The following is a 144,179-nucleotide window of genomic DNA, read 5'->3' on the forward strand; positions in this document are numbered from 1 at the left end:
CTATCTCAGAAGGGGTCTTCCTAATTCTTTACAAAGTTAGATCATTTGATTTTACCTTATCTGATAAAATAAATTATTACCACCTAACTCAGTGTGTGCTGCAAAGCAGAGTAAGCTGACAAGATTCGTATAGTCAAGGCTATGGTCTTCCCAGTGATCACGTTCGACTGTGAGAGCTGGACGATGAAGAAGGCAGAACACTAATGAATTGATGCCTTCAAACCGTGGTGCTGGAGAAGACTCCTGAAAGTCCCTTGGACAGCAAGGAGATCAAACCAGTCAATCTTAAGGGAAATCAACTCTGAATACTCATTGGAAGGAGGACTGATGCTGAAGCTAGAGTATTTTGGTCACCTGATGCAAACAGCTGACCTACTGGAAAAGTCCCTGATGCCAGGAAAGACTGAGGGCAGGAGGAGAAGAGGGCGCCAGAGGATGAGATGGCCAGATGGCATCACTGATGCAATGAACATGAACTTGGGCAAACTTTAGGAGATGGTGAGGGACAAGGAGGCCTGGTGTGCTGCAGTCCATGAGGTCGCAAACAACTGGGCGACTGAACAACTCAATCTGTATTTAACTTTCCCTCCACTTCATCATCCTCTGCTGCCTCTATGATCCCTACCCACCCCTAAGAACAGCAAATACCCTTTTCTGACTTCATGTTATATTGCCTCGTGCATGCTAAATCGCTTCAGTCATGTCTGACTCTGTGCAACCCCATGGACTGTACCCACCAGGTTCCTCTGTCCATGGGCTTCTCCAGGCAAGAACACTGGAGTGGGTTGCCATTCCCTTCTCCAGGGGATCTTCCCTACCCAGGGATTGTCTCTCATTGTCTCCTGCACTCTTTACCACTAGCACCACCTGGGAAGTCCTAAATTGCCTCAGTTCTCACCAACTTATTTTTGTAATCTAATCACTTAAACTTAGTCTGGATTTCTCAAAAACATCAGTGAATATCCAAAATCACAATGATGGGTCACCAATACAAACAAACTAGAAGACTAGAATGTGTTTTTAAACTATTACGTGCTGGATTTACCACCATTTTCTCTAAAAGTGGTGCCAGTTATTAAGCCAAGATAAAACATGCTGCAGGTCTTCTGCAGTGTCCTAATAAGTATTTTCTCATGATGAATTCTTCTGAGATTACTATTAAAAGATATGTTAGCCTCACAACATACTTTTCTCACTTCTCATGATTTAGAAACTTACATGTTTTACAGGTCTAATGATTCAATAGCCTGTCTACTTAGTAAGCTAATACTTTCTAACAATAATAGAACTATTAAAAATTATAACAATGAGTAGAGATGTTTCTTAGTACTTTTTAGAATCTTTAAATTCATTTTTCCATTGAGTGCTTAATTTTTTTAATAGGTAAGAGATTTCAAAGAAAAAGCATATGGTCATAAATTTAAGTATTTTCACTCAAAGCCTCTAAATTATAGACTTTAATATTTATTAAATTAAATTTCATGGTTCTTTTTCATCATTTTTATTCACATGCCTCTTTGGAAGTGATTAAGCAACACAGAGGGCTTGTAATATATTTGTTATTGTCCAAAAAGGATCAGAAAAAGGATAAAGTACAGACAAATATTAAGGGTTCAGGACAGATTCTAGTTTTGTTGGAGGCAATAAATATTCTGAAATATCTGGAAGTTTTTGTAATTACATATAAGCTATAATTCTAACATGAAAATGAAAATAAATTTATCTATAAATATTCTGATCTCTGATTATAAAGGCAGTGACAAAAACACTCCATATATAAACACTTTAAAGCTATTTATTAAATATTTCTATTTGGTATCTTCATTATCACTGTTTGAGCTATCAGTGTCATCATAAATAGAAGTGTTTCTAATTGAAGATACCATCACATCTACAATGCCTTTTTGGGGGTTTTCTTCCAAATCAGTCTGTATTGCTCCAACTTCTGCTAGCTTCCATTCAAGTTCTGCAAAAAATAACCCATCAATAAATCAGATAAAAATCTTGGAACATCTATATGAAACAGAAGTTGACTCCAATAAAATTAATGTGGAAATGATGATATATTTAGAACTAAATTACAATGAAAGTACTATGTCAAAATACACATGGGATATAGCAGAGTTATACTTAAAGGGAGAAATTATGGCTAACATTTATTTTTAAATGACTGAAAATAGTTCTTTGAAAGTACAAATCAAGGAGATAGAAAAAAAATTAAAGTAAATCCAAGGAAAGCAGAAAGAGGGATATAATGAAGAAGAGACTTTAGCAAAGGTTGAAAAGCAAAATCAATGGAGGTGACTAACAAAATTACAAGTTGGTTCTTTGAAGAGACTAACAGACACACCTTAGGCAAAAAAGATCACAAGAAAAAGAAACAAACTAAACAATATAAAGCATTATATGGAGCAAAACCAAGATAAAGATTTTAAAGCCATGAGACTACTTTGAGAAAAAAGTATGCCAATACATTTGAAAATTTTAGTAGGAAAACTTTAACAAGAAAATGTGAATTATGTAAACATACTCAAGAGTGAAACTGAAAAAACTGAACTGATAACAAAAAACCCCCAATCCTGCAAACTGCTTATTTTGTTAAATTTATTCCTAAGCACTGTGTAAATGAACAGAACATTTGTGAGGAAAATTACAAAATAAACTTAAGAGGAAAATTACAAAATATAATACAACTGACCCTTGAACAGTTCAAACAGGTTTGAACTAGAGGTTCGCTTGTATGTGGATTTTTTCAATAAATGCATATTATAGTACTACACAATCCATAGTTGTTTGAATCCAGATATGCAGAACCGTAAGTACAGAGGGCCAACTTTAAAATTGTGTGTGGATTTTTCACTGCATGGGGGTTAATATTCATAACTCTTGTGTTGTTCAAGGGCCAACTGTATATACATTATATTTATGATGTATATAAAAAAGATCAAAATTAATGACAAGCTATATCTTATTCATGGATAGGAATAGTCACTATTATTAGGATATCAAGTCTTCAACAATTAATCTTTAAATGTGATTCTAATAAATAACCAGCAGGATTTTTCACAGACTAATTCCAACATTTATATTATATTTTGAAAAAGACTTGCCCTACTAGAGAAAGCTAGATTGTTAGGAAGATACAGTAATTAGCATAATACTGTACTGATTCAGGGATAGACAGAAGAGACCATTGGAACATAGTAGAAATTTCAGAAACAGATTGAAGCATCTTTTTTTAATTCTGAAAATGACATAGGAGATATCAAAAGTCAGTGGGGGGGAAAGACACCTCACATACATTAAGATGGTTACTATTTAAGAAAACAAAGGGAATGAACAGGTGTTGGTAAGGATGTAGAAAAATTAGAGCTTCTCTGCATTGTTGGGGGGAATGCTAGATGGTGCAGCCCCTGTGGAAACAGTATGTGGTTGCTCAAAAGTTAAAGTAGAACTGTGTATGATCCAGCAATTCTACTTCTGACTATATGCTCAAAAGAACTAAAAAGAAGGACTAGAATAGTTTATTTGCATAGCCATGTTCTTAGCAGCATGATTCACAATAGCCACAAGGTAGAAGAAACAAATCTGTCCATCAACAGATTAATGGGTCTGTCCTGTAGCTCAAAGGGTAAAGAATCTGCCTGCAGTGTAGGAGACCCAGGTTCGATCCCTGGGTTGGGAAGATCCTCTGGATCTTCCAGAGGCAACCCACTCCAGTATTCTTGCCTGGAGAATCCCATGGACAGAGGAGCCTAGCGGGTTACAGTCTGTGGGATTTCAAAGAGTCAGAACGACTGAGTGACTAACACTACACTAAAATGTACTATAAAAAATACAATGGAATATTATTCAGCCTTAAAGTTTTAAAAAGGAAGGAAATGCTGACACGTACTACAATACAGATTAATCTTGAAGACGTTATGCCAAGTAAAATAAGCCAGTCACAAAAAGACAAAACTACATAACTCATTTATATGATGTACTTTGAGAGTAGTCAAATTCAGAGTTAGAAAGTAAAATGGTGGTTGCCAGGGGCTGGAGGGACCAGAGAATAAAGAGTCACTGTTTAAGGATATAGAGTTGCAACTCTTTGCAAGATGCAAGGAGTTCTTTAGATGGATAATGGTGATGATGGCACAACAGTGAAAATATACTTAATATCACTTAACCATATACTTTGGGCTTCCCTGATAGCTCAGTTGATAAAGAATTCACCTGCAATGCAAGAGACCCCGGTTCAATTCCTGGGTCAGGAAGATCCACTGGAGAAGGGATAGGCTGCCCACCCCAATATTCTTGGGCTTCCCTGGCGGCTAAGTTGGTAAGGTATCTGACTGCAATGTGGGAGACCTGGGTTCAATCCCTGGGTTGGGAAGATCCCCTGAAGAAGGGAAAGGCTACCCATTCTAGTATTCTGGCCTGGAGAATTCCATGGACTATATATAGGGTCGCAAAGAGTCGGACACAACTGAGTGCCTTTCACCAACCATATACTTTAAAATGATTAAGTAATATAACTTATTTATTCATAAATTAAGTTCTGGATATATAATTTATTGCAGGGTAACAATAATTAATAATACTGTATTATAAATTTTTAATAATTCAAATCATGAATTTCATGTTATGTGTATTTTTAAATAATTAAAATTTTTTTTCAAGTATTACAATTTTAAAAAGTATAGTCCAGATAACACACTACTCATGATAGTGACTTTTTAGTGAGGCAGGGAGGGGAATAGAACTAGGAATTGAAATATAGGCAACTTCAACATCTGTACTGTTTATTTCAATAATAAACAAATAGCTGAAGGAAACATGAACAAATGTTCACATTTGTTATTTTGGGTAATGATTACATGAATATTTTCTATATAACTGTTTGTATACTTATGTATTTTTTCAATTAAGAGGATAAGGCACAACAGATGGCCAGCAAACATATGAAAAGATGCTCAACAATGCTCATTATTAGAAAAATGCAAATCAAAACCACAATGAGTTATCACCTCAAACTAGTCATAATGGCCATCATTAAAAAAATCTACAAACAATTTTTAAAAAATCTACAAACAATAAATGCTGAAGAGGATGTTGAGAAAAGGGAACCCTCTTGCACTGTTGGTGGAAATGAAATTGATTCAACCACTATGGAGAAGAGTATGGAGATACCTTAGAAGAGTAGGAACAGAAACAGAACTACCATATGACCCGGAAATCCTACTATACATCTTGTGAAAAGATATATGTATCTTGTGAAAAGCATAACTGAGACAGACACATGTACACCAGTGTTTGCTGCAGCACTGCTTACAACAGCTAGGACATGGACGCAGCCTAGATGTCCATTGACAGATGAATGGATACAGAAATTGTGGTACATATATACGATGGAATGTTACTCAGCTCTCAAAAAGAACGCATTTGAGTCAGTCCTAATGAGGTGGATGAACCTAGAGCCTATTATACAGAGTGGAGCAAGTCAGAAAGAGAGACGCAAATATTGTATACTCATGCCTGTGTATGGACTGTAGTCAGATGGTGCTGAAGCACCCATCTACAGGGCAGCAGTGGAGACACAGATGCAGAGCATAGACACGTGGACACAGCGTGGGAGGGTGAGGATGGGGTGAATGCAGACAGCAGCATGGGAACACACACATCACGATATGTAACACAGATAGCCACTGGGAGTTTGCTGCACCGCACAGCGAGCGCAGCCCAGTGCTCCGTGACAACTGAGAGGGGTGGGATGGGAAGGGAGAGGGGAGGGGGGAGACTGAAACAGATCACCAGTCCAGGTTGGATGCATGAGACAAGTGCTTGGGCCTGGTGCACTGGAAAGACCCAGAGGGATTGGGTAGAGAGGGAGGTGGGAGGGGGGATCGGGATGGGGAATACATGTAAATCCACGGCTGATTCATGTCAGTGTATGACAAAACCCACTACAATATTGTAAAGTAATTAGCCTCCAACTAATAAAAATAAATGAAAGAAAAAAAGAGGGAGGAGACATATGTGTACCTGTGACTGGTTCATGTCCATGTGTGGCAGAAACCAGTACAATATTATAAAGCAATTATCTTGCAATAAAAATTTAGAAAAATATACAATAAATTTCAGCCCTGGGGGAAAAAAAAAGAGGATAAGGCACAAGCTGAAAAAGTAAGATGGTAAAATAAAGAGGAAAGGGAAATTCTGGAACAATTAGAATTCTGGAAGTCTTACTAAGGCCAAAAACAGTTTTAGGGGAATGATACAGTGAAAGAAAGGCTGTTAAAAATAGCCGTTCACAGTGGCTTTAATATGATAGTAGGAGAAAAGATTTTAATAATACAGAATTAAATCAGCTCCAAGAAATGACTAACTGAAGAGTTAGGTCTTAGAACCAGGTTTGGAAGTAAACATTATTAGAGAATGTAACACTACAAAGCCCTTTGCTGTGTACTATGAAAAAGAAAATAGCAGAAGGCATAGTTCTTGCACCTGTTAGGGAGACAAAACTCAAAGGGAATGGGTTAACCAACAAAATCTGAGACTATGTAGATAAATGGAAAATAAGTTGTCTATAGAATATATGCTATAGAATCAGTAGAGAAAATGAAAACAGGTTATTAACTGGTCCAACATCACATAATGGATTAGATGGAAACCTAAGAAGGAATAGGGTTTGGAAGGAAGAATAGGGCAGGGTAGGGTATTTAGGCTACAGAGAAAGACTATGAAATAAAGTATTGGGTTGGCCAAAAATTTCGTCCAGATTTTTGTAATATTTTATGGAAAAACCTGAACAAATTTTTTTGGTCAACCCAATATAAAGGCACAAATGAGTTAAGTGTGTTTGAGATAGTGGTTGAAGACCAGCTTGGTTGGAGCAGAAACTGCAGAAAACACTGAGAAATACAACTGGATAGATGGGCTGAAATTTTTAAGCATATGATTCTGAATTTTTAATGTATTTGAAACAAAGAATCATTAAGGATTTAAGTAAGTGGGTGTTATGATAGTATTATTGTAGGAAAATTAATCTGAAGGCATTTAAGAAGAAACTAGAAACAAGGAAAAAGCCTAACATTTTATGAAAATAAATTTTCATGATATTTGTTAAGTTATGTAAGTTTTCTTAACAGGCAAATTTGGAAAGTAACATCATTACCTTCGAGCTTGAGATTTATACCTCCACATTCTATAATTCCAATGAATTTGCCTTCTATTTGACCATTTTTATAAACAAAAATGGTTGGTAAACAATTGTCATGGTAGTGATCAATACAGCTATTCACAATGGCTTTAACGAATTTAGTTTCAGGAAACTTTCTTGCTAGGAGACTAAGATGCTGGTTAACCAACAAACACATTGGGATGCTAAAAAGAGAAACAGTACAGACAACATCTTTAAAAAAACAGGCTACTTATCTCCATCTAATAAAATAAGACATTTCCATGACAAAAATATATCTTTAGATTTTCTTTCTTTTTTTTTCATTTATTTTTATTAGTTGGAGGCTAATTACTTTACATCATTGCAGTGGTTTTTGTCATACAGTGACATGAATTAGCCATGGATTTACATGTATTCCCCATCCCGATCCCCCCTCCCACCTCCCTCTCTACCCGATCCCTCTGGGTCTTCCCAGTGCACCAGGTCCAAGCACTTGTCTCATGCATCCAACCTGGGCTGGTGATCTGTTTCACCCTAGATAATATACATGTTTTGATGCTGTTCTCTTGAAACATCCCACCCTCGCCTTCTCCCACTAGATTTTCTTTTAATATAAGATTGCATCAACTGTAATCCTCTATTTTTACCTTTAGTAGTGATAAACTATAGAGTCTGATTTTCATTACAAAAACTGTTATAGGCTGGGAATGAAGCTTGCTACCATGGGAATTTGCAGCCTAACTAAGGCTAACCACATTTGACTTGGCAGCAGTGTAATCGAGTACAATGTAATTGAGGAACCAGTAAGTTCCTAGTTTATAGGACACTGAGGGGGAGGGGAGGAGAAAGAAAGAAAAAAAAAACAAAACAAAACAGGACATGTCTAGGGGATCCTTAGCAGTTCTGACTTGAAACCAGGGGACCCAACTCTTGGTCATAGGTTATTTCCACATCAGAAGTTTTTATCTCAAACTTCCTTGAATTCCTTTAATTCAAACTTCATCCACCCTTTTCTTTGACATGCCATAATCCTATTCCCCAACACCCAGAACTGTTCATCGGAAATTTAAAATTGATTGGAAATGTAACCAAAATTGGCAATTCTTCCAGCTCTATCCTTTAACTCTCATTACACTCATGTTTTAATTAGTCACTTTAAAAAAAATCACTTTTCTCTATCACTCACTCACAGCTTTATTAAATTCATTCAAAGCTAATCCTCAGCTTTATCCCACACTCCTTCCATTTCCTATGGGGCCATTCTTTATTTGTTATCCTATTTTCTTAAGCTATCCTTCTCTACTCTACATAAACATATTCAAAATACTAAAAAAATTTTAAAAAGTCCTTTTTCATTCTCTCTCCCTCTAATAACTACTCTTTCCTGGTCACAGCCCAGATGAAAAAAGATTAAAAAAATCTCTATGTCGTTCACTTCCCTTCTTAAAAGGCTCTCCTTTTTTGATTGCTGTGATAACTTTTTCTATGAATTTCCTTTTTACTCCTTTGACTTACTCCTTATGTCAATACCCTAAATACAGATATTCCTTATAACTATGTCCTAGACCCTCTTCTCATTCTAGACACATTCACTGGACATTCTTTTTTTTCCCCACTGGGCATTCTTTAAAAAACAAATCAAAACACTAAATTTGATACAAGTGTATCTCTCCTTCATCTTTATATGCATTTTCTCATCATTCATATGGAGCATATTTGAAACAATACAGTAGAGGAAAGAAAGACTACTGTGAACCATGTTAATCAGAGAAAAGGTCTTTGTCTAACAGACAAAATTAGTACATTCTTCTCTTGTACTACATCTTATATGTCCTTTCAATACATACATCTATAGATAGATAGATAGATAGACAGATAGATATACACATGAAATGTTTAATTCGTCTCTTGTACTATACCATAAAAGCATCTTATTCCCATTCGTATTCTCAACTCCTGCAAACCGTCACAGCTATAGTTGAAGTTGAAGCTCTCTTAAGGGAGTGGCTCATACCAGGACATACTGCATGCTGCAGGCAGGTGGTAACCCTCCTGGACTTTATCCACTTTCCCCCTCTATATTTGTTTATGCACACTGCATATTTTATTATAATTAACAAATAAATAAAAACATGACAACAAAAGTCATTGTAGTTCTGAAGAATATCAAATGCATGCTTTGGAGAAACATGATAAATGTGAATCACTTAGAAGAAAATTGTTGTGTAGCTCACTGTAAGCCAGACAAATATAAATCTCAGAGGAATAATAAAGATTTCTGCACTCAAATTGCTTCACGTGTACTTGTGAGTTCTTGCTCCATTTTAAACAAACTCTGAAAACTGAAATCAATGGTTATATACTAGGTCTTATCAATATTGGGGGAAGACTTTGTATATTTTTTAATTTGTCTTCTCTTTGCCAGTTTCTGGCTTTTTATCATCAATTTTTTTGCTAACCTTGTTTGACAAATTAGAAAAACTCAACAAAATGAGTATAAAGGGAACATATCTCAACATAACAAAGGCCTGATATGACAGGACCACAGCTAATTTCATATTCAACAGTGAAAAGCTGAAAGCCTTTCCTCAAGGTGAGGAACAAGGCAAGGATGCCCACTTTAATTCAACATAATATTGGAAGTCCTAGCCAGAGCAATTAAGCAAGAAAAATAAATAAATAAAAGGCATCTAAATAGGAAAGGAAGAAGTAAAGCATGGCACTATGACTTGGTATTATATGTAGAGAACCCTAAAGACTCCATCAAAAAATGGTTAGAACTGATAAAATAATTCATTAAAGCTGTAAGCTAAAAAATCAATACACAAAAGTCAGTTATGTTTCTATAACTAAGAATGAACTAAGTTATGCTTCTATACACTAAGAATCAGAAAAAGAAGCAAAGAAAACAATCCCATTTGCAATTGCATCTGAAAGAATAAAATACCCAGGGGTAAAAAACATTTGAAAACTACAAGACATTAATGAAAAAAAAGTGAAAAAGAAACAAACAAATGGAAAGATACTCTGTGCTCATGGATTGGAAATATTCATATTACCCCAATCAATCTACAGATTCAATACAGTCCTCATCAAAATTCCAATGGAATTATTCACAGAAATAGAACAAATAATCCTGAAATTTGTAAGGAATCACAAAAAAATCCAAGTAGTCAAAGCAATCTTGAGAAAGAACAGCAAAATTGGAGGCCTCATGTTTCCTGATATTAAACTGTATTATAAGGCTATAGTCATTATAGTCATAGTTACATTATGTAACTGGTAGGAACACAAACACAAAGAAAAAAACACGTGTGCAAAGACCAACAGAAAGCACAGACCAAAAATAAACCCATACTTATATGGTCACTTAATTTATGACAAAGGAGGAAAAGAACACACAATGGGAACAAACAGTGTTGGGAAAACTGGACAGCAACACACATAAAAATGAAATTTGGCCACTATCTTACATCATACACAAAAAATAACTCAAAAAGGATTAAAGATATAAATGTAAGACCCGAAAGCATAGAACTCCTAAAAGAGAACATAGGCAATGACATAGATCTTGGTGATAATTTTTTGATTTTGACCCAAAAGCAAAATCAATGAAAGCAAAAATAAATAAGTGAAACTACATTATACTAAAAATCTTCCGCACACCAAAAGAAACCATCAACAAAATGAAAGGCAACCTGCTGAATGGGAGAAAATATTTGTAAATCATATACCTGATAAGGAGTTAATACCTAAAACATATCAAAGAACTCATAAAACTCAATAGCAAAAACCCAAAGAATCTAATTTAAAAATGGGCATAAGATCTGAATAGACATTTTTCCAAAGAAGATATACAGATGGCCAACAGGTACATAAAAATATACTCAACATCATTAATCACCAGGGAAATGCAAATGAAAACCACAGTGAGATACTTCACACCTGTTAGAATGGCTATTATTAAAAAGACAGGAAATAATAATGTGGCAAGGATGTGGAGAAAAGAGAATTCTTGTGCACTATTTGCTGGGAATGTAAATTGGTTCAGCCACTATGGAAAACAGTATAGAAGTTCCTCAAAAAATTACAAATAGAACTACCATATGGTCTAGCAATTCCATCTCTGGCTATTTAAGCTGGTGAAACACTAACCTGAGAAGATATATGCACCCCCATATTCATTGCAGCATCATTTACAATAGTCAAAATATGTAAACAATCTGAGTGTCTATCAGTGGATGAATGGACAAAGAAATTGCAGTATATATAACTGAATATTATTCAGCCATTAAAAAGAATGAAAATTTCTCATTTGGGACAACATGGATATACCTATAGGGTATTATGATAAGTGAAACAACTTAGAGAAAGACAAATGCCATATGATCTCTCTTATATGTGGAATCCAGAAGGATGCCAGAGGGTGGGAGAAGTGGATAAAGGGAGACCAAAAGTAAAAAAGTCAAAGCAGAGAATTGCATAACAATATATTTTTTAAGTTAAATATTTTCTTTCCATCTGACATATATAAACATACATTAACTTAGCAATCTTTGATATTGGCTCAGGAGCTTCTCCTCTACAGCTTTTCTCATCTAAACTAGACAATAATGCATTGTCTTCCATATCTTCTTAGTGCATGCAGGTCATATAGGTATATGCATGGATAATTCACTTTGCCATGCAATAGAAGCTAATGCTACATTGTAAAGCAAGGATGTTGTGCAGTTTCTACACGGCACCCGACTCTGTAACCCAGTGAACAGCAGCACGAGGCTTCCCTGTCCATCACCATCTCCTGGAGTTTGCTCCGACTCATGTCCATTGAGTTGGTGATGCTATCCAACCATCTCATCCTCTGTCCTATCCTTCTCCTCCTGCCCTATAAATCTAATAAAAATTAATTTTAAAAAAGAAATCATCTTAACAGTAAGTGATGTTATATATCAATTTATGTAACAAAAAGCTAAGAAAAACAAAGTGCATACAGTTTAATTTATATTTCAGAATATATATACAGACAGATAAGTACAACTTGTTACAAATCTAGATACTGCTTTATTTTACTGGATGGCATACTTAAAGTAATATTAGAAATATTTACTATCTAACTCAAATCAGTTTTCTACATAAAACCATGACATTAATACTTTATAAGCTTTATTTTCCCTGAAATTGGTGAAGCCAATCCACAAATATCTAATTAGAAGAATTTTATGATTACTGCCAGAATAAGAGCTGAGTCAGTGGTATGACCCCACTGGCAGTGGTCTTAATGCAGGAGGCAGGTGGGAATTGGTGGCTGCAGTGAAAAGTATGGAATTAGGAGACCATGGCACTACAGATTGTGGTGCAGGGAGAAAATGGTTGATTGAAAGTTCAAACTTGGTGTTGGGGTTTGAGGGCCAGAATTTAACCCCAGAAGAACTGAAAAAATTAAGGGATATCAGAAAACAACTTATGGGCCTAGTTATGAAATTTGAGGTACAAAATAGGGCAATGGGGCATACAAACAAAGCTAGTGGAGGTGATGGAATTCCAGCTGAACTATTTCAAATACTAAAAGATGATGCTGTTAAGGTGCTGCACTCAATATGCCAGCAAATCTAGAAAACTCAGCAGTGGCTACAGGACTCGAAAAGGTCAGTTTTCATTCCAATCCCAAAGAAAGACAATGCCAAAGAATGTTCAAATTACTGTACAATTGCACTCATTTCACATGTTAGCAAAGTAACGCTCAAAATTCTCCAAGATAGGCTTCAGCAGTACATGAATTGAGAACTTCCAGATGTACAAGCTGGATTTAGAAAGGGCAAAGAAACCAAAGATCAAATTTCCAACATCTGCTGGATCATAGAAAGAGCAAGGAAATCCCCCCAAAAATCTTCTTCTGCTTTATTGACTACACTAAAGCCTTTAACTGTGTGGATCACAACAAACTGGAAAATTCTTAAAGAGATGGGAATACTACCAGACCACCTTACCCGTCTGCTGAGAAACCTGTATGCAGGTCAGGAAGCAACAGTTAGAAGCAGACATGGAACAACGGACTGGTTCCAAATCGGGAAAGGAGTACATCAAGGCTGTATATTTTCACCCTGTTTATTTAACTGATATGCAGAGTACATTATGCAAAATGTCAGGCTGGATGAAGCACAAGCTGGAATCAAGATTGCTGGAAGAAATACCAACAACCTCAGATATGCAGATGATACCACTTTAATGGCAGAAAGAGAAGAAGAACAAAAAAAAAGAACCTCTTGATGAAGGTGAAAGAGGAGAGTGAAAAAGCTGGCTTAAAACTCAACATTCAAAAACTAACATCATGGCATCTAGTCCCATCACTTTATGGTGACTAGATGGGGAAATAGTGGAAACAATGACATTTTATTTTCTTCGACTCCAAAATCACTACAGATTGTGGCTGCAGCCATGAAACTAAAAGACATTTGCTCCTTGGAAGAAAAGCTATGACAAACCTAGGCAGTGTATTAAAAAACAGAGACATCACTTTACTGACAAAGGTATGTGTAGTCAAAGCTATGGTTTTTCCAGTAGTCATATATGGATGTGAGAACTGGACCATAAAGAAGGCTTGAGCACCAAATAATTGATGCTTTTGAATTGATGCTTTCAGCATGTGGCAAGTCAAAAAAAATAAGCATGAGACTTGATACATCCAAATGCACTGCATGATCCCTGATTAGGGATCAAAAATATATGTATTATAGAAATATTATTATGATTATTTAAAAATACATGTATTTATGAAAGAGATTCTGAAGTTAGTTGGAGAAATTTGAGTAAGGACTGGCTGGGTATTAGATGGGGCTTCCCTGATAGCTCAGACGGTGAAGAATCTGCCTGCAATGCTGGAGACACAGGTTTGGTCCCTATTAGGAATTATGGTTAATTTTGTTTGGTGAGAAAATTATATTATGGTTATAAAGAAAAAAACCCTTAGGATTTTGAAGATGCATGCTGAGATACTTAAGAGTAAAGCACCATGTAATTCATTTTGAAATGGTTCTACAAATACACACATATAAATATACAAACAAAACGATACAAATATGGCAACATGTTCATTGCTGAAATCTACCTAGCTGGTATGTAGGGTGCTCATTTTATCATTCTTCCTACTTTTTTCTACGTTTGAAATTTTCTATAAGCTTTTCAAATTAACTGACAAAGTACTTATTTTTCTAATAAGTATGAGAAGTTCTTTAAGTTACACATGAAAATACAATAATTTAGTCCTTGAAGCCAATGACTCTATACATATATTTTTCTTTTTTAATTGAAGTTAGCTGATTTACTTTATTTTGTTTTCTGGATTAGTCTTTGTTATATGCTTTACCCAACATTAAAACAAAAAATATGTATCTTAAAACATTAGAGTATTAGATTTTTACAAAAAGCTACAGTAATTACCTTGATCTGTATAGATGAATTATAACCCACACATCTTTTTCTGCATTTGTGACTTCATTCACATACTGATTTCCAGAAATTTCTCTTAATTCCCCAAATTTTTGTTTTTTCTTGAGAACTTTCCATTCCTGTAACCGCTTTTCTCTAGTTAAAAAAAATTAAATTACATAAAAATATTGTTATATTATTAAGACTATTCCCATATACAGTAATAACCTATGGATGGAACAGAATGCTAGTACATACGAACCTCTTTAAAGAATAATAATTATTAATGGTTTTACAAATGGCAGTTCCTCTTTTTACATGGTTATTTGCTTTATCATGGGTATTATAAAATATAAGAAATTAGCTATTGATTTAAATTTATTTTTATTTAAGACTAAGTCAATTATAGTTATTAAGAGTTTATTTAGACATTGGACCAACAAATTCTCGTATACAGACTAAATAAAGGGAGAGTATGCAGAACAATAATAACTAATGTTTACTGAGAGTTTACTATGTTTCCAGGCACTGTTTTCAGCATGTTTATTAATTTAACCTTGCAAAAGCTTAATGAAGTTAATAGTATTATTATTTCCAATTATAAGATCTTAGCTTTCATGCTAAACTGACTTTCAAAGTCTTTAGTGAACATGTATAATTACTTGTTATAAACATATTGCAGGTAGACAGATGACAGAGAAGAGTGATTATGAGTAGGAACTGTAAGGTCAGACTAAACTGGGTTTAAGAGTCAGCCCCCACTTACTAGTAGCAAGGACTTGGGCAAATTATTTAATCTTTCCAAGTTTCAGTTTAACTCCAATGTGAATAAAACTAAAATCTGCTTGCCTGGGACTGTTAAGATTAAATGTATGCATATAAATTTCTTGGGGTGGTACCTAGCATCATCCCATGAGTGTTCAATAAATGTTGCCTAACTATTCATTTACTGCTGTTTAGTCTTTAAGTCATGTCTGACTCTTTGTGACCCCCATGGACTGTAGCCTGCTAGGCTCCTCTGTCCACAGGATATCCTAGGCAAGAGCAGTGGAGTGGGTTGCCATTTCCTTCTCCAGGGGATCTTCCTTACCCAGGAATCCAATCCACATCTCTTACATTGGCAGGCACATTCTTTACCACTAACCTACCAGGGAAGCCCTATTCATATGCTGCTGCTGCTAAGTCGCTTCAATCGTGTCCGACTCTGTGCAACCCCACAGACGGCAGCCCACCAGGCTCCCCCATCCCTGGGGTTCTCCAGGCAAGAACACTGGAGTGGGTTGCCATTTTCTTCTCCTTATAGAGACCCTTAAAATGTTGTTAAACAACTCTCTCCAAATGTGCACACTTTGATTTAGTTGTTAAATACTTGAATTCATGAAGCGATTCCAAATGGTTCTGACATACCTACAAGTATCTGAAAAGTTACTGACTCTATATACCTAAGGTACCTGAGAGTACTTACTGCCTTGCTTTTTCTCTCATTCACTGCTGGTGGGAATGCAAAATGGTACAGCCACTTTGGAAGACAGTTTGGCACTTTCTCTACAAAACTATACAAATTCTTACCATATGATCCAGTTATTAAGTGCCTTGGTATTCACTCAGAGGAGCTGAACACATGTGCACACAAAAACCTTCACAGAGATGTTTACCGCAGCTTTACTCATAATTGCCAAAAGTTGTAAGCAACCAAAATTTCTTTTAGGAGGTGAATGGATAAACAAACTCTGGTATATCCAGATAATAGAATATTATTCAGTGCTAAAAAGAAAGGAGTTAATAAGCCATGGAAAGACATGGAGAAACTTCAAATGCATATTATTAAGCGAAAGACGCCAATCTAAAAAGGCTATACACTGTAAAACGGTCTGAAGAAGGCAAAACTGTATAGACCATAAAAGATCAGGGGTTGCCCGCAGTTGGCAGGGGAGAGGGATGAACGGGTTGCCGACAGAGGATATTTAGGGCAGTGAAAATAATCTGAGTGGTACTATGCTGCTGCTGCTGCTGAGTCGCTTCAGTCGTGTCCGACTCTGTGCGACCCCATAGATGGCAGCCCACCAGGCTCCACTGTCCCTGAGATTCTCCAGGCAAGAACACTGGAGTGGGTTGCCATTTCCTTCTCCAATGCATGAAAGTGAAAAGCTAAAGTGAAGTTGCTCAGTCGTGTCCGACTGTTAGCGACCCCATGGATGGCAGCCTACCAGGTTCCTCCATCCATGGGATTCTCCGGGCAAGAGTACTGGAGTGGGCTGTCATTGCCTTCTCCGAAATGGTACCATAATTATGGATAAATGTCATGATGATGGTGGTGGTGCTTTAGTTGCTAAGTTTGTGTCCAACTCTTGTGACCACACAGGCCCTCCAGGCTCCTCTGTCCACGGGATTTCCCAGGCAAGTATACTGGAGTGGGTTGCCATTTCCTTCTCCAAAATGTCATCATACATTTGTTCAAATCCAAGAATGAACTGTAATGTGCTTTATGGACTTTGGGTGATTCTGATGTATCTAGGTAGGCTCATCAACTACAACAAATCACTCTGGTGTGCAATATTGACAATGGGGGAGGTTATGCATATGTGGTGGCAGGAGGTATATTAGAAATCTATAACTTCCACTCAATTGTGCTGTGAACTTAAAACTGCTTTTTAAAAAATATTTTAAAAGTTTTTGTCATTGCTGTTTTGTTTTGGCTTTAAATGAGGAATCTGCTTTAAATCAGCAGTATCAAGATGACTACAGAATTTTCTTAAGAACAAGTGAAATTTTAAAAGGGTACAGGTTCCTTTTTCCTTAGATCCAAAGTGACAGTGTGTATGCTAAGTTGCTTCAGTCATCTCCTACTCTTTGCAACCCTATGAACCATAGCCCGCCAGGCTCCTCTGTCCATGGGATTCTCCAGGCAAGAATATCAGAGTAAGTTGCCATTTCCTCCTCTGGGGATCTTTCCGACCCAGGGTCTCGTATGTCTTCCGCACTGGCAGGCAAGTTCTTTACCACTAGTACCACTTGGGAAGCCCCCAAAAGTGACAGCAGAGATACAGAAATAGTTCCAGAATTTGCTGACCAGAAACAGAGTTGTACTTTTGATATGGAATATGCAAGGGAAAGAACTTAACCTCTCTCTTTAATCTTTGTGGCAGAAACTGGATGGTCATCAGAATCGCTTCCTCTCCCAGGACTCACAGGAAGACTACATTTACCAACTTCCCTTGCAGTTAGATTAGGGCCATGAGACTGAAAAATGTTCAATGGTTCCATTAAGTAAAAATGATATGCACATTTCTATACCTTATCCCTGAATGTCCCATCCCCATCTTTCATACTGTCTTCCCAGTCCACAAGCCTGAAGGTTAAAGATTCTGAAATGAGGAAGCTCCTAATAAAAAAAGAGCCCAGAGCTCTCATCATCACCTGGAGGAGACCTGCTTAGAAAAATTATACAACATGCACCATTGGTGAGTAAGGAACTCTCCTATGTGAAACCACTGAGATTTTGCAGTTGTTTGTTATAGCAGCTAGCATTATCTTAATAAACTCTGATGACACAAGTGATTGCATCAGTAGACGTGTGGTTGTTGAACAATCCCTGCATACATTGAATGGTGGTGGTGCTGCTAAGTCACTTCAGTCGTGTCCAACTCTGTGCGACCCGAGATGACAGCCCACCAGGCTCCTCCGTCCCTGGGATTCTCCAGGCAAGAACACTGGAGTGGGCTGCCATTTCCTTCTCCACATACATTGAATAAACTCTAATAATTCACTATATATGATTATATTAATATAATGTTCTATTTGCTAATATTGCATGTAAGATTTTTGCATCTATGTTTCAAAAGTGAGATTGATCTAAAGTATTATTTATCAAGTTGAGGCATGTGGACATCCTACACAAGAATTCCTTGGGAACGGCAGGTTTCACAGATGGGCATATTCCTGAAATTCAACCCAAAGTTACTGCATATTACCTCTCGGTGCTGGTCTCAGGAATGGATATTTTTAACTTTATGTAATGGACAATTATTAACATTTAAAATAGTAAAGAGACCCAGATGTATACATCTTCAATCAAAAATTTCTATTGCCAATAGTCTTTCATCTCTATTCCACTAACTCCCCATTTCAAGGGCTGTTTTGAAGAAAATATAAGACATGTCATTTCATCTGTAAATAATTCATTATATATCTCTATATCTCTAAAAGATGAGAATACTTTGCAAATTTTAACTCACATGGTATAATCATATCTAAAAAATGGTACTTCCTTAATATATTCAGTTATTGTTCAAATAATCCTATTCTCTCCACTTAAAAATATACTTAATTGTGATAAAACATACATAAAATTTACCATGTTAACCATTTTTCAGTCTATAGTTCAGTGGCATTAAATTCTGGTTCCATTTTTTATGTTTATTTATTCAAATGGGGAGCCAAATTAGATATATAGAATGGTTATCATCTCTTTAAATTTCATTTAATACACAGATTTTCTATTTTTTCTCCTAGAAATTTCTTTGAAGTATACCTGAATACTCGTCCAAACTTTCAAACAGTTTGAATTTAGCTTATTATCATGAAATCAATTTATACAAGAAATATAAATTTTTAACAATAAATCTAGGTGACTATTTTGACTAACAAACTTAAGAACTGTTAGTCTATTATTTTCTGTCTGTATTAGCCTTGTCTGATTGTGATAGCAAGATCATATTATCAATAAATATAACAATGGTATATGAAGTAAATTAGTAAGCTTTCCACCCTTATAAAGACAGGGGGATTATTTGGGGATTATTTGTGCCTTCAAAAGTAGAGGAAAATCAGCTCTATAATAAAGGAAACAGGCTATCTTCTTAATTATGCTTTTCTCTCTCTTATTGTGTCAATTTTAGAAATTTTTTCATTAATAAATAATATTTTTAAATGATGTATATGATTATGATCAAATACTCACCTGTCTGGCTTTTTAAGTTCAGTATAATGTTTTTTTAATTTCACCAGTTACTGTGTGTATCAATAGCATGCTTATTTTCTTACAGAGAAGTATTCTCTTTCATGAATACACTATAATTTGTTTATTCATTCACCTTATATTAATTCATCATATTGATGAACTTCTGGGTTGTTTCCAGTTTCTGGCTATTATGCATATTCATGTACAAGTTAATTCTCTCAAGTAATTAAGCAGGAATGTATTTGATAGGTTATATGTTAAATACATATATAAATTTAGAAGAAATTGCCAACGTGATCACATGAAAATTGGAAGTTCTTTCACAATCTTTAGTTTTAAATTTTAATATAATTCATACACAATAAAATTCAACTATCTAAAGTTGAATATCTAAAGTTATATATCTAAAGTGTATAACTGAGTGATTTTTAAAACAGACACAAAGTTGTACATCCATCAGCATGATCTAATTCCAGAATGTTTCTATTGTACCAAAAGAAACCCCATATCCATTTGCAGTTGCTCCCTATCCCCCCATCCCAGGCCCTGGGAATTAACGATCTACTTTCTGTGTCTATAAATGTTTCTATTTTGAATATTTCAAATAAACATAGTCATATAAAACATAACCTTTGTCACTGGCTTCTTCCAGCATTACATTTACAGATTCAGCCTTGTTGTAGTATGTATCAGTTCATCATTTGTTTACGTGGCTGAGTAATATTCCACTGTATAACTATACCACATTTTGTTTATCCACTCACCAGTTGATGGACAGGAAGTTTCTTTGTACTTTTTGGCTACTGTGAATACCAATGTGCTAAACATTCATGTACAAGTTTTGTGCTTTCAATTCTCCTGGGTATATATACGTAGGAGTGGAATTGCTGGATCATCGTAATTCTGTTTAACATTTGAAGAAATTCCAGACTGTGTGCCATTTTACACTCCTACCAGCAATGTATGGTGGTTCTTTCTTCTTTATCATAAACCCCCATAGTGGAGTGAAATAGAACCTCATTGTGGTTTTGTGCCTTTCTCTAATGATATTAAGCATCTTAATGATGCTTAATGATACTAAGCATCTTTTCATGTGCTTACTTTCCATTTGTATACCTTTTTTGGAGATGTCTATTAGTCCTTTGCATGTTTTTTAATTGAATTGGGGTTTTTCTTGGTGAGTTTTAGGAGTTCTCTATACATTCTGGTTAGTGATCCCTCATCATAAATATATAATTTGCAAGTATTTTCTCCCATTCTGTGGGTTGTCTTCTTACTTTGTTGATAACTTCCTTTAATGAACAAATATTTTTAATTTTTGATGAAATCCAATTTATTTTTTCTTCTTGTTGCCTGTCTTTTCTGTGTCATATCCAAGAAGTAACTTCCAAATCCAACGTCATGGATAGACATTTTCTTCTGTGTTTTGTCTGACTGTTTGAAAAGTTTTTATACTTTCAGCTCTTAAATTTGGGTCTTTGATCCACTTTGAGGTAAACTTTGTATGTGACATGAGGAAGGAGACCAACTTCACTTTCTGTATGTGGATATCCAGTTTTCCTAGTACCACTGATTGTAAAGATTGTTCTTTCCCCATCGAATGTTCTTGACACCCTTGTTAAAAATCATTTGACTATATGTGAGGGTTTCTACATAGTCTCTCTATTCTTGTCTTCTGGTCCGTGATCTACCCTTATGTCACTACAATACTGTTTTGATTATTGCCACTTTATAGCAAGTTTTGAAATCAGTAAGTATGGGTCCTCCAGCTCTGTCCTTTCTTAAGACTGCTTAGTAGCCAGGATCTGCATGTGTTTGCTTTTATTCATTCTGTCAATTTCTGCTTTTAATTGGAGATTGATGAATTAATTTAAAATCCTTTTACAAAGTATAAAATGTAAGAGCCTGACATGAAGCTTTTGATTACCAAGGCATCCATTTTAAAAGACAGCCATCTTGAAAACCATCCTGGCAGATGTATGACACAGCTACTAGCAAAATAACTAGATAAGGAATTAGGCTGTCCCCGAACATGAAAGCCTTTCTTTCAGAGAGCCCTGGGTCACTGACCACTTGAATGACCTCTCCTCCTCTCCATTCCTGTGCCCTAATTCCAGCTCTTATGCTCTAGACTAGCCAATAGAGTGAACCCATGAAACCCAGATCCCCCATCAATGGACCCTAATACAGACACAGACCCAGGTCCTGCTACCACACCCCCACCAGCTCTGGCTGAGTGGCCCTCAGCCATACTATGTATTCTTCAGTATTTGTAAAGAATCTTGTTCCTCAAAGTTCTCTGAAGGTTTCTTGCTAGTGCATCCTACAATCTTATTACAAACCACAAGAACCAGTCTGGCCACAACTATAAGTAATTCTGGCCCAGGTGAGAGCCTCAGGCATTCCTAACCAATAGCATCATTATCAATAGGCTGGGACTGACACAAGAAAGCAATTACTGAATAGGAAGGACTTACTTCTGCCACTTGGCTATTTCCTGTATTTCTATTTCTCATAGCCTTTTTGTTCCCCAGTTCTTCTTTTTGTACATTTTATTGCTTCCTTTTGTATTTTTGTACTGTAGATGATTTTGTGGTATACCATTTTAATTTCCTGTTTTTGCATTTCTGTATTTTTTCTTAGTGATTATCTTAAGGATTAAGATTAATATCTTATAACTTGTGACTAATACCAACTTAGCTTCAACAGCATACATTCTGCTCCTATACAACTTCATCCCTGCTTCCTTATATTGCTATTGTTTCAGGCTACATTGTTATGTAGTCTAGAGATTTCTTCAAGAAAATTAGAGATACCAAAGGAATATTTCATGCAAAGATGACCACAATGAAGGACAGAAAAGGTATGGAACTAACAGAAGCAGAGATATTAAGAAGAAGTGGCAAGAATACACAGAAGAACTATACAAAAAAGATCTTCATGACCCACAGAACCACGATGGTGTGATCATTCACTTAGAGCCAGACATCCTGGAATGTGAAGTCAAGTGGGCCTCAGGAAGCATCACTACCAACAAAGCTAGTGAAGGTGATGGAATTCCATCAAATCCCCAAAGATGATGCTGTTAAAGTGCTGCACTCAATATGCCAGCAAATGTGGAAAACTCAGCAGTGGCCACAGGACTGGAAAAGGTCAGTTTTCATTCCAATCCCAAAGAAAGGCAATGCTGAAGAATGTTCAAACTACTGCACAGTTGCACTCATCTTACACGTTAGCAAAGTAATGTTCAAATTCTCCAAGCGAGACTTCAACGGTATGTGAACCAAGAACTTCCAGATGTTCAAGTTGGATATAGAAAAGGCAGAGGAATCAGAGATCAAATTGCCAACATCTGCTGGATCACAGAAAAAGCAAGAGTTTCAGAAAAACATCTACTTCAGCTTTACTGACTACACCAAAGCCTTTGACTGTGTGGATTACAACAAACTCTGGAAAATTCTTAAAGAAATAGGAATACCAGACCCCCTTACCTGCCTCCGGAGAAATCTGTATGCAGTCAAGAAGCAATAATTAAACTGGACATGGAACAACAGACTGGTTCCAAATTGGGAAAGGAGTATATAAAGGCTGTATATTGTCACCCTGCTTATTTAACTTATACGCAGAGTGCATCATGCAAAATGCCAGGCTAGATGAAGCACAAGCCAGAATCAAGATTGCCAGGAGAAATATCAGTAACCTCAGACATGCAGATGACAGACCCTTAAGGCAGAAAGAGAAGAGTCATTGAAGAGCCTCTTGATGAAGGTGAAAGAGAGTGGAAAAGTTGGTTTAAAACTCAACATTCGGAAAACTAAGATCATGGCATCTGGTCCCATCACTTCATGGCAAATAGATGGGGAAACAATGGAAACAGTGACAGACTTTATTTTCTTGGGCTCCAAAATCACTGCAGATGGTGATTGCAGCCATGAAATTAAAAGACACTTGCTCCTTGGAAGAAAAGCTATGACCAACCCAGAAAGCATATTAAAAAGCAGAGACATTACTCTGCCGACAAAGGTCTGTCTAGCAAAGGCTTTGGTTTTACCAGCCGTCATGTACAGATGTGAGAGCTGGACCATAAAGAAGGCTGAGCACTGAAGAATTGATGCTTTTGAACTGTGTGTTGGAGAAGATTGTTCAGAGTCCCTTGGACTGCAAGGAGATCAAACTATTCAATTCTAAAGGAAATCAGTCCTGAGCATTCATTGGAGGGACTAATGCTGAAGCTGAAACTCCAATACTTTGGCCACCTGATGCTAAGAACTGACTCATAAGAAAAGACCCTGATGCTGGGAAAGACTGAAGGCAGGAGGAGAAGGGAACGAGAGAGGATAAGTTGGTTGAATGGCATCACCAGCTTGATGTACATGACTTTGAATAAATCCCAGGAGTTGGTGATGGACAGTGAGGCCTGGTGTGCTGCAGTCTATGGGGTTGCAAAGAGTCGGACAAAACTGAGTGACTGAACTGAAATGTTATATATTGTATGTCTATTAACATTGATTTATAAGTATTGTTTTATAAACCATATAGAAAAAATGGAGTTAAAAGCCAAAAGTATAGTAATATTGGCTTTTATATTTACCTATATACTTAATCTATGTTTGTTTATTCTTCATATGATTTTAAGTTACTGTCTAGTGCCCTTTAAATTCGTCCCTAATTTTTAGGGCACTTCTACTAGTAACAAACTCACTTAGACTTCATCTAGAAATGTTCTTAATTTCTCCTTCATCCATGTAGCATAGTTTAGCCAAATACAGACTTCTTGGTTGATGAGGTTTTTTTCTTGCATCCTCTAAGATTTCTGATGAGAAACTGGCTGATTGATAGTCTTTCTAAGAGATGTGTCTTTGTGTGGGCCTTTGAGTTTATCCTAATTGGAGTCCTCTGAGCATCATAAATCTGTGGATTTATGCCTTCTGTCAAATTTGAGACGTTTCCAGCTAGTATTTCTACAGATATGCTTTCTGCTCCATGTATGATAAATGTACTGCTTGGATTCCCATACTATACATGCTAGTTTACCTAACAGTGTACCACAAACAAAGCCAATTAGGCTCATTTGCTTTTCTTTATTCTTTTTTCTTCCTGTTCCTCAAACTCAAACTTCCACTTGTCCCATCATCAAATTTTCTCTGTCTTATGCTTGTTCAAATATGCTTTTGAAGCACTTTAGTGTATATTTCAATATTGTACATTTTAGTTTCAAAATGTCTTTTTGGTTTCTTTTTATAATTTCTCTTTATTGCTATTCTCATTTTGTTCATATGATGTTTTCCTGTTTTCACCCATGTCTTTCTTTAGCTCTTTGAACATCTTTAACTAAGGTGTCTTAAAAATCTTTGTTTAAAAAAAAAAAAAAATCTTCGTCTAGTAAGTCTGACACTGGCATCTTCAGATATATTTTGCATTGATTTATTTTGTTCTTTTGAAAGGACCATACTTTCCTGTTTCTTTTTATGCCTTGTGATTTTTTTTTGAAAACTGAATGTTTCATTTAATTGATAACCCCAGAAATGAGATTCTTCCTCTAACTCATGTATTTTGTTTGTTTTTACATCGGGAGTGTCTGTGACAGGATTTAGCCTGAGGTGAAAGCATACATCTCAGGTCTTTCCTGAGACTTCCATTTTTCCAAGGCTATCTAAATCCCTCCATATATATGGTTGCTTTTGAGTGTTAAAAAAAAAAAAACCCTCAAAACCAAAAAAACAGATGTGGCTCCTTAAAACACCATGGAAGCCATCTAGGCCAGGAGGGTTGACACAGTGGCTGCTAATCTCTGTGTCTGTACCTCTGCTTTCAGAAGCAGCAATCTGCAGTCAGAACACAGAACCTTGATATTTGAGCACAAAGTCCTTAATGCCTATCTTGGCTCCAGCAAGCTGTGCCAGAAACACAGGCTGCTGCTGCAACAGCTGTCTCCCGTGGGGCTGTGGAAATGAGGGATGGATAGCTGTTACTACACTGAGGACTGAAATTGTAATTTACCAGCCAAGCTCTATGCTGGAAATTTCAAGTATTCAAAATAGACTCCAGAGTTCCAAAGTCTTCACTTCAGTTTCTGCCAGTATAATCGTTGCCTGGATAGAGAGAGGGATTTCTGGAGCTTTTTACTCTGCCATCTTTCCTGGCATCAAACTGACCAGTTGTTTTTGAAAAGTCTCTCAAATTTGGGTTTCTCTGATACATTCTTATGATTAGATTGATGCATTATTGAAAATACCACTGATTGTGTATCTGTGGTAGAGCTGATGTGTCCTCCTTAGCACATCATATTATTGTATATTATTGGTGATAATCCTGCTCACGTTGCTAAGATGGGGTCTGCCAATATTCTACACTGTAAACTTAACTATTTCCTCCATTGTAACTATTAAATATTTGGGGCAAAACTTTGAGATTATGCAAAAATCCTGTTTCTATTTAAACTTTCACCCACTCATTTTAGCAACTATCAGTAGATTACTGTGATGTTCTGATGGTGACTTTTCCATTTTCCTCATTTCATCTACACTTATTGACTGGAATTCTTCAATGGGGAAGAAGTGCTACTTTGTTGAATTTGTTCATATATTCACTTACTTATCTGTATTACTGTACACTCGAGGATAATTATTTTATTACTTATTTTATAATTCAATATTATAATAATTTAGTTTTTCAACTTGTTTCAACTCTGGCCATTATAAAATCTTTCAGTTTGTCTCTTGTGCCTTAAAATTTTCAGCACTTCCTTAACTTTCTGATAATGCCCCAGACTCATGCTGTTCTTTCTCAACTCACACTGTTGACTAAGGCAGTTCTCTAAGAAACACTGATTCCTTTTATTGAAGAATAGTATTATGAATCAAGAGCTGAATTCTAGGCGTGTTCATTGCTACCAGAGTATTGATGCTTCCAACCCAATGCTCTGATTTTTTGTGTGTATTAAAACAACCTTGGATTCCTGGGATCAATCCCATTTGATCAGAATGCATTACTCTTCTTTTAAATTATTGGACTTAATTTGCTAATATTTTGATAAAATTTTTCATACCTACATTCATAAGAGATGTTTTTCTGTAGCATTCTGTTTTTGCAATTTCTCTGTCTGGTTTTGGTATCAGGATAAGTTAGGAAATCTATGTACTTGTTCTAACTTCTGAAAGAATTTATGACTAGCAATTAATTACTCATTAAATGATAGAAACCCTTAACAGACATCATACTATAAGGAAAATCATGGTCCTCTTTTTAATAGCCTTCTAGTGACATTTTCCACTTTACTCATATGTAACTTGACGAAGTTCTGTTGAGTATTATTGAACAGTTTTTTACTTAAGCAAAGGTAAAAAGGATCAGGGGGAAAATCCATCTTATATAAAGTGAGTTATTTTTTAAATGTAATTTAAAAATTAGTTTTGTTCTTTTTAAAATATAGTCTCTACACAAAAATAGGAATTTTTCCTTAGTTTCATCAATACTTCATTCAAAAGCTCATAAATTATCCAAACAAATCACTGTACCTATACATTTCAATAGCTCTCATATCTTCATCATCAAATTCATCTTCCGCTTCCTTCAATTCTGCAAGAGTCATCTTTTCATATGGCTTAACTGAAACACAATAAGAAGTTGTAGATAAATGAGTTATTTAAAAGTCAATTTTACTTTATAGTTACATGTCTAGAAAAACAATAGATAAATGGATATCAAGTATATCTTTAATGTTGATATTCAAGTTTCTTCATTATATAAAGCTATATTGTGGTTGATTGTTTCATGTTTGAAATATTATTACTCCCTCAGAGTTCACAGAACTATCAAGTTACATTTAAAAATAGATGTGAAAATCAACTAGACTTCATAAATGTAGAGTTCCCCAAGTACCTGGAAATACTGGCGAGTAATACATGTATACAGAATGACAGAAATAGAAGGTAATCACAAGGCAAAGAGATGTAATAGAAAAAAAGCTCATTAGGTTAAATACTAGGGCATTTCAGCTCTAATATTAGGATGTAACTTTCAATACATGAATTAGGAATTTTAGGTGTCAGCATCCTAATTTCAAAAGTATGAGTGGGATTTCTATTAAATTATTTCTAACATCCTATCTCCCTCTAAATTCACAAAATACATGATCACTATCATAACTGTATTATTCCCTTTATCCAGACCACCAAATGCACAACTATACCCATTGCTTCTTTCTGTAAACGTAAAACCATTTCTTCAATTTCATCTTTTGGCTCTTCTTTTGGAGGAAGAATGCCAAAATCTCTTAAAATTTCATTCCATTCTGTATCTTCATTTGGATCCTATACAAAAAAATTTTTAAAACCTATTAGCACAGCTGTACATTTCAATATTTGTAAAACTGATATGCAGCATTTCCAATCATATAATTATTCATGAACTCTACAGACAAACTAGATAATTAGTTTTAAAGACTAGAACAAAATGGACTACTTTCCCCCCATTTCCCAGTACTAATGCAACTACATACATTGATAAAAAAGAATATATCCTGTACCCTCAATGTTATACTGAGATGTTTAATAAAAAATAAATCTAAAAAAAAAAATATATATATATATACACACACTATTAATGAAAAAACTTATAAGTCACAGAAAATAATTTGAAGACTATAGTAGGCAAAACCAACTCACATCATGGCTGCAGTCACCATCTGCAGTGATTTTGGAGTCCCCCAAAATAAAGTCTGCCACTGTTTCCATTTTTTTCCCCATCTATTTGCCATGAAGTGATGGGACTGGATGTCATGATCTTAATTTTCGAATGTTGAGTTTTAAGCAAACTTATTCACTCTCCTCTTTCACCTTCATCAAGAGGCTCTTTAGTTTCATTTTACTTTCTGCCATTAGAGTGAATCATCTGCATATCTGAGGCTGTTGATACCTCTCCCAGCAAACTTGATTCCAGCTTATGATTCATCCAGTCCAGCATTTCTCATAATGTACTTTGCATATAAGTTAAATAAGCAGGGTGACAATATACAGCCTTGACATACTCCTTTCCCATCTTGAAACCAGTCAGTTGTTCCATGTCTAGTTCTAACTGCTACTTCTTAACAAATATAGGTTTCTCAGGAGGTAGGTATGGTTTGCTACAATCCTTTATGAGATTTTCCACAGTTTGTTGTGATCCATATATACAAAGGCTTTAGCAAAGTCAATGAAGCAGAAGCAGATGTTTTTCTGAAATTCCTTTGCTTTCTTCAAGATCCAATTAATGCTGGCAATTTGATCACTGGTTCCTCTGTCTCTTCTAAATCCATTTTGTACATCTGGAAGCTCCTGGTTCATGTACTACTAAAACCTAGTTCAAAGGATTTTGAGCATAATCTCTACTAGTATGTAAACCAATGCAATTTTACAGTAGTTGGAACACTCTTTAGCACTGCCCTTCTTTGGGATTGGAATGAAAACTGATCTTTTCTAATCCTGTGGCCATTGCTGAATTTTCCAATTTGCTGACATATTGAGTCCAGCACTTTGACAGCATCATCTTTTAGGAGTTTAAATAGCTCAGCTGGAATTCTATCACCTCCACTAGCTTTGTTTGTAGTAATGCTTCCTAAGGCCCACTTGACTTCACGTTTCAGGATGTCCAGCTCTAGGTGAGTGATCATACCATCATGGTTATCTGTGTCGTTGAGACCTTTCTTGTATAGTTCTTCTGTATATTCCTGCCACCTCTTTTTAGTCTCTTCTGTTTCTGTTAGGTCCTTTATCATGCCCATCCTTGCAAGAAATATTACCTTGATATCTCCAATTTTCTTGAAGAGATCTCTAGCCTTTCCCTTTCTTCAACAGTATTTAAACCAAGAATTTCCAGATGTCCAGGCTGGATTTATAAAAGGCAGAGAAACCAAAGATTAAATTGCCAACATCTACTGGATCATAGAAAAAGCAAGAGAATTCAAGAAAAACATCTACTTCTGCTTTATTGATTAGGCTACAGCTTTTGACTGTGTGGATCACAATAAATGGAAAATTCTTCAAGAGATGGGAATACCAGACCACCTGACCTGCCTCCTGAGAAACCTGTATGCAGGTCAACAAGGAACACAATGGGACATGGAACAATGGAATGGTTCTGAAATGGGAAAGGAGTATGTCAAGGCAAGGCTGTATATTGTCACCCTGCTTATTTAACTTCCATGCAAAGTACATCATGCAAAATGTTGGGCTGGATAAAGCAAGGGCTGGAATCAAGATTGCCAGGAGAAATATCAATAACCTCAGATATACAGATGACACCACCCTTATGGCAGAAAGCAAAGAAGAACTAAAGAGCCTCTTGATGAAAGTGAAAGAGGAGAGTGAAAAAGTTGGCTTAAAGCTCAACATTCAGAAAACTAAGATCATGGCATCTGGTCCCATCACTTCATGGCAAATAGATGGGTAAACAGTGGCTGACTTTATTTTGGGGGGCTCCAAAATCACTGCAGATGGTGATTGCAGCCATGAAATTAAAAGACACTTACTCCTTGGAAGAAAAGTTATGACCAACCTAGATAGCATATTGAAAAGCAGAGACATTACTTTGCCGACAAAGATCTGTCTAGTCAAGGCTATGGTTTTTCCAGTAGTCGTGTATGGATGTGAGAGTTGGACTATAAAGAAAGCTGAGTGCTGAAGAAATGATGCTTTTGAACTGTGGTGTTGGAGAAGACTCTTGAGGGTCCCTTGGACTGCAAGGAGATCCAACCAGTCCATCCTAAAGGAAATCAGTCCTGAGTGTTCATTGGAAGGACCGATGTTGAAGCTGAAACTCCAGTACTTTGGCTACCTGATGCAAAGAGCTGTCTCTTTTGAAAAGACCCTGATGCTGGAAAAGATTGAAAGCGGGGGGAGAAGAGGATGACAGAGGATGAGATGGTTGGATGGCATCACCAACTCAATGGGCATGAGTTTGAGTAAACTCTGGGAGTTGGTGATGGACAGGAAGGAAGGCCTGGCATGCTGCACGCAGTTCATGGGGTCACAAAGAGTCGGACACAACTAAGCGACTGAATTGAACTGAATTGTATGGACATGAGAGCTGAACCATAAAGAACAGAGTGCCAAAAATTGATGCTTTCAAACTGTGGCGCTGGAGAAGACTCTTGAGAGTCTCTTGAACTGCAAGATCAAATCAGTCAATCCTAAAGGAAATCAACTCTGAATATTCATTGGAAGGGCTGATACTGAAGCTGAAGCTCCAATACTTTGGCCGCCTGATGCAAAGAGTTGACTCTGAAAAATACCCTAATGCTGGGAAAGATTGAGGGCAAGAGAAGAAGGGGAAAGCAGAGGATGAGATGCTTGGATGGCATCATCCACTCAATGGACATGAGTTCTGAGCAAGCTCTGGGAGATAGTGATGGCCAGGGAAATGTAACTTGCTGCAATCCATGGGGTCGCAAAGAGTCAGATAGGAGTGAGCAACTGAACAACAACAGCAATCATCATCTTGATGTCTACTTTGTTTGTTACTAACATAGTTTATATAGCTTAAGACTAAGTACCGTTTAAATAACATGTCTTTTTCAATTCTTTTATTTCAATCCGTCTGTTTCTTCGTATTTAAAGTGTCTCTCTCTTAGCAGTATGTCGTTATATATTGCTTTTTCAACTATTTTGATAATCTCTACTTTTTAATTGAAATGTTTACTTCATTTAATATAATAAATGTTAATGTTAGATGTAGGGCCACTGTTTTCCTGTTTTCAATTAGTATTGTTTGCTTTCTGTTCCTCTGTTCCTTTCCTGCCTTCTTTAGGTTAATTAAATATTTTTTAGAATTTAATTTTTTGCAACTGGATTTTTAGGTATATATCTTTTCATTAATGTTTTAATAATTGTTCTAGAAATTGTAATCCTAACTTTAACTTATTACAGTTAATATTGGACTATTTTATATAAAATATGGGAATCTTGCTTAGTATAGTTCCATTTTCCACTATCCTATCCTTTGCTTTATTGCTGTTATATATATTAACATCTATAACATATTTGAATCACTTTAATACAATGTTAAAATTTCTGCCTTAAACAATTAAAATTAAGAAAAAATATATTTAGTTTTTAATATTTATCTACATATTTACCATCTAGGGTACTTTTCATTCCCTTTTAGATACAGTTTTTTACCTGATGTAATTTCCTTTCAGTCCAAAGAAACTTCCTTTAGTATTTATTACAATGCAGGTCTGCTGGAAATGAATACTCTCAGTTTTCATATTTCTGAAAATGTTTATTTTTTCCCAGTGTTTTGATAGATAGTTTAGCTGGATGTAGAATTTAGCTTGAAAGCTTTCCCTCCAGCATTTAAAGCATTTGAAAGGCTTTCTGGCCTCTGATGTTTCTGATGAGAAGTCAGCTAATAATGATATTACTGTTCTCCTATACATCCATAATACCCACATCTTAATATTATGTCTTTTCTCTGGATGGTTTCAAGATTTTATCTTTCTATTTCAGAAGGGTGTCTATGTGCGCTTGGTGAAGTTTTATTTTTTATTTATCTTGTTTGGAGTTCCCTAAATTCTTAGAATTTTAATTTATACCTTCCCTCAAATTTTGGACAGTTTTATCCATCATTTCCTTAATTTTTTTCCTACCCCTCCACCCTATCTTCCCCTCCTTCTACAATTCCTTACAGTATGTTACATGTATATCCATGTTAACTATGTATTCTAGTTAAATGTATGTTAATCCATTTAACAATATCCCTTCAGTTCACTGAATCTCTATTCACTTTTAGTAGTTTTCTTTTTGTTCTTAAAACTGGACACTTTATATTGATAAATCCAAGTTCCCTGAGTCTTCTGCCACCTCCAATTTGCCATTAAGCCCATTCAGTTATTTTTTATTTTAAGTCATTGATCTTTTCAGTTCAAGAATTTCCATTTGATTGTTTTATTACTGTTTCTATTTCTCTGTTAAGATTCTCCATCTGTTAATTAAATTTCCTTTACATCCTTGAATATATTTATAATAGCTGCTTTAAATTCTTTGTTCGCTAATATTAACCTCTGGATACTCTAAGGATCTGCTTCCATTGGTTACTTTAATTTTGATTATGGCTTTTCATTTTCTTCTTTTTTTCTTGTCTAATTTTTATTGTATACTAGATATTGAGGATGATACATCATAGAAATTCACGATTTTTTATGTTCCTCCTAAGTATGTTGATTTTCATACTTGCAGGCAGTTAACTTGGCTGGACTGAAACATCAACCTCTTTCAACTGAAGTGGACAGCACCCAAAACCTCAGATCAGCTCAGTCCTTTCATCTTATAATGGCTGTTGCCTGCCAGGCAACTTGTGGTCTCTTACCTATATACGGAGTTTACCAGACAATTATGGATTTGTGTGAATCATACACATGGAATTTAAAGATTATCCCTTCTCTGCTACTTTTCTTTCTGAGACTTCCACATAATTCTCCCACCACTCTACCAACCCAGAACTTTGCTCTCCAAAACCCCTATTAAGATGGTTGTAAAAAAAAAAAAAATTAAAAAAAAAATATTAAAAAAAAAGATGGTTGTTTTCTGCCATCCATGCCATATGACTATAAAATGCCCTCATCTGTATCTAATCTTTTTAATCTATTGTGGTTTTAAAGTATGTTCACAAATTCTTTCATATGCCTTTTTTTGAGAAGTGGAACGCAATCCCACTTCCATTGAGTATAGGCTGAACCCATGGTCTTACTTCTAATAAACTGAAAATATGATGGAAGCAACACTATTTGAATTCTGAGACTAAGTCACAAAAGGCACTGCTGCTGCTGTTTCGTCTTTATCACTTACTCTGGGAGAAACCAGCTGCCATGTTTTTTCCACAAAAGCAGCCTGTGTCAGTCTGTGTGGGAAGCTGTGACATATCACAGGCCAGGTGACTTAAATAGAAATTTATTTTCTTACAGTTCTGGAGGCTGGAAGTCTAAAATCAAGGTGCCAGCAGGGTTGGTACTGGTGAGAACTCTCCTGGCTTGCAGGATGCTGCCTTCTTCTTATGTACTCACACAACCTTCCTGCTCTGTGTGTGGAGAGAGAGAGAACGTGCTCTAGTGTCTCTTCCCCATCTTATAAGGACACTGATCATATCAGCCATGTTTTGTAGTTTTCAGTTTATTCCTATTGTATTCTTTTTGATGTAATTATACATGGAATTATTTTCTTAATTTACTTTGATATTACACGGTTCACTGTCATGTATGAAAATGTCATCAGATTTGAATGTCACTTTTTATAGTTTCCTACTCTCTGAAGATAATTTCAATTTTGTCTTCTGTTTTTTAAACATAATGAGCACAGGTGTTTTATAACCTGTTTCTGATCACTCAGATAACTGAAGTCTTTGCAACTCTGCTTTTGTTGGTTTATGTTCATAGTACCCTGTCCCCCTGTGGGCATGGTTACTTTTGGCTGACTTCTGCTTGATGTCCTGAGAACTTACAGGCAGGAATTCTAAGATAAAGATGTCTTTATCCACAGGATTTGCTGTTTCTTCCAGGCATGTACAAGCAATACAATATACTACTAATTTATAATAAATTCACAGTTTGAAGTTTTTTGGATCACCCAGGCAATATGCTTTAGGCTGCAATCTATGTGAGAGCTGTCTTGAGCCACAACTTCTTGGGGATAGGTTTTATTGCTTTTCTTTTTATCCCCTGCTCCACCAAGCATCAAGACAATGTTCCTTGAATTCCCCTAGACATGAGTTTATCTCTGGTTCATATTCCTATTAGCTGCCCATGCTTTCACAGGCTAAACTCCTGGGTTTCTTCTCACCCTGTGATTATACCCAGAATCAAACTGCAGATTGTTAAGATGCCCTTAGGGGTAAACGCGGCTTTAAAGCTCTAGAAATCCATTCACCTGCTTTTCTACTTTCCCTTCGATTTTGGTCTCATCGTTTTCTATCATGTTACCTCTGATGCTTTTAAGGATCAGAGGTAGTTTTACTTATGTTCAGCAAAGGAGTTAGTCCAAATAACCAAGCTCATTATTATCAGAAAATCCAGCAGTCATCTTAAAAAAAAAAAAAAAAAAAAACCCTCCCTACACTTCACACACCCTACCACCCTATCTCTCTTTTTCCCTCCCTGCTCAAACTTCTTAAGATAGTTGTCTATATATTCTAGAATCACTTCCATCTCCCATTCACTCTGCATCCTAGTCCAAATTTGGCTTCCACCACCAATACTCCTTTCAAAACCATTCTAAGGTCACCTAGGAGCTCCATGCTTTCATTTTCAGTGGATATTCATTATATTTGATCTATTAGGCAGAATTTGGGAAAGGTTGTCACTCTTTTCTTGTTAAAACACTTTCTTGACATTCATGACATCACAATGTTGTTGTTTAGTTGCTAAGTCGTAGCCAACTCCTTTGCCACCCCATGGACTAGCCTGCCAGGCTCCTCTGTTTACAGGGTTTTCCACACAAAAATACTGGAACAGGTTTCCCTTTTCTTCTCCAGGTTATGTTCCCAACCCAAGGATCACACCTGCATTTCCTACGTTGGCAGGTGGTCTCTTTACTACTGAGCTACCTTGGGAAGCTACCTCCATACTTAAGGTTTCATTCATAGCTCTGACTGTTCTCAACTGACCTGGGAATGAGTTGTAAAGGGATTTAATAGTAAATGCTCTATATGCCGATCTTTGCTTGCCTTTAAGAAATCATCTATGAAATCATAATAAACAAAATAGAAATAGGCACCACAATCCACATTATTAAAGTATTATGGTATTTATCATGACATAGTTATATCTGACTCTTATTTCCCCACAATAACCTTTTTTAGAGTCACACAAGCACTGAATAACTGGCTGTTGCATAAATCAATGAATAAATAAACAGATTAATGTGCTGTTGTCTTTACTCAATTATATTTCAGCCTGTTTCTTGAAGAGTAGATGCAAATCAGGACAAATCTGCAATGCTTTTCCATAGTGAATAAAATGTACCTTCCAGGAATCTGTTATTAATCCAAAAAGAGCATCCATTAAATTGTTAATTTCTGTTCAAAATATCCTAATAAATTACACAGCATACATAATTACCAAAATTAAATATGTAAAACCAGAAAAATCCTAAAGGTTTTAATTGGGGGTAGCTGGTGCAAAGAAGCTATTTGCTAAGTTGGAAAATGGTAATTTTACTCTGATTTTTAAAAAGGAAATAAAAGCACAGGCTTCTTGTTAATAAGGTAGCTTTAGCTAGCGGAGCAGCCTTTTTATGAATTGTTGTTCAGTCGCTAAGTCGTTTGGGACTCTTTGCCAACCCCAAGGACTATAGCCCTCCAGACTCCTCTGTCCATGAGATTCCCCGGGCAAGAACACCGGAGTGGGTTGCCATTTCCTTCTCCAGTGCGTCTTCCGGGCCCAGGAATCCAACCGCGTCTCCTGCATTGCAGGCGGGTTCTTCACCGACGATTAACGGAAGTCTAACAGAGTTTTCGTGATCATGTAGGAGAAACTCCAGGGACACCTGGGCTTTCTCAAGACAGATGCGACTATTAGGGTCTCCTCTCTGACCTTTTTAAAATGTAGTGGGGCAGGATACTTAAATTGAATTACACTTGGGTTTAAAAATGATGGGCGTTTTCTCAAGTCATATATAGTGCGGCAGTAAGATTTCCAGAATTTAGGTGTGAAAGGTTTCCTTCAGCGACAAACCTTAAGTCTTTCTCAAATTTTGAAAAAACGGCGTTCTCCTAGAACTTATTTGCATTTCTCTTCAACCCTGACAGAGACGGACGCAAAATTTAGCTCTTACTGAGAACAAATGTTAGAACCTAACTCCTGCAGGAACACCGCTGGGGAAGCCTTTAGGGTGCCCCACGGTCACCGGAGTCCGCTATTCCCACCTGCATGGTGTTCGGCCTCGCCTCTCACGCTCTGGCGTCGTCCAAGTTCGGGCCGGGACTTCGGGCCGGGCCTGTCCCTTCAGAGCGGTAAGGGAGCCACCGCGGTCCCAGCAGTTCCCACCGCCCGCAGGAAGGGGGCGGGGAGAACGAGCGCCTAGGACGCGCTGTGCCGGGCGCAGCTCTGTTGCCGGGCAACGCGGAGGCGTGGCCTAGGCGGTGGCTTTGGGGCCTGACGCCTCTGTTCTTGGGCATTTGACCCGAGGTGCCTTTCTGTTCGCGGTACTGGTGCTAGCATGCCTCCCACCCTTCTCTCCGCCACCACCCGAGTCTCCGGCATCCTTCAATCCCCGAGTCCTGTCTTCACTGGGAAGTAACAAAATCTTGGGGAGAAAAACCTTTCAGAGTTCTTCACCCAGGACCACTAGCTTATATTTGGATGGATTTCAGCGCCTGAGGGCTTGAGCCCCAGCCCTCAATGCACATGTCATTTTGTTGTATGTGTGAATTTTGGGGGTGTATTTCAGGACGAGAGCTTTCATCAGATTCTCAAATGATTCTCCCCCATCTTAAAAACCCATTGCTTTTAGGTAGGAAGCTCAGTCCTTAGGTAGGAAACCTAGATAGTTTGATTCCTTGGTGTTTCAGTTAAGGAAAGGAACTGCGAGTTCCCAGGAACATGAGAAAAACGGCTGATATTGCCAAACACGGTTATACCCATAATTACAAAGATGTGAAAAGATTTGAAAAAGAAGAAAAAGTGGTTTTAGTGAGTTTTAAACTCGGGCTCTACATTGGACCACTCCATCTGTCAGTTCAGTTCAGTTCAGTCGCTCAGTCGTGTCCGACTCTTTGCGACCCCATGAATCGCAGCACGCCAGGCCTCCCTGTCCATCACAAACTCCCGGAGTTTATTCAAACTCATGCCCATTGAGTCGGTGATGCCATCCAGCCATCTCATCCTCTGTCGTCCCCTTCTCCTCCTGCCCCCAATCCCTCCCAGCATCAGGGTCTTTTCCAATGAGTCAACTCTTCGCATGAGGTGGCCAAAGGACTGGAGTTTCAGCTTCAGCATCAGTCCTTCCAATGAACACCCATCTGTAGTGCCCAGTTAATACAAATTCTGCACTCCTAATGGCCCGTGTTTTGTTATATTTTCTTCTTTTTCTTATATCCTGCCTCCTCCTCCCCTCTCCACCCTCTTCTTCCCATCTTCCTCCTCCTCGCTTTTTCTCCTCTTTCTTCTTCTTTTTACTATGAGAGCACCTCCAAACATTATGTGGCCTTCTGTTTCACTAGATTTCCAAGAGGCCCTGGGAGCTGCTTGAATTAGCCATCAACTCCTTTTCTTATTCTGATACTCCCAAATCCAGGCTAGTTGAATTACTGTGCATAACACTAGCTCAGGTTGCCCTGTACATCTGGGGCTTTAGAGCTCATTCCTGAGCAAGTTAAGTCCTATGGACACTGCTCAGGCCCTAGACAGGCACTGGTTCTCTGTCTGGGCAAGGGTGGTTTCTTCATCCCTTCAAGTTCCATCAGCCCAATAAAGAAGCCAAAGCTGAGATAGAAGAAACACAAGCTTTGTTCAATGGCCCAAGAATAGAGAAGAGGGAACTAAGATCACAGATTAACTTCTTGCCCAGATAAGGAGAGGGATTTGATTTTAAAAAGTAACGACAAAGTGAGGAGGAGTGAGGCTAATGATGGGAACTCATATGCATTAGTCTTCTGGGGTATGGAGTGCCACTCCTTTTTTATCCTTTTTGGTTCTTAATGTCAGGTCTTGGCCATCAGAAGTTGTGTCATTTACCCAGCAATCCCACTCCTGGGCATACACACCGAGGAAACCAGATCTGAAAGAGACACGTGCACCCCAATGTTCATCGCAGCACTGTTTATAATAGCCAGGACATGGAAGCAACCTAGATGCCCATCAGCAGACGAATGGATAAGGAAGCTGTGGTACATATACACCATGGAATATTACTCAGCCATTAAAAAGAATACATTTGAATCAGTTCTAATGAGATGGATGAAACTGGAGCCCATTATACAGAGTGAAGTAAGCCAGAAAGATAAAGACCATTACAGTATACTAACACATATATATGGAATTTAGAAAGATGGTAACGATAACCCTATATGCAAAACAGAAAAAGAGACACAGATGTATAGAACAGACTTCAGGACTCTGTGGGAGAAGGTGAGGGTGGGATATTTCAAGAGAACAGCATCGAAACATGTATATAATCTAGGGTGAAACAGATCACCAGCCCAGGTTGGATGCATGAGACAAGTGCTCAGGCCTGGTGCACTGGGAAGACCCAGAGGGATCGGGTGGAGAGGGAGGTGGGAGGGGGGATCGGGATGGGGAATACATGTAAATCCATGGCTAATTCATGTCAATGTATGACAAAAACCACTACAATATTATAAAGTAATTAGCCTGCAACTAATAAAAATTAAAAAAAAAAAGAAGTTGTGTCATTTAATATGATAATATGGTCAAATCAATGTATAATGAGATGCAGAGTCTCTTGGAGGTCAGATCTGTGAACATCTTGGTCCCAGCTGGTTGCATCTGGTTTTTGTTTGTAGCTTCCTTTATTATCTCTGGAGCCTTTAGTTTAAAGATTTATATTAACTTTTGCTAAAGGTGGGGGTTGGCAGGTTTTGAGCAAAGACCTAGAGCAGCTCTGGCAACACTCTGGGTCTCAAGTTCCCATCTTGTCAAGTCAATTCATTTTTTAAAGAAAATATTTTTTGTTCTCTTCTGCTCCTTCTTTCTCATGTTTTTCACATGGATTGACAAGAAGTGAAATTCAGGGACTCTGTTAGTAAAAGTCATAATTTAAGTTATAATCAGTAGTAAGACAAAAGTTTATTAGATACTCTGAAGAATGTAAGACCTAATCCTATCCTCACAGAGAGCCAGGCTTCTCTAATCAGTTAGCAACCTGCTGGTAGAGAAGGCAGTTATCCAAGAGGCCAGATCAAAAGGGAAAACCCAGGGGAAACATCCACATGACCACTAAACACTGATTTGATGTAAGAAGTTCACCCACTGTGTTCATGATTCTCTCCTAGTAAGAGTGTCTTCTTTCTGGTAATGGACAAGGCTGGTTGCCTTTCAGATGCTGCAGAGTGAAACAACTAGATAACTAATAAGGACCTACGGTATAGCACAGAGAACTCTACAAAATACTCTGTAATGACCTACATGGGAAAAGAATCTTTACAAAAGTGGGCATATGTGTATGTGTATGACTGGTTTACTTTGCTATACAGTAGAGACTAACACAACACTGTACATCAACTATATTCCAATAAAAAATTTAAACAACAACAACAAAAAAATTTAAACAAATAAACTTAATACTACTACTTGGTAGAAAAAGCTGGCTCTTGATATGTTTGCAGCAATCAGACTATTTTATGGTGCATAAATCAGAACTTACTTATTGGGCTATTGGATTAATCATGGCCAAATCCTCCAACTAGTAATAGTTTTAGTTGGCATGCACATTCTAAGATTGCTAGCTTTTTGACATTCTGGTATTTTGTTGCTGATGAAATCCAAACAGAAAAAATTAAAATAGCTCCTTAAAACTCAACTCTACTAAGTGTCTTACATAAAAATAACTAAAGAGCATTGTAAAGAGTACCATCAACAGCTTCAAGAATCTAGGGAACATAATTATTTACAGCTTTATTATACACTATTTATCATTAAACACTAACAAAAAATATTTTAAGATGCTTCTTTAATTTTCAATAAATTAAACATTTACAATCTCAGTCAACTTTTACTAAGAATGTTTACAACACAGGGATTCTCAAACTTGTTAAACTTAGCAAGGATTGCTTTTCAGAAGAAAAGAAAAAAAAGTCAGTATATTTTATATCCCATAGCGTTGATTCTGCAGAATATAGCTGGCATTCTGTTAAAAAAATAAAAAAAGAAAAGTTTAAGTACAAATGGGTATATGAATGTATACATATTAAAGTCTATATATACTTCCTTTAGTATAGACATCTCTATAAATGGGCTTCCCAGGTGTCTCAGATGGTTAAAGTGTCTGCCTGCAATGCAGGAGACCCGGGTTCGATCCCTGGATTGGGATGATCCCCTGGAGAAGGAAATGGCAACCCATTCCAGTACTCTTGCCTGGAAAATTCCATGGATAAAGGAGCATGGCAGGCTACAGTCCATGGGGTCGCAAAGAGTCGGACACGACTGAGCAACTTCACTTTCACTTTCACACTTAGTTTGGTGTTAAAATCAGACACTTATCCCACTTAGTATTAAATTTTTGTGTTCACATTTTATAATGTCTCAACATTTGTAATATTATAAAAGGTATTTCTTTTTCATTAACTCTTTGTTCTAGTTCCTTGAAACAAGTAAAAATTAGGAATGTTTGCTCATATTCTTGATGTAACATAAGCCTTTGTTGAAACATGAGTTAATACCAAATACAGTTGATTCAAGTTCATAAGTATGTTCCATGAGCACATGAAATTTTTTCTTCACTTTTCCAATATTTGTATCTTTTATTTTTTCTTGTCTAACTGAATTGGCTGTTGCATTAAGAACTACATGGAATAAAAGGAGACACGGCATCCTTGTTTTGTTTCTGATGTTAATAGAAATACTCCAAAACGTTTTACTATCAAGCCTTCTACTGACTTTGTTTGAGACCATTATATATTGTTAATTTCTTTTCCAATTTCTTTCTATAAGATCTTCTTTGAAAACATCACAAATGTATGTGGCACTTTATCAAAAGTATCTATAGGCGTACCTCAGAGACACTGTAGGTTGGGTTCCAGTGACTACCTCAGTAAAAAAAGTCACAAATTTTTTGGTCTCCTGGTGCATGTAAAAGTTATGTTTATACTATACAATAGTTAAGTGTGCAATAGCATCATGTCCAAAAAAACCAATGCACATACCTCAGTTTAAAAATACTTTATTGCTAAAAATTGCTAACCACTATCTGAGCCTTCACCAAGTCATAATCTCTTTGCTGGTAGAGGGTCTTGCCTCCATGTTGATAGCTGCTGAAGTCACTGAAGGCTGTGGTGGTTGTGGCATTTTCTTAAAATAACAATGAAGTTTGCCACACTGATTGACTCTTCCTTTCAGGAACAATTTCTCTGTAGCAAACAATGCTGTTTGACAGCATTTTATTCATAGTAGCACTTCTTTCAAAACTGAACTGTGTCTCAGCGAACAGGGAGACCCAATGAGAGGGAGAGTGACAGTGGACTCGCTGGCCGGTGGAGCAGTCAGAACACACACAGCATTTATCAGTTAACTTTGCCACCTTACATGGATGTGGACATGGCACCCCCAAAACAATTACAATAGTAGTAACAAAGACCACTGTTCAGATCACTGTAAAAAATATAGTGATAATGAAAAAGGTTTGAAGTCTTATAAGAATTACCAAAATGAGACATAACACATGAATTGAGCAAATGACATTGGAAAAAATGTCACTGATAAACTTGCTCAACACAGAGTTACCACAAACCTTCAAATTGCAAAAAATATATCTGTGAGGTGCAGTAAAGCAAAGTGCAATAAAACGGGGGTATACCTGTACTGAGTTGATTATATAATTTTTCTTTTAAAGGTGAAAATATTTTCATACACTTCCTAATGTTAAACCATCTTAGTTGATGGAATGAACTTCACTTCATGGGGTTATATAATTCTTTCAATATATTGCTGAATACTATTTTCTATATTTTTTAATTTTTGCATTGGTATTTATAAATAAAATTGACCTACAGTTTCCTTTCTTATACTAACTTTGTAAGGTTTTGGTATTAGTATTTGCTGACTTCATAAAAGTATTTGAAATTTTTCTTCCTTCTCTGAGCTGGGAAATCCAAAATTTCTTGACCTAGTACCTTGAGGGGAGAGTTCCCAGATAATGTTCTCAATTTTTCCCCCACAAAGTCATCAGTCTAGTTAGATTTTTTTTTTTCTTTTTTCTGAGGTCAATTTTGGTAGCAGCTAATTTGTTATACAGCCTCCATTTTATCCAGGTTTACAAACTGATAGCCACAGCGATTTGCAAAGTACTTTTATGATTCCCATTAGTTTTATACCAGTTTTAATTTCTCTCTTTTCATTTGTGTTTCTGTACATTTCTGGCTTCTTTCTTTTTCATTGATTATCAGGCTAGGAAAATTAGGAGAGTTGGTCCAACTCTGCGACCCCGTGGACTGTAGCTCACCAGGCTCCTCCGTCCATGGGATTCTCCAGGCAAGAATACTGGAGTGGGCTGCCATTTCCTTCTCCAGGGGATCTTCCCGACCCAGGATCAAACCCAGGTCTCCCGCATTGCAGGCAGACGCTCTAACCTCTGAGCCACCAGAGAAGCCCTTTATTACATATTTTATTAAAAAGTCAGATTTTTGGTCTATTTACAAGTTCTTGTATTTTACTATTTTATAATCAATTAATTTCATCTTCCATTTTATAATGCTTCCTCTGCTTTCCTGAAGTTTACCTCATTGTTCTTTTTGACTTAATGACTTAAATTCCTAATTCACTCACTCTTTCTTGCTTCAGTTCAGTTCAGTCGCTCAGTCATGTCCGACTCTTTGCAACCCCATGGACTGCAGCACACCAGGCCTCCCTGTTCTTCACCAACTCATGGAGTTTACTCAAACTCATGTCCATTGAGTTGGTGATGCCATCCAACCATCTCATCCTCTGTCGTCCCCTTCTCCTCCCTCTCTCAATCTTTCCCAGCATCAGGATCTTTTCAAATGAATCAGTTCTTCGCATCAGGTGGCCAAAGTACTGGAGTTTCAGCTTCAGCATCAGTCTTTCCAATGAACACCCAGGACTGATCTCCTTTAGGATGGACTGGTTGGATCTCCTTGCAGTCCAAGGGACCCTCAAGAGTCTTCTCCAACACCACAGTTCAAAAGCATCAATTCTTCGGTGCTCAGCTTTTTTTACAGTCCAATTCTCACATCCACACATGACTACTGGAAAAATCAAACCTTTGACTAGACAGAATTTTGTTGACAAAGTAATGTCTCTGCTTTTTAATATGCTGTCTAGGTTGGTCATAACTTTTCTTCCAAGGAGCAAGCGTCTTTTAATTTCATGGCTTTCTTGCTTGATTGCGCTTAAAGTATTGAATTTTCCACAAAATATGGTTCTGTTAGAGTCCATAAGTTTTAACATGTGTGTTTTCATTACCTTCATTTTCTAGAAATTGTATAATTTTGGTGTTATCTTTTTTAGTTAAAATATGTGATTTGATTTTTGTTTCTATGAAAAAAATATCAAGAATTTTACATTCTTAAGATAAATATGTACTCAAGGGTTGAGATTAAATCATATGAATGAAATATTTGCAAAAGTATGTTCAGCATAGACTCTGCATTTAGGATTACTTAAGTTAGTAGGACTTCCCTGGTGGCTCAGATGGTAAAGTGTCTGCCTACAGTGCGGGAGACCCAGGTTCGATCTCTGGGTCAGGAAGATCTCCTGGAGAAGGAAATGGCAACCACTCCAGTCCTCTTGCCTGGAAAATTCCATGGATGAAGGAGCCTGGTAGGCTACAGTCCATGGGGTCACAAAGAGTCGGACACGGCTGAGCGACGTCAATGTTAATGTCACTTTTGTCAATGTCACATCTATTAACTTTTTAGTAGAATATTGTTTTATTTCTCTGGTGTAAATCTATCAGTGTGCATTTAATTTTAAAATTTACAGTATAATAAGTATTAAGATTAACATACTTATTAAGTATGTGTGGGGCCATTCAATAGCTACTTAGGGTCTGCTGTATCTCTGACACAGATATGGAAACTCTGGGAGTACCGAAGCAGAAGTCATGTTCTCCTGTCTCTCCACATTTTTCTAGTTCTCTAAAGATGGTAAGCACAACTCTTACAAAGAATCTTTGAATATAGGTTACTTGGAGGACAGAAAGGCATTCGGTCTGTAAATTCTGGCCCACTATTGTGGATACTGATTACCAAAATAAATACACAACCTCTGACATATTCTACTTGTACAGTAAATGATGATTAGATCAATGTCTGCAAAAATGATGATGACTATTGTGACATAGTATGAGGCGCATACGACATGGGCAAAGAAAATCTGGTCCTAAAATACTAGCATTTTCCATTTTATGATGTCTTCACAGCCTCTACCTTTGCAGTGTTTATATAGAATATTAATGTATACATTAATCAAATAATAGAAATATACTGAGCATAGGTTAATTTGTGAAGATGTGAAAATGAGAAATTTTTACACTGAGTTGAATTGTGATATACATACCATTTTAAATGTAAACTTCTGATCTTCTTCCATTGCGTGGCTGGAAAATAGTTAAGTTAGAAACAAAGCAATGTAACTGAGGAGGGAAGTTAATTTTCATAGAAAGCAGACTAATGATCTCAATGAGATAACAATACCATTATTTCTTCCTTATCTATATTTTCTTTATCTATTATTTTCCTCCTTCCTTCAGTCCATTCTCCTCCAATTTATTGTTAGAATTAGTTTCCAAAATGTAAATCTTACTATATAGCTCTGCTTAGACTTTATAATAATGTTGACCTTCCTTAACTAAATATTCCATTGGCTAATATTTCTTTAGCTCAATATTTCATTAGAACTTAAGGAATAGTATCAGGACTTCCCTAGTTGTCTAGTGGTTAAGATTCCATGCTTCCACAGCTGAAGGCACAGGTTTAGTTCCTGTTTACAGAACTAAGATCCTGAATGCCACATGGTGCAGCCAAAAAAAAAAAAAACTTAAGGAGTAATACACCTTTGAGACACTTATTTCCTGCAGATGAAACATTATGGAACTAATCCATGAAACAAGTGAATGCTATTTGGGGTATTTACAACCATGAATATTGGATTAGAGAAGAGATCAGAGATACCATAATATTAGAGCAACAAGCTGGTGACAGAAGTGAACCTCAGACTATAACACTTGATATCAAATATCTTGGGATAAACTTAAAAACAATTAAAACTTACAAGTTAATATAAATAAATGCACAGTGAAAATACTTTTCAATGCTGATATTGATTGAATTTTTAAAGATTTATAGTATATGCATACCCTGAATAAAAAGTATCTTCTACTTTGGCTTGCAATAGGACCTTGGAATTCTTCCTGGAAGAGAAAATGAGGATATTAAAAATCAAACAGTAAAAGTAAGTGCAAATGCTTCTTGAGGATATAGTTATTTTCAACCACCGTAATTAAAGAGGGAATCAAGGATTTGGGTATATAATTCATATCATTAAGTAATTTTTGTATTTACACCTGAAGAATTTTCAGTGATACTAGCAGTAAGATCAGAGTGTTGTATTTTAATCTAATTTCCTTAACAGTCTAACAGATTCTATTTTCAGGAAATTTGTGAATTGTATGTATATTCATCAACAAGTAGGCAGAAGACATTTCATAGATAAGTAACTGTTTAAAATCTCCTTTCAGCATTTTGTTAGAATAAAATAATTTCTTTATAATACATGTCATATGTGCTAACAAATGAACAGGCAAAAAATATAAAATAGAACTGTGTCATAGCTAAAAGACACAAATACAGGAATTTAAATTGAAATTGAGGGATAATTTTGTTAAACTATATTTATTCATTGAGACTTCAGAGGAAATTTTCCCCATATACTTATATACACTGAAATGGTAATTAAAAAAAATAGGAACAAACTGATTATTCAGTGAACTGTTTCTTTTTTCAAACATTTAATTTCAAACTTAATAGAAAAATATGTAACATTTTATGATTTCTATAAATGTTGGTTCTTGTAGCTTCTTATTTTCAAAAACTACTTATATAAGTATCAGGAGTGCAATCACTATGAAATTTGTCATCAAGACCTTTTTCAAATATTCCAATATTCCATAAACATAATCATATTTTTAGATTTTAAAAAGTGTCCCTGACAGCTATTAAAATGTTGAAATCCTTGCTTTATAACAAATGTATCTTAAATTCTGAACATTCTATACCTAATTCTCATCCTGACTATAAATCCCCCCAAATTACTTTAAAGATGGAAAATTTTAATATTTAAATGTGTAAATATAAAAACTATATATTTATATTTATATAAGAACAGCTATGTATTTTATATTAAGCAGAGAAAAGGAAAGATAGGATAACATACAACTTAAAATGTGCCTAAATTTAAAGTTTTCAAACTCAAACACACAGTTCTTTTCAGTCTTATCATTGGTGATAGAAAGAACAGTATATAAAAGAATTTGGGAGGTAATGCTAAAAACCATGTTGGGACGGAAGTGAGGGTGTCCAGCAAAGAAAATGTAAGGAAAGTGTTTGACTCTACTAAAATTTGAAAATTCATTTTCTTTAAGAACCCAAAATATTTCACTATCAAAAATATGGTTTAAAATTCAGCAATTTAAGCCCAGAAAAGCCAATATAGTTAACTGTAATTTTTTTAAATTTGTGTCTTACTTTCTTTTCTCATAGATTCCTAGGAAACCTAGTTTTTGCTGTGAAATACTATTAGGAGCTATCATTTGTCCAATAAGATATTACTACCAAGCCAGAGTTCATGCTCTCAGCTACTTATCTGAAAATATAGTCTCACTCAAGGTGGAACATTGAGACAAAGTACGCAGCTGGCCACGCTACTGAGTAGTTTTGATTTTGCAAATAATATCACTGAAATGTTGTAGTAAACTAATAATTTTGCTGGTGTATTTTAAGAAACTGGATTTTTATATTGAAATTTTACACTATTCAAAAGTCAAGAAGACTCTTCGGAAAGTAAAAGTTAATTCAAAAAGCATATATTACTTCTAGAAAGTTGACAACTGATTTGATTTTTTCATGTTGGAAATTCTAAAATTTTAAGGGGCTACTACAGTTCCTCTTCCATTTCTCATTAAAGTTGGCAGCAGTATTGTCTTCCATGATGGAGGCTTAGTTCAACCATGTGAAGCATTTAGGGAGGAGATAGTGATCACAAAAATAAATTTTGAGGAATTTATTTGCCTAAATTGTATGCATTTTTAAAAGTATTTTAAAACTTTTGGTAGCAGAAGAATAAAATTAATATGGTACTTAAGAAAAATTTAACAATAAAATAACAGAAATATTCAAGATTAGACTACCAAGGGAACAGCATAGTGGAAAAAAAATATTTCCCTAAACTAGAAGTCGAGAAATTGTTGTAATCTCTAATCCCACTCACTACTGTGATCTTGGGAAACTCCTTTAACTATTCTGAGTTGTTTTTCTTTTTGTAAACCAGGCATAATACTACTTATGTAAGTATCAACAGAATTGTCAAAAGAATAAAATGAGATCCTGTAAGACTGAAAACTATAATGTATTCCAATAATGGAAGGCATTACATAAGAACAATGCCTACAAACTTTCATCATCGAGAGAATTAGGATTCTTTTCAAAGGGCAGTAAAAATGTCACAATTTCCAGTTTAAAAAGATGTTAACTCAGTTATATTTACCTTAAACATAAGACACTGGATTTGGGCCATATTTTTGCTAATTGTGGAAACAAACAAAATACCTACATTTAATTTCTGATACATTTACTTCATAAACCTTATTCTTACTAATGCTTTGCTACCTGGATAGAAAGCTTGTCATTCAAGCCACATGTACACAGAGGGGTCAGTAAAGGTCCTTGATTTTTCCCCTATTCCTATCTAACGACTCGATAGGAATGTCCTTTCTCAAACCAAGAATGAACAGGTTGCCTCACTGGGAGGGGCCGGTCCTTGAAAGGAAGTCTAATCCAGGCTTTCCTCGCTGCCCACAGCCTGAGTTAGAAGGACATACTGCGGGGAGGGGGACAGTGCTCCTTCTCCTGAGTGTGAAAATACTCCTGCAAACCAGCGCCCTTCTGCAGGCCACCTGGCTGCTACCTGAGGCCTATGGGGGAAGATCTTGCAAACCACCGCCCCTGGGATAAGCAGAAAGGGCTGCCCCACACGCAGGGGCGGAGCGCGCGTGCAGGCAGGTACATACGTCCAGTCTGAACCTCTTCATCCTTCTCTCATGCAGGCGCGGGACGAGCTGCAGCAGCGGATGCACGACAGACGACTGAGGGACACGAACACACACGCGTGATGAGCACAGCGGCTTCGCAGCCCTGGGCGTAAAGACGGCTTCCTATCTGCCTTTGCTTTTACCCACTATGCTCGCTCCGGCCAGAAGAGAACGGGAAAGATGGGACCCAAGACAGTCCTCTGTGAGCATTTCAGAGAGCCGTGGAGAATAGGCCAAGGGATGGAATAAAAGTTGGCAGTTCTGTGCTGGGAATCTCGATCATTCTGTTGATGAAGCTCTTTCCTGAGGGCCTGAACTCCATCACCAGCCATCAAGGAAAACCCCTGCCTGTATCTTTGAAAAGCAAAAAGCCGCCTGTCTGCTTCCAGACTTACTAAGAACGGTCTGGGACAAATGAAATCAGCTCTCTAAGAATCAGTTTTCCATCATGAACATGTTCATCTGTAAGATTATACTGTACACACATCTAGTAATCTTCCTTATAAAATATATATTTCATTTAAAACTGAACACGTGGAACAAGACAACAGGAGACACAAAAAATGGCAATGTGTCATTGATAGTGAAAAATGTGACTAACATACATGTTCCCAAGACATCAAGATGCTAAGCAGAAGAAAATGAAAGCACATCTGAGACATGTGGCTACCTGATACGGTTTCATTTTAAAGGCATGGCTTAAATGGAACCTTTTCACAAACATTAAATTCATTCATCAAACGGATTAACTTTAAGCCACTTATAATGGTTACCTGTTAATCAGTTCAACATGTATTTGGTTTAAAGCCCATATAACCTAACTTTCAACTCCTCACATGTAAGAGAAGTTGTTATTCAATGAGATAAATATTTAAAACTAAGTTTATAGTTATAGTCACATTCCTACAGGTAAACATATGTTTAAAATACACTATGTTCCTCATTCCATAAAATGGCCCATGATAGTGATAGCTTAGAAAGAATATTAGGTCAAGTAATTTTTAAGTATTATAAATTGAAACACTGAAATAGGTTGGTTAGCACTTTATAAATCCATGCATACAAAAAGAAAACCACCACTACAGCCACATAATTTAGAAGTGAAATGAATTAAAGTTATTGGTACCTGGATAATCTGAGAGAGTAAATTCTCAAATGCCTAGTTACAAATAAGGAGCTCTTAGGAATACAAATCAATATTTCTGAAAAAGTAAAAGTGTTGGTAACTCAGTCATGTCCAACTCTTTGTGATCCCATGGACTGTAGTCCTCCAAGCTCCTCTGTCCATGGAATTTCCCAGGCAAGAATACTGGAGTGGGTTACCATTCCCTTCTCCAGGGGATCTTCCTGACCCACGGATCAAACCCGGGTCTCCCACATTGCAGGCAATAATTACATTTTTGACAATCATCTTTTAAAATATTTCTTAAAATGACTTTGCATAAGCCTTTTTCCACTGCACTAATCAACATCTAAACCAACATGACTTACTTAATCATATTTGCACTTTTTGGCCTCTAAAATGTAAGTTGCATGACACTGCCATTATTTCTAGTACCTAGAATTGTGCTTGGCTTGGTACATAGAAGATACGCAATAAATAATCATTGGATGAATAAATGAATGGATTTAATGTACTTGTAGCTATTGAGATATAAAATAAATGTATAATAAATACTGAATTCCATTTGTTCATTTATATATAAATGTTTAAAGAAAAAAAAAACCATGAATCTTGATCTAGCTCTATGATAAAGTGCAAAAACAGTTTTTTTTAAAAAATACAAGTGATCACTTAATAAGTAATTCTACAACTTACCACAACATTTGAATTGCCCAACTTTCGAGTCTTCGAATAATGAAATAAGAACTGTTAAAAAAAAAGTAGTGAGCTTTACTTTGAATCATCAGAGGTTTCCTGATTATTTTTAAATGTATATACTTATGAAATCACCTTACCCTTTTGGTGTTATCTTTTTCATCTGTTTCCTATTGAAAAGAGATTTATAAATATATTATATTAGAAAATAATAAGAAATATGTATAAAATTTATAAATGTAAAATATACAATTTATAATTTATTATAAGATTATAATTCTTAAAACATGTGCTACATATGTTATATATAAAATATAAGACTGAAATTAGTCAAGTACATATTGTTCTAAAAATAAATGGGCAAGTAACTAAAAACTTTATAAATAAGAGTATGAAAAAAGATCTCTACTACAGCATTATTCATAAGAGCAAAAAATTGGAAACATCATGAGTGTTCTGTAGTGGTGGAATAGGAAATTCTGATATGATCACATGATAGAATATTCAGAGAAAAAGACTAGAAGGAATCACATCAAACTATTTGTAATTGTCACTGCATAGTAAGATTTATCAGTTATTTTTACTTCCTTCCATAAGCTTTTCTAGAGTCCTCTCTCATTCCAAAATGTTGTCTTTAAGAATGAGACATATCAGAAAAAAAAAAAAGAATGAGACATATCATTCCCTTTTTGTTGTTCTTTTCTGTTCTCATTTGCTTTTAATATAAATAGAAACTCATGGGTAAACACCATTGTCGTATATTTCCTCTTAATTAAAAAGTCAATTAAGTGGTTTGGAAAATGTCACCGTTAAAAACATCAGAAAAAAATACTGCTGTAAACACTTAGTTTCCAAAAATATTTATGTTTCTAAAATATCAAGTTTTCTTTGAATTACTGCCTGTGTGAGGTATGGAAATCAGAACACACCAACGATAACAGGTTAAACTACTAATGAAAAATATTTTCTAAACCTGAGGCTTTTATCCTTAATAAGGTAGTTTTAAAATTAGTTCACCTATAAGATATAGAACATCAACTGAGGTATGGTACATTATGCCATTTTTCAAGTTCCCATTGCCTCACTTCAGGACAAAAAGTTCTCCCAGAAGAATCAAATAATAATTTTAATAAGAAAGCAAGACATCACAGTAAGAATATAATTTTCAAACCGACATGGACATTACAGTTTGCTTTTTTTTTGCATTATTAATGTCCTCTCTGACAAAGTACAGTGTCCTAACCTCCAAGCTTAGAAAAATGCATCTGGTCTCCAACTGATGATTCAGGGAGAGAGAAAGAGCCAAAATGACCCCAAATTTCTCTCATCAGAACTAGAACACATCTTATACTTGAGGGGGGCATATGATTTTCCAATTAGATGATTGCAAACTCCACTAATATGACCCTAAATTCTCAGGCATCAAAGAAACTGAAGTGTTTGCTTCTTATCCAAAATCAACTTATGTTTGTTCTTATAGCTCCTCTTAGCATGCTTCCTAAATTGAGTGTATTTTCTTCCAGGAGGAATTCCAAGATATTTCTGAGCAATTGTTTTTGCCTACAAATTAAACACCATTTGAACCTTACCTGGGGCTTTGGTAGAGTCCCCATAATTGTGAGGCAAAGCTCCTCCAATGCACTGGATGCCTAATATAAATAAGAAGATACACAGATGATGCTTCTGCTTTAACAATATTTGCACAGAAGAAATAACCATAAAATGTCAGGATCATGAGGATATATATTTCAATACCCTAAACAGAATTCTTCTTATGGCCCATTGAAACTGTTGAAATTCTTCATTTTCTCTCATGACAAAAAATTTGGCTCCTAAAAGTAAAACCGTCTTTCCAACCAGGAAATAAAAAGTTGTATATTGCACATATGCACTGATTAAGGATTCCACTGGGGGTCCAGATATAAAACTTCTCAGTATTTGCTAAAATTCTATGACTGAGAATAATGAGGAAGTGCAAAAAGAGCGGTTATTCTTCTCAGCTTGCTGCTAAACCTGAATCTACATGCCAAAGCGGTGAACCTTGATGAATTTACTCATTATTGGCTAATTTGAAAATCCTGGGAAAAAAAAAAAAGAAAGAAAATCCTGCACTTGTTTGCAAACAATGGGAGTTTGGATGAGAGGAAGCCCAGGCCAAGCACAGCGCACCTAAGCCGAGTTCCCACCCTTCTAGGTTGCTGACTGCACACCCCAGGATCAGGTTTTTCAAAGCATCTGAGCCTAGAAGCAGGGCAGGGCTCCTGTGGCTTACAGACAGCTGGGTGTGGTTAGGAGGAGCACGGAGGGACAAGCAGGGGCGAAACCTGCTTTGCACAGAATTCAGCATAGTCACATCAGAAACAATTGATTACTTAATAAATACATATTGGAAATAATAAGCTGAAATGGGGTGGGGGAGCATCTCTAGAGTTGAGCAGCTTGCAACTCGAGCAGTACAAATTCCATTTCTCGTCTTTATTAGCTGTGTAACCTTAGGCTGGTTGCCTAACCTCTCTTAACTTCAGTTCCTGTCATCATAAATCAAGGATGGCAACATTAGTGCAGAATTCTTGGAAGGATTATATGTGCTAAAGCTCTTAGCACAGTGCCACAGACAGAGCAATTAACAGCAGTAGCATTTAAAAAATATGTGATCTGTAAAGCTTGACTTACAGCTGCAGTTACTGCCAATTCAGAAGATGTGTCATGAAGGACTATTCAGGGCCACCAAGACCCTTGCCCCTGGCACACACCTGTTTAACAGGGTAGGCTATAGCTTAGGGATACAGGTGGAGTCACGAAGCAGCTTCTCTGAACACCTTTCCTAGCACATCAGAGGCCTGCTTTGTTCTGTTTGTTTGCCTGCCCAGTGCAAATTGTTGGGATATTTATTAACTATATTAAATGGTTCATAAGTATGTAGTATTTCAGTAAATTATAAAACATTTTCATACACATAATCACACTTTGTCCTTAAAACACAGCTTGATATATACAGGATGGGAATTGTTATTCTCACTTATAAAGCAAGTGAGGTTCTAAGAGACTGTGACTTACTTGCCCAGTACCACACACAGCTAGGTTGTCTGACCTAGTTTTGCACTGGTATTGACTGCTAAGCCTATGATTAGGAGTTAGATGAGAGAAAAAATATATCTTTCACTTTTTCCCTTCATGGTTGGGTATGCAGGTCACCCAGAAAAATCTAGAAATAAATTCCTGAAACTTCTTTTTATGGTCCATCTAGAAATGCTGCAAAATACAAAACAATAAAAAAGTCTAGTGATATCATGTGTCTCAGCTCAAAGAACAATAAATTCAGATACATGGGTGTCTCCTTAGAAAACAGCTTCTAATTCAGACGAGGTGTGGCAACAAGATTGAAGTCTGACAGAAAAAGTTTCCAAACAAATTCTATTTCCTTCAGCAGCTTTTTACATGAAGCCATATTCACTGAGCTGCAACTGTTGTTTAAGGATTTTTCTCATATGGGATTTTTAATATTTTATTTTTTTTTATCATGGACCTTGTAAAAGAGTCTTTATTTCCTATTTGGTAAAAATGTTTTGAAGAACTCTTCAGAGAATCACATACATCATAGCTAATGTGAAAATTAATTATTTTTTTAATGGTATCAATTAGTGTAAAAGCTTTCATAGTAAATTTACCAAGCTTTCCTCAAAAGGCACACAGTCTCCAAAGCCAATAAAAGCCTAATTTACTTTTATGGTTTTTAGATGAGCGCTTTAAAATTCATCCTTTTAATTTTGCAGACATAAAAGTGATTCTGAGGGTGCGCCTGAATTTTGTATATAATGCAAAAGCTTGTGTGCTGATTAATATCCATCCCATGTTATATATCCACCAAGGTTCCTCAAACAATTTGAAATATCATTCATAAACGTCAACCTATTGTGATTCTGGTTTCTCTTTACCTCCTAATGCCTGCAGGCGGTCCTCGCTGAGGACCCAGTGCGGCAGCAGAAATGCAGCACTTTACAAGGCTGCTACTCCCCACCGGCCAGGATGCCATTCTGGAAGGACTGTGTGAAGGACAGGCGCTGCACCCTGGCCCGACCGTGCAGTGATCACCCCAGGCGCAGAGCTGACTGCGCTGAGAGAGGCTGGGCCCAGAGCCTCTGCCGAGCCCTCTCTGATCAGGAGACTAGTGATGCTGATTCAGGAAGGTACGACACGAAGGCTAGCTGCTACACCGGCACTCAGGGACAGAGCTGCAGACAGAAGGAGCAGCGTCCAGCAGAGACATGTAAGAGCACGCTTACTTCCCACTCCTCCCCGTGTTTCTGGGACAGGCGGGGACCCAGGACCTTTTGCTGTGATGCTTGTAGCTGGACAAAGCTCTCCTTGAGCAACAAAATACAAAGGAACTATATGGGACTAAAACTAACTGATGTTTGGGCAGTTGGGGCAAATTATGGACAAAAAGATACCAGTAGACCAAAGAACCCAACCACTATTTCTGAAGAGCCAGGAGCAAAAGCAGGAGAGCTGAGTCTGTACTGGACACCACCAGCTGCTGCTGCTGCTGCTGAGTCGCTTCAGTCGTGTCCGACTCTGTGCGACCCCATAGACGGCAGCCCACCAGGCTCCCCCGTCCCTGGGATTCTCCAGGCAAGAACACTGGAGTGGGTGCCATTGCCTTCTCCAATGCATGAAAGTGAAAAGTGAAAGTGAAGTCGCTCAGTCGTGTCCGACCCTTAGCGACCCCATGGACTGCAGCCCACCAGGCTCCTCCGTCCGTGGGATTCTCCAGGCAAGAGCACTGGAGTGGGTGCCATTGCCTTCTCCGGGACACCACCAGAGAGGTGGGCAAAATGCCTAAGCATCCCTCCAGCCCGACCCCTGGACACACCCCTAACCCCACCCCATAAAGGAACCAGCTCCCCACGCCAACACCCAGGGAGCGCGAGCAAGGGAACCTGTTATTTGTTCTTGCTCCCTCTGCTGCAACCGGGGCCCCAAAAATCCTTTGTCTGAATTTCTTGCCTGGCCTCTAGTCAATTTCTACTTATTAGGGGAGGCTGGGAACCCTGGGTGCTATCACTTCCAGGTATAGGAGCTGGACTAATACTCCTCTCTCCCCAGCCTTCTTTTAGAAGAGGAATTAGTTAACCTGACCGATGACTGGAAGCAAGAACCTGGGCACGCTCGGTCCAGCCCTTGCCTCTCAGGTAGCCAGTTCTCTGGCCAGGTGTTCTTGCCTTGTCACTGCCCTGGGGCGCAAAACCTGATTCTGGCAAACGGCTTGAGTCTCTGACTAACCTCAGTTTCATTCTGGGGGTAGTTTTAGCAAGGTCAGCATATCTAAGGCCACATGCACCAACTGACTTTTCAGTTACAATGATATTTTTATCTCCTAAATCTGACTCTGAAAGTTCATCTCTCCATGGGTTGAAAACTCAATTGAGGGACCAGGATATTAGTTCCGTAATACAACCAGAGACACATTTTAACACAAAATTTGATTTTGAAATTAGCATTTTACTTTCTAAAATATGGGTATTTTATCTGCATATCTTTGTTCTTAGAGGTAAAGCCTGGCACCTTACATAAACTCTTGGCACTCATTATTACCTGCTGATGATATAATAATTTCCAATATGTTGACATGTTTTAATAAGTCCATAAAATCATGACAGGTTCAGAGGGAGAAATGCAGTATTTCAGCATGACACAAATGCTTACATCACTCTGAAACAACTCCATTTGGAATTACCTGAGGCTGTGGATGCACGGACAACAAAGACAAACAAGCGTCATTTATCTGTAAAACATGAAAATTCCAGTTACATCCTGTAAACAGACAGGCGATCACAAAAAACAGAAAGCAGATTTTATAAAGTCAGGTTACTTGTAAAACATTAATGAAGGTTCCATGACTGTTCAGGACTCTGGATTTGGGAAGGAGGAGCCTTTTAAACTACCTAAGGAAGTCCTGGAATTGGAATTTCCCCAAGATCTGACCCCAGGCACAGGGGTATACATCCCCATTTCTAGTTGTAGGGATCATCAGAGATAAGAGATGCTTCAAACATTGAAGGGAAAAACTTTTAGTGTTATTCAGCCTGAGAAATGTGTGTGGTGACTAAAGAATGGCCTCAAAATTAAGGAGCATCCTGTTATGTGGTTCTTTACTACATATAAATCTAATCACATCATCTAAACTAACAGGAAAATAGCATACATGCTAAGCAATAAAGAGTATACAATAAAAACTTTTTCTTACACAACATGAGCCATCTTCTAGTTCTCTATCAAGAAGCCAGCATTAGAAAATGGTTCTATTTTACAATGAAGGTTTATTGACTACGCTTGACAACCAGCTGTCCTCAGCTTTTATCCTTAAAAGAAACTTCAAAAGATTTTAAATTATAGTATAAGATTTATATTAACCATTAAAAACTGTGCTGAGAAGTTAAGCACTATGTTGGGGGTCTAGAGTAATTAATGGCATTTATGACTTTAGTGGCCTTTTAAAATGGGACTGGAAAAAATGAGACTGATTCTTGTCTGTCTGGGATGATTTAGGTTGAGTCCTATTTATGACATAACATCTCAGGGGTCTCCTTTTAATTCTAGAATTGTTTAATTTAATTTCTCACTCTAAATTGAAGGGAGGATAATTATATCCTTCAATCATAATTTCTTAAGCTCCTTATTGTTTCCAATAAACATGAAGTAAACTAAAACATGAACTAAAATATCTAATTCTCTAACCTAGAGAATAACAAAAGTATATGTGCTAACATATAGTATTACAGAAAAACATATTTGTGTCTCCTTTTTACGTTCACAAAACTTGTATTGGGAGAATGGCTTTATTCTATTTGTCCCTTGTGTCCATCACCTGCTCCCTCTTCGAAAGATTCTTTTCAGAATCTCTCTCTCTCTCTCTCTCTCTCTCACACACACACACACACACACACACACACACACACGCACACATACACACACACACTCAGGGTAAACTTCTTGAGGTCAGGGGCTATTTAACGTGCTCAAATATGTGATCAATAAATATTCTTTAATTAAATTGTATTGAGCTTTTAGGACATAAAGAAGAAGTCAATTGAGAGAGGAAAATCAAAAGATACCCTTTTTAAGCTTTGAATTGTGACCAATGCTTAGTGTATCTTCCCCAAACATGATTAAATTTGCCTTAGTAGTGTAGAAGGAAGTGGTCCCTCACAAAATAGTGATGCTTAGGTATCTGAAGATGTTATTTGCTCAAGAGTAAGCTGTCCACCCCCAGCCCAGGCTGCCCATCTGTGTGAAGTAGTCAAGTCCAAAGACCCTTGAAACTCAGGCTTCACTAATCAGAGCATCACTATTGCTTGAATAAAAACATCAGAATAAGAAAAAACTCCAGTTAATCAAAAGTAGATAATTGCAAAGCTTTTCAGTCTCTGTACTCCTTTCTTTAAAAGGCAGAGCTGTACCGCCTGCCGTCTTTCCCTTTGGGTAAGCACTTGTTCATTTTATTCAATTTATGGCCCTGATGGTTTTAAGTACCACTAATTGCTTTTGAGAACTCTGTGGAGTCCATTGATGAATCCCTTTGAAAATGGTTAGGTCTCTGTTTTTGGTTTGAAAAGTACCTGTTTCTAGTGTCTGAATAGCTTTGTAATTTTGAAAACCTCTGGTAGAAAGCTTAACTATATGTTCTAAACATTTTACTTTTTAAAATATTTTTTATAAAAGAATTTATAATGGTTTTACAACTCCGTTTGATTATCATCTAAAAGTTTTTTCAAAGATTTTTCACAGAAATATAATTTCAAGCTAAAATACATGTTTCTATGTTCTACATTAATATCCATTATCTAATTTGTCATCTTATTAATATATTTCTGCTGCTGCTAAGTCGCTTCATTTGTGTCCGACTCTGTGCAACCCCATAGACGGCAGCCCACCAGGCTCCCCCGTCCCTGGGATTCTCCAGGCAAGAACACTGGAGTGGGTTGCCATTGCCTTCTCCAGTGCATGAAAGTGAAAAGTGAAAGTGAAGCCGCTCAGTCGTGTCCGACTCTGAGCGACCCCATGGACCGCAGCCCACAAGGCTCCTCCGTCCATGGGATTTTCCAGGCAAGAGTCTTGGAGTGGGGTGCCACTGCCTTCTCCGTCCCGAAGCACAGAGTGCCTCATTTCTGCTCTCCACCCTGAACTTTTTCAGGAAGTGTTGAAGGTCAGCAGCTATAGCTGCACACAATTTAATCGTTGTAGAGGTAGATGGCAAGCACCCACAGCAAGTGCCAGTTTGTGGTTGGCAGGCACGTTGCTTATCTCAGTGTTGGTGCAGGTAAAATATTTGATTAAGTTCACATTTTATTTAGGATTAACAAAACTCTTAAGAAAGGAGAAGAGAAATTCCTTAACTAGGTGAACATTAAATAACAGAATTCTAGAGGAAATTTATACTTTATGGAGATCCTTTAGCTACATTTACTGTATATAAACATAGTACTGGAGGCTTCTGGCCATTGATTGGAAGAGGGCTTCCCTGAGGGTTCAGATGGTAAAGAATTTGCCTGCAATGCAAGAGACCTGGGTTTGATTGCTGGGTTGGGAAGATCCCCTGAAGAAGGAAATGGCAACCCACTCCAGTATTCTTGCCTGGAGAATTCCATGGACAGAGGAGCTTGGTGGGCTACGGTCCATAGGGTCACAAAGAGTCAGACACAACTGAGCGACCAACACTTTCACTTTACAAGGAAATAAGAAATTGTTTCTTCAATACTTAGTGTATTAATATTGCACCTTTTGGACATAAAGTATTGTTTCTAGGAATTTATCCATATCATCTACGTTTTCAAAATTATCACCATATAGCTGTCCATAATGCTTGCGGGGGGGCGGGCAGGTAACAGCTTATTGAGACACAATTTACATTTCATACAACTCATCCATTTAAAGTGTACAGTTCAATGGTTTTTAGTATTTAGTATTTAGTATTCAATGGTATTTATAGAGTTGCACAAACTTCACCAGTCAATCGCCTATAACACTTATTTAAAATATTTATAAAATCTCTATTTTTGTTGATGATCTACTCTTTCAGTCTTTGTCCTTTTTTATCCTTCTCTTTCCCTCTGCCTTTTTAAAATCAGCACTGCAAGTGTTTATTAACATTCTGAAACAATAAATATATGGTTTTGTTAATATTGTTGTTCTCCTTCTCTCTCTTTTAAAAATCTATTTCTGCCCTTATTTTTATTATTTACTTCATTCCTGTTTATTTGAATTTTCCCTGTTATTCTTTCCCCTCATTTTTTAGCTGAATGCTAAGGACATTTGTTTTTAAATTTTCTTCTGTCCTGAAAAATATATATAAAGTTTCTTTCTAGCTACTGTTTTAGCTGTAGCATACAAACTTTGACCTATAGTATTTTTATATCATCCTTTTCAACATAGAGCTATTCACCAATGCCATATATTTTCCAAGCAAATGGGATATTTAAGTTATCCCTTTGCTGATAGTTCCTAACTTTATTGCATTATAATTGGAAAACATTTTAAATGGACCCTTTCTAACTTACGGAAACCTTCTTGTCTTCTAAGACACAGTCTACATTTTTAAATGCCTCAGTTGTATTCAAAAAGAATGTGCATACTATTTAGTACATGCTTTTTAAAATATTTCTAATAGCTCAAATTTATGAATTGTATTGTTAGGTCTTTGACATATCTACTTGTATGCTGTTTGCTTTAACAATCAGTTTTGAGAGAGGTATATTAAAACCTCCAACTACAAATGTTCCTTTATCTATTTTCCCCTGAATTTCTATCAATTCTTAAATAAGTTTGGAGATTCTTCTGTTAATACAGGCTTCCCTGATAGCTCAGTTGGTAAAGAATCTATCTGCAATGCAGGAGACCCTGGTTCGATTCCTGGATTGGGAAGATCCACTGGAGAAGGGGTGGGCTACCCACTCCAGTATTCTTGGGCTTCCCTTGTGGCTCAGCTGGTAAAAGAATCCACCTGCAATGTGGGAGACCTGGGTTTGATCCCTGGGTTGGGAAGATCCCGTGGGGAAGGGAAAGGCTACCTACTCCAGTATTTTGACCTGGAGAATTCCATGGACTGTATAGTCCATGGGGTCACTTTCACTTTCACTTCTGTTAATACATATTAATGATGGCTGTATCTTTTTGCTCTTTTATCAACAAATGTTTATCTGTTAAAATGGTTCATGTACTTGAATTCTATTTTATCAGTGTTATGACTGCTACTCCAATTTTTGTGCAGTTCATATTTACTTGCTGTCATTTTCCATTCTCAACTACTTTTTGTTTTCTGCTTCAAGTGTGACTTTACATAGACCATGTTGCTGAATCTGTTTTTAACATCTGGTCTGATAATCTCTTTTAAGTGGTGTATTTTAGCACATTCATATTTATTCTCATTATTCTATTATTAGGATTTATTTCTGCCATCTTCACCATTTACAGTATTTTTGGTTTCTTTTCATCTTTCCTTCTTTCATTTAATAAAAAACTTATGAATTCAGAATATTGCTAAAATTGCAAAGCTCAATTAATTATTTCACTTTACCATGATAATTTTATTTTATTTTATTTTTTGTGATAATTTTAAAAAGGGTAAATTTCCATTAATTTGTGTAATGATAATTCTTTACCTCATTCCACAACTGTAATTCTTGTTCAGGCTGTAATCCTTGAGGTAATACTGGAGCACCTAAAAATAAAGTTATACTCACAAGTTAATGTTATAATATTTCTCCTAAAACTAAACATTATATATAATTCACTTTTGGATGATATTTCTCATTTTTCATTGTAATCATTATCCTCCTAGTTCATTAGGTATCTCCGGATTTGACTCAGTATAAGGATTCCCTGGTGGTTCAGCTGGTAAAGATCCCCTTGCCATGCAGGAGACTGGGGTTCGATCCCTGGGTGGGGAAGATCCGCTGGAGAAGGAAATGGCAACCCACCCCAGTATTCTTGCTTGGGAAATCCCATGGACAGAGGAGCCTGGAGGGCTACAGTCCATGGGGTCCCAAAAGAGTCGGACATGACTTAGCGACTAAACCACCAGCAACCAAGGAGACATGATTATTAAACAAACTTTAATAGCATCACAAAGACGTTACTCTCAAGAGTGAAAGACTTGTATGTCCACACAAAAACTTGTACATGAACATGCATAGTAGCATTATTCAAATAGCCCTGAAGTGGAAACACTCCAAATATCCATCACCTGGTGAATTAACAAAATGTAGTACATCCATACAATGGAAAATTGTGGTCCATAAGAAGGAATGAACTATCAACATAGGCTGCAAACAGAGATGAATCTCAGATTGTGCTAAATCAAATAAGCAAATGCACAAGATTATATTCATACATATAAATGTATGGATCCATTACTATGGAACGTCCAGAGAAGGCAAATCTATTGTGCTAGATTACTGGCTGCTTAGGACTGAGGATAGGAACGGGGACTGACTGCAAACGGACATGAGATATTTGGGGGATGATGGCAAACATCATCATGTTGTTGTGATAGCCGCACCACTCTTTAGTTTCTTTCTCTCTCTCATCTTTTTGGTAGAGATGAATCAATACTTTATTTGTTAAGAAGAAGTAACTACTAAAAGTTTTGTAAAACAGAGCATAAAAAAGTAAGAAATCCATTCTACTTAATTCAGAATGCTTGAAGAGTCACTTATGCCACTATGTATGATAATGCAGGAACAAAAATTTATTACAGACATATTTTTTTTAGTTTGAGTTTAGTGCTGGCCCTTGTTTGACCTAAATATTATAAAGAATGATATTCAACCAATTGAAATAACATTTTTCAAGTAAGACAATGCCTCCAGGGTATTCCTAATGTGATCATGAAAGAGAACTTAGATGATGAAGTATCACATAAAATCCATGTAAATGCATGAATACAATGTTATAGCACAACTTTATGTAAACTTTATGTTTATTTTTATGTAAATCACTAGTACTTCCTATAACTAATGGGGCTTCCCTGGTAGCTCAGATGATAAAGAATCTGCCTGCAATGCAGGAGATCAGGGTTCAATCCCTGGGTCAGGAATATCCCTCGGTAAAGGGAATGGCTACCCTCTCCAGTATTCTTGCCTGGAGAATTCCATGGACAGAGGAGCCTGGTGGGCTACAGTCCATGGGGTCACAAAGAGTTGGACACAATTGAGTGACTAACACTTTATTATAACTGGAAGTTTGTACGTTTTGACCACCTTCATGAAAACTTATTTATATCATAAATCACAAATTAATTTAAATTAAAAGACAAACAAAAACCCTCAAAATGTATGAAACATATTTAATAAAAGGTGATGGCAGAGATCCCTATAGGATAGAACTCTTTTGAATCAATAGACAAAAAGGAAACATGGATAGGCAAATGAGTGCCCAGCTCTTTAAGTCCACTTAAAAACCACTGAGCTACATCATTAAACAGATCAATTTTGTGGTACATAAACTGTATCTCAGAAAAGGTCTTTTAAAAAAAGAATTACTTGTTAAGGCTTTAATTATTGTTGAAATAAAATGTTAACTAGCTTATATCCTCTAAAGTAATATTTTATTCACAGGTTTAATTTGCAAATTCATGCTGTATAAATTATAAATATTAAATGTAATTATTATATATATATATCTATATACATTTATACTAAAGTTAAGAAAATACGCTTTTATGAAAATGAAAGTGTTAGTCTGTCAGTCATGCCCGACTCTTTGCAACCCCGTGGACTGTAGCCCACCAGGCTCCTCTGTCCATGGAATTCTCCAGGCAAGAATCCTGGAGTGGGCTGTCATTCCCTTCTCCAGGGGATCCTCCCACTCCAGGGACGGAACCTGGGTCTCATGCACTGCAGGTGGATTCTTTACCACTGGAGCCCCCAGGAAATCCACAGGCACTGTGTTATGCATGAAAACGTGTCAGGTCCTTAAACCTTGAAACCAACCTTTTAAGGTAGCTATTCTCCTTATTCCCATTTTAAGATGAGGCAACTGAAGCAAGGAAAGATTTAAACAGTTTGTCTTGGGTCACGAAAATACATATATAGCAGAAGCAGATTTCAAATCAGGTCTGCGTGCAGGCTCAGTCATGTCTGACTTGTGACCCGATGGACTGTAGCCCGCCAGGCTCCTCTGCACGTGGGATTTCTCAGGCAAGAATACTGGAGTGAGTTGCCATGTCCTCCTCTAGAGGATCTTTCCAACCCAGGGATCCAACCTGGGTCTCCTGTGGCTCCTGCATTGGCAGGCAGATTCTTTACCGCTTGAGTAACCTGGGAAGCCCTCAAACCAGGTATGACCGATTCCAAATCCTAACAGATTTTTCCCCTAATTCTACCACTTTTCAGTCAAGTCTTGCTTTGAGTTCACTCAAATTTATACTGTTATTGAAGCTAAGTTCTAATAAAAGTAACAGTATTTAACTACATTTTCTGTACCCAGCATTAGAAGTAACTTACATGGATCATGTAGTCCATAGTCGAGAGTTCATTTATTTGACTCCCCTTTCATGGGACAGCTATTCTAGGTGCACAAACAATCTTACACACTTCTCAATTATATATTTCTTATCCTAGCCCAAAGGTATATCTCAAAGTCACTATTGTCTGGTGACTGTCACTCTAAGTTCATTCTGTTTTCAGAAACGGATAAAGCTGTGCTTCTCAAATTTTTATATAAAACATCTGGTGATCTGACTAAATGAGATTCTGATTCAGAGATCTGGGTACAGGCCCAAGAGTCTGCATTTCTAGCAAGCTTCCTGGTAATAAACTGATGCGGCTGGTCCATGGATAACAGTGAACAGCCAGAGGCAGTGAGCACTGCATTGCAGAAAGAAACAGAGGATGCCTCTTTTTTGACAGAACTAGGCAGCTCAAAGAAACATTTTAGGTTTAAGCTTTTTCACAAGTCTGAATAATTCCAAAAGAGACATATAAATATTCTCATGAAAAAACTCTAACAGGCCATTGGACCATTCCTTACACCTTGAATGCATTACTTACCTATTGTTACCCAGCGTACACAGCTTTGAAAAAGAGGAAGGTAAAAGAAAGGGGAATAAAGGGAGAGAGCAGTATTTGACTGAAGAGAACCAGAGTCAAGTATGATGCAAGGAAATACACAAGGAATTTCACTTGCTGGATGCAGTCTTCACCTGCCTGTACTTTTGATTTCTCCACTCATCGTACCAGAGTTAATCTCTGTTTGACAGGGCATTTCTGTTTAGTGAACACAATTTCATATTCTTTCTTCTCTTGACTATCCTCCACCCTCCAGTAAAAGCGGAAGCACCCCCTCCCTACAGCCTTACCAAGACCTTTGAGACTTTGTCTCCTTCCATTTCCCCAAGCTGGCACCGGCCACACCAAAACTGCCACTGTCTAACTTAGTCCCAAGCATTTATATAATAAAAAAGGGATACTTTGTGGCTCTTACACAGAACACATAAACACAGTCGCAGGGTAGAAAGGTTAGAAAAACCAGACTTTTTAAATGTTTACCTATAATTTGTAGAAAAGTTTTAATATCCTATGACTAAATCCAAACGTAAGAGGAAAAAATTTCCCCTTTGTCTATTTGTTAACTAAAGTTGATGTGTTTTTCCTCTCGACATACCCAGGATGTGGGCTTTACATTATCAAATAGTAGTGCTAGATACTTCCCCAAATACTGTCAGGACAGTGCCACTCTCTTCTATATCCTAAAAATGGCATTGGATTTCTTTTGTTTTTGCTTTTAATTTTTATTAAAAGTAGGGCTTTTATTAAGAGTAGAGCTTCCCAGGTGGCACAGTGGTAAAGAATCTGCCTGCCAATGATGGGTTTGATCCCTGGGTCCAAAAGATCCCCTGGAGTAGGAAATGGCAACCCACTCCAGTTATCTTGCCTGCAAAATTCCATAGACAGGAGCCTGGTGGGCTACGGTCCATGGGGTCACCAAAAGTTGGACACGACTAAGTGCACACACACACACACACAGAGTTGGTTTACAATGTTGTGTTGACAACTGCTCTATTTTTGATCAGTTTCAAGATATTTATACTTAACACTATCTCATAAAGGGAAACCTTTAGTTTTATACTGAACAATATAACTAATGCAAATAATATGGATCAACAGCTTGTGCATCTGTAAATACACCATGTGTAAGAGAAAGAAAAGCAGATCCGGCTATTCTAAAAGTAGTGTCCATTTTCTTTTCTCATTGCTAGTGCTTAGCTAGTGTAGGATTTGGAATCAGAAATCATTACTGCTGACGGAATTTCAAGAACTATTTCATGAGTAGGAAAAGACACTTCTTAATTTAGTCTTGGGCACCTGATCACTTCTTGTCAGAGGCCATGTCAAGTGACAGTTTGTTACAGATATCCAAAGGTCCCTCTCTTTCAGGAAATTTCTGTCTTCATTTTCATGTTCTTTGAAGGGTAAACTGTTTCCAGCCACCAACTCTGTGGCTGGCCCTTTACCTTTTTATTACCACTGCAGCTCTGCTAACTCATTTTTGCCGAGGACGCTGCACTTATTGACATGACTTTTTTCCTCTGGCTTTGTGGCATTTGCTTTGTTGTTTTTTGATACATCCACTTGCACCTTGCATAATGATTAATCTTGGTGGATTATCTCCCAGTTTGGCTTATGTATGTCAAGCTTCCCCTCCAGTGCTACTGTCAGAACTCAGGAATATAGCAGATCACCAGGGCAGATCAGATGAGGGTAAATTCACCCTCTTCCCTTCTCATCACATTTTTAGAAAGATAAAATTAATTTTTTAGTATTAACAGCAGGTCTGACGGGGAAAGAAGACCCAAAAAGGTAGTCTAGGGGGATTTCTGTGTAGGGAAAGAGATATCTCATCCCTTAACTTGAGAAACAGTGGAGATATTTACGAGATGATTGGTCAACCAGCAGATACCCTCTTTTGGAAATAACACCCAAGACTTGCTGTTTTTAGAAAATGGCTGCTGCTTTCTATAGTTTCTGCCCAATCACCAGGAGCCTGAAAATTCCCCTGTATCCCCTTGCTAAAAGAAGTTCTCTCTCACTGATGCAAAATTCACTGCAAGCATATAGTACTTAACATGCATGGAAAGTAAATTTGCTTCACAGAGAAAAAAAATTAAACTATGATTATCTGCTTTCTGAATAAGGTAGATAAAAGTGACCATCCTAATTTTACCAATAACAAATTTAAAATGGAAAAAGATTAACGTGACTTTGCAAAAGGCATGCTGTATCACTGCTGAATATGCAATGGAGAAGGTTTAGGTCTCCTAGCTTCTACTGCTTACATTCCACAACCAAATTACCCTGCTTTTCAAGCCAAGGAGTCCCAACCTCTCTGAATCTCAAATGCCCCAAGGAAAGGGGGAAAACAATAAGAGGACAGCAATAACAATAGCTCCATTAGGAAAAGAATGATGTGTCAGTTCACTCACCTCTAATAGGGGGCTGGGCTACAGGTTAAGGAAGGTTCCCACACTAATGGTTTCAAGTCCTGACATTTATGGACAATGATGAAACAGCCCTCCCTTACACTACCGAGAGGAGAGCAGAGGGAAAGTAAGGGGACCCATTGCAGATCTAGAAAAGTCAAGATCTTAGTAGGGCTACCACAGGCCCAGGAGGGCCCTGGCTCAAAGCTGGGAGATGAGGGATGGTCCCCTCAGGCTACTTGGAAAGGTAACCTTAAGGGAGCAGGGAAGTGATCTTTCCACTGAAACAGGTTATATCTACTCTACTCCAAGCCCCAAGCTTCAGACACCCCTTCCAGACCTTGCTTTTGCTTTCCCCCCATCTTTCCTCTAAGCCACGGCTTCGCTGGTGGTTCAGATGGTAAAGAATTTTGCCTGCCATTGCAGGAGACCCAGGTTCAATCCCTGGGTCGGGAAGACCCCCTGGAGGAGGAAATGGCAACCCACTCCAATACTCTTGCCTAGAGAATCCCATGGACACAGGAGCCTGGCGGGCTACGGTCCATGGGGTCTCAAAGAGTCGGACACGACCGAGCAACTAACACATGCACTTCCTGTAAGCGAGGCACAGAAGTCCTTGTTACTATCAAATCGTAGCTGCCTTCATGGCTTTAGCTGCAGCAGTGACAGAAAGGCGGGCTTGCACACTCGCTTCTCCGACTCTATATTCCTGATCCGGTGCGGAATAACCTACGTGACCCAGAGCCCACGCTCTCCCTTTTCCATACTGCTGGACAGGGGCCTGTTACTGCTCCGGGTTACCTGAACAGTCCAGGAGCTCACTCACCAAGAAAGCGGAGCACTTTCCAAGTTGACCTCACATCAGCAGGGGAAGTATCACACCCACTCTAGTTTTGCTTCATTGTTAATCCCTTCAGTAATGGCAATCAAAGGAAAAGCATTTTAACTTTCACTATTTTAACTCCCGTTACCCATAAATCATGCGGGCTGGACATCGGAAGTCTGGGAGGACCGCCCGGCTTGGGGGTTTCCCCGAGGCCCAGGTCCAGGCTCGAGCCGGGCCACAGACACGTGCGCCCTGGCTGCCCTGGGGTGGCGACCCGTGCACCGCGGCGCGGCACGAGGGGGTGGCAAATCCCGCCAGCCAAGAGGAAAGAGAAAAGGAGATAAGAGATCGAGGACTGCAGCGGGGAGAAGAGGCACTGGACAGGACGCGGTGCGGCTGTCCCAGGGGGCGCGGGGTCCTCTTACCTCCGCAGGCGTCCGCGCAACAAGACAGCAGCAGCAGCAGCAGCAGGAGCGGGGCCCCGGCGGCCACACGTCCCGCGGGCGGCTCGGGTCGGCGGCTCGCGACTCGCGGCATCCCGGGACCCTGCGCTGCACCCGCCGCGCGCTCCTAGTAGTGCTGCGGCTGAGCTTCCGCGTCCCCGGCGCGCTGTTCTCCCGGCTCCGCGGCCAGACCGACCGCCCCGCGCGCTGCCAACTTTTAAATCTCGCGGACACGTGAGCTGAGGCGGCTAGGTCCCCGCGCGCGCGTCACCTCCCGCCCCCGGCCCTCCTCGCGTCACTCCCAACCCGCCCCACCCCGCACCCCATGCACGAGTTTCTGACTCAGGGTACCACGCATCTTTCACCCTCCTGGCCCTAGGGTCTCTGCAATGGAGGATCATGGAATTAAAACGAAGCATGCCCATTCTCTTCTTGGGAAGTACTGATGGGGAGCCGGAGGGGAATGCAAACCAGGCGGCCAGAAGAGGCTGGTATCCCGGCTTTTAAACTTGGTGGTGGCGATGCTCTGCCAGAGACGACCCCTCTGCACCCTCCCCGGAAAGCCTTCTCTGCCCCACTCGGCTGTGCGGCACCTCTTGTCCAGAGCTCCGGGAGCCACCTCGGCGCACACACCTCTGTTCCGTTCCCCTGCTCACCCGCAGCTGCTGGTACTCGCCCAGGGAGCCTGAGAGCAGTGCTGGCTCATGGTGCATAGTTAGTTAGTGTTGGTCGCTCAGTCGTGCCCGACTCTGCGACCTCATGGACTGCAGCCCACCAGTCTCCTCTCCATTTTCCCAAGAATACTGGAGTGGGTTGCCATTTCCTTCTCCAGGGGATCTTCCCACCCAGGGATCGAACCTGGGCCTCCTGCACTGCAGGCGGACTGTTTACTGACTGGGCTACCAGGGAAGCCACGGCGGTGGTGCTGTGCTCGGTCGTTCAATCATGGCTCTTTATGACCCCTGGACTGCGGCCCGCCAGGCTCCTCTGTCCATGGGAATTCTGCAGGCAAGAGTACTGGAGTGGGTTGCCATGCCCTCCTCCAGGGGATCTTACCAACCCAAGGATCGAACCCAGGTCTCCCACATGGCCGGCAGATTCTTTACTCTCTAAGCCACCGGGGATGGTGTTCCCCAAATTCCTATCAGGTCTGAGTTCTTTTAGGGAAAAGCTGTTGTCTGTTAAAGACAGTTAAAAAGAAAGGACTGCCGAGGCTTACCCACACAGACCTTTCTAACAAGTTCTGGAAGGCCTCTGACTCGCCTGTGGAATTGCAAGCCTTCAGATTACCTCCCCTTCTGTGCGTTCCTCCTGCTATCACTTCCTAGCAGTTGCATTCTGATTTCCAGAGTGACCTGACTTCTACTATCCCTCTCCACAGTTTCTTTCCTAGGGGGAAATATCCATGAAACAGCCTTCTCCAGCACACCAGCTGATGTGGTTTTAATTTCCTCTTCGAGAAACAAGGAAAAGGGATCTTATTCGACCTCCTTTTGAAAGGAATGCTGAGGGAAGTGTAGAAAAGGAAATACACTAACATTTTCTAAGGGACATCTTTATGTCAGGCACCTTCCCATGCTATGCATTTAATATTCATGGCATCTCGGGGATGTGAAAGTACTTTATTATGATTCTCACTTGATGAGCTTAGAGATATTAAACAATCCACCCAAAGGATACCAGGCTTCCCTTGTGGCTTAGCTGGTAAAGAATCCGCTTGCAATGTGGGAGAGCTGGGTTCGATCCCTGGGTTGGGAAGATCCCCTGGAGAGGGGAAAGGCTACCCACTCCAGTATTCTGGCCTGGAGAATTCCATGGACTGTATAGTCCTTGGGATCACAAAGAGTTGGACATGACTGAGCGACTTAAAAAAAGAATATATATATATATATATATATATATATATATATACATGTGCATATATATATATATATATAAAGGTATCAGCATGTGAGGGAGCCACTTGTCATTCTACTCTGTAAAGATGCTTCTCCCCTAAATCAGGGATTTTAATGTATCAGACTGTACAGTGCATACTGTACAGTCCACTACAGGCAAGGCATGTCCTTAGGATACATTTACTAATCTTCCTAAAGGAAATTACAGTTTGATAAAGGACCCCATTCTATACTCAAATAGTTGTGTTACAAGGCCACTGGGATAGTGCTCCATCATAAATACAGAGAGGCAAGAGAGTAACCCTGATAGAGTGAAAAAGTAATGCCTACACTTTATATCCATTCTTTATATCCATGAAACACGTGAGCAAGGCCAGATTATATAGAGTCTGGTCCAGGTTCAAAGATGGATGAGAATAGATTTAAGATTGCAAGTGCTTTTATTTATTCCGAAAGCAGTGAAAAAGCATTAAGAGTACAGAGAATGCAAATGAAGTAAGGATGTGGGTGGGTGGAGGGGGCTCTGGGTATCTACCGCCTTCCTTGTATCTCCTGGAAGCACACCGAGAGATCGCTAGTCTCAGCCGCCTTTGTGGGTGAGATGTCAATGAAAACAGAGAAGCCTGAAATAGTGGGCTTGATGCTTTTCAATACCTCTAGAGGTCAGGAAAAGAAATGACTCATGTATGACAAGTTTTTTCTGCATGAATCAGGCTGCTCTGGATGTTCTGGTACACAGCCTTTGGTACATGTATGCAAGAGTTTTCTGAGTTATATACCTAGCAATAGTGTTATTAGGTCATAGGTTCAATTAAACTATGGATTGTTTTCCAATGCACTGTACCAATTTATACATCAGTCGAGGACAAGATGGTTGGATGGCATCACCGACCCAATGGACATGAGTTTGAGAAAGCTCCGGGAGATGGTGAAGGACAGGGAAGCCTGGCGTGTTGCAGAGTCGGACAGAACTGAGCAACCGAACAACACCCCACCAGCAGTGCATGAAGTTTCCATTGCTGCACATGCTTGTAAAAACCTTTGCCATACAGGTGGGGGTGGCATCTCATTGTGGATTTAATTTGCAATTCCCACTACTAATGAGGTTAAATATCTTTTCATGAAGGTATTGGCCATCATTGTTTTCTCTTCAGTGAAATGTCATTTATCTCTTTTCCATCCTTCCCTTTGGGTTGTTTGTTAGTTTTTTCTTAGCCATTATAGAAATGCTTTATGCATCTGGAGCATTTGTTGGTTAATTATGTGGCAACTCTTTCCTCCCTATGTATGACTTTTCCTTTACTCAGTATATATGAGTTGTTATTTTTGAAGAAATGCTTTTTAAAAGTCTTGTAGTCAAATGAACATGCTATTGTGTGACTTGGATGATAAGAGAAGATAGATGGGGGAATGAGGGGAAATAGACACTTTCCTAAGAGCAAAGGTACGGGGCGGGGGGTGGGGGGCATTCCACAAATGACTAAATGGAGAAAAGGTGATTCCCAAGGTCCCCTTTTGTCCAAATATTCCAAAGAAGCTAGATTCCAGATCTCTACAGTAGAGGCTTAACAATTTTCTTAACATTCCAATCTGTATTTAGATTGAGCTTATACATCAGTATATACCACCAGGTATAGTGCAGCATCTAAAGCATTCCTCCTTACTCCGTTCAAGACTAAAAGTTTGATTCTTGGTTCCATGCTGATTCCTCTCACCTGTTTCTCTCTTGGAAATTGGCAACTGGATTTTGCTTTTTGTTTATAATCTATAAGAGTGAAGGCTCGATTAGATGACGGTCCTACAAATTACTAAGACTGCTAGCTCATGACTGGGGCATCTAGAGAAGTCATCATGGAGAGCATTAGGGAGGGAGGATGGCTGAATGTCAAGAGAATGGGAGAGCCAACACCAGATGGACACTCAGGCAGGCAGGAGCTGGCAGAGAGATCCAGCTTTAGGAGCTGAGAGAAGGGGCACGATCTGGGAGATTTAGGAGTTCTAGGCAAGATAGCCATGCATTCCTTCAAATATTAATTGAGCACCTTCTAGGCTCCATTTTAGAAGCTTGGGATACAGCGGTAACTAAGTTAAAGTCTTTGCCTTCATGGAGTTACAGGCTTTCAAGGAGAGGCAGATAATAAGCAAGTAAATAAATGAAACAATTTCAGATGTTAGTGAATGCTATAGAGAAATTAAAACAGTAATGATATGATAGACGGTGACGGGGAGCTGGGAAAAAGACTCTTGACACAGGACCATCTAGGGTAGCCACATGAGGGGATGATATGGGAGGCCTGATAGATAAGAAACCAGTCATGGAACGATCTGTGAAAAAAAGAGTTCCAGGCAAAGGGACCGTCACATGCAAAGGCCCTGAGGCAGAAACTGAAAGAAAAGCCCAAGCCTGAAATGACCCAGGAGCAGAAGGAAGCCAATGGAACTGATACAGAACTGTTACAGAGTCAGTGCAGAATGGGGGGCTGATATCTGAAGTAGGCAAGGTAGGGTCCTGATCAGTGAAGGGTTTTGGAGACCATGAGAAGGGCTTCAAATTGTTCTCTAAGTAAAACAGAAAGCCTTTAGAGGATTCTAAGTAGAGGAGTGAGGTGATTTGATTTACATTTGAAGAGCATCATCCTGGCTTTTGTGGAGAACAGGACCCCCGCAGAGGCAGGGAGAACACTGTAGAAATCCACACCAGAGCCAGAAAACTGGATGGAATACTGAAGTGTGCTATAACATGAATGAGCCCTAAGAAGATTATGCCAAGTGGAAAAAGACACTGTTCTGGAATAAGACAGTGGAGATGTGAATATACTAAAAATCATTGAATTTATACTTTAAAAGGGTGCGTTTTATGGTATGTTAATTACATCTAAAAAATTTTTTTTAAAAGAAGAAAGAAGTCCAGGTCAGAAACAATGTTGGTGGCAGTCTTTTCAATTTAGCAAAAGAAATATTTGTCTATTTTTGGCATGAAATATCCAAAATTTGCTATTTAATACCTGGATGTTTTTGATAACTATGACACCCCCCCTCAAACTTTGTGCAGCCGTTCACCTAAGACACGTCTGTATCAATGACCAAGCTATAGTCACTAACTATAACTCCTTTCAGGGCAGAAAATACTTCATAAAACCCAGGTGGAGAATGCTGATCTTTATGGTCACTTTGATATAACTGTTAACTATGAATAGCATCATTATATAAATAATGGCAAGTGGATACTATTTGTGAAATAATGATGACCTGTTCTCAGTGATTAGCAGGATACCCACTCATTCATTCAGCAAGTATTTATTAAGCCAGTGTCTGCTGTAAGATTTATAGACTAACAAAATATTAAAAATTCTGTATCCTGTTTTATCTCTTCTAAGACCACCTGCACCCTGTCATGCATCTTCCCAATTTTCTGTTATTTATTTCTTATGTGCATGCAGGATGATCTATTTAGAAATACCACCCTGATTCCAAATTTGAAATTTAAACAAAAGTTTTTGCTTAAGGGTATCTAATCTGAAAAGTAAAGTTCTGCTGAGGTTATAGTAGTTAAAAGCAAACTACTCCAGGAACTTCCCTGGAGGTCCAGTGGTTAAGACTTCGCCTTCCAACACAGGCGGTGCTGATTCCATCCCTGGCTGGGGACCTAAGATCTTGCATGCCTTGAGGTCAAAACACCAAAATATAAATCATAAGCGATATTATAACAAGTTCAATAAAGACTTTTAAAATGGTCTGTATGAAAAGCAAGCTATTAATACTTCAAGGACTCAGTTCAGCCTATGGTCTCTTAAGTAGAATTCTGGGGAGAAGCCAATTGTGGAGCTACAGAGCTTGGGTTCAAAGGGAGTAGTCATTTGTGGTGACTGCAGGAAAATAGACCAAATGATTGGGGGTCTATTTGCTTCTGAAGATGAGTATCTATTACTTAGTGACAAGGATACTTTTCAGCTTTTTCTACAAACATCTTTGGTATCTGGATGAAACTTCCAGTTTACAACTGCATTTGCCTTTGCTTTGAACAATAATATGTCATAGATTTTATGGTAACTCCAGTAATGCCAACTATTCTTTTTCCCACCTATGTCTTCAAACTAGGTAGTTATCAACCTCTCTGCTTTCAGGAAAGTCTCCTGATTCACAGCGACTTTTCAATGAACAACACTGTATTGAGAAAGCAACTCAGAAGAAACATGCTTCTGAAAGATAACAGAAGAATGATGAACATGAGATATGGAGGACGACAGATCAAATACATCCACATGTCTTAAGACTTCCTGTTGTAGGATTATTAACTTTGCCCTGATAAAGATGTAGCAGCTCATAAAATTTAAGAAATACAACATGATCCTTTACAGGGGAGGGAAACTTTTCTTATTCTCTCAAGTTACTTGATAAGATTTATTTTAAACAGTTTACAGAAATAATGGGCAACATTAATAAAAGTCCTTTCACCCAAGGTTGTTTTTCAGGTTCATCCCAGTGTACATAGTGACTGTGATGGAGACTAGTGGTGGATAATAGCTTTGTGTGTCCAAGAGACATTCTTGCTAATGTCTTTGCAAAAGCAGCTCGATTTCATATCTTCTATCTCCTACATTTAGGAGGATGTGGGTGGAGACACTGTCAGTGAATTCTCTTAGTACAGGCCAGAGAAGGTTGACATGCAGCCTGAAAGCAGCATAGATTTTTCTCAGAGAGCCTTTAAAGTCCTTTTGAGAGAAGTTATAAGAGAATTTTTTAAAAAGCAAAAAGTCAATAACTTTTTGCAGTTACATTGATACCCACAAGGCTAGATTTTCACATGATAGATGTTCCACGGGGAAAGCCATTAGAGACAGACAGCAACATTATTGCTAATTTGAAACATGATGTTAAAAAAAAATTCCAGTGGAAGGCAGAATTGGCCTTTGCTCCTTAAATTGCAATTAAAATATTAATACATACTAATGAAAGATCTATTAGATTTTCTTGACGTGTTTATGAATCACATCATGGCAAAGCTGGCAGCAAAACAAATACTTCCTGACATTTGAAACTGCGTAAAAATGGAACCCTCAATTAAATGACAGCCATAAAAATACAAGGATAGCTAAAGTAAAATTTATTATTTCTACACAATAAGTTGTACAACCATTTCTTACCATAGACTGGTTTTTCAGTCTATTTTAAAAGGAATAAAAATAGTACATTTTCTAAAGACATCTGTATTTATGAAAAATACATAATTTCTCTACATAAATAAGTTAACATTTTTTACTGAATTTCATCAAAGGTAAGTGAAAAAAATGAAAAGAAAAATTGATATTATTTGATATTCTGAAAAATGCTAAAATAAAATAATCAAAAGAGACTTGGAGTGAGTTTCTGAATATAAAAACAAGTGACATTTCAGTTAGTATCATAAAAGGAGTAGTCACTACTCATTTTATCTCTAGTGTCTCAAATAATTTTATCTCTGATTTTTTAAGTGGACCATAAGATATGAAATTCTCAAAGTTGTATATGGATGTATGTCATGTTGCTCTAAATTAAATACTAGATGATATTATTTTGAGAAATTTAAGATTTCTGAGAAGAATAAAATAAGTCAGTGTTGAGTAGTTTATTCTCCTTGTTCATCTGTGAGGTGATCAAATACCCTTTTCCTCAAAAATATATCACAGGTCCTTTTTTCAATGTTTTCACTCATTAGATATGTAAGCTACTTTCAATCTTGAATTTCAGCCCAAATTTCAGCTTTTAAACAGCTTAAAAGGAAAAGGCAGAAGTAGACAAGATAAGTTTAGAAAAAACTGAAAATTAGGCCAAACAAAATTAGGGCAATCATTGCCTTAACCCGGTGTGTTCCCAGGCAAATCAACCCTGATATTCTCATCACAACATCCATATGTTCAACGGTTTAACTACCAACACTTGATGTGGTATAAATGGTGATATCCCTTATAACAACATCAGAGTAAGAAAGCGATCTTTCTCTGTAGAAGGCATTGCTTAGACCCTTCCTGGGTTGTATTTCCTATTCTGTCCTAGTTAGTGTGGGAGACTCAAGAAAAGAGTCAATAAACATATGGTAGAAAATAAAAATAAATATAGAATTGCTGTTGAAAACTGGCATTATCTAACGAGGAGAGCAGGAGTTCTTCGGGGCAGTAGGACCTCGGGAGTGAGAACGTGAGCAGCGAGCTGGACAGCCTGGCTCTGAGTTAGAGAGTACTGCTGCCTAGCTAACAGACCTCGAGAGACTCAGTTTTGATTATTGTAAAATGTGAGGTGAAAGTCGCTCAGCCGTGTCTGACTCTTTGCAACCCCATAGACTATACAGTCCATGGAATTCTCCAGGCCAGAATACTGGAGTGGGTAGCCTTTCCCTTCTCCAGGGGATCTTCCCAACCCAGGGATCGAACCCAGGTCTCCCCCATTGCAGGTCGATTCTTTACCAGCTGAGCCACAAGGGAAGCCTATTTGTAAAATAGGAGTGTATAATTGTTTTCCTGCATAACGTCCCTTCCTTTGGAAATCCACTCCTTTTGCTGTAAGAATCTCACATGATTCAAGGATTTATCCCTGCCTTTGCCTCAGAGCTATGGCAAAGGCGCTGTCTTTCCCTGTGAGTCTGACATATGAGGACTATGTGGGTTACCACATGCAGAGAAGCTATTCAGTTTTCATTCCAAGCCCAAAGAAGGACCATGCCAAAGAATGTTCAAACTACCCCACAACTGCGCTCATTTCACATGCTAGCAAGGTAATGCTCAAAATCATTCAACTTAGGCTTTAGCAGTACATGAACTGAGAACTTCCAGATGTACAAGTTGTATTTAGAAAAGGCAGAGGAACGAGAGATCAAATTGAGAAATGTTGCTGTCTCATAGAGAAAGGAAGGAAATTCTAAGAAAACATCTACTCTTGCTTCATTGACTATGCTAAAGCCTTTGACTGGATCACAACAAACTGGAAAATTCTTCAAGAGATGGGAATACCAGACCACCTTACCTGCCTCCTGAGAAACCTGTATGCAGATCAAGAAGCAACAGTTAGAACCAGACATGAAACAATGAACTGGTTCCAAATTGGGAAAGAAGTGCGTCAAGGCTATTTATTGTCTCCTTGCCTATTTAACTTATGAGTACATCATGCAAAATGTTGGGCTGGATGAAGCACAAGTTGGAATCAAGATTGCCGGGAGAAATATGAATAACCTCAGATATGCAGATGACACCACACTAATGGCAGAAAGCCTAGAGGAACTAAAGAGCCTCTAGATGAAGATGAAAGAGAAGAGTGAAAAAGCCAGCTTAAAACTCAACATTCAGAAAACCAAGATCATGGCATCTGGTCCCATCACTTCATGGCAAATAGATGGGGAAACAGTGAAATGGAAACAGTGAAACAGACTTCATTTTCTTGGGCTCCAAAATCATTGTGAATGGTGACTGCAGCCATGAAAATTGCTTGCTCCTTGGAAAAAAAAGCTATGACAAACTTAGTGTATTAAAAAGCAGAGACATTACTTTGCTAACAAAGGTCCATCTAGTCAAAGCTATGGTTTTTTCAGTAGTCATGTACGGATGTGACAGTTGGACCATAAAGAAGTCTGAGCACCAAAGAATTGATGCTTTTGAACTGTGATGTTGGAGAAGACTCTTGAGAGTCCCTTGGACAACAAGGAGATCAAACCAATCAACCCTAAAGGAAATCAACCCTGAATATTCACTGGAAGGACTGATGCTGAAGCTGTAGCTCCAATACTTTGGCGACCTGATGCAAAGAACTGACGGATTGGAAACAACTCTGATGCTGGGAAAGACTGAGGGCAACAGGAGGAGAAGGGGACAACAGAGGATGAGATGGTTGGATGGCATCACCAACTCGATGGACGTGAGTTTCAGCAAACTCCAGGAGATAGAAAAGGACAGGGAAGCCTGGCATGCTGCAGGCTCCAGAGTCTCAAAGAGTCAGACATGACTGAGAGGCTGAATAACAAAAGCGATGAGAAGTGGAGAGCAGGGGAAGAGAGAGAGATGAAAATTGTCATACATATTGACATTGAGCTAGGCCTGAAGCCAGGTCCAGCCTTTGATGGAGTTAAGTAAATAAAAAAATTTCCATTTTTCTTTTAAGTTGGGATTCTTACATTTGCAACAGGAGAGGCACAATATAAGTGCACAAGAAGTTTTACTATGTTGGCAATGATTTACAAGTGGAGGTGAAAGAAGAACCATTTACTAGAAGAGACAGTTTTGAGAAGTTTAAAGTTTTACTGCATTTTTGTGTATTTCATAATGGATAGTGGCAATGCCTAGAACAGGAAGAACAGACACAAGAAAGATGAGAATTAATTTATGTATGGAACTTCTGAGATCTAGACCCACCAATTTTTCAGGAAGATGGAAGGAGGAGACAGGACAAATTATTATTATTACAATGGTTTTTTTTTTTTTTAACCACCCAGACTTTTTACTTAACATATAACTCAAGCTCTCCTAAACTTTTTATTCTGAAATAATTATAGATTCACAAGAAGTTGCCAATTTACAGAGAAGTGCTATGTGTTCTTTGCTTATTTTCTCCCAAAGTAGCACCTTGCAGGACAACTGTGTGTGTGTGTGTGCTCAGTTGTGTCCAACCCTTTGTGGCCTCATGGGCTACAGCCCGCCAGGCTCCTCTGTCCATGGAATTTTCCAGGCAAGAATACTGGAGTGAGTTGCCATTCCCTTCTCCAGGAGATCTTCCTGGCCCAGGGATTGAACCCGGGTCTCTTGCATCTCCTGCACTGGCAGGTGGATTCTTTACTGTTGAGCCAACTGGGAAGCCAATGGATCAATATCAAAATCAGGCAAACAACATTGGTACGATCCATAGAGCTTATTCAGATTTCATCAGTCTTCCAAGCGTGTGCGTGTGTGTGTGTATGTGTGTGTGTGTGTGTGTGTGTGTGTGTAGTTCTATGCAATTTTATCAAATGCACAGATTCTTATAGCCACCATCACAGTCAAGGCGCAGAACAATTCCATCATCACAAAGCTCCCTGTTCTACCCTTTTTTATCCATATTCACCCCCTCATCTCTAACCCCAGCAGTCATCTGTTTTTCCTATTCTTTTGTTATTTTAAGAATGTTACATGGGTAGAGAGGGAGATGGGAGGGGGGATCGGGATGGGGAATACATGTAAATCCATGGCTGATTCATGTCAATGTATGACAAAAACCACTATAATAAAAAAAAAAAGAATGTTACATAAATGGAATCATATACTATATTACCTTTTGAGAATGACTTTTTTTTTCCCCACTCAGCATAATTTCCTTGAGATCCATTCAAATTGTTTTATGTATCAGTAGATTGGTCACTTTTATTATATAACATTCACCAGCAGAAGGGCATCCAAGATTTGGCTATTGTGAAAAAGGCTGTTATGAATATTTGTGTGCAATTTTTGTGTTGACATAAGTTTTCACTTCTGTGGGATATATGCCTTAGAGTGCAATTGCTGAGTCATATGGTAAGTGTTTAATTTTATGAGAGACTGACAAACTATTTCCCAGCATGGTGGTGCCACATTACTTTCCTTTCAGCAAACAGTGATCCAGTTTCTCTGCATTCTTTTCAGCATCTGATGTTATCATTACTATTTTTTATCTTAGCCATTCTGATGGGTGTATAATGATATCTTGAGGGTTTAATTTGCACTCCCTTAGTAGCTATTAATGTTGTGTATCTTTTCATTTGCTTATTTGCCATCTGTATGTTCTCGGCAATGAAATGTATGTTAATGTCTTATGCCCATTTTCTAATTAGATTGAGTTTTAAGAGCTCTTTCTGTATTCAAGATACAAGGCCATACATTGAGTAAAGAATGCACAAACATTTTCTTTGTTCGGAGCTCGGCTTTTCATCCTTCTCATAAAGAGCAAATGAAAAAAACCTTTTTTTGCCTGGAGAATCCCACGGACAGAGGAGCCTGGCAGGCTACAGTCCATGGGGTCTCACAGAGTCAGACATGATTGAGTGAGCACGCACGTGGAATATTTTAATTTTTATTAAAAGTTTTATTGAGGTTTTATTGAAGTTTATATGAGTTTCAGGTGTATAACTTACTGGTTCACAATTTTCAAAGGTTATACTTCACTTAGAGTTACCATAAAATATTGGCTATCTACCCTGTGCTGTACAATGTATCTGTGTACTGTGCACTTTATACATAGTGGTTTGTACCTCTTTATCCCCTCCGCTCTTCTCTTCACCCTGGTAACCAATAGTTAGTCCTCTCTATCTGTGAGTCTAGTTTCGTTGCTGTTATTGCTGTATTCACTAGTTTATTCTTTAGATAGAAGTGATATTATATGGTGCAAAATTTTTAATTTTGATGAAATCCTATTTCTCACAATTTCCCTTTTAGGAATCATGCTTTTGGTGTCAGGTCTAGAAGCTTTTCATCCAGTCCTGGGTTCTGAAGTTTCACTCTTAAATATAAAAGTCTGCATTTTTATATTTTGTATTTAACCAAGTCTGTGATTATTTTTAAGTTAATTTTTACATGAAGTATAAAGTGTAACACAAGTTTCTTTGTTTTGATTTGGTTTTGTTGCCTATGAATGTCTAATTGCTCCAGCAGCAAGAACACTATAGTGGGGTTCCATGCCCTCCTCCAGAGGACCTTCCTCATCAACGGATTAAACCCGGGTCTCTCATGTCTCCTGCATGGGCAGGTGGTTCTTTACCACTCAGCACCTGGGAAGCCCCAATATTTTTTGAAAAGGCTCTCAAAAATTTTTTAAAGTAGTAAAATCTTTGATTGTATTTTCATCCTATTGGCATTATTTTAAAAGCCAGTCAGAAACTGGGATAACCACTTTTATTAAAAAAAAAAAAAAAAGTAACTTTAGGATAATCCTGTTTGCTTTGACTTGATTTACTGTATCTGCAGCCTCTGAAAGCCATTTTTGCTAATAGATCCATTGCATCTCATTACAACTCAGGAAAGGGAACAGTAGCCCCACCCCCCCCAAAAAAAAACCCAGAAATGCTGTGACCTTTTCCAAACCGGAGAAAAATTCTGCTTCTAAAAATAATATCCAGGCCCCAACATTCCCATCATTAAACATAGTTTCTTCTTCCTCAACGAAATTTGGCATTTACATGGGAATTAATGAGACTGCAAGAAAAATCAACACCTCAAGCATTACACAAAAACTGTTTTCAGAATGTCCATGTAAGAAATGAAAAGTGAAAGTCTCTCAATTGTATCTGACTCTCTGCAATCCCACGGACTGTAGCCTGCCAGGCTCCTCTGTCCATGGAATTCTCCAGGCAAGAATACTGGAGTGGGTCCATTCCCTTCTCCAGGGTATTTTCCCAATCCAGGGATCAAACCCAGGTCTCCCACATTGCAGGCAGATTCTTCACTGTCTGAGCCAGCAGAGAAGTAAGGGAAAGTCAGTTTACGGTAACTATAGATCCAAACATATGCCGGGACACGACTTCATTTTCAAGAAAATATACTCAGCTTAGAACTTGAAAATGTCAAAGGGAAGTGCTGTGTAACCCTTCTGTCAACTGAAAACTATTCTGGAAATTGCGTATGGATATCTGAATGGATGGAATAATGCTGTCTTTTTCCCTGTATCCAACACAAGAACATTTACAATTCTCCGGAAAACTTGTGCAGGTTTGTGAATCCCCTAGAGAAAGAAACTGATCCATCAGAAGACAGGCAAATGACCCACTACTGCTACACACACATATGTCCTTTACCTACCCAGCCTTAGATATGAACGTGATAGTATGAGATAGTATGCTTAGGGCTTCAAATTCAATATGATCAATTTACTAAAATTTATAGGTACAAACTTGATCACTTTGTTAGCAATCTATACCTGTGATTAATAATAATAATAGCACTATACATGTATTATATTTAAAATCAGGTTGTTACTGCCACTATCTGAATTTTACTCACTTAAGCCTCATGACATCCTTTAGCATTTTTCCTCTGTATTTCTCTCTTGTTAAACAAGACACTTGGTAAGATTCATATTTAATGATTTTAGTGAGACTATTTCTAATGTCTGTCTGCCTTTGTTTTTGTAATGTTAGTGCCCATAGATTATCAATGCTCATATCCATGAATTATTCACAGGTTAGAACCAGACATGGAACAACAGACTGGTTCAAAATTGGGAAAGGAGTACATCAAGGCTGTATATTGTCACCCTGCTTATTTAATTTATATGCAGAGTACATCATGCAAAATTATGGGCTGGATGAAGCACAAGCCAGAATCAAGATTGCCAGGAGAAATATCAATAACCTCAGATATGCAGATGACACCACTCTTATCGCAGAAAGTGAAGAGGAACTAAAGAACCTCTTGATGAAGGTGAAAGAAAAGAGTGAAGAAGTTGGCTTAAAACTAAACCTTTAAAAAAAGAAAGAACATGGCATCGGGTCCCATCACTTCATGGTAAATAGATGGGGAAATAGTGGAACCAGTGACAGACTTTGTTTTCTTGGGCTCCAAAAATCACTGTGATGGTGACTGTATCCATGAAATTTAAAGATGCTTGCTCCTTAGAAGAAAAGCTATGACAAACCTAGACAGCATATTAAAAAACAGAGCCATCATTTTGCCAACTAAAGTCTGTGTAGTCAAAGCTATGGTTTTTCCAGTAGTCATGTATGGATGTGAGAGTTGGACCATAAAGAAAGCTGAGTGCAGAATTGATGCTTTTGAACTGTGGTGTTGGAGAAGACTCTTGAGAGTCCCTTGGACTGCAAGGAGATCCAACCAGTCCATCCTAAAGGAAATCAACCCTAAATATTCATTGGAAGGACTGATGCTGAAGCTGAAGCTCCAATACTCTGGCCACCTGACATGAAGAGCTGACTCATTAGAAAAGACCCTGATGCTGGGAAAGATTGAAGGCAGCAGGAGAAGGTGATAACAGAGGATGAGACAATTGGATGGCATCACCGACTCAATGCACATGAGTCTGAGCAAACTTCGGGAGATGGTGAAGGACAGGGGAACCTGGCGTTCTGCAGTGCGTCGGGTCACGAAGAGTCAGACATGACTGAGTGCCTGAACAACAACAATGTATATGTTCACAGATGTATTTCACTGAGGCAGCTGCAAAAAGAGATAAAAAGAGATATACCAAAACTGTGATTGTGGTTATTTTCATATTCTCTCATTTTCACATGTTTTACAATGTGGTTAAATTACCTTTTAAATTAGAAATACATGTTCATATTCAAAGGGTCATCAAGCTATATACTGAACACTTTGCATTTTATTATATATAAATTCTCAAAAAAGTACTGGAAAATGGTGTGAAGGAAATGCATACACAAAACACACTATAAATTTTATTTTTTGAGGAGAAAAGAAAGAATTTAGAAATATGCTAGTTATGGGCAACGTATGGAATTTGTTTAGATACTAATTCAAACAAAACAATTATACACAAATAAATAGAGGATTCAGAACTGGATATTTTATAGTATTAAGGGAATTATGTTATGATTCAAATGAATATATAACTTACATACAATAAAATGAATGCTATGGACTAGAATCCTTAGCTTCATCTATGATCTTTTACTTTCTTGCAAGATTCTGTTGAATAAATTAGGTAGTTATTACCACTATCTGAATTTTACTCACTTAAGCCTCATGATACCCTTTAGCATTTCTCTTTTGTATTTCTCTCTTGTTAAACAAGAAACTTGGTAAGATCATTTTAGTGAGACTATTTCTAATGTCTGTCTGCTGTTCTTTTTGTAATTTTAGTGCTCATAGATTATCAATGTTCAAATCCATGAATTTTTTTACACATTCTTTTTTAACATTTTTCCTTTATGATTTATCCCCAGAAATAGGATATAGTTCCCTATAGAAAATTATCTTTGGATATATATTTATAATGTATTATTTTTGTCCTTATTTGTCAAAAGTTAGTTGTTATATTTATTGGTGATATAAAAACCACCAAACATTAGCATTCTCATTTATAGAGGTTGCCATTGTTTAAAATGCAGTAAGGACAATCTAAAAAAACATACCATCTAGATCTAGTCACACAAAATAACTGATCACTCTGTGTCAAAGGACAGCTCAGAGAAAACAGCTCATTCTAAACATCATCCTTAAGCATTAATATTCTCTCGGGACAGAGCAAGAAGGCTCTCATTGCCTGTCAGTAGCTTTGACAGCCAGACTTTCATTTCCAAGCACACACAGTACTCTTTAAAACTTATAAAGAGATCAAGTGGATAATGTCTGCTTTCTTCTCCAAGTTTTGATTGATTATTTCATTCTGTGACTTTCTACTCTGTGAGGATATGATTTCATGAGAGTCCTTTAATTCCCCAAGATAGAACTGAAATGTTATTTTTTTGTTATTAATTGTGAAATCTGAAAATTCATTCGACTCACTTTTGAATCTTATACACCAAAAAGGGACACACTCCAGGCATCCTGAATTAATTAACTTTATCCTGTACAAGTCTAGATTCATGAACCATACTTAAGCTCGACAGGATTGTAAGTGATTATGGTAAATGTAAATGGCTCTAAATCCCATGTCTCCTCAAGTGAAGGAATCTGATTTTTTAAATATTTTTTTTTCATGTGGACCATGTTTTTAAAGTCTTTATTGAATCTGTTACAATATCACTTCTGCTTCTGTGTTTGGGTCCCTTGGCTGCAAGGCATGTGGGATCCTAGCTCTCTGACCAGGGATCAGACCCACACTCTCTGCACTGGAAGCCAAAGTCTCAACCACTGGACCTCCACGGAAGTCCCAAGTGAAGACTTCTTAAACATCACAAAAGTACCTGAAAATTACATGCCTTTCATGCATTAAAAATTACATCAGCAAATGTCTGTTTCCAAATGTCTTCTTCTGTATAGACATGCAAGTAACAGAAAAGTGAAAATTTGAAGTTCATAAAAGTTTGTTTTATGAACAAACTTTCTGCCAATTTAAGTATTTAAAGTGCCCTAGCTTTAGCAGCCATTATCAAAAATATATTTACTATTTTTCCTCAGTCTCTTGGAGAAGCTTCCAGTTCAGATTATTGAGTTGTTCAATGTAAATGACAATGTACAAAAAAATTACAAAGGTAATTAAACCACATTGTAAAACATGTGAAAATGAGAGAATATGAAAATAACCATTTACATTTAGATCTATCATGACATAGATGACATACATTTAGATGAATACATTATAACATGATAACATACATTTAGATGAATCACAACATAATTCCCTTAATACTATAAAATATCCAGTTCTGAATCCTCTATTTGTGTATAATTGTTTTGTTTGAATTAGTATCTAAACAAATTCCATACCTTGCCCGTAACTAGTATATTTCTAAATTCTTTCTTTTCTCCTCAAAAAAAAAAATAAAATAAAATTTATAGTGTGTTTTGCATATGCATTTCCTTCACACCATTTTCCAGTACTTTTTTGAGAATTTATATAAAATAAAATGCAAAGTGTTCAGTATATAGCTTGTAAATGACTATTCTTTTCAACACTTTTCAATGCACATGTGTTTCAAGTAGAGACCTTGAAAATGCATTTTCTTTCATGATTATAAAAAAAGTCCAGGCTAAGCCTCCTATTTTCTTTTCGTATTTGGATGTTTCTCATGGATGTGTCATGCCCAAAGCAAGATTTAGCTGCACAGAGAACAAAGTGTGTATCCACATAAGTGACAAACAGATGTTGTATTTGAGGCCACCAAACAAACCGACAAGTCATTTTTGTTACAACTGCTATTTGAAAAGTCATTTCTTATGAACGCCTCCATGGTCTTTCCCCACAGCTCCGTGGGTAAAGAATCTGCCTGCAATGTAGGAGACATGGGTTCAATTCCTGGGTCAGGAAGATCCCCTGGAGGAAGGCATGGCCACTCATTGTAGTATTCTTGACTGAAAAATCCCATGGACAGTGGAGTCTGGCGGGCCACAGTCCAAATGGTTGCAAAGAGTCAGACACAACTGAGCAACAGAGCATATATCGGCGCTCCACTATCCAGGCCTTCTCACTACTGTGAGTTCCAACAGATTAACTAGAGGATGAGCAACTGGGTTTAGCAAAAATATACTAGACTTTGAGAGAAAATTTATATTATCTAGAGATACTTAAGTTTGTAGTTTCACAAGCTCTCAAGATATATCCTGGGAGAAAGCCAAGAGTTCACAGTTATTGTACATATTTTATAGATGAGAAAAGTAAGTTCAAGGACGGTAAGTAATTTTCTCAAGTTTGATTCAAACTCAGGCCTGTCTAACAAGAAAGCCTATTTCCTTCCACCATGAATAATAGCACCCTCTAAGCAGTGACACTGAGCAAACATTCTGGGTACAGATAATATTTGCCCTTTTTCATCCAAGTTTGACTTTGTAATGATAATAATAATAGTCTACAAACACATAACTGCAATTTTAAATCACAAAAGCCAAAACTAGGTTTTATAACTCATTTGGCAGTGAAGTCTGACATGACCTGAACTAATCTGACGGCAAAAGTTGGCCTAAAATGTAAAGACTATTCATAGCCCTTATTTATACCATTTACTTTGAATATTCAACATTTTGAGGCATAAATATTTATCTGTTCATTACAGGATTCTTCCCCAGGCAAAATGGAAGCTGTTTTGTAATACACAGTAAACATATGGTATTATTTAAAAAAAAAAAATCCTGAATTCTGACACACAGCTAGCTCTAAGAGATTTAGGCAAGGAATAAGAAATCTGAATAACAACAGCAACAACAATAACAATGACAGTAAAAGTTGAGTTTTATAGTTTTATCTCATCTTTCATTTTTATAAAATGATTTCATACATATTTATTGTATTTGTCATCATAATGTGAAAATTTCCTAATTACTTTGAATAAATTTTGCCCTGATTATCTCTTTAGAGGGAAGAAAACACAGGACTAAACTCCTGATGCCATGAAGTCTCTTGATCAAATGGAGACCTGACATCAAGCTGACTTTTGACTTCTTGAATCAGAAATTAATTCAAATCAGAAATTAATTTGAACCAGAAATAGAGAATACTGCTGTGTGTATATTTCTTTTTTCTAAGCTTTTCTTCTCTGGTGACTTTACTTGAAGAGGAATGACACTAAATTTTTATGTAATTGTCTTACAGTTTTTTGACCACAGTAATAAATTAAGAGGTTTAGTGACCAGTGTTGTGAAATAGGATTTCAGCAGATGCTAAGGAGATGACAGGATATAATTCTCATGTTAGTATAAAAAATGTTTCTTTGTCTCATAAATTATGGATGATCAGTTGTACATATTCAATCAAGATACTTCTTTACTCTGTAGAAAATTTTAAATTTAAATCAAGTTTTCAAATATTAGCTGTTTTCTGGATCAGTAGTTTTCAATCTCCTTTTCTGCCTCAAAACACAGGAATACAGCATATTCCCTTCCACAACAGCAATCCACAAAGTATCATTTACACAGCCAGCAGTAAATCCCATACCTAGAGTCCAGCAGACCCATATAGTGTTATCAGTTTGAGTTTTATTAAACATTCAACACATTTCATATATTTCCTTTTATATGTTCTAGATGTTGTTTCTTACAGACTGCACTTTGCTGGCCTAGGTTGGAGGTCTAGGGTGAGGGGAATCTAGAATGAATGACAAAGGAAGTAGACAATAAATATCAACTGTAGCCTGGAGGAGGCTTCTCACGTGGCTCAGTGGTAAAGAATCTGCCTGCAATGAGGGAGATACAGGCTCAACCCATGGGTCGGGACGATCCCCCGTAGAATGGATGACTGCCCTCTCCAGTATTCTTGCCTGGGGATTCCCATGGACAAAACAGTCCATAGGGGTCACAGAGTCTGACATGACTCAGTGACTAAAAAACTACAACATAACCTTGAGACCATTTGCAACAGTAGGGACTGTGGCTTGTTCCATTAACTGTTCTGATTTGAGTCCTTTGTAGAGGTTGTGGCTAGCCACCACCTTGAGAGCTATGGTTTGGACTCAGTGCAGGACTGGGGTTCCAGCATGTAACAATGCTCTTATCAAGCAGCATATTCTAAGGGATCAGAGGTAACTCCTAGGAACTAACCATCGGCCAGTCCTATAGCTAAAGACTTTCTTTGGAATGTACAGGTTTTGGGAACTCCAGACCTGCTGAGTTAACCTTTTACCACACCCTGGTATTGGTCTTATCTTCCTAACTAGAGTATAAGGTCCTCAAAGAAAAGGATCATATATTTTTACAGTTTTACCTGAAGCCAATACCCACTTGACTATATCTTTGCCAGAGTCAGAGGAAATCAGCATTTCAAAATTCCTGAACTTAGCCTTCCCTTAAGAACACGTTTTAGCATTACATTTTGAAAAATACCCTGGAATTGCTCTACAAAAATGCTTTGACACCCATGTTGATCACACGCGTGCATACTGTTGCCTCAGTCGTGTCTGACTCTCTGTGACCCCATGGACTGTAGTACCCCAGGCTCCTCTGTCCACGGGATTCTCCAAGCAAGAATACTGGAGTGGGTTGTGATTCCCTTCTCCAGGAGATGTTCCGGACCCAGGGATTGAACTCATGTCTCTTATGTCTCCTGCATTGGCAGGAAGGTTCTTTACTATGAGGGCCACCTGGGAACCCCCCACATTGATTACATGCAGTTATAATTTACCACCATGGGTACTACCCTGGTGGTGCAGTGGTTGAGGATCCACCTGCTAACGCATGGGACACAGGTTCAATCTCCGGCCTGGGAACTAGGATCCCACATGCCACAGGTCAACTAAGCCCATGTGCCACAACTACTGAAGCCTGCATGCCCATGCTCCACAACTAGAGAAGCTACTGCGACGAGAAGCCTGTGCATCGCAACTCGAGAGTAGCTCCCACTCCCCGAAACTGGAGAAAGCTTGCTCAGAGCAACGAAGACCCTGGGTGCCACATCAAAGACCCAGCGCAGCCATAAATACATAAGTAATTTTTTTAAAATTTGCCACCATGAAAATCTCGAGGATCTCCATTCTTTTTGACTTTCTATTCCAAATCTGGATCAGGATCAAGGGTAAGTTTATTTTGTTGGATCACAGTGCCAAGAAGGAATTTCATTGCTAATGCAAAAGACTGAAACGTCCATGACTTCCAAGAATCATTTCTTTCTGATCCTTTCTTTTTGGCTCTCTTCCATAAACTCCAAACCAATTACATCAGAATATCTGGAGTTTGCCAAAGTGTTTGACTGTGTGGATCACAATAAACTGTGGAAAATTCTGAAAGAGATGGGAATGCCAGACCACCTGACCTGCATCTTGAGAAACCTGTATGCAGGTCAGGAAGCAGCAGCTAGAACTGGACATGGAACAACTAACTGGTTCCAAATAGGAAAAGGAGCACGTCAAGGCTGTATATCGTCACCCTGCTTATTTAACTTATATGCAGAGTACATAATGAGAAACGCTGGTCTGGAGGAAGCACAAGCTGGAATCAAGATTGCCGGGAGAAATGTCAATAACCTCAGATATGCAGATGACACCACCCTTATGGCAGAAAGTGAAGAAGAACTAAAGAGCCTCTTGATGAAAGTGAAAGAGGAGAGTGAAAAAGTTGACTTAAAGCTCAACATTCAGAAAACTAAGATCGTGGCATCCGGTCCCATCACTTCATGGCAAATAGATGGGGAAACAGTGGAAACAGTGGCAGACTTTATTTTTTTGGGTTCCAAAATCACTGCAGATGGTGATTGCAGCCATGAAATTAAAAGATGCTTACTCCTTGGAAGGAAAGTTATGACCAACCCAGATAGCATATTAAAAAGCAGAGACATTAGTTTGCCAATAACGGTCCATCTAGTCAAGGCTATGGTTTTTCCAGTAGTCATGTATGGATATGAGTTGGACTACAAAGAAAGCTGAGCACAGAAGAATTGATGCTTTTGAACTGTGGTGTTGGAGAAGACTCTTGAGAGTCCCTTGGACTGCAAGGAGATCCAACCAGTCCATCCTAAAGGAGATCAGTCGTGAGTGTTCATTGGAAGGACTGATGTTGAAGCTGAAATTCCAATACTTTGGCCACCTCATGCAAAGAGCTGACTCATTGGAAAAGACCCTGATGCTGGGAAAGATTGAGGGCAGGAGAAGGGGACGACAGAGGATGAGACAGTTGGATGGCATCATCAACTCGATGGACATGGGTTTGGGTGGACTCTGGGAGTTAGTGATGGACAGGAAGGCCTGACGTGCTGCGGTTCATGGGGTCACAGAGTCAGACACGACTGAGCGACTGAACAGAACTGAACTGATCTGAAGTTTGGGACCAGGAGCCCCAGGCAACTGTAATGTGAAGCTAGGGCCGAGCCCCGTTACATAGAGTGCCAAGATCCAAGTGACGGCTCAGGCAGGCAGGTGCAGAAGAATCCTTTCTGACCTACTTAGGCTGGTTCCAGCCTAGGCCTCACTAAAATTGTGGTTCACGGATCAGCAGCATTGAAAATACCTGGGAGCTTGTTAGAAATGCAGAATCTCAGGTCCTACTCAGCTCGATTAACTCAGAATCTGTATTTTAATAAAATAGGTAACATTAGTATAATAGAATTTCAGAAGCACTGACCTAGGCAGCAGGACTCCTCCTTGCTCCTCAGGGCCTCACACTGGAACCAGAGATGAAACCTCTAGCTGGGAAGTGTTCCTCTGTCGGCACATTTCTTCCTGTGGTTGAAGAAGGATGGTTGGTGAAGGATGGAAACAGGTTCCTTCCATTTCAGTATCACTCAATATCATCTTTACTTACAGTTATCTGCAGGGGGTAAAGAGAAGAATGAGAAGATGGCAGAATCTAGTCCATCAGTGATATCAGCTTATATAAGAAGGAGATGTATTAAGAGGGGGTTTCCACTATACTCAAGAGGCTTATTTCACAAAGTAAAGATAATAGGCTTCAGGGAATTGGCTAAAAATCTGCCATGACTTTTAATGAGTGGAGTTTGGGGAGAGAAACCAGCGATAAGCATCCCACGGTCATCACACTTGGGCTGTGAGCTGCTACACGCAGTTCTGTGCCAGGCCCTGTTGTTCAGCCGCCCAGTCGTTTTCGACTCTTTGTGACCACACAGACTGCAGCACACCAGGCCTAGACCTGCCTTAAAGGAGTTTTAGCCAAATCCATCCAGTCCAGGTGCTCTGAGTTGACCAGCCTTGTCTCTGGACCATTCTGCCAGCCTTAGAGGAAGTTACAAGGTTTTAAGATAATGGCTTATAAAACAGACCTTGATAATGATGGTAATGAATCATTTTTGAACACATGCTATGTGCTAAGCACTGTTCTAAGAGCCTGAAAAGTATAATTCATTTAATCCTCACAACTATTTGATATGCTATTATTTTTCCTTTTGTACAGGTGGGGAAACCGAGATAAAGAGAAGTTATGCAAATGGTAAAGCAGGATTCACACCAAGGCAGCCTTCAACTCAAGGCAGTAGACCTCACTATATGGAGAATCAATACAGTAAAAGGGAGAGAGACCCTTCAATTCTTTTGCTCATTTGGGGAGTATTTCTGAGTTCTACAAATGATTACATAGATGCAGACTTCAAAATCTCCCTTCAGCAATATTTCTCTCTCCAATGCAACATGAGTCAAGGATATTTTTTAAGATGCAGATTCTGATTCAGAATATCTAGAGTAGGGCCCAAGATTTTGCATTTCTAAGAAGCTCCAAGATAATGTCAATGTTGCTAGTCCAGGGTCCATGCTTTGAGTAGCAAAAAAAAAAAAAGGTGCTGCTACGTCACTTCAGTTGTCTCCAACTCTGTACTCTGTGCAACACGATGGACTGTGTACCCCACCAGCCTCCTCTGTCCATGGGGTTCTTCAGGCAAGAATACTGGAGTGGATTGCTATGCCCTCCTCCAAGGGATCTTCCCGACCCAGGGATCAAACCCACTTCTCTTATGTCTCCTGGATTGGCAGGTGGATTCTTTACCACTAGTGCCACCTGGGAAGCCCATACATATATGTATTATGTATGTAATTATATATATATATGTAATAATTATATATATAAATGCATAAAATCACAGTCTCACCTCTTGCTAAATAGATTATGCAGCTCTTATCTAATTGTTTGTAGGACTTAGACATGCTCCCAGAGGGGCAAAGAGAGAGTCAATGCTTTCCAATGCTCCCTGCTGAGAATCTGAAATTTCTTTTACTCTTGCAATTTTGTATCACTGATAAATTTAGCATGAAGGTATTCTAAAGTATGTTTTTTACCTCACTGATAATAACAGTTACTACGTTATTTCCTTGGTTGATACTTAACCTGCTTGATGTTTCAGATTTTACCTAAAATAATTAACACATTAACCAAATGGATAGTAAAAAATAGTAATTTAATTTCCAGACTGTAGACACAAGTGAATTCTCTTTTATTGCACTCTGCCATAGTGAAACAATCAATAACAATGTTTTATATATATTATTTTGAAAAGATGCTGAACCGTGGGTTTGACAAGTTGGCTACAGAATATAAATAAAAAATATCATTTCGTGCCTACATTGCACAAGGCAGCACAAATTGAAAAATGGTGTCTCCACCTATCTTCTTCAATTTTAAAGTGAGGTAAATGTCAAAGGCATTTTTATAAGATGATGTATCATTCAAAAAGGAAAGTAGTTTTCAGGCCAGCATATATAACTTGATGTCAACAGTACACACAGACATATAAACACACGCTCACAAGAAGGAGACAAGAATGTGTACTGAGATTATCAATAGTCATACATGGGCACAACAAATGGTAGGTAGTCTTCTCCCTGCTATTGTTTTAAAGTAACTGGAAAAGAGCCCAGCAGTTCCTTGTGAATGTGAAACTTCTTAAGACTCAAGTTCATCATGTTTTATTGAGAAAGTTGAGTTCCACCTTTTCTGCTTGCCTCAGAGTAGAAGACTCAGTGAAAAGGACAAAAATCTGGGAGGATACACAGAAGCAAACAGTACAGTCATGCAATGCTTTTCTGAAAAAAGTTACAATTATTTTAATTTTTGAATGTAAAATTTAAACCAGTGCACTACTCTCTTTCCAGATCTCATTTGTTTCCAGAAATTTGAAAGTTGAATTCTAATCCAAAATTGTCATGGATGCCTATAGCCCACATTCCCAATTCTGAACCTGCATTGTCATCATATACCTGGATAAGAAGCTTAGCAACTTTTTACTCCACAGTCCCCATTGTCCCTCAAGATGTCATAGCTTCACTTGCGACATTCAAAACTAGAACTTGAAGCTTCAGGAGTAAGGGCTTTCAAGAAGGAAACTCAGCAGCCCTTTTCACAGGCAATCAAGGCTGCATGAACCTTCTCCCCATGCCGTGCTCACTGGAGGCTCCACAGACAGTCCTACAGATAGGGGAGTGGAACTTCCTGGGAGCCAGGCACATCAGACAGAAGCTGCTCCAAACCCTGATCCTGAAACTCACTGCTGGCTTTATGCTCTTTGTTTTGTTTTCCTGTATTCTAAGAACACTGCTCAGGTGCCTTGATTGCTGAACAACTTATGCTAACTCCTTCAGCACCTCCACCAGAGGACAGCTCTCTACAGGCTCTGGTCTCAGTTGAGCAGCTTTCTTGGTGGATGAAAATTCTTAGAGCTATAAAAGGAAAGGGAGGTTACAGAGTACTGCACCATGTCAGCTCCTATCTGTCCTTCAACAAGGGCAAGGGCTTTCAGAGATGCTGTTCAGTAATGGCTGAACCCAGATGTGTGGGAATTAGGCAAATCCATATATCCTACTTCATACGAGCTCTTATCCAGCACCTGCTACCTCCTGTATATAAGACATCATTATAAGAAGTTTACACAAACTATTCTTCAGGGCAGCTACATAAAATATAGTCACAAAGTACTATCTTCTGGATGTAAAATGACAGGGCAAGTGACTTAATTATTGAGAACATGTAAAAAGCACTTAAAACTATGCCAGTCACATAGTAGACTCAAAAAATATTAGCTATTTTTCACTAAAGAAAGTCACCAAAGCACAAGAGAAGGGAGAAATGAATAAGCGAGGAAGATAGAAGAATTACAAAAACATTCAGAAAACAATTAATAAAATGGCAATAAGTTCATACCTATCAATAATTAAATGTAAATAGATAAAATCCTCCAATAAAATTCATTGAATGGCTAAATGAATAAAAACAAACAAGCAAAACATCTATATGCTGCCTCCAAGAGACTTTACTTCAGAAGTAAAGACATACACACAGACTGAAAGTGAAGGGCGGGGGAAAGATGTTCCACAAAAATAAAAAGAAAGCTGTGTAGGTGTATTCATATCAGACAAAATAGACTTTAAAACAAAGACTGTAATAAAATACAAAGGGCTTTATATAATGACAGAGGGGTCAATCCAGCCAGAAAATATAATACTTATAAATGTACATGCACCCAACATGAGAGCACCAGAATATATAAACCAGATATTATTCGATTTAAGGGAATAAATTGACAGCAATAATAGTAGGGAATTTAACACCTCACTTACATCAATGGATAGATCATCTAGACAGAAAATCAATAAGGAAACATTGGCCTTAAACAATACATTAAATCAAATGAACTTAATTGCTATATGTAGAATATTCCATCCAAAAGTAGCAGAATGCACATTCTTTTCAAGTGCACATAGAATGTTGTTCAGGATAGATATTATCAAAAAGGCAAACAATAACAAATGTTGGTAGGATGTGGAGCAAGGGGACTCTTCATGCACTGGTGGAGGGAATGTAAATTGGTGCAACTATTATGAAAAAGAGCATGAAGTTTCCTCAAAAAATCAAAAGCATAACTACTGTACAATATAGCAAAATTCCATTTCTTGGTATCTATTTGGAGAAAACAAAAACAATAGTTCAAAAAGATATGTGCAATCCTATGTTTAGTACAGCACTATAGTCAAGATATGAAAACAACTTAAGTATCCATTGATAGGTAAATGGATAAATAAAATATGGGGGGGGAGAAAGAGAAAAATACTACTCAGTCAAAAAAAAAAAAGAAAGAAATCTTGTCATTTACAGTGTGAACAAATCTTGAGGCTACCACGATAAGTGAATAGGTCAGGCAGAGAAAGAAAAATACCAATTAAATTATTTCAATTATATGTGGAATCTAAAAAGAAAAACAAAACATAATGCAGACTCATGCGAAACACAGATTGGTGAATTGCTAGAGCAGAGGGGAGGGGAGGGGGACAAACGGGTGAACGGGATCAAGGGGTACAAACTTCCGGTTGTAAAATAAATAAGTCATGAGGATGTAATGTACAACATGGGTAATACGGTCAATAACATTGTATTAACTTTGCATGGTGACAGATGGTAACTAGACTTATGGTGATGATCATTTTGCAACGTACACAAATGTTGAATCATTATGTCATTATGCTGTACAGCTGAAACTAATATAATACTGTATGCCAAATATGGGTTTCCCTGGTGGCTTTGTTGGTAAAGAATCTGCCTGCAATGTAGGAGGCAGGTTCAGTCCTTGGGTTGGGAAGATCCCCTGGAGAAGGAAACAGCAACCTACTCCAGTATTCTTGCCTGGAGAATTCCATGGACAGAGGAGCCTGGTGGGCTACAGTCCATGAAGCTGGAAGAGTCAGTGGTTTAGCAACTAAATTACCACCACCATGCCAAATATATTTCAACAATTTAAAAAATGCTAGTTATTTTCATAACACAATTAGTAAGTGGCAGGGTTGGGATTCAAATAAAGGCACCTTATATGTTTAACCATTCACATTCTATAGCCCCATCTCCGAAAGCTGAGCTTGGGGAGAGCCTCAAGTAGCCCATAGTTACTCCATATATTTGGAAACAAGATTTTCTAATACATAAATATGATCATGTTACTCATCACTCATAGGATGAGGCCAACTGTCTACTTAGCCTGGCACTTGAAGCTTCTCACCATCTCATCCCAGTCACTGCCCCACAACACCCCATGTTCCAGCCCATTGTTCCGTCAGCATGGCAGTATTCCTGGCTTCTTCTCTGTGTGTGTCCATGCGTCTCCTTTTGAAGTGTTCTTTTCCACCTTCCCTACCTCATATCACTCCATCAGTAAAAGTTCCCCTGAACCCCCTCCTTCACACCTAACTCCATCCTGCTGAATCATTTACATCTTCTTCCACAGGAAGTGTCTCACATCTCGCTGTACCACTGACTACGTAATACTAAAATGCTTTATATGTCAGCCTCTCCCATTGGATTGAGAGGAGGACCACAAGCAGTGATTATTTGCAAAGCATTCACAGAACAACTATTAAGTACCAGGCCCTCTGTCCTTTATAGTTCATCAGCTGTAACTTCTGCATCTTGATTTGACTGATCCTTTGGCTAGGAGGTTTCCTCTTCGCCGTTATATCTCACACCTCAGTGTGGGCTCAGGAACAAATGAGTTAAGGATTGCAGTGAAAGTAGTTTATTTGCAAGGTGCAGGAGGCACTGCAGGGGATGAGAAAGTGGCTGGGAAAGGAAGAAAGCCATAAAGGGCGAGTCATCAAGCCAGTCATGACCATGGCAAACGGAGCTTAGCATGCTAGAAACGTGGGGAAATGGTGTAACACGCATCTCAAACTAGAGGAAGGGCTGCTGGATATTTGTATTCCATATCAGACTTCCCTGGTGGCTCAGAAAGTAAAGTATCTACTGCAATGCAGAAGACCTGGGTTCGGAAGGATCCCTGGGTTGGGAAGATCTCTTGGAGGAAGTCATGGCAACCCACTCCAGTATTCTGGCCTGGAGAATCCCCATGGACAGAGCAGCCTGCTGGGCTATAGTCCATGGGGTCACAAAGAGTCGGACATGACTGAGTGACTAAGCACACAGTCCCATCAGTTCTTGGTTGAGGGTGCTCAGGGATAAGAACTCCCCACTCTTTCCTTCCAGCCCAACCTGTGTCTGAGGAAAGCCCATGGCTCTGGCAAGAGCCCTCAGGCAAGCAGGTACAGATCCTGGCAGTTGGAAGTGGGCTGGAGCGTGCTGGGGTGTCGGGAAGGAATCTGGGTGAGGCACTGACAGCATCCGCTAGGAAGCCACTCTGAAACACCCTGGGGTTGGGATGTAGAGAAAAGGGAACTCTTGTGCACTGTTGGTAGGAGTGTAAATCGGTACGGCCACTGTGCAAAACAGTCTGGAGGTTTCTCAAAAAAATAAAAAGAGCACTACCACATCACCCAGCAATTCTACTCCCAGGTATATATCCAAAACAAAAACGCAAATTCAAAAAGATAAATGCATCCCAGGGTTCATAGCAGCATTATTTACAATTGCCAAGATATGTAAGTAACCTGAGTGTCCATCAACAGATGAATGGATAAAGATACATGTTCCATTATATATATAATGCTACTGAAAGTGAAAGTGTTAGCGACTCAGTCGTGTCCCACTCTTCTCGACCCCACAGACTCCTCTGTCCATGGAATTCTCCAGAATACTGGAGGGGGTAGCTATTCTCTTCTCCAGGTGCTCTTCCTGACCCAGGGATCCTGAAATGCAGGCAGATCCTTTATTATCTGAGCTACCAGGGAAACCCAATGGAATATTACTTGGCCATTAAAAAACAAATTTTCTATTCGCTGCAACATGGATGGACTTGGAGGGCATTATGCTAAGTGAAATAAGTCAGACAGAAAGACTACATATCACTTATATGTCGAATCTAAAAAAAAAACAATTTCGTGCATATAACAAAAATGAAGCAGACTAGTGGTTACTAGGGGAAGTGAGAGGTGCAAATTATTGGATGTAAGATAGGCTACAAGGATATATTATATAACATGGGGAATATAGCCAATATTTTACAATAATTATAAATGGAGTATAACTTTAAAAAATAGTATTAAAATTAAAAAAAAAAAATCCCCCAGGCTTGTAGAGGAAGAATATGAGTTAGAATTTTGGAAGATTTCCAGTCATTCTCACTTGATAGTAGAATTTCTTAACTCCTAAAACACAACCCAAATTCCCTGTCTTTAGAATTAAAGAACATAGGTGATTGGAAGCCTAAAAGTAATATGAGACTGAACTCATGGATAAAATCTCATATAAATTGGTACCAGGACCGTGTTTGCACTACAGATGAGGCTATAACTTCAAGGAAGAGGTGAATATTCACTATACATCAAGAAATTTTTTAAATGTCCTAGTGAAAACAGGATGAGCACAAGCGGCACATGAAGAGCATGGCCTTCAGTCACGGAGAAGCCAGATAAAGACATTTAAAAATCAAGTTAATAAGGAAGTCAGCCAATAGGATTTAGGAGAGCAGACCTCAAAGGAAAAAAAATCTATTAAGAACCTGAACAGCCACATGGTGCCGTTGGGCTTGTGGTCCAAAGATCTCTGGGTTTTCATAAGGGAGGTTTATGGAGAGCAAACCAATATAGGAGCAAAGTACAAATGGCTAGAATCTCTGATAATAGCTTATGGGGAATAGCGCTTGCTATTTCTTTAATTTCCCTAAGCAGTGTTTTAACAGCTCTCTTGGTAAGCGAAACGCAAGTTTTAAAAGTAACTTCCTGCAAGGAGCTATGTGAGTTACCTCTTCAGGTCTGTGTGAGCAGTACAGTATAGTTAGGGAAAGAAGATCAAGAACTGACTTGACAAAAAACCCACACATATGCCAAAGGTAGCCAACATTTTTTTTTTTTAAGGATTCTGGTTCAAAAACAGAAAGAGAGAATTCATCTGTGTGATATTAACATCTCTTAATAAAGAATGTTACAATAGGAGAGGGTGGTCTACATGGAAATACAGAAATGGGAACCAGAACAACTAAAATTGGCAGAGTTGACCTCATTTGTTATTTTTGTTCTTTGTGATGCTGGCCATTCTGACAGGTGTGAGGTGGTACCTCACTCAGGTTTCAATTTGGATTTCTCTGATAATTAGTGGACAGAGTTTTCTCTTGAATCAACCTCTGTAGGCCCAATTTCTCTTCTGGATTTGATAGTTGTTGGCTTGCTGGACATCTACATGCAGCTGTCCTTAGATACTTCAAACGCCCTGTGTCAAAATCTAAATCTATTCTCTCATCTCTCTACCCAGACCTAATCCTCTTTGCACTCAATTATAGGACAGTGTTGTTGTTTTTTTCATTCAATTATAGGACAGCTTATCAGCCAGTGTCTCAATTAGAAACCACCTATTGTTCAATTGATAAGTCAAGTTTGACTCTTTGCGACTCTATGAACTACAGCACTCCAGGCTTCCCTGTCCTTCACTGTCTCTTGGAGTTTGCTCAAACACATGTCCAATGAATTGGTGATGCCATCAAACCATCTCATCCTCTTTTGCCCCCTTCTCCTTCTGCCCTCAGTCTTTCCCAGCATCAGGTTGCAGCTGTAACCTACTATTTTGTAGGTAGTATTGATGGTACTTGCTTGTTGCTGCTGCTGCTGCGGCTAAGTCTCTTCAGTCATGTCCGACTCTGTGCAACCCCATAGACGGCAGCCCACCAGGCTCCTCTGTCCATGGGATTCTCCAGGCAAGAACACTGGAGTGGGTTACCATTTCCTTCTCCAATGCATGAAATTGAAAAGTGAAAGTGAAGACGCTCAGTCGTGTCCGACTCTTAGCGAGCCCATGGACTGCAGCCCACCAGGCTCCTATGTGCATGGGATTCTCCAGGCAAGAGTACTGGAGTGGGTTGCCATTGCCTTCTCCAGGTATTTGCTTGGTTGGATGTAAAAGTGAGATTATACAAGACTATGTGCTTTCTCTGAGGAACTATGTGGTTTCTCCACATAGTCATATTTAATCTCACTTTTACATTCACCAAGTAAGCACCATTAATTCTACCTACAAAATATCTTGCAAATGCATCATTACTTCTTCTAGTTATTTGGTTGCTGCAGCACCTCCAAACTTAGTCTTTTACACAACAATCATTTTATTTTCTCTCAAATTTCCCATGACTCCGGAGTTTGGTAACGGCTCAGTGGTGACTACTTACTTATCTCCTGTCCATGATGTCTGGAGTTTTATCTGGGAAGACTTGAAGGGTGGGAGTGACCTGATGGTAGAGTCTGGAATCTACAGAAGGCTTGATCATTTACATGGCTGGTGAACAATAATGGCTGAGGTTCAGCAGATCGTTTATCCTTTCATTCATTTTGTCTCTTTTCGAAAGAAACATCAAAATGATCTACAGGAGTATCAGTAGATCACATGTCTGGTGAATGATACAGGCTGTCAGTAGGAATCTCAGCCTGGGCTGTCAGCTGGAGTACCTACATGTCTCCTTCCATGTAGCGAGCCTTCTTCCTCACAGCTTCGTAACTTAGTTCCAAGAATGAATATCCCAAGAGGACCAGGCAGAAGCTATATTGCTTTTATGACCTGGGTTGGGAAGTCACATAATGTCACCTCTGGTATTCACAGTCCCCCCACCTCCAGAATGTAGGGGAAGGAACACAGACCCCACCTTTGGATGGAGCAGCTTCACATTCTAAGAGGAGCATGGGAGATCTTTTTGCACTTGTCTCAGAAAATGCAATCTGCCGACGCATTTCTGCTTGTCCCAGAGGACTGAACTCTCAGGGACACCATTCATCTGGTAGGGTGTTTTTGCGGGGGAGAAAACCACTCCCATAAAAGACATTTGTGTGGCTCCGGCCCTTCCCATTTCTCATCCAGATGTCACCGATATTTTCCTCATTGCCCTCTATGCTGCCATTCCTTCGGCATTCCCACCCACCCTTCTCTACTCAGAATTCTTTCAAAAATACTATCATCATCATTATCACCATCACTAACTTTTATTGAACACTTACTGAATATCAGGCACTATGCTAATTTTTTCTTACACAACCCTTAAAAATGTCCTCATATCTCTCTGGTTTATAGACGGGGAAAGTGAGAACTTGAAAGTTAAAGTAACTTGCCTAAATTCATACTCATAAGGAGTGATGGAGCAAGGATTGATGCCTGAAAATATAACTTCAGTGCACGAAATTTTAGTATCTATCCCAGTTCCTTCATTTCTAGTTATGTGCTTTATCTGAGTAAACAACTTCTCTGGTTCCACAGAGTCTTCATTAACCTACTTTTCGATGCTGGTGCCTCCCTTACCAGCCTGCTTATTCACCTTAGCTCTTTTGGTTGCTTTAACTTATAATCTGGTCATGTTGGGCTTTTTCCCGTTCCTCAGACATTCAGCTTAATGCCCTTTGATTTTGCCCGTGTTTGTGACTCTCCCTAAAAAGCCATAATGCCATTTTCCTGGCTTTCCAAGGCCAGCATAAACCTCACCCTAAAGACATGACTATTCCCACAAAGTGTGATAGTGCCTTCTTGCAGCAATTACATCTGGCAGCCCTGATAATTACCATCTCCTAGAGAGCAGGAACTGGGTCTACCCTCCCTAGAGCTCCCAGCACTCTTCCTTGTGCAAGGAGGTGCTCAGTGGGGGTTTGCTAGGCTAAAGATATGCGATGCATGCTTCTACACGGGAAACTTTTCACAAATAGACTAAAGCTTAGTTCTTGGACTTTTACTGTCAGGAACTAGAAAACAGTAACTACTTGGCACCCGAGTTGGGATCTGACCTGATATTTCTGTCAATCATTTCAATTTTTCTTTCAAAAAATGACAAAATGAATGAAGACCTGGGTCAGGACAAGGGGTCTTTTTACTAGCAGCAATATTTTGGGGTACACAGCAGTTCCAATATTGGGGATATTGTCCACATCAGAGCCTGCTTAAGTCTCTCAAGGGCAAAGACAGGTTTTAAATTTCTTTTCGCATGGCGATGCCAACCCAAGTTTTCTTGCATAGTGGAAGCTCAACGATAGGTTGCATATATCAATGCTATGTCATGGTGAACAAGCACTATACAAATCACACTTTTATCATTTTCATTCTGTAAAATACTATAAAAGTTATTTTCGGGGCTTCCCTGGTGGTTCAGTGGTTGAGAATCCGCCTGCCAGTACAGGGGACCTGGGTTCGATCCAAGGGCCAAAAAGATCCCACGCGCTGCGGGGCAGCTAAGCCCAGGCACCACAACTACCGAAGGCCTCACTCCTAGAGCCTGTGCTCCACAACGATAGAAGTCATCAGAATGAGAATCCCATGCAATGCAACGAAGAGTAACCCCCTCTCGCCACAACTAGAGACAGCCCACATGCAGCAATGAAGATTCAGTGCAGCAAAACATAACTAAATAAAAATGAATGAATAAATAAATCTTTTTAAAATGTTATTTCCTATTGTGGATCTTTCTGTGAGAGTGGACATGTTCTCCAATTTCATGAATTTCTAGTTGTTCTCTTTGATTATATTTATTCAAGACTTGAAATTTTCCCCTTAGGCTTGGAAAATGCAAGTTGAGAGTGACATAAACCAGAAACTTCAAAATTGGCAGCCACAAGGCAAGATGTTGTTTTTAATTAATAAGACGTGGGGTTGGGGAAAGAAGTTTTATGTGTGTGTCATAAGTAGTTTAATTCATTAAGATTTTAGTAAGATATTTATGGATGGCTACTTCTGCCTGTTCTGTTTCATTTATACTGACTCGACTCCTTTCATCATTTCTTAGTATTTGATCTTGACATTTGTGCATCTTTTAAATGCTCCAGAAACAATGAAGTCCCTGTCTTGATAGAGATCACTTCTTACACTGGAGTACAGAAAAGCAAACAAAATAACTGCAATAGATGTTACAATAAATTGCAATGTAAAGTGTAAGGGAATGGAGGGAATGATTAGTTCTGCCTTTGAGAAGGCAGCTTAGGCAAGCAAAGTAAAAGAGGAAGTCCAGGCAGAGGGAAAAGCAGGAGAAAAGTCTCCGAGATAGGAATGTACACAGGATGGTGAGATAAAAGACTGGGAGAAATCTCACTGTGGCAGAGTGGATGGGGGCAGTAAGCCCTGGAGAGATGGGCTTAGTGAGGTTGAAAAGGGGCGTTGTTTACCGTGCTAAGATGTACGGGCTTTATTCAGAGAGCAGTGAGGGTACATCAAGAGTTTCAAGTGGAAGATGCCACAGTAAGATCTGTGTTTTACATAGACCATGCTAATGCAGTGTGGGAGGCTGGATGCGAGAGGAGTGGGCCAGGAGATCAGGGCGGCTGTGCACATTCAGGACTGACTCAGGCAGTGGGCGTGGAGACGGGGAGATGGATGCAACTGTTCCACAGAACCTATTTTCCTTGATATTCACAGTGACTGGGGCCAAGTAACATGAGAACAACGGAGCAGCACAGAAGGGTGTGTGTGTATTTGCTCATCCATGTGGTCAAACTCATTTTTTTCATTTATTCCTCAAGCACCTAAGAAACTGCTGCTTATTCATTTTGTCCTACTTGCCCCTGTTTTGTGATTGCTCATTATTTCAGACTGGTTTGGAATTTGTGATGAAGATAATTGCTTGTTACAAGTTTACTCAGCCCTATCTACTAAAAAAGAAACAAAGGGAGGGAGGGGGGAGGGAGGTAAGACTTACTAAGCAAATTAATATTAAAAAATAAGATCGTTAAAATCCTTCCTCCTGAATATAGCAGTTTCGAGCCTTTAAAAAGCATGGAAGTCCACAGAAATGTGGTCCCCTGACTCCCAGCGCACGTGAGAAGTCCCATCACTATGTCCGCCCTCTGCGCCTCACCCAAACGTCTCCTCTGGGTCGGTGGGGATGATCTTAGTGATAGCAGACAGACTGCGCGGTTGAAGGGGCAGGAAAGGAGGAGCAATGATAAACCATGACAGGGTGAGGAACAGCCAACAAGGCAATCTGCCAAACCTCCGGCTCTCTCTCCCTCCCTGCCTGCATCTTTACATTTTGATTGGATCATCCAGTCAGAAATCCTACCAGTCAGCAGTCCACTTGGGTTCACAAATGTTCTGTTAAACATTCAAGTCCTGTCGTGACTATTAATGTCAGACTAGTCATCCTAATATTACTGGCAAGGGTGGGCACTGAGGCTCAGACCCTTTAATGGGGCAGAAACAGGACATTACAGGACCAGGAGGAGACAGCTTAGGAAACAGGGAGAGGTCAGAGCTTCGTACTTCATAACTCAGATAAGAGAGAGGAAGCGCCTTTCCTCTCCCCTTCAGCACCTCATAAGTGTTCCCAGGGCAACCTTGAGCGGGACCTATGGGACCTTCTGGGGACAGAGACCCCTCCTCCACCCTCAGCCCATGTCCTCTGTTGTAGCTCCCCTCTGAAGCACCTAGCTCACAGTACCTGATGCACATTTTCTGAGTTGTTTTACGGATGCTAAAACTCCCATCAACTGGAAGATGTCATTAAAAACTATTTGATGACCATGAGCATGTAGCCCCAAATTCCAAATGTAGGTCCTATGTTCAAGTAAGGCAGTTGCTTATTGTTTTTTAGTGCCTACTGACCACCTTGAAGTAAGTTATACTTGTCCCAAATATGTCCTCTTTTAGGGAAGTTGGGAAATGTAGGAAATATCTCCAAAGGACAGAAATGCTCAGTGATGTGGGCTTCCTTGGTGGCTCAGATGGTAAAGAATCTGCCTGCAATGCCGCAGGCCTGGGTTCAATCCCTGGGCGGAGAAGATCCCCTGGAGAAGGGAATGGTTATCCACTCCAGTACGCTTGCCTGGTGAATTCTATGGACAGAAGCTGGCTACAGTCCACGAGGTTGCAAAGAGTCAGAAATGACTGAGCAACTAACACTTCGCTTCACTTCATAGTCTTATCACCACTTCTGCTATTCATGGCTGTTCATTGAGGAATAATCCAAAATCATGAATCCTGGTCCCAGCTTTCATCCTATAACTTTTAAATCACTTGCTAAGCAAAAAGGCAGCTCAGCTGGTAAAGAATCCACCTGCAATGCAGGAGACTCCAGTTCAATTCCTGGGTCGATCTGCTGTAAAAGGGATAGACTACCCACTCCAGTATTTTTGGGCTTCCTTGGTAACTCAGCTGGTAAAGAATCCATCTGCAATGCAGAATACTGGGTCTGATCCTTGGGTTGAGAAGATCCCCTGGAGAAGGGAATGGCTACCCACTCCAGTACTCTGGCCTGGAGAATTCCATGGACTGTATAGTCCACGGGGTTACAAAAAGTCAGACACAACTGAGAGACTTACACTTTCAAGGAAAAACTCGACTCCAAAATTTCACTACAAATGTTATATTTTAAACAGAAGTCTTCCTACAAAGTGATAGTTACAATGGCCACTCCTGTTTAAATTGAGTTTGATGGGCATCTAGGTTGCTTCCATGTCTTGTCTATTATAAACAGTGCTGCGATGAACATTGGGGTGCACGTGTCTCTTTCAGATCTGGTTTCCTCGGTGTGTATGCCCAGCAGTGGCATTGCTGGGTTGTATGGCAGATATATTTCCAGTTTTTTAAGGAATTTCCACACTATTCTCCATAGCGGCTGTACTAGTTTGCATTCCCACCAACAGTGTAAGAGGGTTCCCTTTTCTCCACACCCTCTCCAGCATTTATTGTTTGTAGACTTTTGGATAGCAGCCATCCTGACTGGCGTGTGATGGTACCTCATTGTGGTTTTGATTTGAATTTCTCTGATAATGAGCGATGTTGAGCATCTTTTCATGTGTTTGTTAGCCATCTGTATGTCTTCTTTAGAGAAATGTCTGTTTAGTTCTTTGGCCTGCTTTTTGATTGGGTCACTTATTTTTCTGGAATTGAGCTACAGGAGTTGCTTGTATATTTTTGAGATTAATCCTTTGTCTGTTTCTTCATTTGGTATTATTTTCTCCCATTCTGAAGGCTGAAGACGAATGGATAAGAAAGCTATGCTACATATACACAATGGAATATTACTCAGCCATTAAAAAGAATACATTTGAATCAGTTCTAATGAGATGGATGAAACTGGAGCCCATTATACAGAGTGAAGTAAGCCAGAAAGATAAACACCAATACAGTATACTAACGCATATATATGGAATTAAAAAAGATGGTGACGATAACACTATATACAGGATAGAAAAAGAGACACAGATGTATAGAACAAACTTTTGGACTCTGTGGGAGAAGGCAAGGGTGGGATGATCTGAGAGAATAGCATTGAAACATGTATATTATCAAGTGTGAAACAGATCGCTAGCCCAGGTTGGATGCATGAGACAAGTGCTCAGGGCTGGTGCACTGGGATGACTCAGAGGGATGGGATGGGGAGGGAGGTGGGAGGGGGGATCGGGATGGGGAACACATGTAAATCCATGGCTGATTCATGTCAATGTATGGCAAAAACCACTACAATATTATAAAGTAGTTAGCCTCCAACTAATAAAAATAAATGAAAAAAAAAAGAGGAAAAAAAAGAAAAAAACTTTAAAAAAAATTGGGTTTGAAAGGCATTTCTGTGGTTCAATGAACTTCAGCCTAGTATGAATACTTCCCAGCTGCTTTTGCTACACTAAGAAAGTGTGCAAGGAATCACAGCCACAGAGTCCCCTGCCAACTTTAATTCTGTTTGTGAGGACCCTCTGGTACAATGGGAAAGGAATGAATTCCCTGTAAGAAAATGAAAGACAAGAGTGTTAGCATTCTTGAGTTTTTATTTTGTTTGAATGAGGGAAATGACCCCACGTCATGGATCCAAGGGTCACAGAGCTGGTTAACAACAGTAGAAGTGAGGCTTGAACTGGTCATGGTATTTCCTAAAGAACTGAAGATTTTTAAGGAAGAAGGTACTTATATGATATTTAAGAGAACAAGAATAACAGTATCAGATCTTATATCAAGAAAATGCCAAACTGAAAACTAACATAACTGGGGATCCAAAATGTAACACCTATGAAATATGAAGACCATATGACTTAAATCTTTCATGAATTATTAAAATTAGGCACAAACCTATGTGTGCATGTACATGCCATACACCCCAATCCTTCCGTACTCTTATAAATTTATTGTTTTTAATTATAGGGTGACAAACACATAGGAAATCAATAGGTATTTTTAATTTTTAGTAATTATTAAGCTGAAAAGAAGAGAATATTTTCCATGTAGCATATAGCCAGTTCTAGATAAATAGTTCCAGATGAGTTAGAATCTGACCAATAATATAAACACAGAGAAATGGCAAAAATATGACCTGCCTGTTGACCTTAATTTCAGTTGGAATTACTATGGAATTAATATAAGATAAATAACTTATCATCATTATCACTAATATTTATCATCTATCAAGTATGCCAGAAACTGTACACTCTCTGGTTTAACCACCATTATTACTTTGTGAAGAGGTATACTGCAACTCTTTATCACCGATGCAATAACCAAAGTTAAGGACTGTAGCAGATGTTTGTGGAGGATCATTCTACATGCTCTAGTATACTTGACATCAGTATGTCTTAGATGTGCATGTCCATGCATGTGGCCCATGGCCCACAACAATTCTGGGCCTCAGCATCTCCCTGCTTCGCTACCAGAAGCTTCTTTGAAGCCTTGGGAAATTGTTCAGCTGCGTAGAAATCTGCAAGGATTGGGAGGTGAGGAGAGGCAAATGACTCAGAGTCATCTCAACCAAATGGGGGCAAGAATCAGCAGGTAAATGCACCAGGATCCCCACCAGGTGATAAGACAATTCTACACAAGTCCTTGGAAGGTCCCCAGCACAGCTGAATCCGGCTCCCCCAACAACAACTAAATCATTAATATATCTTATTAATATATCTTGACTTATCTTCCTTCCAAGCCCCACCTTCTCCATTTCTGCTTCCTGGGATCATCTCTGAAGTAAATTATCTTCACCTAAGTGCTTGTCTCAGGAGAACCCAAAATAAGGCAAGTAGATTAAGCAGCTTTCCCTAAGCCAAACATCATTTGGCAGAGCCAGGACTGCAACCTAAACCATTTATTTCCAACCCCCATGGTCTACTACTATGAATTCCCTACTATGAATTAATATTAACACATCTGTAAAACTAAGTCAAAAGCTAAGGCAGATATAAAACACATCCCCCCCCCCCCAAAAATAAAATAAAACCCATTTCCCAGCTCTTTAAAAAATTAAGTATGCTTTTGCCATTCTACACTAAGTGTGGTGCTAAAGAACAGCAAGCACATGGGCCCCTCTTGAAGACCCTGGGGTCTCATGCAGACAGGCATCTATGCCATGGACACCAGGGACCCACACAAAGACACAGCTTACTAGGAGCACTGCGTCTACTGATGAATATGTGCCTATCACATCATGAATAAGAACCCATTCAGGATGGAAGATAATATGCTATTGTAGCGGCTATCAGATTTAGCAGCAATTTTTTGTTACAGTTGCATTTAATATGTTCTGGTCAAACACTTTGATTTCCTGTAACTTTTTGAAAAATCCATTGCACTTTCATTGCAAAACTCTCACCTTGTTAAAACTCAACAGTTCATCTATGCTAAGTTCATCTACCAACAAACATAGAACATTATGAGTAAAATATATTATGCTAACTGGCTGCACTTTAAATTTACAAGAATAAGGGCTTGCTTAGTAGAACATGGCAAGACAGTTTTTAGAGTTCTGTGGGAAGAAGTGAATATATGTGATACTTTTAGAGAATGGAAAGACAATATTGCCCAGTTACTCAGTCATGTCTGACCCTTTGCCACCCAATGGATGGAAGAAAATAGAGCAAGGATATACGGTAGGATTGCCATGTTATATACTAGCAGCAAGTTTTAGACAATATTTGCAGGCGTGGGTTCTGAGTCTGACTCTACTACTAAATACACCATGTGATTTGGGACATTTTATTGAACTCCTCTGCTTACTCATTTGTAAAATAAAGACAATGCTTCTTGCCCTGTGTGATGCACAAGGGCACCTGAGAAGCTCAAGTCAGACAGTGCACCTAAAAATTCTTTGAATCACACAAAAACTTAGCAAACATAAACTACTGACACTTTGAATCATCACCATCGTCAATGCGATGATTGATGATGTTTGTTTGTTACACGACAGACACCACGGACAAACTTTTCAAAAATACGTCAGCTGGCATGTGACCTTGCTGTTACATTAGTTGTAATTGAGTGGAATTGAATACAGAGCATATCTGATTTTGAAATGACATTTTACTAACGGGGGCTCCCACAAAATTATAATATGGCTTTGAGAATAAAGCTATGGAATATCCCAGCACACTGCATTCTTTCTCTAGAATGGATTCCAGAGCCAATTCCACTTCCTTAGAGTTAACTAATTGGTTAAGGAAATGAGTTAATTCCTCCAGACCACTGGGGGCCAATCAGTGCTAATTTTGGCTATAAGGAAAAATGGGCTGAAACCAACCTAAAGACATTTAGTGGGATAAATGCAAAGTCATACTCCTAGGGACAAGGAAAGTGATCATTGGTTATCCTATCCTTGTTTGGGAGAGTCTGATAAATTAGCACTGGGTGCTGAACCAATTGAGAAACCAGACAAGGACATGAGGTCATTCAGGCAGGACTATTACCTCATCACTGATAAAGCTGATCATGAAGAAACCAGTGTAACTCTATAGACAAATGGGTCTCCCAATACAGAGCTCCACTGGATGGCTGCCACCTCCCTGGGGCAAAACCCTTTGCAAAACTTAGATCCTGGGGAGGGCAGCCTGGAGCACATGCCTGCCATGGGCCAGCTGGCTCCCAAAGAAAGGGGTGAGAAAGGTGCTGAGCTAAGGATGTCCACTTTCTCCATCAGGTCTCCTCTGGGAAGACTAAGTGAGAGGGAGAGAGAGAGCCCAGGCCTAGTTCAGAAATAGGCTTCCCACCACACAGAGGAAACGTCAGGAGTGGGAAAAGAATTCTTCCCCCTCTGTAAAGCATGGAGGCCCAGGGGGAGCATGTGACCTTTCAGGATTATATAGCAAGTTGGTGGCAGTGTCAGGGCTGAAAGCCAGAGCTATTTTATTTATTTGTGTTTTTAAAAACAATAGAGCAAAAACAGAAAAAAAGATACCTTCTGATTTATTTGCATTACACCTGAAAAAGTTGAGGGTTGGGCTTGTTTCATAGACTACAAACTTAGCATAAAACTATTGTTCACCTGTGTGGCATAAGTATAGGGTCCAGATCACAGAAAATAATATATCTGTTCTCCAAGACTTTCTGGAAGAGCATATTCAACTCTATGAACCCCATTTAGGAAGATTGATGATATGGGAAGTACAGAGAGATATAATCAGGACAATAAGAAGCTGAAACAGAACTGGAATTTGGAGAGTTCTCGTTAGAAGAGGGAGGGGACTTGCTTCCATAGAGCTCCAGAAGAAAGAGCTGAGAGAAGTGAGAGGGGTCAGATGAAGGCAGTTCTAAGTCAACGGAAGGAAGAACCTTCTAACATATGCAGACACACACACACACACACTCCTAGCAGTGAGTCAGATGCAAAGTTGGTCATGTCACCCTCTAGAAAAAAACCACTGATGGTTTCCTAGTGCTCCTAGATAATGTCCAAGTTCCTTAGTAGAGTTCACGAGCCCTTTGCAGACAGTCCTTTGGTTGATGTCCAGCTTCAGCTTGAATGCTCTCCCTGTCATGACATTCGGGACCAGGTATCCACTCCAAACTAGTCATATCTACCCTCATTAAATACATATTATGGACTTTGCATATTGGAATTACTCCTTTATGATGAGCCACAGCTATAATTAACAGAGAATGCGAAAAGGAAATTGGGTTAATATCTTGTGGGAAGCAACGGCAAAAACTAAAATAAGGAACCACCCCAGTGATTCAGACTAACCTTTCTTAGGTGTACACAAAAGCCTAACTAAATCTGTTTACACTGAGTCCTTTCAAAGAATTCAAATGCATGAGGACAGAGGTGAGAAAAATTCAAGATCCCCCTTGCCAGGATATTGCCAACAGTGAGAGCCCCCATTTAGAATTCAATGCTTTTAAAAATGTAACTTTTGCATTTTAAAATTGTGTACCTCTGATGGAAGATTGAAGCCAGACTTTCAGCCCGCTTCAGCTAGGAGAAGTGGGGAGAGGTAATCACAAATGAATAGAAGGAATATCTCAGAGCTGATTTTGGCCTTGAAGAGAACAAGATGAGCCCTTTGCCCATTTAATTTCTCTGTGCAACTTGTTATTTCATTCTTTACTTGCTGGCCTAGTAGTGGGAGACACATCATTGCTATTAAATGTATACCTGCTCTCATTTATTCCGGACCACACTGCCAGAAATGACATGTGAGAAGAAGCTTGGAGGCAAATTAGTGCCACACTTCAAGGCCTCTGCCTTGGGACATTCAGCAGTCTCCACTTTCTCTGTCCAGGTGTCTCAACACCTAGAGCATGTACTCTCGTTCCCTTCCAGCATCTATAAGAGTTTTGAGCCTGAGAACAGTTTTGTTATATTTTAACATAAGAAATACCACATCAGACTTGTCCACAAAACTGGAAAAAGTGAGAACATGAAGGAAGACTGAATATACAATTTAAGAAAGAGACGATTAATGGAGCAAGATTTTGGAAGAGGTGGGAGGGGTCTAACAAATGTCCGTTTATCTAAAAAGTCATTTTAAGACTGAATCCTAGAAGTTGGCTACAAAAGCTCAGCTCTCTCTAAACTTGGAAACCATTCAGCTTGACAACTCCTCTACCGCTTATTTCTGTCTCTTCTTATCAAAGTATTATAGTAAAATAATAATAATTCAAAAAATTGCCATTTAGCTCAGAATACATCCATTCATAATACAAATTTAAACTATATAGACTTCATGGCACTTAAGATGTTTGAGTTCCTATTAACTAAGGTTTGAAGTGACTCATAGATTAAGAATCACATTTATAAATGTAGTTTTCTGAATGCTAGCTTATGTAACATCACAAGCAAGATATAAATAAACAATGTACTATTCCATCATAGCCAACAGGAAATTACCTGGACACAATTAGTGTCAAGGCTCAATGTAAAAAGAAAAAAAATATAGAGAAGTGGGTGTCAAATTAATGGTGAAAGTACAAGAGTCTGAGCTCTGTGACCATCGGAATCTTAAGATTCATTGTCTCATTTTAATATTTTCCAAACCAATTAAATGACCCAACTCTGGGAAAATGTGACATTTACCAGGCATTTGAGAATGGTTAATTTGGTATATGTGTCTCTGTACTTTTTTTTAAACTTTGTATTATGGAACATTTTAAATATATGCAAAAAAGAAGATAATATAATGAAACTTCATGTATCCATCACCTATTCTCCCTGAAAATAATTTTGAAGCAAAGTTCAGATGCCATTTTATTTCCTGTGTGTGTGTGTATTACAATTTGAACTATTATTATCAGTGCTCACCTCCCAGGATTGAATTATTTATCAGTCACCAAAGATAAAACAACCACAAGCTTCTCGATAAATATTTGTGGATACAATGAATAAAAGGCTAGTATTTATTGAGTACTTACTGCATGCCAGGCCCTGTTCTAAATGTTTTGCATGCACTCTTTCATCTAATTTTTATAACAACTCTAAGCCATAAACGCCTTCACATTTCAGATGAGAAAACAAGTGTAAAGAGATTGAGGGGCTTCCCCAAAGGTGAATACAAATTCAATGAAAAAGAAATCAAACAAAATCATATTGTGAGTATAGAATAAAAGTAAAGCAAGAATGATGCTTGATATTTTAATAAGGTTCAGAATCCAGGCCTTTGAGAATGAAAGTAAATATGGCAAAATATTAAAAACTGGTGAATCTGGGTAGAGGTATTTGGGACCTCTTTATAGCATTATTGCAATTTTATGTTGTAAGTTATTTCAAAATACAAAGTTAAAAATGGAGACTTCCCTGGTGGTCCAATGGTTAAGACTCCATGCTTCCAATACAGGTTTTGATCTCTGGCCAGGGAACTAGATCCCATATACTGCTAAGACAGCGTGCAGCCAAATAAACAGGTGTTTTTTTTAAAGTTAAAAATTTGAAGTAGGCCCATTTTTTCTCAACTAGCAAAGTTCAAGGAAGAATCTGACTGACAATTTTGCATAATGGGCCAGGATTTCTCTTATGTTGGGTCCTTCTGAAATGAGAACCCAAGTCAGGCTTAGGTTTAGGTCAGCTGTGGGGATGGTTGGGAGGAGGGTCATCTCAGGAAGCAGAAGTGAGGGGATGGGTAAAGCGACGCAAGGAAGAAGAAAAAGACAACGCAAGAACACATTATCAGCTGACGTCTCCCTGAGAGCCAATCCTCCTGGGGACCGGCGGTGGCCCATCTCCAAGGTGGCCCCCAGGGATCCTTGCCTCCGTGGAAGCAGACCTCCGTGCAGTGTCCTTCCACACTGCACCAGGGTTGGTCTATGTGACCAACAGCATACAGCAGAAGAGGTATTATGTCATTTTTGAGATGACAGCATAAAAAAGACTGGCTCTCATTTTGGTCACTGGCCCTCTCTCTTTCAGAGCACTCACTCTGGGGGAAGCCGCATGGTGAGAAGCCCTGGGCAGGGATCCACATGGTGAGGGGGATTCTCCTGTCAACAGCCGTGTGAATGAGTCAGAAGTGAATCCTTCAGACCCGTCATGCCTCAGAAGACTACAGTCTTGGTTGACATATGGCTCCTCTGGTGAGAAACTCCAAGTCAGAACCATCTAGCTAAGCTGCTTCCTGATTCCTGATCCATAGAAACAGAAACAAGAAATTTTTGTTATTCTAAGCCACTGAGTTGGAAGTCATCTGTTACACAGGTAACTAATATAGGACCCTTTGAGGAACTGTGTTAACACATCTCAGAAACCTTCCATCAAAGACTGGAAGCTGAGGCTATCCACAAAACACAAATTCCAGAGTGGGCACTGCAGGTGGAATGCTGTCAACACACAAAAGCAATCACGGAAGAAACATAGGTGGGCTGAAAATATGTGAGGTTGGTGTACCAGTAAGCACCTGCTAAAGGACGTTAGGAGGACACACCTTTAACTTTTCTAGGACAAGATACAGGTTTGATGCAACATGAAGCTCTCCTTAGGAGACTTCTCTTTATTCTCTGTGTTAGTCTTTCAAAATTTGCAGCTTATCTCACAGAAGCATTAACCTAGCCAGAACTGGAATTTTTAAGACTTCATTTTTCTGATTAAAAAAGTAATCTCTGTGATTAAAATATATTTGAAGATACAAAAATACTCAAAGAAGAAAATTTTAAAACATCAAAACAAATGCACCATTCACAGACTACCCCTGTTAAATTTTGAAGCCATTTAGTATGCCGTAAAAATTCATATACATTTTATTGAAATCATTTTAGTTATAGTTTATAGATGCTTAACCACTAAAAAATATACTAAGAGCAATTTTTAACACGAAGCAATAACTAAATCTTAAACACATCATTGGGCTTCCATGGGGGCTCAGACAGTAAAGAATCCACCTGCAATGTGGGAGACCTGGGGTCGATCCCTGGGTTTGGAAGATCCCCTGGAGGAGGGCATGGCAACCCACTCCAGTATTCTTGCCTGGAGAATCCCCATGGACAGAGGAACATGGCAGGCTATAGTCCATGTGGGTTGCAAAGAGTTGGACACGACTGAGTGACTAAGCACACACAAACACATCATTCATGAAAAATAATAAATGTGAATCAGGTTTCCAAATCTGATTTCAATTTCAGTTTCAGTTATGTTTTCCGAATGAGGAAGTTTTGAGCAAGTTAGGGTGTGGCATCACTTATTTAAGCAACACTAATAAATCCCATGCCCTGACCACGATGGAGGCACTGCTGAGTGCAGGTTGAAATAACCTTCCAATTGCATTTTTCAATCTCTGTTAGGATGTTCTTTTATTAAAAATAAGAATGAGCTGAGCCAGTGGGTCAGCATTCCCTCTTCAGCTGCTGAGCCATGAGTCTGGCCTTGTATCATTCCACACTCACTGTTTGATCAGATGCTCCCAAGCAGCCTCTTCTCTGGGGGTAGGCACATGCCAGCTCCAAAGCAGTTTTCCTGAATTTGGTGCTGGCTTCTGCTAGAGACGGGATTTGGGAAATAAAAACGCATTCTGCTCCTTCACTAATCTAGAAGAAAGAATGAATACAGGAAGGTTTAGTTGTTTAATACACAAAAGAAATATGGTTTAGGATCAAACATAGATCTAACATGGATTAACAAAGAGTTCATGTGCTCCTCTCAACTCTCAAGGACCTAATCAATCAATACCAGTGTTCAGCGTGTATGAGGAGCTTCTGACTTATCTACCTAACCTGGGAAACAGGATGGCAACTGTAAGGGTCATTTGGACCCATCTAGTCCTGACACCTGTCTTATCAATACCTTAAGCAATTGTGCATAAAGAATATAAAAGGGTTAGTTAAGAAAATATACACTCCTATGGGACAAGCCATACACAGTTTGTATATAAGACAGGTAGTTACATCACAGTTCGTAGGTGGTATGGAGTGTGGGTCTGATGTTAACCATTATTCTTCCCTCAGTAGTATGTAGTGTTCTGTGCCTCTGTTCTGGTCCTAGTCTAGATCTTTCTCTTCTTCTATTGAGTCACATTCTACTCCTCTGCCCTTGATTACACTTCTATGTTCTATGTATACTTCCACATTCTAGATGGGTCCCTATGTGCCAGGGATAGAGTTGTGAATTAGAGACTGATCACTTTCTCATATTGGGCTTCAATCTCTCTTCAATTATTCAAAAATTTTGTCACAAAGTTCAGCAGGGTTATTTCTTTCAGTTTTTCAATGTTTGCTCTTTCTAAAATTGCTATTGCCAAATGCCAATGTATCAGAAATTAGGGCCTCTTAAATACTTTCTGTAGTATGGTGGGAGTGAAACTGAAATCCCCTAAGATTTTAAAAGAGGACAAGAGAATTTCCTAGGTTGGATATGCCTGGAATGCAATCTTATTACTTAAGTGCCTTTTCTTCTAGATGTGTGCTTCTGTTCCAATACAAATGCTCTGGAAAACAAGAGACTGGTCTCATAGTGAACAGCTCTTCAGGCTAACTCTGCCTGGATTCTACAGGGAAAGCACTGGTTATGAGTTGCAAAACTTCCTTGAATACTCTTATTTTATACTGTTTGAAACCTTCTGCAAATCTCAAAAAATTAGAAAAAAGTTCAAGAGTCTAACTACTCTTAGGAGAATCGATAAGGTTTTCATTAATACAGATAAAACCCATATGTATATAACATGGAAAATAGCAGATCAAAGAAAGGTTCAGTTCAGTTCAGTTCAGTCACTCGTTCATGACCCATTTTGTGACCCCATGAACCGCAGCATGCCAGGCCTCCCTGTCCATCACCAACCCCCAGAGTCCACCCAAACCCATGTCCATTGAATCGGTGATGCCATCCAACCATCTCATCCTCTGTCGTCCCCTTCTCTTGCCCCCAATCCCTCCCAGCATCAGGGTCTTTTTCAATGAGTCAGCTCTTTGCATGAGGTGGCCAAAGTATTGGAATTTCAGCTTCAACATCAGTCCTTCCAATGAACACTCATGACTGATCTCCTTTAGGATGGACTGGTTGGATCTCCTTGCAGTACAAGGGACTCTCAAGAGTCTTCTCCAACACCACAGTTCAAAAGCATCAATTCTTCTGCACTCAGCTTTCTTTATAGTCCAACTCTCACATCCATACATGACTTCTGGAAAACCCATAGCCTTGACTAGATGGACCATTGTTGAGAAAGTAACATCTCTGCTTTTTAATATGCTATCTAGGTTGGTCATAACTTTCCCTCCAAGGAGTAAGCGTCTTTTAATTTCATGGCTGCAATCATCATCTGCAGTGATTTTGGAGCCCAGAAAAATAAAGTCAGCCACTGTTTCCACTGTTTCCCCATCTATTTGGCATTAAGTGATGGGACCAGATGCCATGATCTTAGTTTTCTGAATGTTGAGCTTTAAGTCAACTTTTTCACTCCTTTCACTTTCATCAAGAGGCTCTTTAGTTCTTCTTCACTTTCTGCCATAAGGGTGGTGTCATCTGCATATCTGAGGTTATTGATATTTCTCCCAGCAATCTTGATTCCAGCTTGTGCTTCATCCACCCCAGCGTTTCTCATGATGTACTCTGCATATAAGTTAAATAAGCAGGGTGACAATATACAGCCTTGACGTGCTCCTTTTCCTATTTGGAACCAGTCTGTTGTTCCATGTCCAGTTCTAAGTCTTGCTTTCTGACCTGCATACAGATTTCTCAGGAGGCAGGTCAGGTGGTCTGGTATTCCCATCTCTTGAAGAATTTTCCACAGTTTATTGTGATTCACACAGTCAAAGGCTTTGGCATAGTCAATAAAGCAGAAATAGATGTTTTTCTGGAACTCTCTGGCTTTTTATGACCAACGGATGTTGGCAATTTGATCACTGGTTCCTCTGCCTTTTCTAAAACCAGCTTGAACATCTGGAAGTTCATGGTTCACGTATTGCTGAAGCCTGGCTTGGAGAATTTTGAGCATTACTTTACTAGTGTGTGAGATGAGTTCAATTGTGCGGTAGTTTGAGCATTCTTTGGCATTGCCTTTCTTAGGGATTGGAATGAAAACTGACCTTTTCCAGTCCTGTGGCCACTACTGAGTTTTCCAATTTGCTGGCATATTGAGTTCAACACTGTCACAGCATCATCTTTCAGGATTTGAAATAGCTCAACTGGAATTCCATCACCTCCACTAGCTTTGTTCAGAGTGATGCTTCCTAAGGCCCACTTGACTTCACATTCAAGGATGTCTGGCTCTAGGTGAGTGATCACACCATCATGATTATCTGGGTCGTGAAGATCTTTTTTGTATAGTTCTTCTGTGTATTCTTGCCACCTCTTCTTAGTATCTTCTGCTTCTGTTAGATCCCTACCATTTCTGTCCTTTATTGAGCCCATCTTTGCATGAAATGTTCCCTTGGTATCTCTAATTTCTCTTGAAGAGATCTCTAGTCTTTCCCATTCTATTGTTTTACTCTATTTCTTTGCATTGATCACTGAGGAAGGCTTTATTATCTCTCCTTGCTATTCTTTGAAACTCTGCATTCAAATGGGTATATCTTTCCTTTCCTCCTTTGCTTTTTGCTTCCCTTCTTTTCACAGTTATTTTTAAGGCCTCCTCAGACAACCATTTTGTTTTCTTGCATTTCTTTTTCCTCGGGATGGTCTTGATCCCTGTCTCCTGTACAATGTCACAAACTTTTGTCCATAGTTCATCAGGCATTCTATAAGATCTAGTCCCTTAAATCTATTTCTCACTTTCACTGTATAGTCATAAGGGATTTGATTTAGGTCATACCTGAATGGTCTAGTGGTCTTCCCCACTTTCTTCAATTTCAGTCTGAATTTGGCAATAAGGAGTTCATGATCTGAGCCACAGTCAGCTCCCAGTTTTGCTTCTGCTGACTGTGTAGTGCAGCTTCTCCACCTTTGGCTGCAAAGAATATAATCAATCTCGTTTTGGTGTCAACCATCTGGTGATGTCCATGTGTAGAGTCTTCTCTTGTGTTGTTGGAAGAGGGTGTTTGCTATGACCAGTGTGTTCTCTTGGCAGAACTCTTTTAGCCTTTGCCCTACTTCATTCTGTACTCCAAGGCCAAATTTGCCTGTTACTCCAGGTGTTTCTTGACTTCCTACTTTTGCATTCCAGTCCCGTATAATGAAAAGGACGTCTTTTTTGGGTGTTAGTTCTAGAAGGTCTTGTAGGTCTTCATAGAACTGTTCAAATTCAGCTTCTTCAGCATTACTGGTCAGGGCATAGACTTGGATTACCGTGATATTGAATGATTTGCCTTGCTCTTAAATAAAAAAAAAAAAATAAGACCAAATAAAATTTCAAGGCAAATTTAAAAATTTTTAATTCTATTTACATTGTTCAGTAATTCTGAACCTGAAGTTTTTGATTCCCACCAGATCGTCCTCCTCTTAGATGTCTACACTGTGGAATGCTGCTAGAAACTGGTGTTGTCTGGGAGCTCCTGTGCGCTGACCAGATGGACAAAGCACATGACTTTGTAAGAATGACTCAGAGACCGGGAGCAAGGATTGCTCTTACCAGGCACAAATGAAGATCACATGAGTTTTTCAGTGCTTCTGTCAAACCCTAAAATTGTAAGAGAACCCAAGTTACTAAAAAATCAAAGGTAACTCTTCATCAATTAAATCAAGCAAGAGACAAGGAAAGTCAAAGCAGAGACATGGATTTTTTTTTTTTTTTACTACTTCTCCTATAGCAACAGACCTACACATGATTCTCCAGGAGACAAATAAAACACAAATCTAAACTGTTTTCAGTACTCCAAAATCCATTTAAAGCCAAGAAACATATATTTACAAGGAGTGAGCCACACCACCAATTAAAACTTATATCCAACACAGATCATCTGTTTTTATTAAGCTTTAAGAAATTCCTCCTAACAGCAGAAATAAATGATCATTACTTCTAGAGTGAGTGGAATTTAAGCTGGAATTTGTAGGACAGAACAGTTTTAACTCTGGAGGACACATGATCTAAATTACTCCCCATTTACTTAACAACTGATATGATGAGTTTTATTTACCACCCCATCATCCATACATGATCTTCATTCCTAAACTCAAGTGATTTTTACACATTTCTCTTAAGTTATGGATCTAAGAATTGGACCATTTAGTGGTAAACATCTGATTAACAGAGCTTTCACTTCCACACGAGAAAGTAAACACCTGGAATAAAAGGGACCCTGCAAGCCAACTTCAAGAGCCAGCACCCCAAAGTTAGGTGTTCCTAATGTGTCCAAGGCAAATACTTGGCAAGGGAAAACTAGAACTTTATAAAGTGTGCACATATGTGATTATGTAACAAACAGTTTGGCTACTCTAATATAGTTATTATTAATTGAAATATTTTGGCCCTCTTCAACAACTTAAAATTATTTTAAAAATATTTTCTGATCAATATAGATTTTTGCCAAAAAGAAGACTCTATAATAATTCTTTCCACATAAAATGTTACAATTTTCTGGAATATATGTCTGAATTTGTTTGGTGATGTTTTCTACTATCTATGAACCCTGTTCTTAAGTTTATGTGCATCATTACAGCCTATTTGTTTTCGTATTGTTTGTCTTGACATTGGAAAACATTGGCATCATCACAAGAGTTGGAGAAGGAGCTGAAGAACCAGATAGATAGACCTCACTATCAATCCTGGTTCTGCAACTTACTAAGGGACCCTGGGCCAAATCCTTAACTTCATAAAGACCAGTTTTGCTTTGTTTTTAACTTGGAAAACAGGAATAATAAGTAACTTACAGGATTTTGTAAGAATCAAATGAGAAAACATATGTGAAACCCCTGGTGCAGAGTTCTTCCATATTAGATACTCAGCAACTGAGAGAATTTTCTCTTGTATGAGGGAACACAGACATCCTCAATCTAAAAATTATAGTTGTCTAGACTCTGAGGGAACATGTAAATATTTACTTGAAAATGATTGCTTTAATGACATATATGCAAACTAAAAATTAAATGCATATTAGATTTCTCATAGTGGGCTCTGAGATAACTGTAATCTAATCGCAAGCCTCCCTCCCCCAGAGTTCATCAGAAATGGAGTCAGTATAAAAAGCCAGATAATGTAAGGCCAAATGAGCTTTGCTTCTGATTCTCTGCCTGGGCCTCATCCATAAAGATGTACGAAAAGGCAGTCATCAATCACCTTACTTCCCAGGTGACCACACGAAGTTCCAGTAAAAATGGCAATGAAATATTTCATTAAAATTCAGTCAAGACTCCATACAATTTTGTTAACTAAATCTTTATATGAATGTCATGCATATCCAAGCAGTTTGAGAAGTGATAATCCATAAAGAGAATGATAATACATAAAAGTTACTGAGAAGTATTTTATAAATACACACTTAATAAAAATAATTAGCAATCAGGAAACATTTATTTAGAATGAGGATGTACTTTGCCATGAAGAAACTGCTGTCAACTTTAGAAGACAAGATTTGCTCTTTGCAATGATCTAACTGCATTTTGAAAAATACAAAGATTTTTTCTTTTAATGAACTGAATTCATCTAAGGAGGGAATTGATATGTTTTGCATACTTAATGTGTGTCAGGCACTGGGCATGTATTATCTCACTTAAAACTCACAAAAATGCTATGAAGTGGATAATTCTTCTCCTTTTGTGGGGGAGAAAACAGGCTTACACAGGCAAGGTGACTGTGGTAAGGACATATAACTAGGCAGTGGCAATCCCAGGAAGTGAGCCCAGGCCAATATCTCTGGGCCCAAGTGTACTGTATTTTCATTGCCCCTGGGATGGCCATGGGGAAAATGGGAGGAAAGAAATCACTGCGAGAGATACTTTGAAAGAGAAATTTGCAAATATTTGTAACTGTTTGAATATGCATGACATTCATATAAATATTTAGTTAATAAAATTATATGGAGTCTTGACTGAATTTTAATAAAATATTTCATAAATGCAACAAAGCAGGAGCATCAGGAAACAAATCCCATTAAACATGTTGAAAGAATTAGATTAGCTTTATCCATCTATTTGAAAAAGATTCTAAATTTAAATAAATGTACTACTCTCCTCCTTTATGCAATGCTCTTAATATTGGCATTTTAAATTTAGGTTAGAAAGTCTGGATTTGAATCTTAGGCCCCAAGTTACTGTGATATGATCTTGGGCAGCTCATTTAGTGACTTTAAATTTTGTAGGAATATTAATACCTATCCTACTCCATCCAGTCATGGACTCATCTACTCATTTACTTACTCCTCCACCCATCCAACCATTCAACTGTTCATTCAACATACACTTATTGAGCATTTACCAGGTGCCAATCATTGGAGACATTTTATTTTTTAATATTTTTTTATTTGGCTGCACCGGGTCTTAGTTGCAGCATGTGGGATCTTTGGTTAGATCTTTAGCATGTGGGATCTAGTTCCCCAACCAGGGATCAAACCCATGCCCCCTGAATTGGGAGTGTGGAATTTTAGGCACTGGACCACCAGGCAAGTCCCTAGAGACATTTTAGAGTTAAATGAGACTCAGACTTTCTGCTCAAGGAGTCCACAGTCTAGGAAGAGAGACAGACGAATATAAAGGAAGGTAGTAAAATGTGATGGGTGCTTGAAGGAAGCCTGTTCTGGCCACAGTGGGCAGAAAGGAGAGATCCCTTCTACTTGGTGAGAGGTGGCTGGAAAGACATCTCACAGACACCTGGGAGAGGGAGGACAGGTGTCATGAAAGAGGTGATGTGCGAGCTGGTGAAGTATTACTAATTTTTCCCAGTAGATCTGGGGTATAATCCTGGGAAGAGTGTTCCAGCTAGAGTTGTTGTTTAGTCACTAAGTCATGTCCGACTCTTTGCAATTGCATGGACTGTAGCCAACCATGCTCCTCTGTCCATGGGATTTCCCAGGTAAGAATATTGGAGTGGGTTGCCATTTCCTTCCACAGAGCATTGAGTCCTGCCCCAGGCCACAGGTGAGAGGCCTTGTGGCAAGGTCACAAAAGTGGGGCCCAGAACCAAGGACACCTCTCACGCTAATCGATCCCCTTTGTAACCATTACCAAAAGCCCCCGATCATCACTAACAAGCTTCCTGACTCCCAAGTAGGCAAAGATGCTCGCTCCAGTAAACACCTATAGCACCCCAACCAATCACCTAACGCCAACCTTCCAGCAGAAATTTTCTTTATTTTGAGGCTATAGAAATTGGTGGCTGCCGCTGTTAAGTCGCTTCAGTCGCGTCCAACTCTGTGCGACCCCATAGACAGCAGCCCACCAGGCTTCTCCGTCCCTGGGATTCTCCAGGCAAGAACACTGGAGTGGGTTGCCATTTCCTTCTCCAATGCATGAAAGTGAAAAGTGAAAGGGAAGTCGCTCAGTCATGTCCGACTCTTAGCGACCCCATGGACTTCAGCCTACCAGGCTCCTCTGTCCATGGGATTTTTCCAGGCAAGAGTACTGGAGTGAGTTGCCATTGCCTTATCCGGAAAATTGGCTACTAACCCACAAAAACTGTTGACTTGACCTGATCTGTCAGGAGGTCGGCCTACTGCACTCACAGCACCTTCATTATCTCTCTTCTTGCTTTTAATAAACTCACTCCCTTCTGAAATGCTTTGTGTCTAGAAATTCTTTTCCAACCCACCCTAGGACTGCCTCAACACAGTGGGTCTTCCCCATCCACAGGGACTGAACTTGTGTCTCCTGCTTGGCAGGCGGATTGGGAACCACATAAATAAATACTCAAAGGTATGCTATGGTGTGGTAGCCAGTGGACTACAGTGCAGCTTGATTTGGCTAAAATGTGAGGTAGAAGGAAGAAGCAGCTAGACATGACATTAGAGAAAATGGTCGGCCATGCTGAAGAGGTTTCATTTTTTTCTGTGGGTACTAGGAAATCTTTAAAAGCCCCTAAGTTAGTATGAAATGATCAGTTTTGCATTTGAGAAAGACTACAGCTATAGAGGGGAGAATCAGTATAATAATGTTATAAGAAAATATATGGAGACCCATTGTAAGCTGCAGATCACTATATAAATTACTATATAAATGCTTTTATCGTTAGTTCATTATGTCTCAATTTGCTATATTATAGGTCATGCAAGATTGATAAAACATGCATTCTATATAACTCTATGTATTTATTTAAATAAACCTATGAAACAAAATATTTTTTCAGTTGGAAACAAATTGCAATAATAAAGAGATTTACAAAAATTTCACTTTGTTCCAGAGCTCTTATTTCAATAAAACATAGTGTCGGTGAAGGTCCCTAAAAAGAATGAATAAAGATATTAATGATCTTTGAAATGATCTTTGACTAATGATCTGTTTCAGTGAGGATGTGGAGAAATTGAAATCCTTGGGAAAGTTGATGGGAATGTGAAATGGTACAGCTGCTATAGTAAAGAGTATGAGAGTTCTTCAGAATATTAAAAATAGAATTACCATATGATATAGAAATTCCACTTCTAAGTATGTATCTTAAACTTTGAGAGCAAGGTCTCATAAAGATATTTGTACACCCTCATTTATAGCAGTATTATTCCTAATAGCCAAAAGATGGAAAGTACCTGTGTGCATCAACGGATGAATGAATCAACAGAATGTGGTACATCCATCCAACAGAACATTATTCATTTTGTTAAAAAATAAAGGAAATTTTGGCACACATTACAGTATGGATAAACTTTGAGAACATTATGCTAAGAGAAATAAGCTAGTCACAGAAGAACAAATACTATATTCCACTCATATGATGTTCCTAGAGTAATCAAATTCATTGAAACAGAAGGTAGAATAGTAGTTGCCAGGGGTCAGTGGAAAGAGAAATGGCTAGTTGTTATTTAATGCATACAGAGTCTCAGTTTTACAAAATAATAAAGTTCTGGAGATTGGTTGTACCACAACGTGAACATACTTAATACAATTGAACAATACCCTAACACAGGTTAAGATGGTAAGTTTTATGTTAAGTGTATTTTGCCATGACTTTAAAATATATTGATATATCAATGATCCTTAAGAGATTAGAAACTTCATTAAAGGGATGTAGAACAATGGTCACCATATAAAAAAGTTTCTTAAAAAGCTGGAGATAGAACTGCCATATGACCCAGCAATCCCACTTCTGGGCATACACACCAAGGAAACCAGATCTGAAAGAGACACGTGCACCCCATTGTTCATTGCAGCACTGTTTATAATAGCCAGGACATGGAAGCAACCCAGATGCCCATCAGCAGATGAATGGATGAGGAAGCTGTGGTACATATACACCATGGAATATTACTCAGCCATTAAAAAGAATTCATTTGAATCAGTTCTAATGAGATGGATGAAACTGGAGCCCATTATACAGAGCGAAGTATGCCAGAAAGATAAAGACCATTACAGTATACTAACACATATATATGGACTTTAGAAAGATGGTAACAATAACCCTATATGCAAAACAGAAAAAGAGACTCAGATGTATAGAACAGACTTGTGGACTCTGGGAGAAGGTGAGGGTGGGATGTTTCAAGAGAACAGCATTGAAACATGTATATTATCTAGGGTGAAACAGATAACCAGCCCAGGTTGGGTACATGAGACAAGTGCTCGGGCCTGGTGCACTGGGAAGACCCAGAGGGATCGGGTGGAGAGGGAGGTGGGAGGGGGGACTGGGATGGGGAATACATGTAAATCCATGGCTAATTCATTTCAATGTATAACAAAAACTACTGTAATGATGTAAAGTAATTAGCCTCCAACTAATAAAAATAAATGGAAAATTAAAAAAAAAAAACTCAACAATCAAAAAACTAAAATAAATAAATAAATAAATAAATAAAACATTTAAAGTGTGAGCAGTTTTTTTTTCTTATTTTGCTTTTTCATGGAGGGAGTGGTTTATAGTCCAAAAAATTATTGTATACTATATCTCCATTTGATGCTAAATTAAATTAAACTGGTATATACTTTAGGGACTTCCCAGATGCTCAATGGTAAAATATTTGCCTGAAATGCAGAGACACAGGTTCAATCCCTGGGTGGGGAAGATCCCCTGGAGAAGAAAATAGCAATTCACTCCAGTATTCTTGCCTGGAGAATTCCATGGACAGAGGAGCCTGGTAGGCTATAGTCCATGGGGCAGCAGAGTCAGACATGACTGAGGACTCATACATGCACAGAGTATATACTTTCAGAACATTAAGAAGGGAATCAGAGTCATTTGTTGCAATCCAAGGAGGTCTATCCACACGGCAAGCAATACTGAGTTTCTGCTGAGTCAGAGATCTCCATTGTGTTCTTGTGCACTACCTTTTGGAACTCAAGTAAAGGCCCTTTCATTTCAGGTGAAATTCCTGTTGGTAGATTGGACCCAGGCTGGTCTTTGGAGAGAGATGAAGCCCTGAGCCTTTGGGGTGGGAGCACTGACTCCAAGACCCTAGACAACCAGAGAACTAACCCTCAGTTCAGTTCAGTTCAGTTCAGTCGCTCAGTCATGTCTGACTCTTTGCGACCCCATGAATTGCAGCACGCCAGGCCTCCCTGTCCATCACCAACTCCCGGAGTCGACTCAAACTCATGCCCATCGAGTCGGTGATGCCATCCAGCCATCTCATCCTCTGTCGTCCCCTTCTCCTCCTGCCCCCAATCCCTCCCAGCATCAGGGTCTTTTCCAATGAGTCAACTCTTCACATGAGGTGACCAAAGGATTGGAGTTTCAGCTTCAGCATCAGTCCTTCCAATGAACACCCAGGACTGATCTCCTTTAGGATGGACTGGTTGGATCTCCTTGCAGTCCAAGGGACTCTCAAGAGTCTTCTCCAACACCACAGTTCAAAAGCATCAATTCTTCGGCACTCAGCTTTCTTCACAGTTCAACTCTCACATCCATACATGACCACTGGAAAAACCATAGCCTTGACCAGATGGACCTTTGTTGACAAAGTAATGTCTCTGCTTTTTAATATGCTATCTAGGTTGGTCATAACTTTCCTTCCAAGGAGTAAGTGTCTTTTAATTTCATGGCTGCAGTCACCATCCGCAGTGATTTTGGAGCCCCCCAAAATAAAGTCTGACACTGTTTCCACTGTCTCCCCATCTAATTCCCATGAGGTGATGGGACCAGATGCCATGATCTTAGTTTTATGAATGTTAAGCTTTAAGTCAACATTTTCACTCTCCTCTTTCAGCTTTCATCAAGAGGCTTTTTAGTTCCTCTTCACTTTCTGCCATAAGGGTGGTGTCATCTGCATATCTGAGGTTATTGATATTTCTCCCAGCAATCTTGATTTCAGCTTGTGCTTCTTCCAGCCCAGCGTTTCTCATGATGTACTCTGCATATAAGTTAAATAAGCAGGGTGACAATATACAGCCTTGACGTACTCCTTTTCCTATTTGGAACCAGTCTGTTGTTCCATGTCCAGTTCTAACTCTTGCTTCTTGACCTGCATACAGGTTTCTCAAGAGGCAGGTCAGGTGGTCTGGTATTCCCATGTCTTTCAGAATTTTCCACAGTTTATTGTGATCCACACAGTCAAAGGCTTTGGCATATATAACCCTGAAAGTGAAAGTGAAGTTGCTCAGTCGTGTCCGACTGTTTGTGACCCCATGGATTGCAGCCTGCCAGGCTCCTCTGTCCATAGTATTCTCCAGACCCTAGGGAGTATCAAATAGTGAGAACTCACACAAAGGAAACCACGTGAATACAAGACCCTGCATCACCCAACCACCGGTAGCACCCTGCGCAGGACGCCTCATCTAAACAACAAACAAAACAAAAATACAAACCCAATCATCAGCAGACAGGATTACCACCGCACTCAGCCTTGCCCGTCAGAGGGAAATCAAACAAACAAACAAAAACTCAGCACAAATCTCAACCTATACAAAGGTTACACAAACCACTGCATAAACCTCTGGAGGGCAGAAACCAAGAGGAAGAAAGAATTCAACCTTGAAGCCTGGGAAAAAGAAGACCCCAAACACAGTAAGTTTAAAAAACATAATGAAAAAGTAGAGAAATACTATGCACATGAAGGAGCAAACTAGAAACACAGAAGTCCAAATAAATGAAGAGGAAATAAGCAAACTACCTGAAAAAGAATTCAGAATGATAGTAAAGATGATCAAAAACCTTGAAAACAAAATGGAGAAAATGCAAGATCAATTAACAAAGACCTAGAAGAATTAAAGAATAAACACACAGAGATAAACAACACAATTACTGAAATTAAAAATACTCTAGAAGGAACCAATGGCAGAATATCTGAAGCAGAATGAATCAGTGAGCTGGAAAATAAAATGGTGGCAGTAACTTCTGAAGAGCAGAATAAAGTAAAAAGAATGAAAAGAATTGAGGATAGTCTCAGAGACCTCTGGGACAATATCAAACACACCAACATTTGAATTATAGGGGTCTCAGAAGAAGAAGAGAAAAAGAAAGGTATGAGAAAATTTTTGAAGAGATTATAGTTGAAAATTTCCCCAACATGGAAAAGGAAATAGTCGATCAAGTCCAAGAGGCACAAAGAGTCCCATACAGGATAAATCCAAGGAGAAACATGCCAAGACTCATGCTAATCAAACTAACAAAGACTAAACACAAAGAAAGAATATTAAAAGCAGCTAGGAAAAAGCAACAAGTAACATACAGGGAAACCCCAAACGCTTAACAGCTGATCTTTCAGCAGAAGCTCTGCAGGCCAGAAGGGAATGGCAGGATATATTTAAAGTAAAGTACTGAAGGGGAAAATCTACAGCCAAGATTACTGTACCTGGCAAGGATCTCACATCAAGAATTGATGGAGAAATAAAAAGCTTTTCAGACAAGCAAAAGCTAAGAGGATTCAGTACCACCAAACCAGCTTTACAACAAACATTAAAGGGACTTATATAGTCAAGAAATACAATAGAAGAAAAAAGATCTACAGAATCAACCCCAAACAATTAAAAAAATGGCAATACGAACATAGCTATCAATAGTTACTTTAAATGTAAATGAATTATATGCTTCAACCAAAAGACACAGACTGGTAAATGGATACAAAAACAAGACCCATATAAGTACTGTTTACAAGAAACACACTTCAGACATAAAGACACATACCCTCTAAAAGTGAGAGGATGGAAAAAGATACTCCATGCAAATGGGAAGCAAAAGAAAGCCGGAGTAGCAATCTCATATCAGACAAAATAGACCTTAAAATAAAGATCACAAGAGATAAGGAAGGACACTACATAATGATCAAGTGATCAGTCCAGGAGGAAGACATAACAATTGTAAATATCTGTGAACCCAACACAGGAGCACCTCCATACATAAGACAAACACTAAGAGACATAAAAGGAGAAATTAACAGTAACACAATAATAGTAGGAGACTTTAACACCCCACTCACACCAATAGACAGATCATCAAAACAGAAAATTAATAAGGAAACACAAGCCTTAAATTATACATGAGATGGATCTCATTGATATTTTTAGGACATTCCATCCATATGCAGAAGAAAACACCTTCTTCTTAAGTGCACATGGAACATTCTCCAGGATAGACCACAACTTGGGTCACAAATCAAACCTCAGTAAATTTAAGAAAATTGAAATCGTATTAAGCATCTTTCTCTGACCACAATGCTATGAGACTAGATATCAATTACAAGAAAAAAACTGTAAAAAACACAAACACATGGAGATTAAACAATACATTTCTAAATAACAAACAGGTTACTGAAGAAATCAAAAGGGAAATCAAAAAATGTCTAGAAACAAATGACAATGAAAACACGACAACTCAAAACCTATGGGACACAGCAAAAGCAGTTCTAAGAGGGAAGTTTATAGCAATACAATCCTACCTCAAGAAACAAGAAAAACATCAAATAGACAACCTAACTTTACACCTAAAACAACTGGAAAAAGAAGAACAAAAAAAAACCCCCCAAAATTAGTAGAAGGAAAGAAATCATAAATATCTGAGCAGAAATAAATGAAAAAGAAATGAAAGAAACAATAGTAAAGATTAATAAAACTAAAAGCTGATTCTTTGAGAAGATAAACAAAATTGACACACCTTTAGCTAGACTCATCAAGAAAAAAAGAGAGAAGAATCAACAAAATTAGAAGTGAAAAAGGAGAGGTTACAACAGACAATTTAGAAATACAAAGGATTATAAAAGACTGTTATGAAAAACTATATGGCAATAAAATGGATAACCTGGAAGATTTCTTCAGATCTGTACAGGTTATCCAGGAAGAAATAGAAATTATGAACAACCCAATTACAAGCACTGAAATTGAAGCTGTGATCAAAAATCTCCCAAAAACAAAAGCCCAGGACTGGATGGTTTCACAGGAGAGTTCTATTAAACATTTAGAGAAGAGCTAATGCCTATCCTTCTAAGACTCAAAAAATTGCAGAGGAAGGAACACTTAGAAACGCATTCTACGAGGCCACCATCACCCTGATACCAAAACCATACAAAGACAACACACAAAAAAAACTACAGGTCAATATCATTGATGAACATAGATGCAAAAATCCTCAACAAAATTTTAGCAAACGGAATTCAGCAACACATCAAAAAGCTCATACACCTTGATCAAGTTGGGTTTATTCCAGGAATGCAAGGATTCTTCAATACATGCAAATCAATCAATGTGATATAATATATTAACAAATTAAAAGATAAAAACCATATGATAATCTCAATAGGTGCAGAAAAAGCCTTTGACAAAATTCAGCACTGATTTATGATTAAAATTCTTCAAAAAAAAATGGGCAAAGAAGGAACCTACCTCAACATAGTAAAGGCCATATATGATAAGCCTGCAGCAAACATGATTCTCAAGGGTGAAAAACTGAAAGCATTTCCCCTAAGATCAGGAACAAGACAAGGGTGTCCACTTTTGCACCATTATTCAACATAGTTCTGGAAGTCCTAGCTACAGCAATCAGAGAAGAAAAAGAAATAAAAGGAATCCAGATTGGAAAAGAAGAAGTAAAGCTCTCACTGTTTGCAGATGACATGATACTGTACATAGAAAACCCTAAAGATAGTATCAGAAAATTACTAGAGCTAATCAGTGAATTTATTAAGGTTGCAGGATACAAAATCAATACACAGAAATCACTTGCATTTCTACATACTAACAATGGAATATCAGAAAGAAAAATTAAGGAATCAATTCCATTCACCATTGCAACAAAAAGAATTAAATATCTAGGAATAAATTTACCTAAGGAGTCAAAAGAACAGTACACAGAAAATTATAAGACACTAATGAAAGAAATCAAAGCTGACATAAACAGATGGAGAGATATTCCATGTTCTGGGTAGGAAGAATCAATATTGTGAAAATGACTATACTACTAAATGCAATCTACAGATGCAGTGCAACCCCTATCAAATTACCAATGGCATTTTTCACAGGACTACAACAAAAAATTTCACAATTCATATAGAAATATAAAAGACCCTGACTAGCCAAGCAGTCTTGAGAGAGAAGAATGGAGATAGAGGAAAAAACCTTCCTGATTTCAGATTACACTACAAAGCTACAGTCATCAAGACAGTATGGTACTAACACAAAAACAGAAATATAGACCAACAGAACAAGATAGAAAGCCCAGAAATAAACCCATGCACCTATGAGCACCTTATTTTTGACAAAGGAGGCAAGAATATACAATGGGGCAAAGACATTTATTGAAATAAATGGTGTTGGGAAAACTGGACAACTACATTGTAAAAGAATGAAATTAGAACACTTCCTAACACCATACACAAAGATAAGCTCAAAATGGATTGAAGGCCTAAATGTAAGACAAGAAACTATAAAACGCTTAGAGGAAAATACAGGCTTGAACACTCGATGACATAAATCAAAGCAAGATCCTCTATGACCTACCTCCTAGAGTAACAGAAATAAAAACAAAAGTAAACAAGTGGGATCTAATTAAACTTAAAAGCTTTTGCACAGCAAAGGACACTATATGCAAGGTGAAAAGACAACCCTCAGAATGGGAAAAAATAATAGCAAATGAAACAACTGACAAAGGATTAATTTCTAAAATATATAGGCAGCTCATGCAACTCAATGCCAGAAAAACAAACAACCCAATCAAAAAGTGGGGAAAAGACCTAAGCAGACATTTCTCCAAAGAAGACATATAGATGGCTAACAAACACGTGGAAAGATGCTCAACATCACTCATTATTAAACACAAATCAAAACCACAATGAGATATCACCTCACACAGATCAGAATGGCTATCATCAAAAAGTCTACAAACAATAAATGCTGGAGAGGGTGTGGAGAAAAGGGAATAAATACTCTTGCACTGTTGGTGGGAATGTAAATTGATACAGCCACTATGGAAGACAGTATGGAGATTCCTTAAAAAAAACTAGAAATAAAACCACCATATGACCCAGCAATCCCACTCCTAGGCATATACCCTGAGGAGACCAAAATTGAAAAAGACACATGTGTCCATTGTTCATTGCAGCACAATTTAAATAACTAAAATATGGAAGCAACTTAGATGTCCATTGACAGATGAATGGATAAAGAAGGTGTGGAACATATACACAATAGAATATTACACAGCCATAAAAAGGAACACATTTGAGTCAGTTCTGATGAGATGGATGAACCTAGAACCTATTACACAGAGTGAAGTGAGTCAGAAAGAGAAAGATAAATATTGTATGCTAATGCATATATACAGAATCTAGAAAAATGGTACTGAAAAATTTATTTATAGGGCAGCAATGGAGAAACAGACATAGAGAATAGGCTTAAGGACACAGGGAGAGGGGAGGAGAGGGTGAGATGTATGGAAAGAGTAACGTGGAAACTCACATTACCGTATGTAAAATAGACAGCCAACGGGAATTTGCTGTGTGGCTCAGGAACTCAAACAGGGGCTCTGTATCAATCTAGAGGTGTGGGATGGGGAGAAAGATGGGAGGGAAGTTTAAAAGGGAGGGGTATATGTATACCTATGGCCGGTTGATGTTGAGGTTTGACAGAAAACAACAAAATTCTATAAAGCAATTATCCTTCAATTAAAAAATAAACTTAAGAAACGAGAAGGGAATCAAATCAAATGAGTTTATCCATTACTTTAAATCAAATAGTAGTTTAAAATAAGCAGAAATACCACAAATTCTCTGTGCTTTTACAACCACTCAAAAATAAAATCAAGAACAGAAATTAGGAGGACAATATTCACTGAAGTTGCTGTACAGATTACATATATCACAAGGCAAACCAACCTATTATATAGGTCAACCTCATTTTATTTGATGAGCTATCATGATGCAGGATTTGCGTAGTAAGTCTTTGTAGGTCTGCCCAGCCGCTATGCTTTTAGCAGGATAGAGTAGAGTTACTTCCAACTCATTAACATGATGGTTTTCAAACCTGACTGTGAATAAGAATCACCTGGAGAATTTGTGAAACCTGCAGATCCCTAAGCACTACCTGCTTCCACCAGATTCTGATTGAGCAGGTCTGGGGTGAGGCCAAGGAATGTGCATTTTAACCACACAGTGGAAGGCGTGGGGGTGGGGGAGATTCTGATGCTTGAGGTTCACAGAACATACTTTGAGATAAACTACACTGCAAATGATTAAGTAAAAACAACCGCATGAAGCTTGAATGTCCAGATACAGCTAATAAACAGTTGATTCTAATTGGGAGACTCTTTTAAACAACAGTTGCTCAGTCCTGTTGTTTAGTCACTCAGTCATATCCTTTTTTTTAACAACAAAAGGAAACTTTGTACCTTGCAATGTTTGTCCTTTGAACAGGATCTCCCCCAAGCTGACCACGAGCCACAGGTCAGACTGGAGGTCCAAGAAGGCTGTGACTATGATATGAACTTGAAGAGATGCCCAGCAGCAGATGTGTTCCCCATCACCTCTTCAAGTGGAAATTTTTTCTCTGTTCACCCCAAATTCACAACAGACCATTTTAGAAAATTTAATTAACTTGGGGATGCCTACTGGTGCCCTCTGAAGGGTAACCAAAGGAGACTGAGGAAAGAAGACAGAGCTGCTAATGAATTTCAGAGGTAGAAGTGGATGCTTAGGGGGTCTAACCTCCCAAATTCACAGATGAAGAAACTGCTAGGAATAATAAATAAAAAATATAAGCAACTTCTGAAAACCACTTTAGTGGGGTTTCCCTGGACTCTATTTCCAATGATAGTCTTGCTCCTTTTAATTCCTACTATAATGATGGATTGCTATCCTTCCATACTACAATTATATATAAGGAACAAACCAATTAGATGAATTTTTCTATTGCTTGAATGGCAAAATAAATTCTGACAAGGAGACAGCAAGTCATTTGGGATCTGGCAGTCTGCCTTATAATTTTGTCATTTAAGTTTTTTAATCTGACCTCTCTTTTTACATGTCTCCACTGGGCATGAATAATGACAGAGATGCAAATTTACTAAAATTTTACATCTTATGGAAATAAACCTGGTAAATCAACAAAACACTGACAAGTACTGTCACGTTTAAAGAAAACTCATTGATCATTTTGCCAATAAAATATAAAACTTGTGTTAGGTGGTTCTAGATTTTTATAGTGTATCTATCAAAGCAAAACAAAAAACAACAGAAACAGTGGTGATTTGACAAATAACTAGCAATATTAGTGACAGATTAATGAGAGTGTGACATGGGAAGAAGAGGAGGAGTCATTTTAAATAGTCAGTGTCAGAGAGGACAAGAAAGTAAAATCTACGCCCTTTACTGCAACTGAATAATAAGATCACAGTGAAAATGGTCTAAGTACCAGTAAAGTGAGAAATTCATTCCTAGTCTCAAGGTCAGCCACCTCATACCCTTAAACCAAAGCATAAAAAAATGCATGCCCTCACACACACATGCATACACATACTTTTCTCTCTCACTTCCTATCACTTTCTCTCTCACTTCCCTATCATTTATTCAATTCATTCAACAAATATTTATCAAGTGCCTTGTGGAGCTGATAACCCAGACTGAGGAAGACAATGAGCATGAGAGCCAACAGATATACAAGATAATTTCAGAAAGTTGTAAGAGCTCTGAAAAGTTTGATAAAGATATGTGAGAGAGAAGGTTGGGAAGAGGTCATGTTGATGGGCAGAGAAGGCAGTGGCAACCCACTCCAGTGCTCTTGCCTGGAAAATCCCGTGGACGGAGGAGCCTGGTGGGCTGCAGTCCATGGGGTCACTGGGAGTTGGACATGACTGAGCGACTTCACTTTCACTTTTCACTTTCCTGCATTGGAGAAGGAAATGGCAACCCACTCCAGTGTTCTTGCCTGGAGAATCCCAGGGACGAGGGAGCCTGGCGGGCTGCCGTCTATGGGGTTGCAGAGTCGGACAGGACTGAAGCGACTTAGCAGCAGCATGTTGATGGGAAAGCCTCTCTAAAACAGTGCTTGTAAACCTGAGCAATGAAAGGAAGGTGCCTGGGAATTTGATCAGGGCACCTGATCAAAAGTTGGGAGGTAGGAACAAGCTGCCACTAAGCACAGTGAATGAGCCAAGAGATTGGGGGATGATAAAAGCAAAGGTCAGCATAGGAGACAGCTGTCAGACCGCACTGAGCTTTAGGGACTATTCTGATACTGCATATGCAATAAGGACCAGAGTTTGGGTCTTCCAGTTTATAGCTCAAGGTCCCTTTGTTCTCCCTCTAATACTGCTTCAGTGGGGAGGGAACATGGGAGGTAATAGCCACTCACCCAAACAGAACACAGGCCAGCCCAGCTCTTGAAGGCTTGGGAGAGGTGACTGCCCCATCTCTCATTCTGATTTCCTGAATGTGGTTCCCTCCTGGGGTTTTCTTGCTTTGATTTCTATCACTTTTCTCTTGTCCAAGTCCCTGAAGTATGGCATTTCTCAAAACACTCTTGTCCTTGTCTGAGATGAACAAACATTTTTAAAGGAGACATTTACTAAATGTGGAAGTGGAAAATGATTTTCAAAGGAGAGGTTTCTAAACACAAGATTCATTAATTCACATACTATCCAGCTTCAGTGGACTGGAGTGCCTGCGTGCTCATCACTCAGCTATGTCTGACTCCTTGCCACCCTGTGGACTGTAGCTCACCAGGCTCCTCTGTCCACGGGATTTTCCATACTGGAGTGGGTTGCTATTTCCTACTCCAGGAGATCTTTCCAACCCAGGGATCAAACCCACATCTCTTCTGTCTCCTTTGTTGGCAGGTAGATTCTTTACCACTGAGCCCCCTGGGAAGCCTGTTATCCTCAAATATCTTGCTCTGTATTTTTCTGACCCTAGTCCCACCTGTCATCCAGCATCAAGTCCTGAGGGGTCCTTCCTATTTCCAGATCCTGGGAGATGGTCTACCTATTCAGTTGTGTGTCATTCTGACACAAATTCTCAAAAGAACTTAAATTACACTCAGTTTAACAAGGAAGACTCTTTCTGGTATATAAGAGAAGATATGCACCCGCCCTTCAGAGTTTACTATGGCAATAATTAACTAGATTGACTCCATAGGCCTCTCAGGAAGACTGTTCTCACTGCCTTATACTCAACTTTCATATTTAAATAAGTAAGAGACAATTCAAAGTCTTCTGAGTCAGGTACAGATTATGAGATTTAAGATTAAAATTATAAAAGTTCAGAGGTGAAAAAAAGCATACTGTAGAGTGGATCAACACAAAGATCTTATAAAGAAAGTAGATTCTGAGTTGGAAACTTGTACTTCACTAGTATATATTAATGACTAAGAGAATTGCAAAGAAATCTTAAAACGGCATTCAAGAATCTTATTGTTAGTAACAGCTGTATCATTATTTTGAAAGTATTTCATATACATTGCAGCATAAAGCAAACAAGTATCTTACTGTTATTAAGAACCAAGATTTTAACTGTGACATAAAATAATACAAGTATAAAATCAAACACATTAAATAATCTTAGATTTGAACTAGAAATATCAGTATAAACTATGCTATTTTTCCCTCTTAAAGAAAAGCACACATTTCCTAGCTCTATAAACTGTACAAGGTATAGAAGCAAAGATAACTTGCTGTCAAAAACATCCACAGTTGCCAGACTACAATTTATTGTAAATTCTAAATATTATTTCCCACTAAAAGAACTAGATCTTCTTGAAGAAATGTCTAATTCCATGTATAGATCAGGAAATACACAAGATGAGACTGGGCTATCTTGTTAAGTCAGAAAGAAAGGAAACACTCAAAGATCACTGGGTCCCTTGCATTGGAAAAGTGACATCTTAACCACTGGACCACCAGGGAAGTCCTAAAATAGAGACTTTATTTATGATTAATATGTTAAAGTATCTAGTAGAAACAGCAGATAGCTTGAATAACAGATGGAAAATTTTAGCAAAGAGATGTAACATATAAAAAACAGTGAAATAAAAATTCTAGAAATAAAAAAATAGTGTGGTATTGGAGTTGAAGAATTCTTTCCAAGGGCTTACTGGACAGCTGGTCATAGTGGAGGAAATAATCAATGAACTTGAAGATAAATCAACAAAAATCATCCAAAGTGAAATACCAAGTAAAACTAGAGTGAGGAAAAAAATAAGCAAATAATAACGTTAAAACCAGAATATCTAAGAGTCTTGGCGACAGTATCAAATGATCTAATACACATGTAGTTGAGGGATTACCAGGTGGCTCAGTGGTAAAGAATTTACCTGCCAATGCAGGAGACACAAGAGATGTGGGTTGATCCCTGGGTCAGGAAGATCCCCTGGAGAAGGAAATAACAACCCACTCCAGTATTTTTGCCTAGAAAATTCCATGGACAGAGGAGCCTGGTGGGTGACAGTCAGTTAGGTCACAAAGAGTTGGACATAACTGAGAACACACACACAGATGTAGTTTAAGTACCGGAAGAAGGAAGAAAGGAACAGATGAACAAAGACACCTAAAGAGATAAGCTAAGAATTTTTCCAAAATTAGTAACAGATAACAAACACAAATCCAAAAGGCCCAAAGAGCCCCAAATGGGAAAAATAGAAAAAAATTTAATACCAGACCACATTACAGTCAAATTGCTGAAAACCAAAGATAAAGAAAAAACCCTGCAGAGAACAAAGATAATGAATGGTAGCAGGCTGTTAGAAACTATGCAAGTCAAAATGCAACAGAACTACCTCTTCAACATGCTTTAGAAACAAAGTCAATCCAGATTTCAAGAATGCTATTACTAGTGAAAACATTTCAAAATGAAGGTGAGAAGGAGGACTTCTAGAGTGGAGTAAGGAGCTCAGCTAACTCTCCTGCAAAATAATTTAACTGGTAAAAAAAAATAATTTTTATTTATCTAAACTCTGGAAATTGCCCAAGGGGCATATAGCAAATAGAGAAATATTCATTCAAGAAAACCTACTAAATATCCATGAAAATAGTAGTAGTTGAGACACAATCCACTCGAATATCTCTCCAATTCCTCATTAAAGAAGCTCTATTCATGCATTCAACAAAATGGGAGCTCCATCTCCACTCAGCTACGGGCTGGGGCTGCAGCTTCATCCCGGGAGGGAAAGGCTGCTCACATTTGTCATCTATTCTAGGAAGCTACTAGATCTTTCATCCTCTACTCAACCTCCCACTTATAGGGCAGCAGCTCTATCCCAGATGCAGAAGGCCAAATATCCTGGGACTCCAGTGACTTTCACCCCAGCTCACTCATGGGGTAAAAGTTTCCCACTTGGAGGGGCAAGCTGAGGAGACCAGGGACTGCCAAGTCCTCCCCACATCCACTGCAGTGCAAACTGATACAGCAGGGGTGTCGCTCCAGGAAAAGTGGGTCCTCGTATCCTAATGTGGTAGAGTGGTCAGGAGGTTCTTCCCAAGAGGACAGGCAGGCTAGGTGACGAAGGGCTTTGCAGTGCTGACTTTATTTGGAACTGAGAATAAAGAACTCCATACCTAAGGGCATTGTTGAAAAACAATACCAATCTGGATGGAGAGCCGTGAAGAGGTGGCTAGTAGCTCCTTAAGTTAGCCAAACAGCAGAGGAGCTAGAAGTTTAAACAGAGAGAAAAAGGAAAAGAGATAGCCAAGAAGAGGTGTCCCAGGATCAGAGTCAGCCCAAGGGGTCACGAAGGTTGGGCAGCCCCCACTCAGAAGCAATCATTGGGCAAAGTGGGAAGTATTCTCCAAGCTGCACAAGGAACCATCAACTCAGGGCAGAGGCCTCACAGGCAACAAAGGGCATAAATACAACTTCCAAGCAGATGCTGACTGGACAAAGAGCTGCTCTGACTGAGGGCAACTCCTAGGAAGCCAAGATTAAAAATAAAACTGTGTGCTTGCCCTTCCTTTTTCTCAGGTCATTGGCTTTAGAAAACTTACAGTGTAAGTACTTTCTCCCCTCTTTGAAATGCATATAAGTCCTTTCAAAGACTAGATCAGTATTTTTCAGCTTTAAGACCCAGAACGGTCTTTTTCAAGGACCTGGCAGTCATCTCTGTAAAATGTAACCATCCATGGAGACAGCACTTCTATCTTCCAGTGTCTACGGGAAGGTAAGACCCTAACTTCAAAGGGACCTTGTTCCAAGCTGTGAAACTGCCTCCTGTCATAAAGACAGGAGAAATTCATTTTGTTGTTGGTTTTTTTTTCTGGATAAAGCCAGTTAGTCAACACAGGAGGGTAAATTTAACATAAACTGGGCTTCCCCGGTGGCTCAGAGGGTTAAGAACCTGCCCGAAATGCAGGAGACCTGGGTTCAATCCCTGGCTCAGAAGTTCCCCTGGAGAAGGGAATGGCAACCCACTCCAGCCTGAAGAATTCCATGGACAGAGAAGCCTGGCGGGCTACAGTCCATGGGCTCACTAAGAGTTGGACGCGACTGAGTGACTAGCACTTGAACCCTTGTGTGTGATTAAAGGTGCCATCAAGACCTCGTACTTGACAAGTCATTGCTTATCTTGAAAACATGCATGCAGTGGGTTGTATCTGCTTGTGACAGAGAGTGAGGATTTCTTTCTGTCTTTACAATCTTTTCATGGTTCTCAGGAACGCACATCACATTTTGGTTTAATTCTTAATCATTTTAAAACTGTTTTCTTTCTCTATGACCTCTGTGGAAAAGTTCTCCAGGTTGAGAGATTTTGTTGTTAATCACATCTTCCCAGCATACCTCAGGAGCAATCAGAGAAGGAACCTCCGAACTCCTGCTCCTGGATGAAAAGGTCCAACAACAATCACAACAAAAGCAAAACTCTGAATTAATGTAGCAAACTCTGAGCTGCACACACATTCAAAGGCTAGTCTGAGTCCTGTGAATTTCTCTAGGAAATCTTGAACATAATCTAAGCAAAGTACCCATTAATGGATGGTCCTATAACCTCAAACCTAACAGGGCATCACGAAGTACCACAAGCTGTATAGTAAATTACAAAACAGTTTTTAAAAACTACCTGCTCTACTTACGAATGAGAAAGCATTTTTCTCTCCCAAAAGCTGTTTCTATTCATTAAGATCCATTTCATACTCTTTCTGACCACTCCAGGACATATTACTACCCTCCCTTAAATGACTACCTATCAAACATTTATAGAAGACAACTGAGCATCTATTTGCATATGGTTTTACCCTCAAATTATAGCACCAAAGTATAGACTCCTCAAGGGTAGAGACAATGTCATCATCTTTTAAAAAAAATTCCTATTATAGCTTGGAACTTAAATCAATATTTATTGGATTGAATGCTACTTTTTACAGCTTTTTATTTCAAATTCTGAATTACATTTATATCTTAAATAAATTAAACAAAAAGTCATACTTTCTTAATTAGACAATCTACCATAGCTGGCCACAACAGTATACAACTGACATCTTTGTTTAATTTAATTATGAGATAAGGGGTTATAACTAATATACTTAACAATTTTCTTTGTGCCAGGCAATGATCTTGATATTTGCATACATAATTTTATTTAATTAAATGGAATAAAATGTGATTCACACATAAACATATGCATTTAGGATGGACAAACAAGAGATATTATTTTTTATCAATTTAAAAATGTTGTTTAAACTAATTTAGCTACTCAGGACAGCATTCCTCAGAAACCTAAATGTCTGCTTTAACCCACCTCATCATCATAAAAATGCCAGACTTAAAATATTCAATACACTTCATAACATTTTTAAGCATCTTTTCCAATAGCAATAAGCATGCTTTTAAAAATATGTTTACAAAAATTATAATTTTTCTAAAAATATTTTCATTTTATGCATTTGAATTACATCACAGAGTATATAAAGTTTTCCTCAAAAACAATTATTCTATTTCTTTCCATGGTATCTTCTTTTAATATCTAAGAGTTTGCTTTGTTCATATTAGATTCATGTGACTGTCAAAATATGTAACTGTGAATGCCAGAAATATTTTTCAGATCAGGGCAAACAGTTAGTGGAAAAATTTTACTGTTTTTCTACTAAAATACTTACTTGAAGATATTTTCTAAAAATACTCATTGTGAAATGTGGTAGAATTATTTAATGTTGCAACCACATTCTAAATCAAATACTCAAAATACTGTTGACATCAGTGAGTACATGAGTCATCCAATTGAGTAAAAAGGCATAGCCCTTATCATTACTGAAATATTAAAAAGATTTCAGGAAGATACTAATTTAAACAAAGTAACATAGCGTATTTATGAAAGAGAGTAAAAGTGCTAGTCACTCTTTCATGTCTGACTCTGGGACTCCACAGCCTGTAGCCTGCCAGACTCCTCTGTCCATGGGATTCTCCAGGCAAGAATAGTAACTATGAGGGGTTGCCTTCTCCAGGGGGTCTTCCCAACACAGGGACCAAACCCAGGTCTCCTGCATTGCAGACAGATTCTTTACTGTCTGAGCCACCAAGGAAATATATTTATATGTCTCAAGATATCTGGTATAGAATTCAGTTCAGTTCAGTCATTCGGTCATATTTGACTCTGCGACCCCATAGACTACAGCACACCAGGCCTCCCTGTCCATCACCAACTTCCGTAGTTTACTCACTCATGTCCATTGAGTCAGTGATGCCATCCAACCATCTCATCCTCTGTCATCCCCTTCAGTCCTTCCAGTGAACACTCAGGACTGATCTCCTCTAGGATAGACTGGTTGGATCTCCTTACAGTCCAAGGGACTCTCAAGAGTCGTCTCCAGCACCACGGATCAAAAGCATCAATTCTTTGGCCCTCAGCTTTCTTTATAGTCCAACTCTCACATCCATATGTGACTACTGGAAAAACCATAGCCTTGACAAGTCAGAACTTTGTTGACAAAGTAATGTCTCCACTTTTTAATATGCTATCTAGGTTGGTCATAACTTTCCTTCCAAGGAGGAAGCATCTTTTAATTTCATGGCTGCAATCACCATCTGCAGTGATTTTGGAGCCCAGGAAAATAGAGTCAGCCACTGTTTTCACTATTTCCCCATCTATTTGCCATGAAGTGATGGGATCGGATGCCATGATCTTAGTTTTCTGAATGTTGAGCTTTGAGCCAACTTTTTCACTCTCCTCTTTCACTTTCATCAAGAGGCTCTTTAGTTTTTCTTCACTTTCACCACTTTAAGGGTGGTGTCATCTGAATATCTGAGGCTATTGATATTTCTCCCGGCAATCTTGATTCCAGCTTGTTCTTCATCCAGCCCAGAGTTTCTCAAGATGTACTCTGCATATAGAGTAACACCCAGTAAATGGAACTTTTTTTATTACATTATCACAGGACTGTCAACATTTCCAATAATATGATTTAATGACCCCTGGGATAAGTTACTTTCATATTAGTCTTTATAACAGTCCTCACTATCACATATTTTAAATATTTTTTTCATGCTAACACTTATTCCTAAAACAGGCTTGACTACCGGATATAGACCAGGTGCTGAGTGATTAACTGTTTTCTACAGCACATAGTGGATGTGTGTGTATGTATCAGCGTCTAATGTACTGTAATCTAAAATTTCAACATTATCTAATACTTATAGCAGGGAGTAATTAGCATATAACATATATAACATGCTTCTTTCATATTTCTAATTTTAAGGAATAAACAGAAGCAAATTTACCATGAAATAATGAATCTTAAGCTTTAGAATCATTCCCCTTCCAGGATCTAGGAGAGGTTCAAACAACATATTCACATGAACTTAATATTTTTTAAAATCTTGAAAAAGTAAGATATTTAAATTATAACTGTTTAAGGTCGCTTTCTCTTTGCACCCCTAATATTTTTTTACTTTGTTCAGTCATACTGGAGTGACCAGAGGTATTCTGAAGATCCAGCAAAGTGGAAGTTGAATTGGAGACACAGTTAACTTGGATTTAGAGGTATGAACTGATGCAGTTAACAGTCACTCTTCTGTATAACTAGGTACTGTTAGCCTCCCAGCATATGATTTCTTCCAGGAATAATTCAAGTGCCTGCTCTATGACTCATCTGGCATCATGGTATGAAGATGAAGGGCACTAACAATACTGCATTCTGAAAGTGGAGAGAAACAGAGCCAGAAGCTAGTTCTGTGGCAAATTCTTCCAGTTATCAGCTGTGTAAAATTGTAAGTTGAAGATTTGACCTTGTCTCCTAGTCAAAATGGAATTTCTATTTTTTCATAAATATGCTCTATCTGCAATACATACAATACAAATGCACCATATGTATTTCTTTACTGATATCTTGCTACTGTTGTTCAGTCACCAAGTGGTGTCTGATCCTCTGTGACCCTGTGAACTACAGCATGCCAGGGCCTCACTGTCCCTCACCATCAACCAGAGTCCTCTCAAGTTCATGTCCATTGAATTGGTAATGTCATTCAACCATCTCATCTTACAACCATCTGAAATCTTACAAAACAAACATTTTTATAATTCCTATGAATGTATGGTACAAATTTACAGCAATTCTATGAGCCATGATGTTATTTTCTTAGGCTCCAAAATCACTGCAGATGGTGACTACAGCCATGAAATTAAAAGATGTTTGCACCTTAGAAGAAAAACTATGACAAACCTAGACAGCATATTAAAAAGCAGAGACATTACTTTGCCAACAAAGGTCTGTCTAGTCAAAGCTATGGTTTTTCCAGTAGCCATGTGTAGATATGAGAGTTGGACCAAAAAAGAAGGCTCAGCACCAAAGAACTGATGCTTTTGAACTGTAGTGATGGAGAAGACTCTTGAGAGTCTCTTGGACCACAAGATCAAACCAGTCAATCCTAAAGGAAATCAGTCCTGACTATTCATTGGAGGGACTGATGCAGAAGCTGAAGCTGAAGCTTCAGTACTTTGGCCGCCTGATGAAAAGAACTGACTCATTAGAAAAGATCCTGATGCTGGGAAACACTGAAGGCAGGAGGAGAAGGGAATGACAGAGGATGAGATGTTTGGATGGCATCACCGACTCAAAGGACGTGAGTTTGAGTAAATTCCACGAGTTGGTGAAGAATAGGGAAGCCTAGCATGCTGCAGTCCTTGGGGTCGCAAAGAGTGGGACACGAATGAGCAACTGAACAACGGCAACCACACAACCCGTGAGGGTTGCTATGAGCAGACTCATGTCTGTGCCTCTCAGTACACCAGATGACATGCTGACATATCTGACACATCTCAAAATGTGGCAACCCCAAGCACAATGGCATGTGAAATAACTTTTCTCAGAAAGTGATTCCTAACTTATAACAAGCTTCAAATCCC

The 144,179-nt window shown here is 38.5% G+C and overlaps 2 protein-coding genes and 1 long non-coding RNA gene across 5 annotated transcripts; all 3 read right to left on the bottom strand.

Moving 5' to 3' along the window:
• Positions 1–1,777: 1,777 nt before the first annotated feature.
• Positions 1,778–36,534, bottom strand: PDCL2 (phosducin like 2). The gene is made up of 6 exons (XM_020892168.2): positions 36,444–36,534; positions 27,742–27,862; positions 27,068–27,158; positions 14,603–14,746; positions 7,160–7,368; positions 1,778–1,966 (listed from the first exon to the last, which is right to left on the bottom strand). The coding sequence occupies exons 1-6, from the start codon at positions 36,447–36,449 to the stop codon at positions 1,809–1,811; spliced, it is 729 nt and encodes a 242-aa protein (XP_020747827.1). The 5' UTR covers positions 36,450–36,534; the 3' UTR covers positions 1,778–1,808.
• A 3,656-nt stretch (positions 36,535–40,190) lies between these two features.
• On the bottom strand, positions 40,191–77,056 carry NMU (neuromedin U). 3 transcript variants are annotated; one of them, XM_020892193.2, is made up of 10 exons: positions 76,977–77,056; positions 60,995–61,053; positions 56,074–56,121; positions 51,926–51,985; positions 50,477–50,506; positions 50,337–50,387; positions 48,497–48,571; positions 45,569–45,622; positions 44,770–44,809; positions 40,191–40,384 (listed from the first exon to the last, which is right to left on the bottom strand). In XM_020892193.2, the coding sequence occupies exons 1-9, from the start codon at positions 77,029–77,031 to the stop codon at positions 44,774–44,776; spliced, it is 468 nt and encodes a 155-aa protein (XP_020747852.2). In that variant the 5' UTR covers positions 77,032–77,056; the 3' UTR covers positions 40,191–40,384; positions 44,770–44,773. The 3 variants fall into 3 exon arrangements, with proteins under 3 accessions (XP_020747852.2, XP_070314088.1, XP_070314089.1); XM_070457987.1 differs by lacking the exon at positions 76,977–77,056 and adding an exon at positions 68,065–68,252; XM_070457988.1 differs by lacking the exons at positions 48,497–48,571; positions 76,977–77,056 and adding an exon at positions 68,065–68,252.
• A 37,826-nt stretch (positions 77,057–114,882) lies between these two features.
• LOC139031990 (uncharacterized) lies at positions 114,883–115,570 on the bottom strand. The gene is made up of 2 exons (XR_011484521.1): positions 115,382–115,570; positions 114,883–115,024 (listed from the first exon to the last, which is right to left on the bottom strand). It is a non-coding gene; the product is annotated as an uncharacterized lncRNA (long non-coding RNA).
• Between the last annotated feature and the right edge of the window lie 28,609 nt (positions 115,571–144,179).

This window comes from Odocoileus virginianus, chromosome 29 (genome assembly GCF_023699985.2).
Source record: "Odocoileus virginianus isolate 20LAN1187 ecotype Illinois chromosome 29, Ovbor_1.2, whole genome shotgun sequence".
Taxonomy (NCBI): Eukaryota; Metazoa; Chordata; class Mammalia; order Artiodactyla; family Cervidae; genus Odocoileus; species Odocoileus virginianus.

Bases quoted from the DNA above. Each gene is read 5' to 3' on its own strand.
- PDCL2 (XM_020892168.2), bottom strand. The intron at 27,159-27,741 runs GTATAGTTGTGC...ATTGTGTTTCAG, and splicing joins TTTACAGAAAGAAGCAATGG to TTAAGCCATATGAAAAGATG. The intron at 1,967-7,159 runs GTAATGATGTTA...TATTTTTTGCAG, and splicing joins TATAAATCTCAAGCTCGAAG to AACTTGAATGGAAGCTAGCA.
- NMU (XM_070457987.1), bottom strand. From the start codon at position 68,176: ATGCCGCGAGTCGCGAGCCGCCGACCCGAGCCGCCCGCGGGACGTGTG. The intron at 56,122-60,994 runs GTAAAGAATTAT...CATGTTTTACAG, and splicing joins AATTACAGTTGTGGAATGAG to ATAAATGACGCTTGTTTGTC. The intron at 50,388-50,476 runs GTAAGGTGATTT...TTTTTTTAACAG, and splicing joins AAAAAGATAACACCAAAAGG to TTCTTATTTCATTATTCGAA.